Source organism: Astyanax mexicanus, chromosome 14 (genome assembly GCF_023375975.1).
Source record: "Astyanax mexicanus isolate ESR-SI-001 chromosome 14, AstMex3_surface, whole genome shotgun sequence".
Lineage (NCBI taxonomy): Eukaryota > Metazoa > Chordata > Actinopteri > Characiformes > Acestrorhamphidae > Astyanax > Astyanax mexicanus.
In genome coordinates, this window is record NC_064421.1 from 24,611,180 (window position 1) to 24,724,291 (window position 113,112).

The following is a 113,112-nucleotide window of genomic DNA, read 5'->3' on the forward strand; positions in this document are numbered from 1 at the left end:
TCATGAGACCAGACGACGCAGGAGGATATCAAAACTGTCCTCAAGTAAAGTTGGAGTCTCCGTTACTTGGTGGTTTGTCCAGTACTGGAGAAGGTTGCACTTCTACAAGAACCAAAGAAGCATCTCTGAGAACGCATCTAGATGTCTGCAGTGGCAAACAGGGTAACTCAGGGCCATATCAGTTGAGCGACTGTCACCCACATGTGACATCCTTCCAGCCACAGAAATCACATGACGAGCAAGAACCTGTGCTTGGTACTTTTTATGGTGGCACCATCAGCATGTCCGTGCCTCACTCGTTAAATAACAGCCTGGCCAACACCAGCTCTTCTCCTACAGTCACTTGCAGTAGCGAGAGTGCCAATGGGGGGATGATGTCTTTCTCTGTGACCGTCACTGCCATACCTGCTGGTCACCTCCTAGACCAGAGTAAGGGTGAAACCTCACCAGAGCAGGCCTTTATAGAAGCTTCGGGAATGGAAGACGTCCAGTCAAAGTGCTACTGTCGACTAAAGGCCATGATCATGTGCAAGGGATGTGGGGCCTTCTGTCACGATGACTGCATTGGGCCCTCCAAGCTGTGTGTCTCATGTCTGGTGGTACGATAGTGCTGAAGAGGATAAAATAGTGACTGGTGATCACGATTATAAATATCTGGAAGATTCACTCAAGTTGAGAGTATAGTATAGAGGGTTTGTGAATTTTCCGCTCAGCGTTGAAGTTCTCACTGTGGTTATGTGTTCATATATAATTATTTTCATACAGGAGTCAAGCTTTCATGCTGTTTTGATAGAGTTAAAAAAATAGAGGTTCATGTACATAATTTGTGCAATGCAGAGTAAAACTTCCTCTCAGTCAGTTTACTGTAAAGTCAGCACCTTGTTCTAGATGCAAGACTCGTTGAGTAGTGGCAATATGTAAACGCTGATCATATTCTGTAATATTTTTGTATCAAAGTTTTAGAAATGAAAGTAACCATATACTACTATTTTTGTAGATGTGAAGATCACAACCTTCCCTTCTTTTAACTGTAATTTCTTAAGAAACTAAGCAAAAACAAATACAGTGCGCCTTGTTGGATCCGTAACAATAATAATTAAGACGTACTTACCCAGCAGGTCATTTTAAGTCTTGAGGAAAAAAAAAAAAATCACACAGCTGAAATACCAAGATTTACTGTGAATATAAAATATATTTTATTGACCTGCCTTATGTCTAGGTTAACGTGGTACTAGTAGATGTGAATGAAATCAGTGATAGATTAAAAATGAAGTTATTTATGGAACAGAAGGGAGTAAATATTACAAGCTAGCACTTCTATTACAATCCCAAATTAGAAAAAAAAAATGGTGCAATATGGAAAATGCAAAGAAAATTTGAAATAAATATATTATGAAATAGCAGTTACAGTAAATGCAAGAAACAATGTTTTTTAAAATTGCATTTTCTATAATTTCCAAACTTTTTCTGATTTGGTGTTTCGGGTAAATGGTGGAATGTAACAACAGGTTTATATTGATTGAAGGTGGCAATAATTTGTATATTTATAATATTTATATGAAACGTCTCATCTAAATCTAAGAACGCATCAAACTCCCTTATATCTCATCTAAGAAAAAGTCATATATGTCTTTTTAGGGTTGCACTTTTTATAGAATTAAAACTGTTGAACTATAACTTGAATGAACTACTTGCTAATCAGCTGTAAATGCAAAGTTCTGTGTTTGAGGGGAGCTGGAGCACTTCTCAATCAAATAATCTAATAATGTTCCCTCTCAGGAGCAAACCCAGGTCTTTTGTTAATTTCACTATTATACATCTGATCACGCTTTTGTTGTTTACGCTGCTTCAGTGAGGAGTGTGAACTGATTATGCCTCTTTAAAAGAAATCCTGGGGCTGTAGATATTCTTGAAAGTTAAAGTTAATACCATTTATGTTTTAAACAAAATAATAATAACAACAATATAAACCTTAAAGCTAATTCTTATTAGCAAATGTTTAGAAGCAATGAAGTACAGTAGAACACTTAAAAAGGGAGAATATGAAGATTTTGTTTGTTTTTTTTTTTTCTTGTAAATACTGTATTTTGCTGAGAAAATGTTTTGTTTAATTTCCGCTCTCTTGCTTGAACATATCTACTTTGATTACTAAGGCTTTTTTTAAATCTGTGACAAATCACACTATAATTAATAATGTGTTTAAACTCTAAACATGGGACTGTCCTTAAACAATTCAGATAAACAGGTACATTTTGATACATATATGTGTAGTATATTACACATGCATTAATGACATGCATGTTATGCATCTAGTTATTAGTCTTTTTTTGTTAAATATTCTGCCTTCTACATGAGACAGTTTTAAAAGATTTTGCTTGGTAATATACCAAAGTCAATTTATGGGAATTAGATAATCAGAATTTTCTTTTTAATGTCTGTCTAGTTTTGAAAAGTAATATATTTTAATTAATATATTTTAATATAAAATACTATTTACAAATCATTTTACAAAACATTTAAAAGAAACAGGGTATTTACTATGTCTTTATATGAGCTGTCCCATTTTGTTATGCCTCTATCCAGGGTGTATATAACACTTTATACAAGATTTTTGTACCAGAATTCCCATGATTATATTCCCTCAAGAGACTTGTCTTTGTTTGTATGTGTTATGTGGATAGTCTTGCCTGGAATACGAATACCTGCGGCTCAATGTGGGTTTTTCACTGAAAGACGATATCTTTGTGTGGCATTAGCCCGTATCATTCAAATATGTTCCTTATCGGTTCACAGTGATGACTGAAAGATTTAGCCTTTTCTCTCTCTCTCTCTTTGCGTAAATATATAAATATATATACATATACATATATACATACATTGGTTCCATCGTGTTGTGTTTGCTTGTGGTGTATGGGAAAAAATCCAGACTAGCTTGGTAGTTGTTTGGAATGTCTTTGGGTGTGAGGGTACTTCTTCAAGTGACTTTTCAAGTGATCTTCTTCGTCATGTCAGTAAATGTTTATGATCTTTTTCATGTTGATACTGTATATGCAGTATGAATTACAGTATATAAAAATGTACACATACACAGACACATCCATAGTAGAGACATAACAGGACTGTGATAATCCTTTATTTCTGTTAGGGATGCACCCGAATAAACATTTTTGACTAAAACCAAAAACATAAAACATTTTTAATATTTGGCAAAAAAGCAAGTGCAAAGCTACAAAAAAAAAAAAAAAAATATATATATATATATATATATATATATATATATATATATATATATATATATATATATATATATATATATATTTCATAAATACTGAATATTTTTAATGTGATGTGGTCACACTATCAAAAACATCATTGTTTGGTAGATATTTTATTGATCTTCTGGCTTATTCCATTTTCGGACAAAATATTTTTTTGTCATTATATATTCAGTGCATCCCTATTTTCCATTGGTTTACCCTGATTTGTTTTTTTGGCAATATTTATTTATATTTAATCAAAAATTCACCCTATATATGTATTTTACTTATCACTACTGGTAAAAATGACTAAAATAATTTGGTCTTCATTTTGTATGAAGTGAATGAGCAATGTGGACATTGTCTCTGCCAATAATACTAATGGAAATATTATAATCATGTAATGATTAATAAAATGTTAAATGGTTTGCATCCATCTACTGTAGGTAAACAGCAATAATCTACATTTACGAAACATACAGTATATTGACTATCAGTAGTAACCTGTTGTAACCAGTAGTACCTGCTTTGAGGAATATATTTCTCACAGATTTTTGACAGAGAAACACTTTTTTATGGTTGCAGAGATATAAAAACCTGGTGGAGGGTGCATCCCAATAATGTGTCATTTTTAGTTGTAAGATTTCAAATGTTTTATGTAAGATAAAGGTGAATGTAATATAGTAATTGTAATCAGCAGTTGTAAGAAAAAGTGTATTTTATCAATAAACAAGAATAAAATACATTAAATAAACAAACATTTGCCTTTTTTGTTGAGAAATTATGAGACATGGTAACTGAGGGGTCAAGATAAAAAGAATCACTTGGCCCTACTTTACTGGGTTAACTATGTTAAATGTCCTGTCCCAAAGATTCGTCCACTGCTGTGCATGTTCATGTTCTTTCCAGTAAGTATTTAAAGGTGTCCTGTTTTTTAAACGAGCAAAATTACAGTGTACAAGACCACACTAAATGCTCGCAAAATGCACCCCTGACTGAATTCCACACAAGATAAGTATATGCTTGTATGTGACCTTTTAGCTTACAGTTTCAGAAATACTGAGAAAGAAAGATAACTTTCTGAGACTGTTGCCAAATGTGTCACGTTAATGTACACTTAAGCAAAACCATAATGTGGACTTAGGGACAAGCCCCTTGTAGTTCTCAAAGCATTTAGTAGTAGTGTGAGGTTTTGCTGATGTTTGTTTGTCAGGAGTGAGGAAACAAATGTACATAGCAATGCTAGTGCTGTGTTTAGTTTTTCAGTGGTTGAATCGACCTTTTCTTTTTTTTTTTTTTTTTACATAATTTTATTTCAAATTTTTCCCATTTTCTCCCCAATTTACACGGCCAATTAACCATGCCACTTATTAGGACTCCCCCTATCACCAGTAATGCCCCAACACATCAGGAGGGTGAAGACTAACACATGCTTCCTCCGATACATGTGAAGTCAGCCACGGTCTCTTTTCAAGCTGCTGCTGATGCAGCATTGCCGAGTAGCCAGCGCGCTTGGAGGAAAGTGCAGCGACTCGGTTTCTGAGAATCTTTTGGAGTGTAAACGTTTGTTATATTTTAAATGAAATCTGAAATAAAATAAAAATGTTAACTAATCAACATCATACAGCACAATAAAAACAACTAATTCTAAAAAAAAAAAAATCTGTGTAAATTGGTTTACAATGTGTGATATGTTAGTATTTTGGTAGCTAGCAGCGTCAAGCTCAGGCTGTGTTGCGGGTGCATGCGCGCGCCGGTGCTGCTGTGCCGCCCCCTGCTGGTGGTGAGCGGAGCTGACAGGAGGAACGCTGCTGCTGCAGTCAGTAGTAGTTGGCTCTCTCTCTCACACAGTGGGCGACTTCTGACTCTACTGCGGCTCCTGTACGAGCGAATCACACGGAGCGGGAGCCTCGAGCGGAGCGCGGTGATGGAGGAGGGCAGGGCCGTCGGGACGCTGGAGAAACGGCGGGTTAGGATCGAGCAGCTTTAATAGGGCGGAGAGGAGGCTGTGACATGACCGGAGCGCATCCTTCCTTCTCCTGGAGCCGAGACCGTTCATCCCCCTCTCTCACCCTCCTCCTCCGCTGCTGCTGCTGCTGATGGTGGTGGTGCTGGCGGTGGTAGCGCAGCCTGCGTGATTTCCTGCTGGTAAGAGAGCGCTTGTGGATGATGGTGTTTTATTATATTTGTGGTGGGGGATAGCCGCAGGACTGGGGGAATTGGAGTTAAAGAGGGGCTGGATGGAGGGTCCGGTGTGTCTATCTCTTTTTTATCTACATTAGGAGGATTTGGGGGTTTCTTAATTCTGTCATCAGTGTAGCTCGCTGTCCGTGCTCTGTTTGGAGTCGGTGGCTATAAGGAGAGGGGGGGGGGGGGGGGGGGGTTTAATGTGCAACATGGCCGCAAGTGACGTGTGTGTAGTGTAGGCTACTCGGTCGGTTTGCGGTGGGTCGTGCGGGGCTGCGTTATTATTTTTTTTCTCTTTGCGGGCTTGTTTGTATGGAGGGTCCTGTCCGTCTCTAATAGCACACAACTCGACAGAGCACCCTTACTAGGCTACACACCGGAGAGGTGCGGCTCTCTCTTTTTCTCTTAGGTCCGGTGTTCTGTCGATTTGTGCTACCTTGTCAAAACGTGCCCCCATAATGTGTGAGTGTGTGTGTGTGTATAGACAGCTCTGAAAAAAAAATAAGAGACCACTTCAGTTTCTGAATCAGTTTATCTGATTTTGCTATTTATAGGTATATGTTTGAGTAAAATGAACATTGTTGTTTTATTCTATAAACTACGGACAACATTTCTCCCAAATTCCAATCTAGAATATTGTCATTTAGAGCATTTATTTGAAGAAAATGAGAAACGGCTAAAGTAACAAAAAAGATGCAGAGCTTTCAGACCTTAAATAATGCAAAGAAAAACAAGTTAATATTCATGAAGTTTTAAGAGTTCAGAAATCAATTTTTGGTGGAAAAAAAACATTTTTTACTCACAGTTTTCATGCATGTTGGCATGTTCTCCTCCACCAGTCTTACACACTGATTTTGGATAACTTTATGCCACTCCTGGTGCAAAGATTTAAGCAGTTCAGCTTGGTTTAATGGCTTGGTGATCATCCATCCTCTTGATTACATCCCAGAGGTTTGGTAAAAGAAGAAATAAACTCAATTCATATTTTTTAAGTGGTCTCTTATTTTTATCCAGAGCTGCATATGTAATTTTAAGCTGCCCAAATAGAACACGTAGCCTGGATGCTATTTTTGTGTGAATGTGAGCCTAATTTGTGTGGTAGGACATTGATCTATTTACCCAGCTAACTAACCAACACTGCTAACAGAGAAGGTTAGCTGTGGTTCTTTTGGGGGAACCGTGACATAACGTTAGAGCAATGTTGAACGCATTTTTATTCTTTAATTGTTTATTATTGTTTTTTGTTTTTCAAACGTAACACTGAGTCAAATGACGGCAGTGAGAGCAGGCTATTTAATGCACCTGAGAAAAAACAGAGATTTTAACACCATAAAAAAACAGTGTCGGTACGAAGCCCGGGTCAATGGGTAGCATAACTCGACAAAACACCTGTTCGTTATGTGTGAAGTAGCTATACTACCTAAAATTAAAGTTGTCTTTATCTATCTTCATAGATAACGATAATGATTACGACCAAGAAACGTCATCTTTCGTCCCCTTAGCGTTTATAATCGTTAGTGATGGTTCACAAAATTAATAGAACTATTTGGGAACCAACAATTGTTCCGTAGCTGAGTAGCAGCACTAATAATAGCAGTGAGCTCAGATTGACGGAGTCATAATAGAGCTATAACGAAAAACACATAAGAACATTTAAAATGATGTGTCAGCGCATGCGCAGAGGAGCCGAGGAGCCTATATCGATGGTGTAGCACAACTCGACAGAACACCGGGTCTCTCCTGCAGGTCCGCTGGCTGACCGCAGGCTCCGGGTACAGGCAGTGATTAGGAGCCCCAGCAGCGGTCATGGTGTAATGATCTCGGGTTGTGATACACACACACACACACACACACACACGCAGCTCAGCGGACGAGCAGCACATGACATAATGCTGGCAGACAGTCCTCCTCCATTGGCTGGAAGAGCAGGAGCGGAGCGGCGCTGCGATCACGACCACAGCCGGAGTAAAACGCGCTGAATAGATAAATGTGGGCTAATGAGGATTAGCTACAGCAGAGACACTGATTTACTGACCGTACAAAACACCGCAGTAATATTAAAGGTGGTGATGAAAGCAGCAGTGCTGACTGATGACTGTATATACTACAGTGATAACCCACAGATGCAGACGATGATCATTATGCTAGTGGTAATAATGACGTAATCATTAATAAATTAATAAAGCATGCACCAGTATAGGATCTGAATGCAATACAAAACACACCTAATTGGATTAATCTATTATTCCATGTAGAAATGTAACACTGAACCCGTGGTGTTGTGTTTTAACGCTGGTAAATTGGCTGGGTACGGTTACAGACGCAGTCAAATCAGAACGTAGGGTTGTAATGCAGTAAACCAGCAGCATATAAGCATTCTGGTATTCTGGAATTCAATAAATCAAGCATAAAAAATTTAAGTTAAATCTCAAAGTCTGTCTAATGCTAAATACATTGATTATTAATATGTTTCACACGAATGTGAAATTCCAACCTTAAAATAAAAAAAATGTAATGGAAAACATAGCAATTTCTTAAAATTTTGCACAAAATTATGCTAATATATCACTTTCAAATACAAGTTACAACTGAAAGAAACAGGGTGTAGGCCAGAATGCAGTGTTTTGTGTTTTAGCACAAAAACATTAATTATCACCTTTACAGTTATACAATTATTTTTTCTCATTACAGCTAATTGTCAAAAGCTTTTATTATGATATATCCAATTATCCATTAACAGAGAGTTTGGCACCTGTATAAAGTAATTAAACAGTGTGTCCTGACAATTAGAGGCCTCTTTCTAGTAAAAATGCCATATTACATTAGGACAGTTCTATGTAAGCATACATAAAGTAAAAAGTAACAAAGTTAGTAACTTTATTGTTACCAGATTTCTTCTATATTACTCCAGCCAATGGTGGATCATCTCCAGCTTACCTGATTTAACATCATAGAGTACTGAGTAGAGTAAAATTTCTTATGTTTGTTCAGTGGTGTTGTGTATTGGCGAGAACTTGGAGATACAATATGTACGATAAGTAGCTCCTGTATCTTTATCAACCATCTTGGATACCATAGCAACCACATGGGATACAATAGCAACCACTTGGCAATATGTTAGCAACCATCTAGCAAAATCATAACAACCACTTAGGATCATCATAGTAACCATAGTAAACTTCACCTTATCAATCAGTTTGTAATACCATACCAACTGTCTAGGAACACCACCACCAGCTGGGATACCATAGCGTCTAGTTTAATCAGTTTAGCTGCACAAGCGTCCAGTGTTTTGTTTTGTTTTCCAGGAAATGCACTATTCTTGTTAAAATATGACACTGTGTTTTGACAATTAATGCAGTACACCCCTACTGTTCAGTTGGAATTGGCAAAAAATGGAATGGTCATTGCCTTTTTATAAAAAAAAACTAGCAAAAATTATTAGTGCTATTTTTTTTATGTTTCACACAAGGGCTGCAGGATATCGGGAAAAACAATATTGCAATATTGTATTGTTCTGCGATATAATACATACATACATATATATATAAATATATTAACAAATTTACACATGAAAATACAAGGAATTTCTCAAAAAAACAATCCTTCAACATGTCATAATATTAATAATGCCCTCTGTGTATCAATGGTTAGCGTAAAACAAATAGTATTGGGTGTATATACTTTTTTAAATCTAGTAGATATTGTTATGTAAAATGAGAACAGTGTAAATGTTTCTTTGTATGCAGCAAAAATATAAAAAAAAAAAACGTCATTTGACATTGCACAAAACATTGCACTTCCTGCGCTGTGACCATTGCGCCTGTGTACATTGCGATATTAACACTGAAACAATATATTGTGCAGTTTCACACCAGCTCTGTCTGATAATAGAAAGAAAAAACTGACATATATTCTGCGTTTGGTAGCAAAAAAGCTGCACCTTTTATTAAAATTGTGCATGCCTGCATTGCAATGATGATGTTAAAATGATATACTGTAGTGTGAAGCACTATTTTACACACTGCATTGCGGTAAATTCAGTTAACCAGGAGTGATTTTGCTCTTTTCAATGTAAAGAGAAATAATTGATTAGATCATACAATATCGATTGTGTCATTTATCACAATATAACGATAAATGTTGTTGTATTGCCCAGCCCTATAACCAGTCACTAGAGCAATTGTAAATGCATAAGCGATATGGGTTTTGGAATGATGGAGTTGGTTTTAAAAATGCCTTTCTAATGCTTGTCCATGACTCTGAGCTTTTCCCGCTCACTGAAGGTCTGCAGCATGCTTCCTGTCTATCATCATAAACAGCCCTTTTAGCAGCCTTTGTATCACCAGCTCACAGGATGCTGCCTGTGCTCCAACTAATGGCAGATGGAATCATCATTTACACACTTGACAAGAACTCGAGTGCTCTTTTGTTATGACCAGAGATTGGGGATAGCTGACCTTAATGAAACCCTCGACAGCACTGCATTACTGGCTAATATGAGATAGACGTATGCTGTTCTTCTACCATTTTGACTCTAAATATTTCTCTTTTCACAGGAACTTTCTGATTTTGCTTCTCTTTAGTTGAAATCCAGCCCAGTTGACAGGTGAGTAGCAGCTTATTTATGTAATAATTTTTTTAGAGTATTGAAGTTTGCTAAAGGCCTCATAGTGTTACTCTCCAAAGTATAAAAGAACAGTGTATCTCCACTAGGGCTGCACAATATTAGGGGGAAATCTGACATTGCGATATTTTGTTGTTCTTATAGACAAATATACAGTACCAGTCAAAGGTTAAACCTTAAGTTCAGTGTTTTTTTTTGTTGTTTAAATTGTTTTTGCATTACTTGTACTAAGGCCATCCAATGTAAAGTGTTAAACAAACCAGAATATGATTTATATTTTAGACTCTTTAAAAACAGCACTTTGCAAGACAGCTTTGGACATCTTGGCTGGATTTTTTCAGGCAGATATTTAAAGTAGTCATTTGGAATGGCATTCATTTAACAGCTGTGCCTCATCAAGATTTCAATGTGTTTGAGAGGATGAGTTGTGTTGTGAAGAGGTACAGTTAGTATTCTGTGAAAAGCCATATTTGAATAATGCTTTAATCCATATTATGGCAAGAACTACTCAACTAAGTAAAGAAAAAATTACTTTAAGAAATGAAGGTCAGGCAGTCCAAAATAATGTAAGGTTGCATGTAAAAGGATCCTTAATTGCAGTCGCAAAGACAAAAACCGAGACCAAGTCCAAGACCAAGACTAGATTAAGATTTAAAAATAAAATTCAAATTCAAATTCCATTCATTTTTATTCTAAAATGTACAAAAACTATCACAATTTGCCCTCAAAGAGCGCATGAATAAGGTTAGCGAGCTCATTGCTAAGGTTAGCTAGCTCATCACTAGCTTTAGTTCTCTCCCCAGTAGCATTAATATTTTAGATAGCTCTTTGCTAAGGTTATCTAGCTCTTCACTAATGGTAGTTCTTTCCTCAGTAGCATTAGTATTTTAGCTAGCTTGTCGCTAAGGTTAGCTAGCTCATCCCTAATGGTAGTTCTTAGCTAGCTTGTCGCTAAGGTTAGCTAGCTCGTCACTAATGGTAGTTCTTTCCTCAGTAGCATTAGTATTTTAGCTAGCTTGTCTATAAGGTTAGCTAGCTCATCCCTAATGGTAGTTCTTTCCTCAGTAGCATTAGTATTTTAGCTAGCTTGTCGCTAAGGTTAGCTAGCTCATCTCTAAGGTTAGCTAGCTTGTTGCTAGCCTTAGTTCTCTCCCCAATAACATTAGTATTTTAGTTAGCTTGTTGTTACCGTTAGCTAGCCCGCTGCAAACGTTAGTTGTCTCGCTAGTTTGCACTTCTCCATGTGCTTTCTTTCTTTAATTTAATTGTTTTTTTTTTTTTCTAAAAGTTGTGTGCAGATTTTAGACACACAGAAAAAGGACTTATTTGATCTGTTTGAATGAAATGTTGATGTTCAGTAACAATAGAAAAAAGGTTCAGTTTCTAATGAACCTCAGACAGAGGACCCGGACGTGGCCAGTCTCATCCACAGTCTCCGTGTACACCTCAGCCGAGACCGAGACAAGACAGATTACAAAAAAGGTCGAGTCCGAGACAAGAACGAGACCGGACTCAAGTACTACAACACTACCAAGGATAAAAAAATCATAGATTAACATAAAATAAACTATGTTTATAAATTATGAACTGTTTAAAAAGCAGGAATAAGAATAGAAAAAAATGTGTATGTGTAAATGGGTGTGTGAATATGCACTTATTTGATCCATGATGATTAGCAAGAGCAACAGTCTACTATTATCTGTATAATGGTATGCTAAGTAGTAAAAAAGTAGAAAAAGGTGTTAAAATTGCAAGCTTGAGGGTGTTTTGGAAAGTGTTCCAGTCATTTGCTGCTGCAAAGCGATAAGAGTTGCAGCCAAAATCAGAAACAACAGTTTATTATATTAGCCTTTAGATAGTGTTCTCTTCAAGAATGGTTTTGAAAATGTGTTATACTGTAACATCAGGTTACCCTGCAGTTACTGCAGAATGTTTAATATTGTAACTTCAGTGTGAACTGGAGTCGCTGGAGATAGAGGGGAGATGTTGGTGATCATTTGTGTGTTTGTGCTATTCAGGATGATTGAGGAGGGCAGCAAGAGCGGCAAGGCCACGGTGGAGAAGAGGCAGCTCTTCATGGAGATGAGTGAGTTAACATAAGCTGTACAGTGTTTTGTTTACACATAGCCATACACAGAGGCTATGCTAGCTCTACTCAGTTTACTGCCACAGGGCAAATGACTCCATAAATCTGTGTTGGAGGGTGAAAGAGGAATATATTGATCATATGTTAAAAGCAGGGGCGTAAAGTAACATTATTACTGTTGAATCAACTATTGTTGAATGTGGTGTACCACAAGGCTCTGTACAAAATAGATGTAGATTGATTTAAAGGCTGCAAAACTGCTTGTTTCTTTGCACCAAAAATTCTAGTGCTGTTCACTCTGGGTGGTAATGTCTTCTGTGCTGTGACTTATTTCAGGTCAAGTGTCTGCAAAATGCAAAAAACTAGCAATAGACAATCGTTGAATGTGGCAAACCACAAGGCTCTGTGCTCGGTCCACTCTTGTTTTGTTTGTGTATGCTGCCACTGGATTTTCTTATTACAGAGCATGGCATCAATTATCAAACTTTTGTAGATGACTCACAAGCAGATAATATCACTTATCTGGGTACAGTACTATTTTTAAAGCTTAATTATGACAAGACCAAAGAAATAGTAATGGGTTGTGCAACAAAAAGGAAACTGGTGTGTGGGAGACTTTAAAATCTGTCTCTACAAATGAAAAAGTGTAGTTAGGGGTCTAGGTATGATTCCAGACACAGACTTAACTTTTACATTCTATTAATAATATAACCAAAACTTCTTATGTATCACTTAAGGAATATTACCCTAGTTGAACCTTATCTCTGTCTGCAAGATGCCAAGAAATCGATCCATGCTTGATGACTGCAAAGCACTGTTGATAGAACAACAAACAAACAAACTACAAGCAGAATACAGCAGCAGGAATGCTAACTCGCAAACAAGATGATATTACACCATTAACACTTAGCACATCTTCACTGTCTGCCTGTTTCTTTTAGGATCAGCTACATGATTTTACTGCTAGTTTTTTAATCTAATGATTTAAAGAAACAAGATTATCTCCACATTCTCTGTATTCTAAATAGGAAACTTTTATACATTAAAACTTAAAAAGATCAGAGAGACAGATTTTTGTTTTTATGCACCAAAGATCTGGAACATTGTGCAAACATTTAAAAACATATCTCTTTACTTTAGAGTTGAACTGACATAGCAAGAGTCGTGGAGCAGGAACTAGTATTGTGTCCCATGAAAGCTAAAGAACACCCCACTGAACTCTGGGATTGACATATGGGACCTTATGCGTTGAATATGGATGTAATTTCTTCCAGAGGTGCTGTCTGTTTGTCTGTTTGCATGAACATTCTAGCCAGACACTGCTGGTCATAGTCATTACCATGTACTGCACTGTCCACTGTGTGTGGTATAGGCTTCTATTATGTTTTCCCGGTACACAAATGCAATCGAGGTATGTTTAATACCAACACAGCTTCAGAAATGTAATGTACCATCTATCTGCCATCAACTATCTGCTCTACCTCAAACCCTAGTAATTCAGTGATTCACAATATATTGCCATGATCATGCTGGCAAGTTTTAACCTCACAAGTTATAAAGGTGTGTGCCTTCAACACTTCGTGGTTGATTTAAATAGTCTGATCCCATGACTTTTGGCTTTTCAGTGTATATGGTTATTACCACGTGAATACTTTTAATTACTTTGTTGTATTTTTTTTCTATGCATTTGTTTTGCTTTTTTAATTTAAATTTAAACAATATAACTTTCCTGCTACTTGCTACTTTGCATTTTTATTATGTAATTATGTTCTTTTTATTGCTGTTTTTACTTTGTGTTGTAAAGCTATAAGCTGGTTTTTAGTGTCTGAAAATATTTTAATGTATAAATAACACTTTTTTTCTAATGATTTTCTAATGATTTAATGATTTAATGCATTTCTTTGTGGCTTGAGTTTGAAATGGTTCATTCTCATTTTGAACAGGACTGACAACAGACCTAAAAGACCTGTATAATTAACTGATGAATACTGCATTTTATTTTTACCAGGAGCACAAAACTTTGATGTTATCCGACTGTCAACATATAGAACAGCGTGCAAGCTGAGATTTGTTCAGAAAAGATGCAATCGTAAGTCTGTCTCCTATCTTTCTGAACTCTGTACTCTTGTAATTTCATAAGAATGAGTGTTTTCTTGTTTGTTGTTGTAGTAAGTGTGCCTGTATGAGTTTAAGCTAAAATATGTGATTTTGTCCTGACACGCACAACAAACACACATTCTTTTCTCAGTATTTTATCTCTATGCTCCCCTCTCATAGTTCACCTGGTGGACGTGTGGAACATGATCGAGGCGTTCCGCGATAATGGACTCAGCACGCTGGACCACAATGCCGAGATCAACGTGTCACGACTCGAAACCATCCTCTCCTCCATCTTCTACCAGCTGAACAAGCGGCTGCCCACCACCCACCAGATTAATGTGGAGCAGTCCATCGGCCTGCTGCTTAACTTTATGGTGGCCACCTACGACAGGTGAGCACTTACTTTTTTTACGACTTGGATCAATTTCTTACTTTTACAGAGTACTTTTTACAAAGTCAAAGCTCTGCAGTCAAAGCTCTACATTATGTTCTGCAATGTTCTTTACTTCCAACACTACAATACTACTAATAATAGTAATAATAGTAATAACAAAATGACTAAATTTACAAAAAAAATACTAAATAAAAAAAAATCATCCTAATTAAGCAATACTACACAAGAGGGAGGGCTATAGCGTGTAATATCTGCACTGCTGTGCTGCGGGTGTCCTACACATTATAGCACAAACCTCGAGTTCCATAATCACTGTATTTTGAAAGGTTTTTAGTTAAAGAGGACGAGAAAATACGATCTGTTTGGTTATAAAAACTCTGCAAGTTGGCTTGTAAGCGCTGCATCGTTGCTAGGTTACCTGTATGCGGCGGAGTAATACATGGAGAGCTTCAGTTACAGTGCATTACCCGCTGATAACGGCACTCATAGAACGCCTCTCAGCCAATCACATTGCAAGATCGGAACTAACTGTGGTATAATTGATTAAAGTATATGTACTGTATCAATACCTTATGTAATTATGAGAAGTATTAAGACAGAAAATATTGAAGTGAATTGAATAGTACCTTAAATAGTACAATTAAAAGTCAGGAAAAAGTCAGGAATTTTTTAAACATTTCTTTGTATATAAATAGCCCTAAAACAACCTGCCCACCTAATCAAGCCAACACAACAGGGGCAATAAAACCTTGCTGAATTTACCAAAAAGCAAATTTTATTGCCAAAATAGACTTGAATACAGTACAAACATCAGTCTTAGACACAGACTCAAAACATGATTTGTGCTGAAAGCAATGCCAATGCCAGTATAAGACTATGCCACTGTCTCTGAAACACCCTCAGAATAGTGGAGTTTAGAGCAAAACATTTTGTAATATAGTGTTTCAGAAAGTCTTTTTTAGAAAGAGGTCATAAAAAATTTCGTCCTGCAGATTAATTCATATATAATCCATTTTTAAGAGAACAACTCTAGATGTTTAAGGAAAAAAGGTATAAAAAATGATGAACTGATGATGATGAGAACATATATACAAGAGATATTTCATTTGAAAATTAAGAAATTTAAAGCAACTTGTCTGCTCCTGGTCCCCTACAGTTGTGAAATGTAATTCACAGTTTGGGCTGCAGATAAAGGATACGGATTTCTGGACAAGCTGAGAGATACAGAACTGCGTGTAACATTTTTCACATTAAAATAGCTGTTTCAAATGTAAAAATGGGTAATTCTGACCTGTAACATTGCTGTTGTTGCTACTTTGGGCTAAGCATGCTGATTAATGCATTATGTAACTTTAGTGCCATGTGTAGTGCTCCGTAACCAGATGTTTGCTGTTACCGCTACCAATATTACTCTAGTGGTAGTTATTTTTCTCTCAGCTTGTCTAGAAATGTACGTCCTAGTGGTAACTCTAAGTAAAAATTTCACCTCTCTACTGTAGGCAGAGCACAGGAGCAAGAAATGCCAATTCTGCATAGTGCTTTTCAGTTTTATTACAGCTTAAGCAAAAGACATGGGTTTCTTTTACATGACACTTATAGTAACAGTACAGTTGTTACCTGTAATAAAAGTAAAAATTGTAATAATAATAAAAGTAAGTTAAAGAAGTAAATAATGATGCATTTTCTTTACAGCTCTAGGTGGCTCAGGTATGCAGTAGGGTCCTGTACGTGTATCAGATTACACATGCTAATGCTGAAAATGAACTTAAAATTCACCTCATCAATTAATTATCAGGATTAGCGCGTGCTCTGCAGCAGAGGAGTGGTGACTCTTTAGGACCTACGCTGTGCACCTGTGGTTTAAGTACTAAGGATACTTGATTAAAAGAGCTGTGTTAGTAGTGTTGGAGGCTCCCCTTTTAAACGAATCTGTATTCAGTGCAGCACCCTCGCACTGCTTTCACACTGCACTCACACTGTCTCCACGCCAGCCAGTCTATTATTCTCCTAACAGTGGAGAACACACCAGATTAGCTCTCCTATTTTCACACCACAACTTAAAGCCTGCGGGCCAATTTGAAAGAACAGACTGCGCTCTGTATTAGTTGTGTTTTATTGCACTGTGTTAAATGGGCTTTCAGTGACTGTATGTTGAGTCTCTAACTGTGTGTGTTTGTGTTGCAGTGAGGGCCATGGAAAGCTCACAGTTTTTTCCATGAAATCAATGCTGGCAACCATGTGTGGTGGAAAGATAGTTGACAAATTACGATGTAAGTGATAAATGCATGTATTTATTAATATTGTTGTTGTCTTCCATGAACCTTGTACTTCCACAATAGCGATTTCACAGGAGAAGAAAAAAACGGATAGATTTGGAGCACTTCTATTGGCCTGTTACTCACACACTTTTGAGCTTATACAGTGTAAAGCTATTGTCAGATTCGCAATATACCAAAAAAATGTCTCAGAAACATTTTTACAAATCTCAGGTCATGTTGCTTTGCCATCAGCAGGCAGAACGCAAGAGAGCACAGTTGGCCTTGCTCTCCCTGGGGAGGTAAATGATGCTCTCTACCCTTATCCCTGCCAGTGTGATGTTGGCTGATGTTTTAGAGCTGGTTCCAGCTGGATCCAGCTATCCAGGCAGCACCATCAGGCAGATAACTAATTCAAGACAGGTTTCTGCTTTTTTTCTGTTAATAATATACAGCTCTCAAAAACAATTAAGAGACTACTTCAGTTTCTGAATCAGTTTCTACAGCTGATATCGCTATTTATAGATATATGTTTGAGTAAAAAGAACATTGTTGTTTTATTTTATAAACTATGGAATACATTTCTCTCAAATTCCAAATAAAAATATTGCAATTTAGAGCATTTATTATTTATTATTTGCAGAAAAGGAGAAATGGCTGAAATAACAAAAAAGATGCAGAGCTTTCTGACCTTAAATAACGCAAAGAAAACAGTTCAGAAAGAGTTCAGAAATCAATATTTGGTGGAATAAACCTTTTTTTAATCACAGTTTTTTATGCATCTTGGCATGTTCTCCTCCACCAGTCTTACACACTGCTTTTGGAAAACTTTATGCCATTCCTGCTGCAAAAATGAAAGCAGTTTAGCGTGGTTTGATGGCTTGTGATCATCCATCTTCCACTTGATTATATTCCAGAGGTTTTCAATTTGGTAAAATCAAAGAAATTTATAATTTTTAAGTGGTCTCTTATTTTTTTCCAGAGCTGTATATTTATATAAAAGTATACATACACTATGTCACTAAGTCACTTCCAATTCACAAATTCCAGTATATTTAACTCAAGTTTGATTAGAGACTGGGTTATTGGACTCAGAATAATCATAATATAAGAATTCTAAGAAATTCCAGTGGGGATCATTGGTCCAAGACTTGGCCTAATCCATGTCTAGGAAACCAGACCCAGATGTTTTAAGATTTTTTTGTGCACTGAACTGAGCATAAAAAGACATCTCACAGTTTCTGTTTGTGTGTATTTTAAAAGTTGAAATTAAATTAAAATATGGGGTAAAATTGAACAATTTCTTTGCTTGAAGAAAAATGAACACTATTTTGTCAGGATTGTAAGTTAATATGATTAAATGGAGTATTGGTTTAGTTCAGTTTTGTGGGGTGTATTTGTGGTTTCTGGGTTAAGCCTTGTATTTCTATAGACCAATAGAAATAGCTATAATATGATTTTGAATGAAATTCTTATACACTGACTTTTTATTTAAAGTCAAAGAGATTTTTTCTTCTCCTGCAGAGTTTCTATTTTGGAGCTGCTGGGTCAATGCATTATGTAATAAATTCCCCTCATTCAAAGTACCATCATTTAGGGTTGTTTTTAGAGCTGGATCTGTTCAATAGGAGTGCATGAAATCCATAATTATGGATTCTCTGTTGGGTGTAAAGCATGTTAGTTACACTTTGCTGCCCTCTTGTGTATTTTTTATTAATGTGACCATTCCTGGCATTCCACAATATTACTCTCTGTGAAATTAAATGTCATACCTTATTCAGGCCTTTGAAGCAAAAGATTAGTTCAATAAAGCAATCTGTTCAATCAATTAAGTGAATAAAAATATTTTATTCCTTCAGTGTTCCTTCATGCATTTCTCAGCACAGTATATTCACTGTGGTGTCTGCTGCAGTTACATTCAGTGACCACATGGTGGTGCTGTTTTCATTTAAAGGATATCCCCTTAAATCCACTTGTGTTCTTTAAATGTTTTAATTCTTTAACAGTGCTTATTTTTTTCCCCCTCTGCTCTCAGATATTTTTTCTCAGATATCAGACTCTGGTGGGACGATGGTGTTTGCTAAGTTTGACCAGTTCCTGAGGGAGGTCCTAAAACTTCCTACAGCCGTGTTTGAGGGCCCCTCGTTTGGCTACACTGAGCACTCAGTCAGGACGTGTTTCCCTCAGCAGGTGAGTGACCCCACCCTTTCCCTTCCTCACTTCCAGTCAGTACTGTAACCCACCTGCCCTGGCTGAGCGTCTCTCACCTGTTCTTTGCCAGAAGAAGATATTGCTGAACACCTTCCTGGACGTGATGATGGCGGACCCTCCCCCGCAGTGCCTCGTTTGGCTACCTCTCATGCACCGACTGGCCAATGTAGAGAACGGTACGTGCTGAGAGCGCAGCATCAGGCCGGCTTGTTTACTAGCCGCCTGCTGCTTCTGAACATACGGCCCTGGGTAGACTGGTATGAGGGCCTTAAACCCACTAAAACCACTAAAATCATGGAGATGGGTAGAATGCAGGGAAAGTGGACGCTTAAATTTAATCCTTTATGATTGTCCGTGTGTAGAAGAGAGCAAGGCGCAACAAAATGTTTTAAAATGTTAAAATTTTATATTTATTAGCTGTATAATATAGTATTTAGTACCAGACTAGAGTAAGCAAATACAAGCACAAAATTACCTTTTCAACCTAATTACATAAACAATATTAGCAAAATATTAACATTTATTCAACATTAATAGAAAAACGAAGGCAAATATTAATTAATAAACACAATACACTATATGTATGGAAATATTGGGACACATGCTCCGTCATTGTTTCTTATGAAATCCAGATAATTACAGTATTCTTCACACTATAAGGTGCACCGGATTATAAGGTGCACTATCAATAAAGTGTATTTTCTCATCTATTTTTATACATAAGGTGCATTGGATTGAAAGGTGCATTTTGCAACCCTAGTAAGGAACAGGAATGTGTTTATTTTGGTGAGTAAGCTTAGATGTCCAGATTTTCACTAAGGCTGGGTGCAGCAGCATTAGCATAAGCGGCTAACTGCTAGCCTGACAGCTCTACACTGACGAACCCTGAGTGTTCCAGTAAGCCAGGGCGATATCAACTAGCGATTCGACCCACGTAACTATCTTGTTTTAACACAATAAACGTGCAGGCTACAGTCCGATATACTCACCAGTGAACGGAGAAAGAGCTGCCACTTAGCGCACTGACAATTTTTGGGAAAATTAAAGGATTTTAAGTATGCATCATAATGCAAAAATAAGGTAAATAGAGTTTACCTACTTTTATTGGAGTTATTGTTTCTATAGTCCAAGGAAGACTTTATACCCCTCTAATGGTGAGTTAGGGTTATGCACACACATTATGCAAAAAAATGGTCGCAGGGGCCAAAAGGAAAATTGTGTTTTGTGTAATGTAATAAGAAATGTTGGGTAGACTTTAACTTATTTTTAAATGTGTCTCAGCTGTTCAATTTCAGTTGATATATCAAGAAAATATAAGTGAACTCTGTAAAATAACAACTGCACTAATCACCATTTAAAACGGTTTAAAATTAACTTTTTAACTCTATACTTTTAACTCTCCAGTTTTTGGTGTGTGGGAGAAAATCAATGTTGAGGGAAATATACTGAATATATAATAAAAATGTGCATTTTTTAAAAATGTTGAATTAGGGCTGTATTAGACATTAAACTGCTATAAACTATAGCTATAGCTGTGTAATTAACTGCCATATGCCATTAGAGTATTAGCTGCACAGCTCCAACCATTTTTAGTAGTATTTTTCTGTACCTGCTGACAGAAATAAGGACAAAATGAGTGCAGAATACAGATGGAAGGCTCTATTCATATATTAGTGCATCTCACAAAATTACAATATCATTGAAAAGTTACTTTATTTCAGAAATTCAGCTCACAATTTGAAACTTATATATTAAATAGATGTTCTACACACAGAGTGATTTATTTTAAGTGTTTATTTCTTTTTTTATTGTGGATGATTATGGCTTACAGCCAATTAAAACCCAAAAATCAGTGTCTCAGAAAATTATAATCTTATATAAGACCAATTGATACTTTTGGCAGTGTGGGCAATGTGCCAAGTCCTGCTGGAAAATGAAATCTGCATCTCCATAAAAGTTGTCAGCAGAGAGAAGCATTAAGTGCTGTAAGATTTTGTGGAAAAACAAAACACTGCACTGACTTTAGACTTAATAAAACACAGTGGATCAACACCAGCAGATGACATGTCTCTCCAAACCATCACTGTTCATCAGTAAATGTTGCATTTAATTTGTAAATCAAGGGCGTAGAGTCTGGAGGAAGAGTGTAGAGACACACAGTCTAAGCTGCTTGAGGTCTAATGTGAAGTTTCCACACTCAGTGATGGTTTGTAGAGACATGTCATCTGCTGTTGAAATAAAGAAACTTTTTTTAATGATATTCTTATTTTTGTCTGCATTTAACATTGAGCATAAATGAGCCTTAAGAAGGATTCTCCTGACTGTGAGTTTGAGCTTTTTTTATTTTTTGGGGGATAAAAGTAATCCTGTTAGATTATATGATGTAAGGGTCGAGGCAGAAGTGACAGAGAATGTAACATTATTTACACTGTCCTTTGTTTCTAGCTTCATGTTCACTAGACAGTGAGATAAACAATCTGAGGACAGATTCTGAAATAAAATGACAACAATCTGCTGAGGTTACGAACGTCTTTTTGTTCCTCTGCGGAGCTAATCAAGAAATGTCATGTAAACAAGAGTCTTGTAAACAAAAACAAGCTGTTGTAGATCTCTGTGGAGCTGCTGATCATGTAGACATTTCTCTGCTTCCACAGTGTTCCCGTAGTCTCTTTACACTGTAATCCACATTGCAGAATATTGTCATCACCATGTTCTCACAGCAGCAGTGAAGCAGACAAGCTCTTCTCAAAATCCACAGTTAGGGCTTTTATCTTGTCCCAAAAGGTTTAACATTCCCTGCAGTCCTCCTTCAACATGTCACATGTCAGCAGTATGTGGACATAGAGGGAAAAGGCCAAGAGGGCACTAGGTTTAAAAGTGTGGACTCATGTATCGCCCAGGCTCTCTCAAAAGACACAGTTGTAAACAAACTAGTCCCAGACAATATTGCCATAATTTATATCACAATATATTTCTTAATTTCAGTTGATACGATATAGTTGATCTGATATAAACTGCCAGGCCAAAAAAGTTGCCACCTGGATATAACTAAGCAAATGATGTGGGGTTGATGCTGCAGTTGGTCAGGTCTAGGTTCAGCAACAGTATGTGCCGAAAGAATGAGGTCAGCTGACTACCTGAATATACTGAATATAGACCAGGTTATTCCAGCAATAGATTTTTTCTTCCCTGATGACACGGGCATATTCCAAGATGACAAAGGCAGGATTCATGGGTCTGGAATTGTGAAAGAGTGCAGAGTTCAGGGAGCATGAGATCTTCATTTTCACACATGGATTGTTCACCACAGAGGTCTTTAGTCAGAAGGCAGTGGTCAGACATCAATGCAAGATCTTGGTGAAAAATGAATGCAACACTGAATTAAAATAAATAAATTGTGACATTGCAGAAGCTTATCGAAACAACAGTGAATGCGTACCGCAATAAATCTAAAGGCGGTCCTAGAGTGTCTTTTTTGGCCATGGGGTGTAGATATGAACAATGTAATAGCCACTGTCTGTGGGGTATATGTCATCACACACTGGCCCTGCCAGACTACGGTAGCTAATAGTGTTCTGCTGTTTCTGCTTATCCTGAATGCAGTGAACTGGCTGTAACTTTTATCCTGTAACATACATCAGTCAGTAACAGATGCTGAAAATACTGTAAATCTCTAAAAAAATATATACCAGTTTACATAAAAATGACAAAAATCTATAGAAGATGGACACTTGTGCCAGAGGATATTTTCAGGAGATTCTAGGCTACTCAAATATGTCTTAAAGTGTAACTATGCTTTAAGATATTAAACATTTGAAGATACTTTTACATTAATAGTTAAATATGTTGCTCTGTAATAATAAAATATTCCAGATCTGCTTAAAATGCTTAAAAATGAAAAGCAAATATTAACTGCATTTAGATATTTGACTATATATTGATAAAAAGTAAAATAAAAAAAACCTATTTGATCTTTACTGTTTTCTGACCTGATGACGTTTATTATAAAGCCTATAATAATGGTTATACTAAATGTCAATGCTTAATTTCTAGACTGCCTAGACTGTCACTGTGCTGGTTAAGTTAGTATGATATGGTTGATATGATATGCGTATTATGTCTAAAGTTCACTCTAGTCCTTAGTTATTTTCCTCAGAACACCGGGATCTCTCGGCTAAGTGGTAGCTAACAGACAGATTTAAACGGTTATGCTAACAAACACAACAGCCAGTCTCTTTAGCTGTGTTTCCGAGCTGAGCTGAATAGATAGATAGTTTGAACAGAATCCAGATTGATGATGGGTAGGTTCTATATGTAATATATAGGATAAAATTAACCTGATAATCTGTGGTTCAAATCAGTTAGTACTATGGTGTTATGGTTGTATGAATGCGTCAGTTGCATGTGAACGCATTTTAATGAATGTCTCTTTTCACTTTGCTCCAGTCTTCCATCCGGTGGAGTGCTCGTACTGTCGGAGTGAGAGCATGATGGGCTTTCGCTACCGGTGCCAGCAGTGCCACGGCTACCAGCTTTGCCAGAATTGCTTCTGGCGTGGTCATGCCAGTGGTCCCCATAGCAACCAGCATCAGATGAAGGAGCATTCCTCATGGGTACAGAATGCATTCACCTCTTACACGCACAAACACACACACACACACGCTGAACCCAATAAAGGACATTTGTAAATCAAAATGATTTATTGGTAAGATTGGTTTACGAATCCTCATTTAAATATCCTCATTTAGAATCAGATACACCCAGTTGGGGTAATTATAGGCATGCACAGTCATTACAGAGTGCTTCCTGTAATGGAACAGAACTAGAATATAGTTCTGGATCCTCTACCAGAGGATGTGCATGTGACGTAATTACGTAAAGAACTTAAAGAACGTAAAAAAAAGCACCTTTAAAGATTTGCCAGTCTGATGGTAAAACACATATCACGCCAATACACATCAGCTTTTAGAAAATAAGAAAGATTCCTTTTACTAGTGATGCAACACATATTTCACAACCACATTTATTTGGCTAAAAATGAAAAAAAATAATAAGATAATAATAGTGTGAATAAGTGACAGTGACTAATTTATTATAAATCATATTGCAGTGTTTCCTCTAACTTAATTATAGAATTGCACAAAATATAATTTGAGCATCGTCTTCGCAATGTATGTAAGCAGAATAGTCATTCTGAATAAGGCAGATTTAATTAATATATCAGGCTTTTTGCAGGGAGGCAGATTAAATTGAACCATGATCATTTTTTTATCTTTATGTTTAACCAAAAAAACTGGTCGCCTTTTTCTCTGTAAATTTGCCTCACAAGTGATTTTCATTTTGTTCTGTTTCGGTTTCTGGCAAAAATGTCCATTTTGGTGCATCTCTATCTTATAACTTTATAATAAGCATTACATATTCTCTTTAGTAAAGGGTAAAAAGGTCAAACAGCTGCAAGAAGGGTTTTGCTAAGTTTTTATTACAGCAATATGATATCTACCGTGTGCTTATGATGCTTTTTAAAGGGTGAAAGAAAGTTCCCTTTAATGTACCATTTAATATACTATTAATGAGACAAACTATAAAGAATGTATAGTATTGGCTTCTGCTCTGGGACGTTTGCCTGCCTGGCACTGAGTGATAATTGAGCTCCAGGGTTGTGTTTCCTTCCAGAATGACATTCTCCTCTGATGCAGGATTTCATGGATTTTTTTATGTTGCTTGGCAAGTGGGTTATATTGATTACATTTTCAAATCTCCCCCCATTGGCCGCAAGCTCAATCGCTGTGCTGGAAATTGAAGCCCAGGAAGGAATTTGCAGCGCTCCCTAAATCCAATTCTGAGAGATTTTCTCTCTCTGTGTGTGTCTCTCTCTTTCTCTTTTCACTCTCTCACCCTGTCTGCCAATACAAAGGAGATTGTTTTAAACCTCAGGGCACTGGAAGAGGTCATGCCAGATTGGGGATTTTTTTATCAACACTGAAAGAAATAGAAATATTCCAACAACTTTGTAACTACAGTATTTACCATGAATTGTAGCTTCACAGGCACAGATTAACCCATGTTTTAAGGATTTAAAATCTGTCAATGTAATGCAAGAAAAGTCTGAATACATGTCTAAACAACAGTGATTTATAATGAAATGTGCCTGAATGACTTCTTGAATCTTGAAGGTTTCTTTTTTTGTCTTTATTGAGTGCTGTAGCTCCTTACTGTGAGCTTAATGATGCTGATTGGTATTCAGTTCACAGTACGTCTAGCAGTTTGTTCTTGTCTCTGTGACTTTCACAGAAGTCCCCAGCCAAGAAACTGAGCCATGCCATCAGTAAGTCTCTGGGTTGCGTGCCCATAGGAGAACCACCCCACCCCGTGTTTCCAGAAGCAGCAGAGAGGCCGCAGGACCTCGCACACCCTACGTAAGTACAGTGGAACTCCTTCTGCCTGATGTTTACAGTTTGGTCTAGCCTAGACCACAGTATACTACAATATATCCCCCACTTGCACCAGACAAACCATTAAGGAATAATAATAGCTGATCTTCAGCTACATGCATTGTAATAAGAGACATTATAATGAGTGAAACGAGTGCTTGTTTGAGAGTAGTAGAACGGTAGAGGAGATCTTTTGTTTGCTCTGGTGTTCTCTAAAGGGGCGTTTTGCTAGTATGATTGGAGTTATCTTGTCCTTTGAGAAGAAAGGATCTCTGCAGGTCAAAGTACAAAGTTATTTGATGTGATTAGGAGTGGTAAACGGTACACCCCACGTACATTTTTGGTTCAAACTGTGACTGGTAATAAAATCAGGCCAAGAAACAACAACGAAGCAAATTTACACAGATATTATTCATTTTAAACAGGTGTACAGATCTAGTTTGTGTCCACCAAGCGTTGTATAAAACTCCTGAGGTAGTTGGTAAAGTCTGTATTGTGCTTATAGTAGGAAATGAATATTCTGCAATACATTGTCCAATCCATCATGATTTCATGAGTTGGAATAAACTGAAAAGGAAAAAAAGAGGAATATAATGAATTGCATACCGTATGTTTCGCACTATAATTCAATATTATTGTCAGTGTGCCTTATAATTCGGTGTATCTTATGTATGAATTTTACCAGTCAGGTTGTAGTAGTAGGAGTAGTAAAGCCACTCCACTGAAGTGCCGGGTTATACAGGAGTTTCAGTTTAGTTCTTCAGCACAGAGACTCAAGACTGGAGCAGCATTAGCATTACCTGCTAACCGCGCTTAGCACGAGTTAGCTCTTTACCATGTTAAAACAAGCTATGTGGGATAACCCGCTAGCAAATATCGCCATGGGTTACAGGAACATTCCTCAGTGTAGCACTATCTGGCTAGCCTAAATGGAAATCTGGAAATCTATGCTTACTATTGATAAACAGAAGCGTTTTACTTACCCAAATGAACAGTTTTCAGGAGAGAAATATGTGTGGATTAACATTCAGTGCTTGTTTGACTTAAAAAATAATGCACCTTATAATATGGTGCGCCTTATGCATAAAAATAGACAAGAAAATAAACATTTGCTGATAGTGTGTCTTATAAATGCCTTATAGTGAAAAATACAGTTCTTCTTTTTAGTTCACTTTTTTGCATTAACTTACAGACAGAACAGTGAAATATAAAGAATAAAGAGAAAAAAAAGCTATGCGTATATATACAGTATGTCACTTTCTTTATATACTGCTCTATACACTGCACCAAGAGGAAAAGGGCTAAAGATACGACTACCATTGTCCTAGTGGTCCAAAATTTACTCTGAAATATGTATTAAATTGAATCTTGAATGCCATGCAAATCCAGTGGTGTACAGTAGGGGTCGGCAATTCGTTTTGGCTGCGGGTCAGATATTTTCCAAGTCATTATATGGGGGGCCACAAAAAATTTGTATTTTTGGAAATAAAGCAGGTAAACCCCCCAAAAAAAGGATTAAATTGATACATAAACATACCGTTCCTTAAGCGGGGTCGAACCTGTGTCATCAAGATTACGGTGCATTACACTACCGCTGCCCCAGCTAGTGAATTGGGGTACTGTCGGAAAAAAAGCCTTATAAGGAGATCGGGAGCTCAAGAACGGGCGGAAAAATGAGAAAAATGAGAGACAGGGGAGGGGTGTAAACTAAAGTTCGCCAGAGAAGCATTTTATTTCTTTCATTACCATTCATTATAGTTCAAACAACCTCATGGGCCAAATGTTTCACGCTTGTTGGCCCCATCTGGCCCGACCCCTGGTCTACATTTTCCTGGTAGCACACACTTTTGTGGAAAGTTTGTATTTGCCCTTGTATTATATAGTATAGTATGTTTTCTCTTTGTGACTGCTTGCACCAAACTGTGATCGTTGTAATTTAAGGGTTCAGTACAAATACCTGGATAGTCTGTTCAGTATCATCAGATCATTTAAACAGGGATGTGAAAGATGATGTAATGCTAATGTAAATGCCACAGTCATCTGTAAAGTTTGAAACATTGTTGTTTTAAATTATGTTGTTAATTTAAAAGCAAAAATCTGTTATTGGTGTCAAAGAATGTGTTTTTATGTGGATGAACAAATAGTATGTGTTGATTTTGGTTGAGGAAAAATGCACCAATGTAGTTTTACAAGCTTATTACCAGCAGCTGTTATGATAGCTTCAGAATTGAACACATTTATGGTGGACTTTTGAAAACAAAATGCTTACCTCTATTTTTTTGTCTGGTATATATCACCATGATGTCACACAACACACGGTAGTATTGCATTACTTTATTTTAGTACTGAAACAAGAATAACAAATCTAAAGGTCTTCACTGCTTCAGATTTTGAGTCCTCATATGGGCACATTGCATTTCTGCTTCTCTACACCTCTGGCCTCATATGGACACGCTGCCTCTACCATCTAGTGGCCCACATGTGTTAATATATGCATACACTACATTTCACACATTTGAATAAAATCAAGGTGGCGGGAATCTCAGTCAAATGTTTCTTCAGCCAGGCGAGGCAGAAACATGGGCCATGTATATATTTTCGTCAGGTATATGTTTAAAACTAGTTTATTTGCTTACTATAGAAAGCTAAAATATTGTTTTTTACTAACTGGGTCCTTCGGATCCCAAATGTCAAGGATAATTTTTTTAATGTTAAAATAAATTACTGTACCCATATAAGGACATTGTTTTTAGTGGGTTGGGTGTATGTAATTTTTTGTGGTTACAAATAAAAGTAGCAGAGTCACCTTTGGGTTTTTTTGCTTTTGAGGTTCAGAATTTCAGTTTCTTGTACCAAACTATAATTGTTAGTTATTTTTTATATAATAAAATATCACCTATACAACACACAAGATTTTTTTTTTAGAATACCATTGGTTAAATACACATTTACATCTTGTCAGTCTGCTTTGAAGCTGTTTTGTAAGCTTGTGTTTTGTAAGACTGCATCTTACAGAGACACATGTTGTGTTTTTTTTTATTATTTGTCACTCGTCTGTGACTGTACCAGCAAACATAGAATGTTTTTTAAGGAAAAAAACAAGATAACACGTCCTTAATCCTCTGAAAGATGAAAGACGCCCTGGATGCGCTGAAATGTGCTGCAGCGTTTTGCTGTGGGGAATGAGTTATTATGCAGATGTGGTTCTTTTGTCTAATTTTTGATGAATTGGAAGCATATTGGTATTTTTGCTGGCTGTCTGCCAAGATGTTCCCTCATAGAATATATGAGCACATTTTCTTAGCTTTGAACTCCTGTCAGTTGAGCAAAAACAGAGAAAAACATGATTTAACAAAATTGCACTTGTGCTTCTAGAATGTACCAACATTTAACATGAGTTGTTTATGCAGATACACATATGGTGTGTGTGTAAATAATTTATTGTTGGGTAGAGTAAAATGTTATTAAAGAAAAGGTGTTTGTTTGGAGGATGATGTATTGTTCCACAAATGACTGAGCTAAATTATATTATTATCATTTTGAGGCCATTTCATGATACTCCTAAAATGTATTATAACAGCAAAATAAGGCAGTTACACCATTTTAAAGAGAAGTAAACCTTTACGTATTTAGATTATATTTAGATTATTCAGACATTGGAATTGAAATATATACTGTACCAGTCAAAATTTTGGAAACACCTAAAATTCAGTGTTTTTTTCATGAGTATTACATTTTCTGCATTGTATATTAATACTAAAGTAATCCAGACTATGTATAAAAACATATGGAATTATTTAATAAAAAAGTTAAACCAGAATATGTTTTATATTTTAGATACTTCAAAGTAGCACCTCTTGCTTAGATGACAACTTTGCACATCTTTGCTGGATTTTCTCAGTCAGCTTTATGAGGTAGAGTCACCTGGAATGATCAGCTTTCAGTTAACAACTGTGCTGAACTTATCAAGAGTTAATTACTTGAATTTCTTGCCTCTTAATGTGTTTAAGAGCATCAGTTAAAGATGTAGAGTTGGTATACAGTAAATAGCACTATTTGAGTAATGTTCTAATCCCTATTATGGAAAGAACTACTTAACTAAATAAAGAAAAACAACATACTTTGAGAAATGAAGGTCATTCAACCCGAAAAATTTTAGAAACTTTGAAGAAATCAAGTGCAATCACAAAGACTAGAAAAAACGTTATGATGAAACTGGCTCTCATCAGGAGCACCCCAGGAAAGAAAGAGCAAGAGTTACCTCTGTTGCACAGGATATGTTCATTAGAGTTACCAGCCTCAGAAACCACAAGTTAACAGCACCCCTTATAAGATCACCTAGTATTTTGGTTTGTTTAAGGCTTTTAAGTTACTACATTATTTCAATTATGTGTTCCTTCATCGTTTGAATAATTTCAGTAATTATTTACAATGTAGGAAAAAAATTTAATCAAAACATTAAATTAGGTATGTCCAAACTACTGTAAACAATAATGTAAATATTGTGGCAGGCCTAGAATTTCACATAAAACTACTATAAATCTTGCAAATCCCACATATCTCCACAATGGTAATGTTATATGAAGAGGAACAAATATTTCAGCTTGCTGCAGAGCCAATAGTATTTGATGCAGATATTATTTGATGCTGGCTATTTTAGGAATGGGCTTTTCATTGGGAAGGAGAGCAGATTATGATATCCATGTTACGATGGTAACCAGTTTGATTACATGAACAGAACTGAAATGTGTCAGCATTAGTCATCTGTGAAGTGTCACTGATGACCTCAATGACTAAAGCTGTCTGTTTTGCGGTTTAATGCGTAAACAACATTTCACTCCAGTAGCTCTCTCTGTTTTTCTGATCCCCAAATTAGAAAAAAGGAGAAGTCTGTTGGTCATAATTAAAACAGACTTCACAGTGGTTCGGTGAGTACGAAAACAACAAAACAACAACAACAACAAAAACAATACAATACAGTTCTTTAGGTCTTACTTCCAAGAAAACTCACAACAGCATTTTTGATTATGACCAATAAAACTTTAATTTAGTTCCTTAGAAAATTAAACTGCGGTCTGACCAACTGACTATTTGCAAATGCTCATCTTGTTGGTAATAATACTTCTGGGAATAACCACAGATAAGCAATAATGGGTTTGATTTATTTTATTTGATTAATTTGATTTTATCACATGGACCAGAGAATATAATAAGAGACCACTAAATTATGAGTTTCTTCGATTTTACTAAATTGAAAACCTCTGGAATATAATCAAGAGAAAAATGGATAATCACAAGCCATCAAACCAAACTGAACTGCTTGAATTTTTGCACCAGGAGTGACATAACTTTATCCAAGAGCAGTGTGTAAGACTGGTGAAGGAGAAAAGGCCAAGATTCATGAAAACTGTGGTTAAAACCAGGGTTATTCCACCAAATATTGAATATTTCTGAACTCTTAAAACTTTATGAATATAAACTTGTTTTCTTTGCATTATTTGAGGTCTGAAAGTTCTGCATCTTTTTTTATTCATTTTCTTCAAATAAATGCTCTAAAAGACAATATATTTTTTTATTTTGTTCAGAAACTGGCCTCTTATTTTTATATAATTATATATCTAAATATTATATATATATATATATATATATATATATATATATATATATATATATATATATATATATATATATATATTATATTTATATATATAAGATGGCAAGCTGCATGACCAGGATTCAAACCGGGCCATGCTGAGCTCCTTATCAAAGTGGCAGCGTCTTAGTCCGCTAGACCATTCGGAACCTAGAACATATTTTGTCAGGCCTGAGCACCCGGATTCTAACTGGTTATATTACATGCATACATATCAAAAGTGCCCATACAGTTATTCGTATTTCTTATCTAATATTAATCTCTTAATGCTCTGTACTCCTGAACCTACTGTTGCCCTTCGGCAACAAAGCAAATTTTGCTTATTACACCAAACCACAACGAACCTCATTTATTCATTTATTTATATTAATGTATTTTTTTATTCTTTATTTTTTATTTAATGTTACAAGGCACAAACACATCCAATACAATGAGACATACAACTGGGACATACATTAAATGTGTATATTTGCAATATATTCTTTCTTTCTTGTTGTAAACTTATTAAAACAATGTTTTTTTTTTCCTTTCATTTTTTGGCTTTGGGCAACATTTTGCAGATAGCCCTTTCATGATAAAGCAATGGTTCTCGTTTCTTCCTAAAACAAATTAATAACTCATGCCATAGAGGGTTAATTGTCTTTCAGAGCACAGACATAGAACTTCAGATCAGATATCAGAGTTTTATTATTCAGGAATGCACTGTAAGATCAAATATTCATTTGCTCTTTTTTTACAGCTGTAACTCCATTCATCCTCTCATCAATAACATTTCACGTTACTTCTCTATTTTTCTCATTTCCACGGGAGTGAGCATCGATTGGCAGACCTATCATGGGAGAGAAATGTAATTGGGATATGCCCAGAAGAAATATACTGTGCGTAAAATATATATACGACTGTGGTTTTCTGTTTTACTGCATTGTAAATAAGAGGGCTTGAATCAATCCTGAGTTGTAAAAGGGGGGCTGCTGCTCCCTGAAACTGACCATCTTAGTTTTATTTAGTTGGGGCCACATTTGTGAATTATGAATTTATGAAGACAATAAAGCAGCACAACATATTACACACATTACACTGCAAGAAAAGTTAGCTTTTTGATTTACTTGATTTTTTTTTTTCATTTAATTTCGTTTAATTCGTTTTATTATAGACTATATGAATGCATTTGATAATGGAGCGTTTGATTTTATCACATGGATGAGAAAACCAGACCCCAAACTTAAACCAGCTTTTCATGAAAAAGAAGAACTCTAGTAAGATTTATTTCACATTTCTCATATGATTCCTATTCCTGTTCCTGGAGGTGCTCCTGTCCTGCACACAGCACACAGCACAGGCTGAAATGACTCAGATCTGAGGTTTTGCCTTTATGTGATACAGATATTGTTGATTTGACGGACTGTGAGAACATGTCAAATCCAACCCTTTTCAATCCGATTTGAGTCATTTTAATAGGTGGTACTTCTAATATGTGGACATGCAGCAGGAATGTGAACATGCAGAAATTAGATTGTTTACAGGAAGGTTAGCCTGTAATGTTACAGAAATAATGTTCCATGAGCATTCTGAAAATGTGTAACATGATAATGGTTTGCATTATTGGTGTGCCATATTGTATCGTACACAATAATATCGCCAACATTTTTTAATATCGTGAATGATATTATACCCTGAAATATCAGCCACCCCTAATTATCACACGAGGGTACTATTTTTTACTTTGTTTTTTTTTTTATATTGTTACACTTTTATTTTATACAAAATCAGTAAATTCGTAATCTTGGTAAGTAGTTTTTATATTGTTACACTTTTATTTTATACAAAATCAGTAAATTCGTAATCTTGGAAAGTAGTTTTTTATATTGTTACACTTTTATTTTATACAAAATCAGTAAATTACTAATCTTGGTAAGCAGTCTTGGTAAGTAACTGTTTACAAAATAGACAATCGTTTATAGTTTTTTTTTTTTGGTTTCTATTGAATGTTTAGAATTTAAATAATTTAATTTGTTGTATTAGTATATTCTTGAAATAATTTATTTTTGTGAAAAAAAATATCGTAAAGAATATCGAGACTGCCAAATGACCAAATTGCCCACCTCTAATTGACAGTATATGTAAAAGGTTTCCTAAAATGTTTAAATTAAATTTCCAAAATGTAAAGTGAAGGTCTTTTTAGCTTCTATTATATTTCCAGCATATGAATCTTTTCTCTTCAATTAATCATTGATTTTTCATCTTTGAAAATAGTAACAAATTGGTTTAATTCTCTATTTGTTAAATTTTTTTACAGCAGCTGTATAAAACAAAAGTTCACAGTATGATAACAATGATTTATTTTCATACCCCAGTACACCTAACATATACAGACTTCCCAAGTCTCCCGGAAGTAGTGCGGGTACTGCTCCCAGCCTAGAATGCATGAACTCTTATACTTATATACCGCTTAAATGGGCCACGTCCTGCCGAGGGTAATGAGATGAGGGTTACAGTAAAGTGGATTAAATCGAACTGAATTAATATGCTTATGTTGGTCCTTTTGTGTGATTTCTGAAGAAATAGAGGCATATCAGTATTCTCACTGGATGCCTGCCAGTGTCACTCGCCTTTCGAAGATGAAAACTTTTGTCCCTTTGGCTTTGAACTCATCTTGTCAGTAAGTGAACATCGAGCGCACACTAGAGAAAAAAGAAACAGCTTTATTCCTTTCAGGATTCCCTCCTGAGAGCTGAGATATGAACTCAAACCAGCTGCAACCTGTCACCACTGATCACACTGGTCAGAGCAATGCGGTGCACTATTTGATGGTCTGGAACAGAACTAAACAAAACCAAAAAAAAAATAGGCCTCCACCTGCACAATAGGAGCACTCATGGGTCGGAGGCCTCCTGTGGGGAGTGGGTAATGGCTAGAGTGCATACTGGTGCTCAGATGGCATTTCAGAGTTTGCGGTGGTGAGGAGCACAAAAGCGCAGAGAGCTCTAAAGTTAATGGAGGCCGCTGATGGTGCCACATCCTCACCAGGGTGCTGCTCTGTGTCCCACAGAGCGTCACGGACGCTTAAACCTGGATCTCTCTTTCTCTCAGAAACAGACTTTTCTGCAGCTGCGGAATGCATAGTGAAGATAGCTGTTCACTGTAAACATTTCTTTCAATGATTTAGAATTATTCTTCCTGAGGTAACTCTCCCTGTCCGAATTCCAATTTCTTGCAGTAAAGCTTGCTGATGACTAATTTCCTACTATTTTCCACTTTTTTATTAGCAAAAAAGAAAGGCGAAAGAAAGTTTGCTTAGAATGTACTGTTTACAGGCTAAATTAAAGCACTGATATGAAACACAGAGCTAGTTATAACATGAGTTGCATGTTCATGTTCGAATTTGGATATAATTTTGTTATTATTTTTTTTTTTACTAAAATACATCCCTGGTTTGATTATATGAGATCCAGTTTCTATTAAGAGTGCAGAATTAGGCTGGACGATATGGTCAATATTTATATCACAATTTCAGACTAAGCTGTAGGTCAAATAGATATTAATGATTAATAGTTAGTAGTCCCTCCTGCCGGGGTACTACTAAGAAGGCCAACACGTTTTTCTATAAGCTATTTTTCAATTTTGACCATTTAGCTCCACATAAATGTGGCTATTTTTATGTATTGGCCAACTACCACCACCAGCTGCATTAAAACGTTTTGTTAAAACATCCCCAGTTTGACCAGATTTGGTTAAATTTTACTTCAGAGTGCAAACAGGCCTGAACGATATGGCCCAAATTAATGACAATATATTTCTTAATTTCGGTCAATATTATACAATTGTAGTATTGATATGAACAATACATAGCTGTTAACATGGGATGCTGAGAGGAGTAAGTTTTACTTTGGAAGTATCAGGGCCCTTTTGGCGATTACGAATATGAGTTAATGAACATGGTATTGGGCAAATACCAGATGAATACAGAATCCATATTCATGCATCTCTATGAGAAAAACACATAAAAAACTGCTAAAAACATCTACAACAGATGTCAGACTTCTGAAAAAATTAATTTGCCCTGTAATAAAGGTCAGTCACTGACAAATGCTGTAAAAAATGTATATTAAAATATCGGAAATATGTCAAAAATTAGAACACCGTTATTAAAGCATTTTCTGTTGCAATATATTTTGATGTTAAATTATGGTCCAGCCCAAGTGCAAGACATTTATTTTATTATATGTAAAGAAGAAAGAGTTTAGCCACTATGGATGTGAAACCAAAGTCTACTTTAATAAACCTTCCATTATGTAGGCCTGGAAAACAATGTATTTACTCTGAAACATTTATCTCTGCCTGAAAAACTGCAGAAGTGCAGCTCTATTTATTATTTTTAATATATAATACTTTTTTTGAATGATTATTAGCTTTGTTCATGTTATATAGAATTTGTGTTGTTTAAGAATTCTGAATTCACTGATTTACCCCAAAACCATCAGCCTTAACAGGTAACAGGAACTGCTGAGTCATTTGAAAGGCAGAGGTTTTGCTCATTTTGGGGATCTGTGTGAGCTGCTTCTGAACTAAATATAGCCCATGCGGGGAGATCAATGATAATTTACTAAATCTCATCAGGGATCAGTAAACTTCACAATCCTTTTAAAGCTCCAGAGTAGCTCCTAGTCTAATGATAATATCGACCAATTCATTCTGACCAAAGGGCACATTTGCATGTCCTACCATTTAAGCCTATTTTTGGGAACCCGCTTGCGAAACAAAAAAGCAGGTGCCGACATTCACTTAAAGCTTGAATGCAACCACACACAGAGTAATACTAATGGTGAATGCATTTATAGTTCTATTGGAGCAATGAGTTTTTTTTCTTTCTTTTGAGGTCATCAAATCAGACTACCCTACACTGCAGTGCTGTATTAAAATCATAATTTTTCATGCGCCGCCTGCAGAGCATCCAGAGTCTGCCCTTTACTAACCAAATCTCAAACTTCCCATGTTTGCCATTCATAGTAACACTGGGATACTGCAGTGACACAATTTTGATTCTGAAAAACTCTGCAACAAGCCGTGTCTGGCCTGTTCTTTGTAAATCAATGGTATTTTGCGATGATGTGATTATTGTTGTTTACATTAAACTTGATTACTTATTAATTGAATAAATATTGTATTTGATTATTTTATTTCATTACGGTTGCATCCTTTAAAACTCATTTATTAGTGTGATTGCAGTAATGCAATCACAGTATTGATCTTCTTAAGTCTTATTCTTCTTCTTCTTCTTCTTCTTCTTATTATTATTATTATTAGTGTGATTGCAGTAATGCAATCACAGTATTGATCTTCTTAAGTCTTATTCTTCTTCTTCTTCTTCTTATTATTATTAGTGTGATTGCAGATCACACTATTGATCTTCTTAAGTCTGTTTCTTATTATTATTAGTGTGATTGCAGTAATGCAATCACAGTATTGTTCTTCTTAAGTCTTATTCTTCTTCTTCTTCTTCTTCTTCTTATTATTAGTGTGATTGCAGTAATGCAATCACAGTATTGTTCTTCTTAAGTCTTATTCTTATTATTATTATTATTATTATTATTATTATTATTATTATTATTCCACCTGTTTTTTGTCCGGTTAACTAGTGCCGCAGTTTTCGAAATATCGACTTCGTTCAAAAGAGAAAACGTGCGTCCATATCGGGAATGGTGGGCTTGTATACAGCTTTCCGATCGGACTTACGTTTTTCGTAAAAACTTCGTAAGTACGCGTTTTTTTGCCCATTGAAAATGAATGGGCAGAACTTTGCACGCCCGTGGACGTCGCAATTTTTTAAATACGAAGATGAAACCAATTGAGGACCTGTAGAACTTATTGAGCTCTTTCCGAAAATATGCGTTACGAAAAGTTACGACGTACGGATTTCGTACGAATGTCGTACGAAGTGGCCCCATTGGAATGAATGGGGCCAATCGGAGGACGGCAGCTAGATCGAAGGACAGGTAGCTAGAACTCCAGTACTGTGAGTGTATGGAGCAGCTATGGGATAAATCAGCGTTAGGTCAAAAGTTTGGACACCCCGGCCCCCCCCAGTACTGTGTGTAATGGAGCCATGGGTCAAAAGTTTGGACACCCCGGCCCCCCAGTACTGTGTGCAATGGAGCCACGGGTCAAAAGTTTGGACACCCCCGAACGGCCAGAGCAACCTAGCGTGCATAGCTGATTGATGTATTTGCACGTTGCGTAGCAACGTGCAAACACCATTTAATCAAATTTATGCATATACATCACCTAGCAACCACCTAGAAACACCATAGCAACCACCCCGGATACCATAGCAACACCTTAGCAACCACCTAGCAACTGCTTAGGAGTGACCTACCAACCACTTAGCAACACCATAGCAACCACCCTGGATACCATAGCAACACCTTAGCAACCGCCTAGCAACACCTTAGCAACCACCTAGCAACCATCTAGCAACACCTTAGCAACCACCCCAGATACCATAGCAACACCTTAGCAACCGCCTAGCAACACCCTAGCAACCACCTAGCAACCACCTAGCAACACCTTAGCAACCACCCCGGATACCATAGCAACACCTTAGCAACCGCCTAGCAACACCCTAGCAACCACCTAGCAACACCTTAGCAACCACCCCGGATACCATAGCAACACCTTATCAACTGCCTAGCAACACCCTAGCAACCACCTAGCAACCACCTAGCAACACCTTAGCAACCACCCCGGATACCATAGCAACACCTTAGCAACCACCTAGCAACACCCTAGCAACCACCTAGCAACACCTTAGCAACCACCCCGGATACCATAGCAACACCTTAGCAACCGGCTAGCAACACCTTAGCAACCACCTAGCAACCACTTAGCAACACCTTAGCAACCACCCCGGATACCATAGCAACACCTTAGCAACCGCCTAGCAACACCCTAGAAACCACCTAGCAACCACCTAGCAACACCTTAGCAACCACCCCGGATACCATAGCAACACCTTAGCAACCGCCTAGCAACACCCTAGCAACCACCTAGCAACCACCTAGCAACACCTTAGCAACCACCCCGGATACCATAGCAACACCTTAGCAACCGCCTAGCAACACCCTAGCAACCACCTAGCAACCACCTAGCAACACCTTAGCAACCACCCCGGATACCATAGCAACACCTTAGCAACCGCCTAGCAACACCCTAGCAACCACCTAGCAACCACCTAGCAACACCTTAGCAACCACCCCGGATACCATAGCAACACCTTAGCAACCGCCTAGCAACACCTTAGCAACCACCTAGCAACCACCTAGCAACCACCTAGCAACCACCTAGCAACACCTTAGCAACCACCCCAAATACCATAGCAACACCTTAGCAACCGCCTAGCAACACCCTAGAAACCACCTAGCAACCACCTAGCAACACCTTAGCAACCACCCCGGATACCATAGCAACACCTTAGCAACCGCCTAGCAACACCCTAGCAACCACCTAGCAACCACCTAGCAACACCTTAGCAACCACCCCGGATACCATAGCAACACCTTAGCAACCGCCTAGCAACACCTTAGCAACCACCTAGCAACCACCTAGCAACACCTTAGCAACCACCCCGGATACCATAGCAACACCTTAGCAACCGCCTAGCAACACCCTAGCAACCACCTAGCAACACCTTAGCAACCACCCCGGATACCATAGCAACACCTTAGCAACCGCCTAGCAACACCCTAGCAACCACCTAGCAACACCTTAGCAACCACCCCGGATACCATAGCAACACCTTAGCAACCGCCTAGCAACACCTTAGCAACCACCTAGCAACCACCTAGCAACACCTTAGCAACCACCCCGGATACCATAGCAACACCTTAGCAACCGCCTAGCAACACCTTAGCAACCACCTAGCAACCACCTAGCAACACCTTAGCAACCACCCCGGATACCATAGCAACACCTTAGCAACCGCCTAGCAACACCTTAGCAACCACCTAGCAACACCTTAGCAACCACCCCAGATACCATAGCAACACCTTAGCAACCGCCTAGCAACACCTTAGCAACCACCCCGGATACCATAGCAACACCTTAGCAACAGCCTAGCAACACCTTAGCAACCACCTAGCAACCACCTAGCAACACCTTAGCAACCACCCCGGATACCATAGCAACACCTTAGCAACCGCCTAGCAACACCTTAGCAACCACCTAGCAACCACCTAGCAACACCTTAGCAACCACCCCGGATACCATAGCAACACCTTAGCAACCGCCTAGCAACACCTTAGCAACCACCTAGCAACCACCTAGCAACACCTTAGCAACCACCCCGGATACCATAGCAACACCTTAGCAACCGCCTAGCAACACCTTAGCAACCACCTAGCAACCACCTAGCAACACCTTAGCAACCATCCCGGATACCATAGCAACACCTTAGCAACCGCCTAGCAACACCCTAGCAACCACCTAGCAACACCTTAGCAACCACCCCGGATACCATAGCAACACCTTAGCAACCGCCTAGCAACACCTTAGCAACCACCTAGCAACCACCTAGCAACCACCTAGCAACACCTTAGCAACCACCCCAAATACCATAGCAACACCTTAGCAACCGCCTAGCAACACCTTAGCAACCACCTAGCAACACCTTCGCAACCACCTAGTAACCACCTAGCAACACCTTAGCAACCACCCCAGATACCATAGCAACACCTTAGCAACCGCCTAGCAACACCTTAGCAAGCACCTAGCAACATCTTAGCAACCACCCCGGATACCATAGCAACACCTTAGCAACACCTTAGCAGATACCAGCCAGCACTGCAATCACACTCGCAGTTTCTGCAGGAACTGCAATCTAGTTCCACCTGTTTTTTGTCCGGTTAACTAGTGCCGCAGTTTTCGAAATATCGACTTCGTTCAAAAGAGAAAACGTGCGTCCATATCGGGAATGGTGGGCTTGTATACAGCTTTCCGATCGGACTTACGTTTTTCGTAAAAACTTCGTAAGTACGCGTTTTTTTGACCATTGAAAATGAATGGGCAGAACTTTGCACGCCCGTGGACGTCGCAATTTTTGAAATACGAAGATGAAACCAATTGAGGACCTGTAGAACTTATTGAGCTCTTTCCGAAAATATGCGTTACGAAAAGTTACGTCGTACGGATTTCGTACGATTGTCGTACGAAGTGGCCCCATTGGAATGAATGGGGCCAATCGGAGGACGGCAGCTAGATCGAAGGACAGGTAGCTAGAACTCCAGTACTGTGAGTGTATGGAGCAGCTATGGGATAAAACAGCATTAGGTCAAAAGTTTGGACACCCCGGCCCCCCAGTACTGTGTGTAATGGAGCCACGGGTCAAAAGTTTGGACACCCCAGAGCCCCAGTACTGTGTGTAATGGAGCCACGGGTCAAAAGTTTGGACACCCCGGCCCCCCCAGTACTGTGTGTAATGGAGCCACGGGTCAAAAGTTTGGACACCCCCGAACGGCCAGAGCAACCTAGCGTGCATAGCTGATTGATGTATTTGCACGTTGCGTAGCAACGTGCAAACACCATTTAATCAAATTTATGCATATACATCACCTAGCAACCACTTAGAAACACCATAGCAACCACCCCGGATACCATAGCAACACCTTAGCAACCGCCTAGCAACACCATAGCAACCACCTAGCAACCATCTAGCAACACCTTAGCAACCACCCCAGATACCATAGCAACACCTTAGCAACCCCCTAGCAACACCCTAGCAACCACCTAGCAACCACCTAGCAACACCTTAGCAACCACCCTGGATACCATAGCAACACCTTAGCAACCGCCTAGCAACACCCTAGCAACCACCTAGCAACCACCTAGCAACACCTTAGCAAACACCCCGGATACCATAGCAACACCTTAGCAACCGCCTAGCAACACCCTAGCAACCACCTAGCAACCACCTAGCAACACCTTAGCAACCACCCCGGATACCATAGCAACACCTTAGCAACCGCCTAGCAACACCCTAGCAACCACCTAGCAACCACCTAGCAACACCTTAGCAACCACCCCGGATACCATAGCAACACCTTAGCAACCGCCTAGCAACACCCTAGCAACCACCTAGCAACCACCTAGCAACACCTTAGCAACCACCCCGGATACCATAGCAACACCTTAGCAACCGCCTAGCAACACCCTAGCAACCACCTAGCAACCACCTAGCAACACCTTAGCAACCACCCCGGATACCATAGCAACACCTTAGCAACCGCCTAGCAACACCCTAGCAACCACCTAGCAACACCTTAGCAACCACCCCGGATACCATAGCAACACCTTAGCAACCGCCTAGCAACACCCTAGCAACCACCTAGCAACACCTTAGCAACCACCCCGGATACCATAGCAACACCTTAGCAACCGCCTAGCAACACCTTAGCAACCACCTAGCAACACCTTAGCAACCACCCCGGATACCATAGCAACACCTTAGCAACCGCCTAGCAACACCTTAGCAACTACCTAGCAACACCTTAGCAACCACCCCGGATACCATAGCAACACCTTAGCAACCGCCTAGCAACACCCTAGCAACCACCTAGCAACCACCTAGCAACACCTTAGCAACCACCCCGGATACCATAGCAACACCCTAGCAACCACCTAGCAACACCTTAGCAACCACCCCGGATACCATAGCAACACCTTAGCAACCGCCTAGCAACACCTTAGCAACCACCTAGCAACCACCTAGCAACACCTTAGCAACCACCCCGGATACCATAGCAACACCTTAGCAACCGCCTAGCAACACCTTAGCAACCACCTAGCAACCACCTAGCAACACCTTAGCAACCACCCTGGATACCATAGCAACACCTTAGCAACCGCCTAGCAACACCTTAGCAACCACCTAGCAACACCTTAGCAACCACCCCAGATACCATAGCAACACCTTAGCAACCGCCTAGCAACACCTTAGCAACCACCTAGCAACCACTTAGCAACACCTTAGCAACCACCCCGGATACCATAGCCACACCTTAGCAACCACTTAGCAACACCTTAGCAACACCATAGCAGATACCAGCCAGCACTGCAATCACACTCGCAGTTTCTGTAGGAACTGCAATCTAGTTATTATTATTATTCCACCTGTTTTTTGTCCGGTTAACTAGTGCCGCAGTTTTCGAAATATCGACTTCGTTCAAAAGAGAAAACGTGCGTCCATATCGGGAATGGTGGGCTTGTATACAGCTTTCCGATCGGACTTACGTTTTTCGTAAAAACTTCGTAAGTACGCGTTTTTTTGCCCATTGAAAATGAATGGGCAGAACTTTGCACGCCCGTGGACGTCGCAATGTTTGAAATACGAAGATGAAACCAATTGAGGACCTGTAGAACTTATTGAGCTCTTTCCGAAAATATGCGTTACGAAAAGTTACGACGTACGGATTTCGTACGAATGTCGTACGAAGTGGCCCCATTGGAATGAATGGGGCCAATCGGAGGACGGCAGCTAGATCGAAGGACAGGTAGCTAGAACTCCAGTACTGTGAGTGTATGGAGCAGCTATGGGATAAAACAGCATTAGGTCAAAAGTTTGGACACCCCGGCCCCCCAGTACTGTATGTAATGGAGCCATGGGTCAAAAGTTTGGACACCCCGGCCCCCCAGTACTGTGTGTAATGGAGCCACGGGTCAAAAGTTTGGACACCCCCGAACGGCCAGAGCAACCTAGCGTGCATAGCTGATTGATGTATTTGCACGTTGCGTAGCAACGTGCAAACACCATTTAATCTAATTTATGCATATAAATCACCTAGCAACCACCTAGAAACACCATAGCAACCACCCCGGATACCCTAGCAACACCTTAGCAACCGCCTAGCAACACCCTAGCAACCACCTAGCAACCACCTAGCAACACCTTAGCAACCATCCCGGATACCATAGCAACACCTTAGCAACCGCCTAGCAACACCCTAGCAACCACCTAGCAACCACCTAGCAACACCTTAGCAACCACCCCGGATACCATAGCAACACCTTAGCAACCGCCTAGCAACACCTTAGCAACCACCTAGCAAACACCTAGCAACACCTTAGCAACCACCCCGGATACCATAGCAACACCTTAGCAACCGCCTAGCAACACCTTAGCAACCACCTAGCAACCACCTAGCAACACCTTAGCAACCACCCCGGATACCATAGCAACACCTTAGCAACCGCCTAGCAACACCTTAGCAACCACCTAGCAACCACCTAGCAACACCTTAGCAACCACCCTGGATACCATAGCAACACCTTAGCAACCGCCTAGCAACACCCTAGCAACCACCTAGCAACCACCTAGCAACACCTTAGCAACCACCCCGGATACCATAGCAACACCTTAGCAACCGCCTAGCAACACCCTAGCAACCACCTAGCAACCACCTAGCAACACCTTAGCAACCACCCCGGATACCATAGCAACACCTTAGCAACCGCCTAGCAACACCCTAGCAAACACCTAGCAACCACCTAGCAACACCTTAGCAACCACCCAAGATACCATAGCAACACCTTAGCAACCGCCTAGCAACACCCTAGCAACCACCTAGCAACCACCTAGCAACACCTTAGCAACCACCCCGGATACCATAGCAACACCTTAGCAACCGCCTAGCAACACCCTAGCAACCACCTAGCAACCACCTAGCAACACCTTAGCAACCACCCCGGATACCATAGCAACACCTTAGCAACCGCCTAGCAACACCCTAGCAACCACCTAGCAACCACCTAGCAACACCTTAGCAACCACCCAGGATACCATAGCAACACCTTAGCAACCGCCTAGCAACACCCTAGCAACCACCTAGCAACACCTTAGCAACCACCCCGGATACCATAGCAACACCTTAGCAACCGCCTAGCAACCACCTAGCAACCACCTAGCAACACCTTAGCAACCACCCCGGATACCATAGCAACACCTTAGCAACCACCTAGCAACACCCTAGCAACCACCTAGCAACCACCTAGCAACACCTTAGCAACCACCCCAGATACCATAGCAACACCTTAGCAACCGCCTAGCAACACCTTAGAAACCACCTAGCAACACCTTAGCAACCACCCCGGATACCATAGCAACACCTTAGCAACACCATAGCAGATACCAGCCAGCACTGCAATCACACTCGCAGTTTCTGCAGGAACTGCAATCTAGTTAGTGTGATTGCAGTAATGCAATCACAGTATTGATCTTCTTAAGTCTTATTAGTGTGATTGCAGTAATGCAATCACAGTATTGTTCTTCTTAAGTCTTATTCTTCTTCTTCTTCTTCTTCTTCTTATTATTATTATTCCACCTGTTTTTTGTCCGGTTAACTAGTGCCGCAGTTTTCGAAATATCGACTTCGTTCAAAAGAGAAAACGTGCGTCCATATCGGGAATGGTGGGCTTGTATACAGCTTTCCGATCGGACTTACGTTTTTCGTAAAAACTTCGTAAGTACGCGTTTTTTTGCCCATTGAAAATGAATGGGCAGAACTTTGCACGCCCGTGGACGTCGCAATTTTTGAAATACTAAGATGAAACCAATTGAGGACCTGTAGAACTTATTGAGCTCTTTCCGAAAATATGCGTTACGAAAAGTTACGACGTACGGATTTCGTACGAATGTCGTACGAAGTGGCCCCATTGGAATGAATGGGGCCAATCGGAGGACGGCAGCTAGATCGAAGGACAGGTAGCTAGAACTCCAGTACTGTGAGTGTATGGAGCAGCTATGGGATAAAACAGCGTTAGGTCAAAAGTTTGGACACCCCGGCCCCCCAGTACTGTGTGTAATGGAGCCACGGGTCAAAAGTTTGGACACCCCGGCCCCCCAGTACTGTGTGTAATGGAGCCACGGGTCAAAAGTTTGGACACCCCCGAACGGCCAGAGCAACCTAGCGTGCATAGCTGATTGATGTATTTGCACGTTGCGTAGCAACGTGCAAACACCATTTAATCAAATTTATGCATATACATCACCTAGCAACCACCTAGAAACACCATAGCAACCACCCTGGATACCATAGCAACACCTTAGCAACCGCCTAGCAACACCATAGCAACCACCTAGCAACCATCTAGCAACACCTTAGCAACCACCCCAGATACCATAGCAACACCTTAGCAACACCCTAGCAACCACCTAGCAACCACCTAGCAACACCTTAGCAACGACCCCGGATACCATAGCAACACCTTAGCAACCGCCTAGCAACACCCTAGCAACCACCTAGCAACCACCTAGCAACACCTTAGCAACCACCCCGGATACCATAGCAACACCTTAGCAACCGCCTAGCAACACCCTAGCAACCACCTAGCAACCACCTAGCAACACCTTAGCAACCACCCCGGATACCATAGCAACACCTTAGCAACCGCCTAGCAACACCCTAGCAACCACCTAGCAACCACCTAGCAACACCTTAGCAACCACCCCGGATACCATAGCAACACCTTAGCAACCGCCTAGCAACACCCTAGCAACCACCTAGCAACCACCTAGCAACACCTTAGCAACCACCCCGGATACCATAGCAACACCTTAGCAACCGCCTAGCAACACCCTAGCAACCACCTAGCAACACCTTAGCAACCACCCCGGATACCATAGCAACACCTTAGCAACCGCCTAGCAACACCCTAGCAACAACCTAGCAACCACCTAGCAACACCTTAGCAACCACCCAAGTTACCATAGCAACACCTTAGCAACCGCCTAGCAACACCCTAGCAACCACCTAGCAACACCTTAGCAACCACCCCGGATACCATAGCAACACCTTAGCAACCGCCTAGCAACACCTTAGCAACCACCTAGCAACCACCTAGCAACACCTTAGCAACCACCCCAAATACCATAGCAACACCTTAGCAACCGCCTAGCAACACCTTAGCAACCGCCTAGCAACGCCTTAGCAACCACCTAGCAACCACCTAGCAACACCTTAGCAACCACCCCGGATACCATAGCAACACCTTAGCAACCGCCTATCAACCACCTAGCAACCACCTAGCAACACCTTAGCAACCACCCCGGATACCATAGCAACACCTTAGCAACCACCTAGCAACACCTTAGCAACCACCTAGCAACACCATAGCAGATACCAGCCAGCACTGCAATCACACTCGCAGTTTCTGTAGGAACTGCAATCTATTATTATTATTATTCCACCTGTTTTTTGTCCGGTTAACTAGTGCCGCAGTTTTCGAAATATCGACTTCGTTCAAAAGAGAAAACGTGCGTCCATATCGGGAATGGTGGGCTTGTATACAGCTTTCCGATCGGACTTACGTTTTTCGTAAAAACTTCGTAAGTACGCGTTTTTTTGACCATTGAAAATGAATGGGCAGAACTTTGCACGCCCGTGGACGTCGCAATTTTTGAAATACGAAGATGAATCCAATTGAGGACCTGTAGAACTTATTGAGCTCTTTCCGAAAATATGCGTTACGAAAAGTTACGACGTACGGATTTCGTACGAATGTCGTACGAAGTGGCCCCATTGGAATGAATGGGGCCAATCGGAGGACAGCAGCTAGATCGAAGGACAGGTAGCTAGAACTCCAGTACTGTGAGTGTATGGAGCAGCTATGGGATAAAACAGCATTAGGTCAAAAGTTTGGACACCCCGGCCCCCCAGTACTGTGTGTAATGGAGCCACGGGTCAAAAGTTTGGACACCCCCGAACGGCCAAAGCAACCTAGCGTGCATAGCTGATTGATGTATTTGCACGTTGCGTAGCAACGTGCAAACACCATTTAATCTAATTTATGCATATACATCACCTAGCAACCACCTAGCAACACCTTAGCAACCACCTAGCAACACCTTAGCAACCACCCCGGATACCATAGCAACACCTTAGCAACCGCCTAGCAACACCTTAGCAACCACCTAGCAAACACCTTAGCAACCACCTAGCAACCACCTAGCAACACCTTAGCAACCACCCCGGATACCATAGCAACACCTTAGCAACCGCCTAGCAACACCCTAGCAACCACTTAGCAACCGCCTAGCAACACCCTAGCAACCACCTAGCAACCACCTAGCAACACCTTAGCAACCACCCCGGATACCATAGGAACACCTTAGCAACCGCCTAGCAACACCCTAGCAACCACTTAGCAACCGCCTAGCAACACCCTAGCAACCACCTAGCAACCACCTAGCAACCACCTAGCAACACCTTAGCAACCACCCCGGATACCATAGCAACACCTTAGCAACCGCCTAGCAACACCCTAGCAACCACCTAGCAACCACCTAGCAACACCTTAGCAACCACCCCGGATACCATAGCAACACCTTAGCAACCGCCTAGCAACACCCTAGCAACCACCTAGCAACCACGTAGCAACACCTTAGCAACCACCAAACATACCATAGCAACACCTTAGCAACCGCCTAGCAACACCCTAGCAACCACCTAGCAACACCTTAGCAACCACCCCGGATACCATAGCAACACCTTAGCAAACGCCTAGCAACACCTTAGCAACCACCTAGCAACCACCTAGCAACACCTTAGCAACCACCCCAAATACCATAGCAACACCTTAGCAACCGCCTAGCAACACCTTAGCAACCGCCTAGCAACACCTTAGCAACCACCTAGTAACCACCTAGCAACACCTTAGCAACCACCCCAGATACCATAGCAACACCTTAGCAACCGCCTAGCAACACCTTAGCAACCACCTAGCAACCACCTAGCAACACCTTAGCAACCACCCCGGATACCATAGCAACACCTTAGCAACCGCCTAGCAACACCCTAGCAACCACCTAGCAACCACCTAGCAACACCTTAGCAAACACCCCGGATACCATAGCAACACCTTAGCAACCGCCTAGCAACACCCTAGCAACCACCTAGCAACCACCTAGCAACACCTTAGCAACCACCCCGGATACCATAGCAACACCTTAGCAACCGCCTAGCAACACCCTAGCAACCACCTAGCAACCACCTAGCAACACCTTAGCAACCACCCCGGATACCATAGCAACACCTTAGCAACCGCCTAGCAACACCCTAGCAACCACCTAGCAACCACCTAGCAACACCTTAGCAACCACCCCGGATACCATAGCAACACCTTAGCAACCGCCTAGCAACACCCTAGCAACCACCTAGCAACCACCTAGCAACACCTTAGCAACCACCCCGGATACCATAGCAACACCTTAGCAACCGCCTAGCAACACCCTAGCAACCACCTAGCAACACCTTAGCAACCACCCCGGATACCATAGCAACACCTTAGCAACCGCCTAGCAACACCCTAGCAACCACCTAGCAACACCTTAGCAACCACCCCGGATACCATAGCAACACCTTAGCAACCGCCTAGCAACACCTTAGCAACCACCTAGCAACACCTTAGCAACCACCCCGGATACCATAGCAACACCTTAGCAACCGCCTAGCAACACCTTAGCAACCACCTAGCAACACCTTAGCAACCACCCCGGATACCATAGCAACACCTTAGCAACCGCCTAGCAACCACCTAGCAACCACCTAGCAACACCTTAGCAACCACCCCGGATACCATAGCAACACCCTAGCAACCACCTAGCAACACCTTAGCAACCACCCCGGATACCATAGCAACACCTTAGCAACCGCCTAGCAACACCTTAGCAACCACCTAGCAACCACCTAGCAACACCTTAGCAACCACCCCGGATACCATAGCAACACCTTAGCAACCGCCTAGCAACACCTTAGCAACCACCTAGCAACCACCTAGCAACACCTTAGCAACCACCCTGGATACCATAGCAACACCTTAGCAACCGCCTAGCAACACCTTAGCAACCACCTAGCAACACCTTAGCAACCACCCCAGATACCATAGCAACACCTTAGCAACCGCCTAGCAACACCTTAGCAACCACCTAGCAACCACTTAGCAACACCTTAGCAACCACCCCGGATACCATAGCCACACCTTAGCAACCACTTAGCAACACCTTAGCAACACCATAGCAGATACCAGCCAGCACTGCAATCACACTCGCAGTTTCTGTAGGAACTGCAATCTAGTTATTATTATTATTCCACCTGTTTTTTGTCCGGTTAACTAGTGCCGCAGTTTTCGAAATATCGACTTCGTTCAAAAGAGAAAATGTGCGTCCATATCGGGAATGGTGGGCTTGTATACAGCTTTCCGATCGGACTTACGTTTTTCGTAAAAACTTCGTAAGTACGCGTTTTTTTGCCCATTGAAAATGAATGGGCAGAACTTTGCACGCCCGTGGACGTCGCAATTTTTGAAATACGAAGATGAAACCAATTGAGGACCTGTAGAACTTATTGAGCTCTTTCCGAAAATATGCGTTACGAAAAGTTACGACGTACGGATTTCGTACGATTGTCGTACGAAGTGGCCCCATTGGAATGAATGGGGCCAATCGGAGGACGGCAGCTAGATCGAAGGACAGGTAGCTAGAACTCCAGTACTGTGAGTGTATGGAGCAGCTATGGGATAAATCAGCGTTAGGTCAAAAGTTTGGACACCCCGGCCCCCCAGTACTGTGTGTAATGGAGCCATGGGTCAAAAGTTTGGACACCCCGGCCCCCCAGTACTGTGTGTAATGGAGCCACGGGTCAAAAGTTTGGACACCCCCGAACGGCCAGAGCAACCTAGCGTGCATAGCTGATTGATGTATTTGCACGTTGCGTAGCAACGTGCAAACACCATTTAATCTAATTTATGCATATAAATCACCTAGCAACCACCTAGAAACACCATAGCAACCACCACAGATACCATAGCAACACCTTAGCAACCGCCTAACAACACCTTAGCAACCACCTAGCAACCACCTAGCAACACCTTAGCAACCTCCCCGGATACCATAGCAACACCTTAGCAACCGCCTAGCAACACCTTAGCAACCGCATAGCAACCACTTAGCAACACCTTAGCAACCACCCCGGATACCATAGCAACACCTTAGCAACCGCCTAGCAACCACCTAGCAACACCTTAGCAACCACCCCGGATACCATAGCAACACCTTAGCAACCGCCTAGCAACACCTTAGCAACCACCTAGCAACACCTTAGCAACCACCCCGGATACCATAGCAACACCTTAGCAACCGCCTAGCAACACCCTAGCAACCACCTAGCAACCACCTAGCAACACCTTAGCAACCACCCCGGATACCATAGCAACACCTTAGCAACCGCCTAGCAACACCTTAGCAACCACCTAGCAACCACCTAGCAACACCTTAGCAACCACCCTGGATACCATAGCAACACCTTAGCAACCGCCTAGCAACACCCTAGCAACCACCTAGCAACCACCTAGCAACACCTTAGCAACCACCCCGGATACCATAGCAACACCTTAGCAACCGCCTAGCAACACCCTAGCAACCACCTAGCAACCACCTAGCAACACCTTAGCAACCGCCTAGCAACACTCTAGCAACCACCTAGCAACCACCTAGCAACACCTTAGCAACCACCCCGGATACCATAGCAACACCTTAGCAACCGCCTAGCAACACCTTAGCAACCACGTAGCAACCACTTAGCAACACCTTAGCAACCACCCCGGATACCATAGCAACACCTTAGCAACCGCCTAGCAACACCCTAGCAACCACCTAGCAACACCTTAGCAACCACCCCGGATACCATAGCAACACCTTAGCAACCGCCTAGCAACACCCTAGCAACCACCTAGCAACACCTTAGCAACCACCCCGGATACCATAGCAACACCTTAGCAACCACCTAGCAACACCTTAGCAACCACCCCGGATACCATAGCAACACCTTAGCAACCGCCTAGCAACCATCTAGCAACACCTTAGCAACCACCCCGGATACCATTGCAACACCTTAGCAACCACCTAGCAACACCTTAGCAACCACCCCGGATACCATAGCAACACCTTAGCAACCACCCCGGATACCATAGCAACACCTTAGCAACCGCCTAGCAACACCCTAGCAACCACCTAGCAACACCTTAGCAACCACCCCGGATACCATAGCAACACCTTAGCAACCGCCTAGCAACACCCTAGCAACCACCTAGCAACACCTTAGCAACCACCCCGGATACCATAGCAACACCTTAGCAACCGCCTAGCAACACCCTAGCAACCACATAGCAACACCTTAGCAACCATCCTGGATACCATAGCAACACCTTAGCAACCGCCTAGCAATACCTTAGCAACCACCTAGCAACATCTTAGCAACCACCCCGGATACCACAGCAACACCTTAGCAACCACCTAGCAACACCTTAGCAACCACCTAGCAACACCTTAGCAGATACCAGCCAGCACTGCAATCACACTCGCAGTTTCTGCAGGAACTGCAATCTAGTTCTTATTATTATTATTATTATTATTCCACCTGTTTTTTGTCCGGTTAACTAGTGCCGCAGTTTTCGAAATATCGACTTCGTTCAAAAGAGAAAACGTGCGTCCATATCGGGAATGGTGGGCTTGTATACAGCTTTCCGATCGGACTTACGTTTTTCGTAAAAACTTCGTAAGTACGCGTTTTTTTGCCCATTGAAAATGAATGGGCAGAACTTTGCACGCCCGTGGACGTCGCAATTTTTGAAATACGAAGATGAAACCAATTGAGGACCTGTAGAACTTATTGAGCTCTTTCCGAAAATATGCGTTACGAAAAGTTACGTCGTACGGATTTCGTACGATTGTCGTACGAAGTGGCCCCATTGGAATGAATGGGGCAAATCGGAGGACGGCAGCTAGATCGAAGGACAGGTAGCTAGAACTCCAGTACTGTGTGTAATGGAGCAGCTATGGGATAAAACAGCATTAGGTCAAAAGTTTGGACACCCCGGCCCCCCAGCACTGTGTGTAATGGAGCCACGGGTCAAAAGTTTGGACACCCCAGAGCCCCAGCACTGTGTGTAATGGAGCCACGGGTCAAAAGTTTGGACACCCCAGAGCCCAGTACTGTGTGTAATGGAGCCACGGGTCAAAAGTTTGGACACCCCAGAGCCCCAGCACTGTGTGTAATGGAGCTGCGGGTCAAAAGTTTGGACACCCCAGAGCCCCAGCACTGTGTGTAATGGAGTCACGGGTCAAAAGTTTGGACACCCCAGAGCCCCAGCACTGTGTGTAATGGAGCCACGGGTCAAAAGTTTGGACACCCCAGAGCCCCAGTACTGTGTAATGGAGCCACGGGTCAAAAGTTTGGACACCCCGGCCCCCCAGTACTGTGTGTAATGGAGCCACGGGTCAAAAGTTTGGACACCCCAGAGCCCCAGTACTGTGTGTAATGGAGCCACGGGTCAAAAGTTTGGACACCCCCGAACGGCCAGAGCAACCTAGCGTGCATATCTGATTGATGTATTTGCACGTTGCGTAGCAACGTGCAAACACCATTTAATCTAATTTATGCATATAAATCACCTAGCAACCACCTAGAAACACCATAGCAACCACCACAGATACCATAGCAACACCTTAGCAACCGCCTAGCAACACCTTAGCAACCACCTAGCAACCACCTAGCAACACCTTAGCAACCTCCCCGGATACCATAGCAACACCTTAGCAACCGCCTAGCAACACCTTAGCAACCGCATAGCAACCACTTAGCAACACCTTAGCAACCACCCCGGATACCATAGCAACACCTTAGCAACCGCCTAGCAACCACCTAGCAACCACCTAGCAACCACCTAGCAACACCTTAGCAACCACCCCGGATACCATAGCAACACCTTAGCAACCGCCTAGCAACACCTTAGCAACCACCTAGCAACCACCTAGCAACACCTTAGCAACCACCCCGGATACCATAGCAACACCTTAGCAACCGCCTAGCAACACCCTAGCAACCACCTAGCAACCACCTAGCAACACCTTAGCAACCACCCCGGATACCATAGCAACACCTTAGCAACCGCCTAGCAACACCTTAGCAACCACCTAGCAACCACCTAGCAACACCCTAGCAACCACCCCGGATACCATAGCAACACCTTAGCAACCGCCTAGCAACACCTTAGCAACCACCTAGCAACCACCTAGCAACACCTTAGCAACCACCCCGGATACCATAGCAACACCTTAGCAACCGCCTAGCAACACCTTAGCAACCACCTAGCAACCAACTAGCAACACCTTAGCAACCACCCCGGATACCATAGCAACACCTTAGCAACCGCCTAGCAACACCCTAGCAACCACCTAGCAACCACCTAGCAACACCTTAGCAACCACCCCGGATACCATAGCAACACCTTAGCAACCGCCTAGCAACACCCTAGCAACCACCTAGCAACCACCTAGCAACACCTTAGCAACCACCCCGGATACCATAGCAACACCTTAGCAACCGCCTAGCAACACCTTAGCAACCACCTAGCAACCACCTAGCAACCACCTAGCAACCACCTAGCAACACCTTAGCAACCACCCCAAATACCATAGCAACACCTTAGCAACCGCCTAGCAACACCTTAGCAACCACCTAGCAACACCTTCGCAACCACCTAGTAACCACCTAGCAACACCTTAGCAACCACCCCAGATACCATAGCAACACCTTAGCAACCGCCTAGCAACAGCTTAGCAACCACCTAGCAACATCTTAGCAACCACCCCGGATACCATAGCAACACCTTAGCAACCACCCCGGATACCATAGCAACACCTTAGCAACCACCCCGGATACCATAGCAACACCTTAGCAACCGCCTAGCAACACCCTAGCAACCACCTAGCAACACCTTAGCAACCACCCCGGATACCATAGCAACACCTTAGCAACCGCCTAGCAACACCCTAGCAACCACCTAGCAACACCTTAGCAACCACCCCGGATACCATAGCAACACCTTAGCAACCGCCTAGCAACACCCTAGCAACCACCTAGCAACACATTAGCAACCATCCTGGATACCATAGCAACACCTTAGCAACCGCCTAGCAATACCTTAGCAACCACCTAGCAACATCTTAGCAACCACCCCGGATACCACAGCAACACCTTAGCAACCACCTAGCAACACCTTAGCAACCACCTAGCAACACCTTAGCAGATACCAGCCAGCACTGCAATCACACTCGCAGTTTCTGCAGGAACTGCAATCTAGTTATTATTATTATTCCACCTGTTTTTTGTCCGGTTAACTAGTGCCGCAGTTTTCGAAATATCGACTTCGTTCAAAAGAGAAAACGTGCGTCCATATCGGGAATGGTGGGCTTGTATACAGCTTTCCGATCGGACTTACGTTTTTCGTAAAAACTTCGTAAGTACGCGTTTTTTTGACCATTGAAAATGAATGGGCAGAACTTTGCACGCCCGTGGACGTCGCAATTTTTGAAATACGAAGATGAAACCAATTGAGGACCTGTAGAACTTATTGAGCTCTTTCCGAAAATATGCGTTACGAAAAGTTACGACGTACGGATTTCGTACGATTGTCGTACGAAGTGGCCCCATTGGAATGAATGGGGCCAATCGGAGGACGGCAGCTAGATCGAAGGACAGGTAGCTAGAACTCCAGTACTGTGTGTAATGGAGCAGCTATGGGATAAAACAGCATTAGGTCAAAAGTTTGGACACCCCGGCACCCCAGTACTGTGTGTAATGGAGCCACGGGTCAAAAGTTTGGACACCCCGGCCCCCCAGTACTGTGTGTAATGGAGCCACGGGTCAAAAGTTTGGACACCCCCGAACGGCCAGAGCAACCTAGCGTGCATAGCTGATTGATGTATTTGCACGTTGCGTAGCAACGTGCAAACACCATTTAATCAAATTTATGCATATACATCACCTAGCAACCACCTAGAAACACCATAGCAACCACCCTGGATACCATAGCAACACCTTAGCAACCGCCTAGCAACACCCTAGCAACCACCTAGCAACCACCTAGCAACACCTTAGCAACCACCCCGGATACCATAGCAACACCTAAGCAACCGCCTGGCAACACCTTAGCAACCACCTAGCAACACCTTAGCAACCACCCCGGATACCATAGCAACACCTTAGCAACCGCCTAGCAACACCTTAGCAACCACCTACCAACCACTTAGCAACACCTTAGCAACCTCCCCGGATACCATAGCAACCGCCTAGCAACACCCTAGCAACCACCTAGCAACACCTTAGCAACCACTCTGGATACCATAGCAACACCTTAGCAACCGCCTAGCAACACCCTAGCAACCACCTAGCAACCACCTAGCAACACCTTAGCAACCACCCCGGATACCATAGCAACACCTTAGCAACCGCCTAGCAACACCCTAGCAACCACCTAGCAACCACCTAGCAACACCTTAGCAACCACCCAGGATACCATAGCAACACCTTAGCAACCGCCTAGCAACACCCTAGCAACCACCTAGCAACACCTTAGCAACCACCCCGGATACCATAGCAACACCTTAGCAACCGCCTAGCAACACCCTAGCAACCACCTAGCAACACCTTAGCAACCACCCCGGATACCATAGCAACACCTTAGCAACCGCCTAGCAACACCCTAGCAACCACCTAGCAACCACCTAGCAACCACCTAGCAACACCTTAGCAACCACCCCGGATACCATAGCAACACCTTAGCAACCGCCTAGCAACACCCTAGCAACCACCTAGCAACCATCTAGCAACACCTTAGCAACCACCCCGGATACCATAGCAACACCTTAGCAACCGCCTAGCAACACCCTAGCAACCACCTAGCAACCACCTAGCAACACCTTAGCAACCACCACGGATACCATAGCAACACCTTAGCAACCGCCTAGCAACACCCTAGCAACCACCTAGCAACACCTTAGCAACCACCCCGGATACCATAGCAACACCTTAGCAACCGCCTAGCAACACCCTAGCAACCACCTAGCAACCACCTAGCAACACCTTAGCAACCACCCAAGATACCATAGCAACACCTTAGCAACCGCCTAGCAACACCCTAGCAACCACCTAGCAACACCTTAGCAACCACCCCGGATACCATAGCAACACCTTAGCAACCGCCTAGCAACACCTTAGCAACCACCTAGCAACCACCTAGCAACCACCTAGCAACACCTTAGCAACCACCCCAAATACCATAGCAACACCTTAGCAACCACGTAGCAACACCTTAGCAACCGCCTAGCAACACCTTAGCAACCACCTAGTAACCACCTAGCAACACCTTAGCAACCACCCCAGATACCATAGCAACACCTTAGCAACCGCCTAGCAACACCCTAGCAACCACCTAGCAACCACCTAGCAACACCTTAGCAACCACCCCGGATACCATAGCAACACCTTAGCAACCGCCTAGCAACACCCTAGCAACCACCTAGCAACCACCTAGCAACACCTTAGCAACCACCCCGGATACCATAGCAACACCTTAGCAACCGCCTAGCAACACCCTAGCAACCACCTAGCAACACCTTAGCAACCACCCCGGATACCATAGCAACACCTTAGCAACCGCCTAGCAACAACTTAGCAACCACCTAGCAACCACCTAGCAACACCTTAGCAACCACCCCGGATACCATAGCAACACCTTAGCAACCACCTAGCAACACCTTAGCAACCACCCCAGATACCATAGCAACACCTTAGCAACCGCCTAGCAACACCTTAGCAACCACCTAGCAACCACTTAGCAACACCTTAGCAACCACCCCGGATACCATAGCCACACCTTAGCAACCACTTAGCAACACCTTAGCAACACCACAGCAGATACCAGCCAGCACTGCAATCACACTCGCAGTTTCTGTAGGAACTGCAATCTAGTTATTATTATTATTATTATTATTCCACCTGTTTTTTGTCCGGTTAACTAGTGCCGCAGTTTTCGAAATATCGACTTCGTTCAAAAGAGAAAACGTGCGTCTATATCGGGAATGGTGGGCTTGTATACAGCTTTCCGATCGGACTTACGTTTTTCGTAAAAACTTCGTAAGTACGCGTTTTTTTGCCCATTGACAATGAATGGGCAGAACTTTGCACGCCCGTGGACGTCGCAATTTTTGAAATACGAAGATGAAACCAATTGAGGACCTGTAGAACTAATTGAGCTCTTTCCGAAAATATGCGTTACGAAAAGTTACGACGTACGGATTTCGTACGAATGTCGTACGAAGTGGCCCCATTGGAATGAATGGGGCCAATCGGAGGACGGCAGCTAGATCGAAGGACAGGTAGCTAGAACTCCAGTACTGTGAGTGTATGGAGCAGCTATGGGATAAAACAGCATTAGGTCAAAAGTTTGGACACCCCGGCCCCCCAGTACTGTGTGTAATGGAGCCATGGGTCAAAAGTTTGGACACCCCGGCCCCCCAGTACTGTGTGTAATGGAGCCACGGGTCAAAAGTTTGGACACCCCCGAACGGCCAGAGCAACCTAGCGTGCATAGCTAATTGATGTATTTGCACGTTGCGTAGCAACGTGCAAACACCATTTAATCTAATTTATGCATATAAATCACCTAGCAACCACCTAGAAACACCATAGCAACCACCACAGATACCATAGCAACACCTTAGCAACCGCCTAGCAACACCTTAGCAACCACCTAGCAACCACCTAGCAACACCTTAGCAACCTCCCCGGATACCATAGCAACACCTTAGCAACCGCCTAGCAACACCTTAGCAACCGCATAGCAACCACTTAGCAACACCTTAGCAACCACCCCGGATACCATAGCAACACCTTAGCAACCGCCTAGCAACCACCTAGCAACCACCTAGCAACCACCTAGCAACACCTTAGCAACCACCCCGGATACCATAGCAACACCTTAGCAACCGCCTAGCAACACCCTAGCAACCACCTAGCAACCACCTAGCAACACCTTAGCAACCACCCCGGATACCATAGCAACACCTTAGCAACCGCCTAGCAACACTCTAGCAACCACCTAGCAACCACCTAGCAACACCTTAGCAACCACCCCGGATACCATAGCAACACCTTAGCAACCGCCTAGCAACACCTTAGCAACCACCTAGCAACCACTTAGCAACACCTTAGCAACCACCACGGATACCATAGCAACACCTTAGCAACCGCCTAGCAACACCCTAGCAACCACCTAGCAACCACCTAGCAACACCTTAGCAACCACCCCGGATACCATAGCAACACCTTAGCAACCGCCTAGCAACACCCTAGCAACCACCTAGCAACCACCTAGCAACACCTTAGCAACCACCCCAGATACCATAGCAACACCTTAGCAACCGCCTAGCAACACCCTAGCAACCACCTAGCAACACCTTAGCAACCACCCCGGATACCATAGCAACACCTTAGCAACCGGCTAGCAACACCTTAGCAACCACCTAGCAACCACCTAGCAACACCTTAGCAACCACCCCGGATACCATAGCAACACCTTAGCAACCGCCTAGCAACACCCTAGCAACCACCTAGCAACCACCTAGCAACAGCTTAGCAACCACCCCGGATACCATAGCAACACCTTAGCAACTGCCTAGCAACACCCTAGCAACCACCTAGCAACCACCTAGCAACACCTTAGCAACCGCCTAGCAACACCCTAGCAACCACCTAGCAACCACCTAGCAACACCTTAGCAACCACCCCGGATACCATAGCAACACCTTAGCAACCGCCTAGCAACACCTTAGCAACCACCTAGCAACCACCTAGCAACACCTTAGCAACCACCCCGGATACCATAGCAACACCTTAGCAACCGCCTAGCAACACCCTAGCAACCACCTAGCAACACCTTAGCAACCACCCCGGATACCATAGCAACACCTTAGCAACACCATAGCAGATACCAGCCAGCACTGCAATCACACTCGCAGTTTCTGTAGGAACTGCAATCTAGTTATTATTAGTGTGATTGCAGTAATGCAATCACAGTATTGTTCTTCTTAAGTCTTATTCTTCTTCTTCTTCTTATTATTATTATTCCACCTGTTTTTTGTCCGGTTAACTAGTGCCGCAGTTTTCGAAATATCGACTTCGTTCAAAAGAGAAAACGTGCGTCCATATCGGGAATGGTGGGCTTGTATACAGCTTTCCGATCGGACTTACGTTTTTCGTAAAAACTTCGTAAGTACGCGTTTTTTTGCCCATTGAAAATGAATGGGCAGAACTTTGCACGCCCGTGGACGTCGCAATTTTTGAAATACGAAGATGAAACCAATTGAGGACCTGTAGAACTTATTGAGCTCTTTCCGAAAATATGCGTTACGAAAAGTTACGACGTACGGATTTCGTACGAATGTCGTACGAAGTGGCCCCATTGGAATGAATGGGGCCAATCGGAGGACGGCAGCTAGATCGAAGGACAGGTAGCTAGAACTCCAGTACTGTGTGTAATGGAGCAGCTATGGGATTAATCAGCGTTAGGTCAAAAGTTTGGACACCCTGGCCCCCCCCAGTACTGTGTGTAATGGAGCCATGGGTCAAAAGTTTGGACACCCCGGCCCCCCAGTACTGTGTGTAATGGAGCCACGGGTCAAAAGTTTGGACACCCCCGAACGGCCAGAGCAACCGAGCGTGCATAGCTGATTGATGTATTTGCACGTTGCGTAGCAACGTGCAAACACCATTTAATCTAATTTATTCATATAAATCACCTAGCAACCACCTAGAAACACCATAGCAACCACCACAGATACCATAGCAACACCTTAGCAACCGCCTAGCAACACCTTAGCAACCACCTAGCAACCACCTAGCAACACCTTAGCAACCTCCCCGGATACCATAGCAACACCTTAGCAACCGCCTAGCAACACCTTAGCAACCGCATAGCAACCACTTAGCAACACCTTAGCAACCACCCCGGATACCATAGCAACACCTTAGCAACCACCTAGCAACTGCTTAGGAGTGACCTACCAACCACTTAGCAACACCATAGCAACCACCCTGGATACCATAGCAACACCTTAGCAACCGCCTAGCAACACCCTAGCAACCACCTAGCAACCACCTAGCAACACCTTAGCAACCACCCCGGATACCATAGCAACACCTTAGCAACCGCCTAGCAACACCCTAGCAACCACCTAGCAACCACCTAGCAACACCTTAGCAACCACCCCGGATACCATAGCAACACCTTAGCAACCGCCTAGCAACACCCTAGCAACCACCTAGCAACACCTTAGCAACCACCCCGGATACCATAGCAACACCTTAGCAACCGCCTAGCAACACCTTAGCAACCACCTAGCAACCACCTAGCAACACCTTAGCAACCACCCCGGATACCATAGCAACACCTTAGCAACCGCCTAGCAACACCTTAGCAACCACCTAGCAACCACCTAGCAACACCTTAGCAACCACCCCGGATACCATAGCAACACCTTAGCAACCGCCTAGCAACACCTTAGCAACCACCTAGCAACACCTTAGCAACCACCCCAGATACCATAGCAACACCTTAGCAACCGCCTAGCAACACCTTAGCAACCACCTAGCAACCACTTAGCAACACCTTAGCAACCACCCCGGATACCATAGCAACACCTTAGCAACCACCTAGCAACCACCTAGCAACCACCTAGCAACACCTTAGCAACCACCCCGGATACCATAGCAACACCTTAGCAACCGCCTAGCAACCACCTAGCAACCACCTAGCAACCACCTAGCAACACCTTAGCAACCACCCCGGATACCATAGCAACACCTTAGCAACCGCCTAGCAATACCTTAGCAACCACCTAGCAACCACCTAGCAACATCTTAGCAACCACCCCGGATACCATAGCAACACCTTAGCAACCACCTAGCAACACCTTAGCAACCACCTAGCAACACCTTAGCAGATACCAGCCAGCACTGCAATCACACTCGCAGTTTCTGCAGGAACTGCAATCTAGTTAGTGTGATTGCAGTATGCAATCACAGTACTGTTCTTCTTAAGTCTTATTCTTATTATTATTATTATTATTATTATTATTATTATTATTATTATTATTATTCCACCTGTTTTTTGTCCGGTTAACTAGTGCCGCAGTTTTCGAAATATCGACTTCGTTCAAAAGAGAAAACGTGCGTCCATATCGGGAATGGTGGGCTTGTATACAGCTTTCCGATCGGACTTACGTTTTTCGTAAAAACTTCGTAAGTACGCGTTTTTTTGCCCATTGAAAATGAATGGGCAGAACTTTGCACGCCCGTGGACGTCGCAATTTTTGAAATACTAAGATGAAACCAATTGAGGACCTGTAGAACTTATTGAGCTCTTTCCGAAAATATGCGTTACGAAAAGTTACGACGTACGGATTTCGTACGAATGTCGTACGAAGTGGCCCCATTGGAATGAATGGGGCCAATCGGAGGACGGCAGCTAAATCGAAGGACAGGTAGCTAGAACTCCAGTACTGTGTGTAATGGAGCAGCTATGGGATAAATCAGCGTTAGGTCAAAAGTTTGGACACCCCGGCCCCCCAGTACTGTGTGTAATGGAGCCACGGGTCAAAAGTTTGGACACCCCGGCCCCCCAGTACTGTGTGTAATGGAGCCACGGGTCAAAAGTTTGGACACCCCCGAACGGCCAGAGCAACCTAGCGTGCATAGCTGATTGATGTATTTGCACGTTGCGTAGCAACGTGCAAACACCATTTAATCAAATTTATGCATATACATCACCTAGCAACCACCTAGAAACACCATAGCAACCACCCCGGATACCATAGCAACACCTTAGCAACCGCCTAGCAACACCATAGCAACCACCTAGCAACCATCTAGCAACACCTTAGCAACCACCCCAGATACCATAGCAACACCTTAGCAACCCCCTAGCAACACCCTAGCAACCACCTAGCAACCACCTAGCAACACCTTAGCAACCACCCCGGATACCATAGCAACACCTTAGCAACCGCCTAGCAACACCCTAGCAACCACCTAGCAACCACCTAGCAACACCTTAGCAAACACCCCGGATACCATAGCAACACCTTAGCAACCGCCTAGCAACACCCTAGCAACCACCTAGCAACACCTTAGCAACCACCCCGGATACCATAGCAACACCTTAGCAACCGCCTAGCAACACCCTAGCAACCACCTAGCAACCACCTAGCAACACCTTAGCAACCACCCCGGATACCATAGCAACACCTTAGCAACCGCCTAGCAACACCCTAGCAACCACCTAGCAACCACCTAGCAACACCTTAGCAACCACCCCGGATACCATAGCAACACCTTAGCAACCGCCTAGCAACACCCTAGCAACCACCTAGCAACACCTTAGCAACCACCCCGGATACCATAGCAACACCTTAGCAACCGCCTAGCAACACCCTAGCAACCACCTAGCAACACCTTAGCAACCACCCCGGATACCATAGCAACACCTTAGCAACCGCCTAGCAACACCCTAGCAACCACCTAGCAACACCTTAGCAACCACCCCGGATACCATAGCAACACCTTAGCAACCGCCTAGCAACACCTTAGCAACCACCTAGCAACACCTTAGCAACCACCCCGGATACCATAGCAACACCTTAGCAACCGCCTAGCAACACCTTAGCAACCACCTAGCAACACCTTAGCAACCACCCCGGATACCATAGCAACACCTTAGCAACCGCCTAGCAACACCCTAGCAACCACCTAGCAACCACCTAGCAACACCTTAGCAACCACCCCGGATACCATAGCAACACCCTAGCAACCACCTAGCAACACCTTAGCAACCACCCCGGATACCATAGCAACACCTTAGCAACCGCCTAGCAACACCTTAGCAACCACCTAGCAACCACCTAGCAACACCTTAGCAACCACCCCGGATACCATAGCAACACCTTAGCAACCGCCTAGCAACACCTTAGCAACCACCTAGCAACCACCTAGCAACACCTTAGCAACCACCCTGGATACCATAGCAACACCTTAGCAACCGCCTAGCAACACCTTAGCAACCACCTAGCAACACCTTAGCAACCACCCCAGATACCATAGCAACACCTTAGCAACCGCCTAGCAACACCTTAGCAACCACCTAGCAACCACTTAGCAACACCTTAGCAACCACCCCGGATACCATAGCCACACCTTAGCAACCACTTAGCAACACCTTAGCAACACCATAGCAGATACCAGCCAGCACTGCAATCACACTCGCAGTTTCTGTAGGAACTGCAATCTAGTTATTATTATTATTCCACCTGTTTTTTGTCCGGTTAACTAGTGCCGCAGTTTTCGAAATATCGACTTCGTTCAAAAGAGAAAACGTTCGTCCATATCGGGAATGGTGGGCTTGTATACAGCTTTCCGATCGGACTTACGTTTTTCGTAAAAACTTCGTAAGTACGCGTTTTTTTGCCCATTGACAATGAATGGGCAGAACTTTGCACGCCCGTGGACGTCGCAATTTTTGAAATACGAAGATGAAACCAATTGAGGACCTGTAGAACTTATTGAGCTCTTTCCGAAAATATGCGTTACGAAAAGTTACGACGTACGGATTTCGTACGAATGTCGTACGAAGTGGCCCCATTGGAATGAATGGGGCCAATCGGAGGACGGCAGCTAGATCGAAGGACAGGTAGCTAGAACTCCAGTACTGTGAGTGTATGGAGCAGCTATGGGATAAAACAGCATTAGGTCAAAAGTTTGGACACCCCGGCCCCCCAGTACTGTGTGTAATGGAGCCATGGGTCAAAAGTTTGGACACCCCGGCCCCCCAGTACTGTGTGTAATGGAGCCACGGGTCAAAAGTTTGGACACCCCCGAACGGCCAGAGCAACCTAGCGTGCATAGCTAATTGATGTATTTGCACGTTGCGTAGCAACGTGCAAACACCATTTAATCTAATTTATGCATATAAATCACCTAGCAACCACCTAGAAACACCATAGCAACCACCACAGATACCATAGCAACACCTTAGCAACCGCCTAGCAACACCTTAGCAACCACCTAGCAACCACCTAGCAACACCTTAGCAACCTCCCCGGATACCATAGCAACACCTTAGCAACCGCCTAGCAACACCTTAGCAACCGCATAGCAACCACTTAGCAACACCTTAGCAACCACCCCGGATACCATAGCAACACCTTAGCAACCGCCTAGCAACCACCTAGCAACCACCTAGCAACACCTTAGCAACCACCCCGGATACCATAGCAACACCTTAGCAACCGCCTAGCAACACCTTAGCAACCACCTAGCAACCACCTAGCAACACCTTAGCAACCACCCCGGATACCATAGCAACACCTTAGCAACCGCATAGCAACCACTTAGCAACACCTTAGCAACCACCCCGGATACCATAGCAACACCTTAGCAACCGCCTAGCAACCACCTAGCAACCACCTAGCAACCACCTAGCAACACCTTAGCAACCACCCCGGATAACATAGCAACACCTTAGCAACCGCCTAGCAACACCTTAGCAACCACCTAGCAACCACCTAGCAACACCTTAGCAACCACCCTGGATACCATAGCAACACCTTAGCAACCGCCTAGCAACACTCTAGCAACCACCTAGCAACCACCTAGCAACACCTTAGCAACCACCCCGGATACCATAGCAACACCTTAGCAACCGCCTAGCAACACCTTAGCAACCACCTAGCAACCACTTAGCAACACCTTAGCAACCACCACGGATACCATAGCAACACCTTAGCAACCGCCTAGCAACACCCTAGCAACCACCTAGCAACCACCTAGCAACACCTTAGCAACCACCCCGGATACCATAGCAACACCTTAGCAACCGCCTAGCAACACCCTAGCAACCACCTAGCAACCACCTAGCAACACCTTAGCAACCACCCCAGATACCATAGCAACACCTTAGCAACCGCCTAGCAACACCCTAGCAACCACCTAGCAACACCTTAGCAACCACCCCGGATACCATAGCAACACCTTAGCAACCGGCTAGCAACACCTTAGCAACCACCTAGCAACCACCTAGCAACACCTTAGCAACCACCCCGGATACCATAGCAACACCTTAGCAACCGCCTAGCAACACCCTAGCAACCACCTAGCAACCACCTAGCAACAGCTTAGCAACTACCCCGGATACCATAGCAACACCTTAGCAACCGCCTAGCAACACCCTAGCAACCACCTAGCAACCACCTAGCAACACCTTAGCAACCGCCTAGCAACACCCTAGCAACCACCTAGCAACCACCTAGCAACACCTTAGCAACCACCCCGGATACCATAGCAACACCTTAGCAACCACCTAGCAACACCTTAGCAGATACCAGCCAGCACTGCAATCACACTCGCAGTTTCTGCAGGAACTGCAATCTAGTTTATGTTGTTCTTCTTTGTCAGATTATTGTAGTGTGTCTTGTCCTGCAGTTTTCCCAATATGCATGTACCACCCCTGGAATGTTCAGTCTGGTTCATGCTTAAAATTTGGCTTGTATGCGTTTTTAATTTTTACCCCATATGAATATATAATATATAATAGGGGTGCAAATATTTGTGCACTCTTGTTATGTTATGATGATTTGAAGAAACCAGTAATATCCGACCAGCTACATGGGGTACCACAGTAGCAACCACTTGGCAACACCCTAGCAACCACCTAAGATACCATAGCAACTACCTAGCAACCTCCTTGGACCAAGATTAGTACTTGTACCATCTAGCAACTAATTTAATACACCAATACACCATAACAGTGTGCTGCTCTGTGGCACACCCTGTGGCAACCAGCTGGAATACCACAGCAACCACATGTTGCAATGCAATAGCAACAAACTGGGAGTGGGAAGCCTTTAACTCTTGTGAATTCTTGACATACAGTATGCTCTGCTTGTTCTGACCTGAAGATCTAAAGTCTATGTATGTATGCTGGGGTTAGTTCACTTTCCCTGATGTTGCTCTTAGTCTAGAAAAAGTAGTTAAAATTCATTTTTTACAACACAAGTTAGAGGCTATGCTGCACACTCATTTTGTCATGTCTTTGTTTGTTTCAAATTAAGTCTGAATTAAGGTTGAATCAAACCTAGTCAAACCATATCCAAACTCACAGCAAAAAAAAATACATAACAGATTCAAATGCAGTACGTTTCTCTTCTGGAGATCCTTCCCTACTTCACAAACTGATCAGCCATCATGAACTGTAAGTACCACATTCTTATTTTTACTGCGCGACTAACACTTACCGTATTATTTGCACTATAAGGCGCACTTAAAATCCTTTAATTTTCCTAAAAATCGCCAGTGCACCTTTTAATCCGGGAGCCTTATTGAATGAAATTTATCAGTCAGGTTGTAAGGAGCAGTAAAGCCACTTCGCTGAAGTACAGTGTTATACAGGAGTTTCAGTTTAGTTCTCCAACAGTATAAGCAGTAGCCGCTAACCGCACAAAGCTCTTTTGCTGTTCAGAGGTGAGTGTTATCAGTCTGTAGCTTGCTGCTAACCCCAGCTAGCCTTGCTGGGGCAGCATTAGCATTAGCCTAACTGTGCTAGCTCTTTGGCCCTTCAGAGGTGAGTGTTATCGGCTTGTACCCTGCTGCTAATCCCGTCAGCCAGTAGCGAGACCTGTAGAATTTAGAAGGAAAATATGGTGACACTCCTGTTCCTACCACTAGTTACTAGTGTCCCATAAAATGTGCCTTATAATCCGTTACGCCTTAGGTATGAAAATAGACCAGAAAATAGATGTTTATTGATAGTGCACCTTATAATCCAGTGCGCCACCATGCTAGTGTCACAGCTTTTCTGAAAAAGATCTACCACACAAATAAAAGCTGCTCTGTGGTGGTCCTGCCTGTGGGGTTCTGACCATTTAAGAACAGGGTGAAAGCATGATAATAAAGGATGCAGAAAAACATACAAAGAAAGAACTACAGTCTGTAAAAAATGAACTACAAAATGCTACTATATACAAAGTATAGAATGAAAGAGGTGGTCCTAATGTAATGGCTGATCTGTGTGTATCCATGTTTGTACTGTTTGATCCATTCTGTCAAAAATCAGCCTTTTCCTTCGATATGTGCCCAAATCCCCCACTGTATTTATGGTCGAGCACCTAAGGCAGGGTTGAGATGATGCGAATCCCGCCCCCCTGCTCTCTCCATAATGACCATCTGTAGCTCCTGAGGGAGCTGATGCGTCACTGTAAACACGCCTGACTTCCTGTTGCTGCTTCGCATAGTGTTCCTGTTGCCATTGACCTCAGGACAGCATCCGTCAGCATGATCCACCCGATCGCACCGCCACGAGCCGCGAGCAACTCCCGGCCGAGGCATGAAGGCAGAACCGGGGTAGCAAATCACGTCACATCAAACTCATGAATCAAACAGACGGATTGTTTTCTGAACAGCCCAGCGTTGGTGCTGCTTGTTTGGAGTGGCACAAGTGTCTCTGATGGGCTTCAGGTTTGTTTAGCCGTGGTTTGACAGCTGATTGCGTGCGGAGGCAACAATTTGTCTTTTAGATTCCCTCAAGTTTGACAGATGGATCTTGTTTGGGACTTACTGAACCGTAGTCAAGGACAGCCTGTCCGTCACTATTTACAGCTCCAGATTGAACGGTATCAAAATGTGGCGGAACATGCACAGCTTGTTTGACGTGATCCTATTATTGCTGGACATGTTGAAAGCATTGAATTTTACATTCATTACCAAATTTGTTGGTGCTTGGATGGTTTGGCTCATCAGTGCTGGGAACAATAACAGAGATATATGGCTATCAATCCCAAATGTACAAAGTGTTTAGATCTGTACTGAATGAACTGATTGAATTTAGCTGCTATATAATGTTAAGGAATCCTCACAGTGTCACACACATATTCTCATGCCTAAAACAATTTGTCCAACAATAACAATAATAATTTGTTGTTTTGTTTTTGACCACCTAATACACATTTTTCGAATGCAATGATAGGGTAGGAAACCTGCTAATATATGTGAAAACGGACATTTCCAATTTTGGGGTCCCCCACCGGTCGAAAGGTATGTACTCTATATATTAGTTCAATGAGACATGAGACCTAAAAGACACGCTTTACACATGCATTCTTGGACAAAAAGCACTACAGATAAATACAGAAATACAAAAAAAATAAAAGACCACTTATAAATGATGAGTTCCTTGATTTTACCAAATTGAATATCTCTGGAATATAATCAAGAGCCACCAAACCAAGCTGAACTGCTTGAATGTTTGCACCAGGAGTGGCATAAAGTTATCCAAAAGCAGTGTGTAAGACTGATGGAGAAAAACATGCCAAGATGCATGAAAACTATAATTAAAAACCAGGGTTATTTCACCAAATATTGGTTTCTGAACTCTTAAAACTTTATACAATTATTATTATTATTATTATTTTTTTTTTTGCATTATTTAAGGTCTGAAAGCTCTGCATATTTTTTGTTATTTCAGCCATTTCTCATTTTCTGCAAATAAATGCTCTAAATGAGAATAGTTTTATTTGGAATTTGAGGAAAATGTCTGTAGTTTAAAGAATAAAATCACAATGTTCATTTTACTCAAACATATACCTATAGTATAATATATATAAATATTGGCTGTTTTAGAAACGTTATCTTTACATTGAATCCGTTTGGAGTTGGGAGTGAATGGCACATTTTAAAGTATAAAACCTGTCATTTAATACAAGCTCTTTTATTTTAAAATAGACAAAATAGGCCCTTTCACCATGTCACAGTGTGTGCCCGTGTGTCCTGAAGAGACGAAATGCTAACGCTTGAAAACTAATAAGAATTGTTCGCAATGTACTAAGTTTAATTGTTGTGTTATTGCTTTGCTCAATACACCTGAGCCCAGTATATCTGAACTGCAGTGGGAAGCAGTGATGAAGTCCTGAGGTTATGTGGCACTCGTGTATTATGGCTCAGAGACGGACGCATAAGCAGGCTGGCGGCAGGGTCGCTCGTGGATCATTTTTATTTGCGCGGGGACGTTAGCGCTCCATATTTCCCCAGCTCTATCACCAGTGCTCACTCAATCGTAATTATCTGGGAAAGAATGGGAGCGGCACTTCATGTAGTCGATGTGACCTCATAAAAAAATGCAAGCATAATTTCCCTTTGCCCTCTGCTAAGGGCAGGCCTCTGAAATGAGCGAATTTTCATTCACGGCACGTCAGGCGAGGTCAGAACTCGTCAGTGTCTGGGTTTTGAAGATTTGGCGATTAAACTATACAGTATAAATAATCCATGAATGTTTGTGTGAGGGATTCATTGCAATTTGACCTGCTTGACATATTTTAATGGCTTAAAATAACATTGTAAGATCTTCAGTGCTGGACTGATAGCCTTTTTGTCCAGCTGTGGAGATATAGTGTGATGGCGTGACATCTGTATGCAGTGGGATTATTCTTTTGCTCTGTGAAGCACCGACATTGAGCACATCAGTCCAGCCTATGGCCCCGTTGGCTGCTGGTGGTAAACACAGTCTGTAATGAGGCATAGCGCTCAGGGAGACCCATCCGTGCGGCACATTGCGCTGCACTTTAATTTGCGAGTAAAGCTTCAAAATGTAGCTAAGCTGTTCTCATCATTCAGAGTAGAGGCTTTTTATGGTACTTCGCTCCCTGCAGTGACTGTGTCTGCTTCTGTAAACACCTCAACACAGATTGCTAGCGCCTTTTTGAAGAAATAGGGATCTCTCAGACATGCCTGTATGAGTAGGACTGCATAATAAGCGGGATACTTTTGTGATTTTGTTCGCCTGTCTAAGTTATGTGATCTTTTTTTGGGTGTATAAGTTAGCATCTTCTATTGTATCTCAGTGTGAGACTAGTGTTTACAGCTTGTCTGCCAGAACCAGTGTCTTAACTGGACCCACCAATATACAGCAATATACAGCTCTGGAAAAATTAAAGAGATCGCTTCAATTTCTGAATCAGTTTCTCTGATTTTGCTATTTATAGGCATATGCTTGAGTAAAATGAACATTGTTGTTTTATTCTAGAAACTATAGACAACATTTGTCCCAAATTACAAATAAGAATATTGTCAATAAGAGCATTTATTTAAATAAAATAAGAAAAAACAAGTTCATATTCATAAAGTTTTAAGAGTTTAGAAATCAATATTTTGTGGAATAACCCTGGTTTTTGATCACAGTTTTCATGCATCTTGGAATGTTCTCCTCCACCAGTCTTACACACTGCTTTTGGAAAACTTTATGCCACTCCTGGTGCAAAATTTCAAGCAGTTCAGCTTGGTTTGATAGCTTGTGATCATCCATTTCTCTTAATTAAACTCATAATTTTACCCATTTCTCATTTTCTGCAAATAAATGCTCTAAATGAAAATATTTTTATTTGGAATTTGGGGAAAAAAATGTCTCTAGTTTATAAAATAAAACCACAATGTTACATTTTACCTATAAATAGTGAACTCAAAAAAACTGATTCAGATAATGAAGTGTCCTCTTAGTGTTTTCCAGAGCTTATTTAAAATAACTGAATAAACTTACAACATGCATGGATTAGCATCGTTCTGAATTACCGGTATTTTGACCAAAATTATTTGGTCAATCGTTGGATTTCACAAATTTAATGGTTTGTTAGAACATCCACAGAAACAGAAACACTCATTGGTCAAGGCCCTCAATGTAATTCGTTACATTTCTTTATTTATATTAGAGCTCATTTGCATATTGCAGCCCTCTGCAGCGTTCAGAATTGTGCTTTAAAACGTTAATATGCCACTATGTTGTGCGGCACTGTGCGGTAAGAGTGTGTGTGGACATGTTTGTGTATTTGCATGTATTATACAGAAATAGGAGCTGAGGAAAAAGGAAAGGCGGCGAGATGGGCAAGAGGGAGAGAGAGAGAGACACTGCCAGAGAGAGAGAGAGAGAGAGAGAGAAGGGGCTAAGAGAGAGGCTGAGGAAGAGCAAGAGAGAGAGAGAGAGAGAAAGAGAGAGAGAGTAGCGCGCATCTGGATCGTCACGGGGTCATGTGACAGCCAGGTTTCCTTGGAGACAGCAGCAATGTTGTGCATTCAGATGCTAGTTCAGTTGAGCGGAGGGCAGGACGGCGCAGGCAGCAGCTGGCCTCTGGATGAGCGTCTGCGCGCTGAACAGACAGGTGCTCCTTACGCTGGGCGAGGTGAGTGACTCATTCTATGCAAATTTCAAGTCCAATTCTAGTCAGTCTGAGGTCCAGCAGCGAGAGTGACGAAAGACGACTGTAGTGATATTTAACGTACAAGCTTTAATCGGAGGGTTTCTGGAGGTACCTGCTCTGTCCTGTATCTTGTATTCTCACCCAAACTGCCAAAATGTTGGCAACCATCACTTTTCAATCCAGGCGTGGCGATCTGCGTTTCCTATTTTCCGTCCTCTTAGTCTTTCGAAAAATATGCCTCAGTTTAGTCCTCCAGAACAGCAGTAAAGACAGCGTTTCTTCCACAAGCCCCCTCGCATGCCAGTGCCGCTGCCAGCCGTCAGGGAAATTAAAGTAGGCATGTCTCAGTATTGCAAATTGCGCTGACCCCTCCGACTGACTGCGAGCTGTGCGAGTGTCAGAAACGAGCAACTAATGGCATCCTCTCGAGGAAATGGAACTGAAATATGATAATCAGATGTGGTTTCAAGTTTTTTATTGTCCTCTTCCAGCGCCACCCACTGCACACTCACTCGGCTCGGAAAAAAAACAGCAGCATAATCTGGGTATCGCCAACGCATTATACGGCGGTTTGGGTGTGGTAAATTCAATTGTTTTAAGATTTGTGAGAGATCCCTTTATGCTGCTGCATGCAACATTAATAGCAAGAGAGACAAAACACGAGGAGATAAACAAAAACAAGCCAAAGGGGAGAGAACAGCTGGAACGATGGCTGAGTATAAGTTTTAGAGTTTTAGATGCCATTAGTCAAAGCAACTTTTCTGCAAGCAGGATTATATTATCTGCCGATCCAATGATCAATAAGATAATAAGATTTAAAGTAAAGAACGTAGAAATTGATTTGATTTACCTTTATTCCGACTTTGTACAGAAGTTGTACAGTCTCATAGATAATAAGAAATATACCCAGCTGATCATCAGTGTGGATAGACGTTGTCAACTGGATTAATATAGGTTTGTTGGGGGACCACACAGTACATTGGCTTAAGTGCTAAATCAACAATTTTAGGGGTAAATTTATGCTAATATAATTACTTTCTTATTACTTTATTATTTATTGTTTTTTGACAGATGTGATCTTAAATTTCCACAAAATTCAATGTCTGTACAACATTGGAGCTTGTTGTTAACTAGATGTTTGTTTTTGACTGACGTGACTCCACATATTATGTCCACGTAATTCAACGTCTATTAAGACTTCAACGTTTTTTGATTGATAAGTGATGTTGATTTCAGTTTCAGATTTCAGTTTTGGTTTAAACATTAACATTAAACACATCTGCTAAATGTTGGAGCTTGACTTTGATTTCCAACTGAAATTCAACAACTGTCAAACATTTAAGCCAATGTTAGTTTAATGGATGTGACTTCATTTTTCAACCAAAATTCAAAAACAATGTTAAAAAACATCTGAAGAATGTTGGAGCTTGTGGAATGTGACTTTGATTTCTCAATGAAATCCAACATCTGTCGAAAATACAAGCTTGATATCAGCCCAGTGTTGGTTTTTAATGGATTTGACTTTGATAAAAAAAAAAAAACATCTGTCAAAAAACGTCAATAGTGTGACGCAAGTGTTTGGACAACATTAAAAGAAGTGTTAAAACTTTGTAGCTTGATGTTAACTTGTTGTTTTTTGACGGATATTTTACTTAAATTTCCAAACAAAATTCAATGTCTATATGATATTGGATTTGACTTTGGAGTTTCATGTCAAACTCCAATGTCATTGGATTTTGACAAATATGAGGCTTTCATTTCAACATCTCTTGAACATTAAGAGAAACCACAAATTCATTGTGGTTTGTGACAAATATCTGATCTTGATTTTCAAACAGAATTATATGTCTGTATGACATTGAAGCTTAAATGTTGGTTTTTGACAGCTCCATGGCTTTCATTTCCTATCAAAAATCAACATCTGTTAAACATTAGAGCATGATGTCAACTTCATATTTGCTTTTGACGGAAATGTGACTTTGATTTCCAAACACAATTCAACGTCTGTTGAACATGATGTTAACTCAGTGTTGGTTTTTGATGGATATGTGTCTTTCATTTCCTATCAAAATTTAACATCTGTTGAACGTCATAACATGATGTCAACTCAATGTTGGTTTTTGATGGATATGTGGCTTTCATTTCCTATCAAAATTTAACGTCTGTTAAACGTCAGAACATGATGTCAACTCAATGTTGGTTTTTGATAGACATGTGATTTCGATTTCCAACTGAAACTCTCATCTGTACAAGATTGTGTTTTGAAGTCAACATGATTTTTATTTGTAACAAAAATTAAACGTCTACATAATGTTAGAGTTAAAAGTCCTTTCTGACATCTGGTACCTGCTGGGTATGCATTGACTGGATTTAAGATGGTTAAATGGCTAAATGATCACTTTTCTGCCAATTTAGAGCTCACCTGATGCAAGTGAGTGAGAGAGAGAAAGAGAGAGAGAGAGGGAGAGAGAGAAAGGGAGAGAGTGAGGGGCATGGTCAGAGGGGCTGAACTGCTTGCTGGAGTGTGCTTGAGTACCAGCGGGCATCAGGTCCAGATGGAGTCCGTGGCACTGTTTACCCACACAAATTACCTTCTGCAATGTCACCCTCCTCCCCCCTTCTCTCTCTCTCTCTCTCCCTTCTTTCTCTCAGTCTCTCGCTCTTTCCTTCCAGACTTCCAGCTTTAATTAGAATTCCTCTGAACCCCTTTGTCTTCTTATTAACTTAATTAGTTTTGGGCAAATAGCATTAAATTAAAATGTCACTGTCTGGAAGCCAATTTACAGCGTGCAGGGTTTAGGTACACTAAAAATCACAGTGGCTCTTTCCCACCACTTTACAGGCTGGTTTGAAGTGTCAGAGGTTGAAAGCTCACTGAGTGTGTTCATATGCACTCAAAACTCTGTTCCAAATCGGATTACTGCAGTTATTTAATCATGTAGTCAAGTTGTCAAGAAGTAAACGGCATACTCTGATTTGTTAGATCAGAGTAAGGTGGTCTAAAAATCAGTTAAAGTACTAGATTTTAGCACAGTAATGGCATTTCTTAGTCCATGTATACTCTTAATCAGAGTATTCTCGTATTTCTAATTCTGTGCATAAGTGAAAACAGACCCTAGTACTGGAAATAAGTGAGCAGTGTTTAATACAACACCTGCAATATGACAATCTTGTACCTGATGTTCTGTATGCTCATATTACAGCTCTAATTGTGGCTTAACATGATGCTTACGCCACATCTTATTCTGTGAATTTATTGGCTGGTTGCAATGTAAAATTTCCATTTTTGACACACAGCTCTGGAAAAAAATAAGAGACCACTTAAAAATGATGAGTTTCTTTGATTTTACCAAATTGAAAACCTCTGGAGTTTAATCAAGAGAAAGATGTATGATCACAGCAAATAAACCAAGCTAAACTGCTTGAATTTTTGCACCAGGTATGGCATGAAGTTATCCAAAAGCAGTGTGTAAGACTGGTGGAGGAGAACATGCCAAGATGCATGAAAACTGTGATTAAAAACCAGGGTTATGGCTCCACCAAATATTGATTTCTAAATTCTTAAAACTGAGGTCTGAAAGCTCTGCATCTTTTTTGTTATTTTAGCCATTTCTTATTTTCTGCAAATAAATGCCCTATATGACAAAGTTTTTATTTGGAATTTATGAGAAATGCAGTCTGTGGTTTATAAAATAAAATAACAATGTTCATTTTATTCAAACATATACCTATAAATAGCAAAATCAAAAAGTGGACTTTTTTTCCAGAGCTGGATTGATGTAAATCAACACTTGTTGGTTAGAGTAACTGATCAACTCTGATATTCTGCAGTAATCAGATTATGAAGCATGTAAACACACTCGCTGTTGAAGTTTTCTGCTAGGGTGCCACGTACACACACACACACACACACACACTCAAACACACACACAGTTATAGACTCAGGCAGAAAGCCGACAGGTTGGCAGTTCCACCTCTATGGCCATGCTTGACCTGTAACTTTGTAATTTTGCAGTCAGCTGAAGCCAGTGTCCAACAACATGAACGATACCATTCTCATGTCCTCCGGGGCACCCACATCCACCAAAAGGTAAGCTCTCTCGCTCCACGTAGGCTGTCTCTCTGTTTGCATGCACTTGTTTTTAAGCCCTGTCTATCTAAGCCTGTTATGTAAAAGGAAAAGAAGGAGAAAAGGCTGGGTTTGAATACTGTGCATGAGTGATGATGAGTGGGGGATTCTTTTTTTTTTTTTTTTTTTTTGAGGCAGTGGTAAATGCACCGCTGCAGGAATAGGGCTATATGTTCGCCTTTCAAAGGCAGATGAGCTGGAGCACTGAAGAGAGAAATTGGCCTGCCTGTGGAAAGTCTGAGTGTGTTTTGCAGACTGGGCTTGCTCAAGGTGATAGTGGAGATAAAGGCACTTCGGATTGGAGCCTTATCTTGTAAATAGGGTTAGTAGTCAGGTTTGTCTGCTTATGTGCTGTCATTTAGTCTTCCTGGTCCCATGCTATACGCTTTAAGGACGATTTACACTTCTTCATAAAGTCTGTGCAGAGTCTGGCGCGTAGTGAGCATGAATGACCTACGCTGTTGTGAGTGTTTATACTTGTGCGTTGCTTACAGGGCATCTCAGGATACAATATTATCACAATACATTGTCCACAATAGCTATGGTATTGCGATACTGCGATGCTTAAAGGTCTAATTCCATAGTTTTTTCATTCATTTTAAAATGTCTAGTTTTGGTCTCTAGAATGAATTAATGAATGCCCTGTGAGCTGGTTTTTGTGAAAAAAAGTTCTCCGGTGATCCAGTATAACACTGCTTTAGTCCGGTGGAGGAGTGGGTGAAGAGAAACAATAGGAATTCGGCTCTTGCTCATGAATATTGATACATGCAAACATATCACCTCTGATTGGCCAACAACACTGCGACATCAGGAGGCAACAAGACGTGCAACAGTTAGCTAAGTGCAGTTCAGCCACTGAGCTAGTCTTAGAGTCTCTGTAAACCTATAGTTACACACAGAGGTGTGTAGTCCAGGTCCAGAAAGTAAAAATTCTTGAATTGAATTTTTACTTTTAACTAGTGTGAACAGAACTTTTTTAAACATATACACCTACCTATCTCTATTGTACATGGCTGGTGATGTTTCAAAGACAAATTCTAACCATTTGTTCCTTAGCTCTGAATTACTGGACAAAACAAATAACACTGATGTGTTATTTGCACAAATAACACAGGAACGAACTGCCATGCTGTTCCTAGCGCTGTTAGCTCATGTCTAACGAGACGCGTTGGTTTCAGCTCTGCCTGTGAGCGGTCGTAAGCCAAGGTGGGCGAGGCCATGAATACTAATTCACGGGTTGACATAGACACGGTGATTTTCCTGATCGACTCAATTTTCTGAATATTTTTTTTACTAGCTACTGCAGACAATGAAGTTTGAGGAACAGTTTCATTTGCAGCATGCATATACAACTCAGATAGGCCTATTATATTTCACAAAGAACAAGAAAAATTGGATTTTAGCAGAAGGACACCTTTAATATATCACAAGACAACTCTCTATGATACTTTCAACATTTGTGTTACTGAAAAGGACAAAATACTCCTAAAATAGAAGCAAATACCAGGAATTATGGATTTATTGTCAGTTCTGGTGTCAGTTTCACAGAATTTCAAAACCAGTATTCTTCATCCCAAGTTTACTCTATTCATTTAATTAGCACCACCATATGGATTAATGAAGTCTTAGGGAGTTTAGAGTGCCAGCGTTTCAATATTAACATTTGATGCCAAATGAAAACAATACAATAAATCGTAATATTGTTATTTTGTCCCACCCCTGTGAAAAACAGTGGTTCGAAAAATGCGAAAAGTGGAAATACAAAGATGGGATTTGCAATGACCAAACACAAGTCTGCAGTCTGTCTTGGCAGTTTTTAAGTAAATAACACTATTTAAAAAACAGCTCTAATGTAAATTAAGCACTCTTCTCCAAGTTCTCCACGAACTAAATCTCATGTGGAAATAAAAACATAAAGATCATAGTGTCAGCATGGAATTTCTCACAGTTTAATATGTTGAACAGGGTTTTAAAGCCCCAGATTACATAATTTGCATAAAATTTTAATTAACATGCAGCATTATGTATGCATGGTTACAAAAAGTACTTACGTATATAGTTAAGATACTCAAGATGCACCCTGTCTATCACAAAACCTGCAACTGCGGAAACTTAAGGCCAATTTATACTGATGTGTCGAACCTTCTGCATATCGTAGGCACTCACCTCAGAGAAATGTAACTACGCCATTGCAGTTAAAACTGCAAAGCATTGCAGACACACAAAAGCAAATATATTCGCACAGCAGCATAGAGCACTATAATCCAGTACAAATAAGTGTAAACAAGTATGAACCAGCTTTTACTAACACAAACTTGTCAGATGGCTGTGTCACCTGGTTAGAAGCCAACTTTAGAAGCCAGCACTGCAAAAAAAAAACAGGAAAATAAAAAGTAATAGAAAAGCATTGACTTATTTTTTTCACCACATCTGGTAAGATGCATGTCAGGCTATAGGACATATATCAAAGTGCAGCAAATAGCATAGGCTACAAAGTAAATTCGACATAATAGTGTACTGTGAAGTGGCCTTTAATTGTTGTGCTGTTACTGCTGGAAAAGGTATTATGTTGTTTTTAGATTGAGGTTCTGTCATATCAAAAAAGCTTGTCAGCATGTAATTCATGATAAATACGTTATTATAACATCATACAAAAGCATACATTACATAATTAATGATAACAATATAGTTATTACATATTATTAGAAAATAATGTATGTTCTGGTTCGAATCCCACTTATGCACCTTGCCATCAGCTGCCAGAGCCCTGAGAAAGCACAATTGGCCTTGCTTTCTCTGGGTGGGTAGATGGCACTCTTTCACCTCATCACACCTATGGTGATGTCAATCAGCACAAGGCGTCTGTATCGGAGGAGGCATGTGCTAGTCTTTACTCTATACAGTGTGAATACAGTAAAAAAAATGATACTTAGCATAGCATCATTTTTCTGGTATTATTCTGGTATTATTCTGGTAATAAGTCAGTTGTAAAAATGTAACAGTTGTAAAAAAGAGACTTCACAGTGTTAGTTTTTTCTTCTTCAGTGTTTCACACACTGCTTTATACTATTATCCAGTTAAGTAGAGCCTATAATGCTTAAATTAAATTGCTGCATCACCAGGATTTAAACACACAAAGACAGAAAGCTAAATCACACAGCTGCTGCTAACGCTGTGTCATCAAATCCGAAAATCTTCTTCTCATAATTTCATTCATGTGAACCACATTATACAGTATTAGTAATAATAAATGAATGAAATGTCATCATAATAGTATGATCATTGCATATGTGTATCACCATGCTTTTTATAGTGGCAGTATTTTATAGTTATTTTTAAATAAATTAAAAATTCATATAAACACAATCATATCACAAAGCTTATCGTCATGTCAATAATGGTAAATGTGCTTGATAATAATTATTTTATGATAAATACAATCATATTACGAAAAACATATTGTCATTTTACTCATGATTATGCTAAAATAAAAAAAAAACTTTTGTAAATTGATATCTCATACTTCTAAATTGTCCTGGGAGATAAAATATTTAATATTTGTGGTTCCTCTAACTGGAACAGGAATATTTTATTGCATTACACACTCTGAAGTGCTTCAGGGTAAAATCTCTTATCAGATGAAAATGGACAAGAGACTGCACTGAGTTTGTGGAACTTCCATTTACTTCTTTTCTCTAATTCGCTCCAGCAGAGTTCCCAAATATATTTGATCCTGAGTGCTTTAAATCATTAACAGGGTTTATTATACACTATAATACACTATCTTCTTCTATCTGAAATACTAATAGAAAATTAGATGGAGAAAGAAAACGCCATAGAGTGAACAGTATAGTACACAGCCAACACAGAGTTAGCAGCTCTGAAAATGAAGCTTGCTCTTAGAGCCTATAACATAAAGGCCAGGTGTTAATACAGTGTATGATCTACAAGTTTACCCTAAGGTAGCCTGGAGGAAATCACTACACACTGATGGTTAGAATCAGGAACTTAGGGACACATTCAGTATGTAGATTGTGTTTTTCGCACTATAAGGCGAACTTAAAATCCTTTTATTAATGAATTTTACCTGTCAGGATGTAAGGAGCAGTAAAGCCATTCTGTTAAAGTGCAGCAGAGTTTCATTTTAGTTCTCCAGCATCAAGCCCTTCTGCTAACCCCAGCTAGCACTACTGGAGCAGCATTAGCATTACCCGCTAATCATGCTAGCTCTTTCATCATTCAAATGTCAGGATATCAGACTGTAGCCTATGCATTTACTGTGCTAAAACAAGCTAGCAGTTAGTGGCTATTGCTAATGCTCCAGCCTTAGTGCTGTTCAGGAATCTATGCTTACTGTAGAGAAAAAGGAAGCACTTTACTCACCCAAATAAACAGTTTTCAGGAGAGAAATCTGTGTAGATTAATATCCAGCGCTCGTTTGACTTTGAAATACAGTCTTTTTTATTAGTTTTGTTGATTAGCTTAGCTTTACATTACTTAGTTAGCTACACCCACCACCACACAGCGGCAATACTTGCTAAATTAGAAGTTCTTTATAGTGCCTCTTAAAACTCGAAAATAAACCAGAAAAAACACCAGATAATAGACATTCATTGATTGTGCGTTTTATAATATGGTGCAAGAAATACGGTAATAAAAATTAAGCCAATAAAGTCAGTAGCAACAGACTAAACTCAGTTATTTTAAGTTGTTTCAACTCTCTAAAAAGATGTCAATTTGAATGTAAAAGCACATCTTTAAACAAGTTTTAAAGAGTTCTAACAAATTGTAGGTTTGCAGTGCAGTTTAATATGGGTAGCTCCAGTTAGACGGGAAAATACGAATGAGAATCAGCTTTCCTCTTTAGAGGAATGGAGTGTCGTGACCACACATCACTTGAATGGACCAGATGTGACGCTCAGTGTCTGCATGAGGAGAAGCGGGCTGCTCATATGCATGTGCTGCTAAAAATAGCTTTGGCACGGTGGGCCTGAGGCGGTGGGTGAGGGCTCAGGAGGGAGGGCGGCGCGCATGGGTAAACACTTCATCCGACATGAGATCCTTCACTGTAAAGATCAGAGTCAGGCTAAAAAGAGCTGACTTGACTCGTTAACCTCGGTCAGGGAGAGATGCTGCGCATTTAGATGAGGCGGCGAGCGCGGGGAGGGGTTATTAGTGCACGTACCACACAGCCCTCTCCCGTGCGGCTCTCTGTGGCACTCTTGACAGCCCTAAAGCCGACACCGCGGCCTCTTGTGTCACGCTCCGTTTGGGTGAGCATGAGGGCCCGGGGAGGCTTTGGCAGGAGAGAGTGAACGGTGGAGGAAAGAACGACTATGTTCCACCAGATTCTGCTTTCACTGTTTGTTCAATAGAGCCTGCCAAAAATAATAGCTTCTTATTCAGCCCGGGCGAAGCTGGAAGGGACAGGATGCGAACTCCTCGCCCTCCTGATCTGATTACTTGTAGGAAAGACCTGCTTTTATCGATTAAGTCTGCATTATGGTGAGGCTGGAGCCAACTTAAAACCTTCTGCGCAGACAGTAATCCCTTACAGTGATTAGGACCATGCTGTAGATGTAATTTACTTGCCTTTGGGAAAATTACATTATCCTTAGTATTAATGGATGGGACACATACTACAATAAAGGACAGTAAACTTAATTTTTATAATAAACAGCGAATATCACAGGCTGTTTTAATGCTGTTTTAGATCATACTCTAATATTCACTAATGATTAGTATCGTACAAACAGTACTCCTAAACCAGAATTGTAAACCAACACTCTTTTATAAGCAGTTATTTCATTATTTGCTATGTGAAAGTCCTAGAGACACTCTATTATACATTGCCTGGCCAAAAAAAAAAAAATAGGTAAGAATCTCCCATTGGATAATTACTGCATGAGTAGCTTCTCATGTGTTAAACAACCATGTGGAAAGACACACTGTCACGCCTGACCCTGTTTCCTGTCTGTCCTCGTGCCTGTGTTGTCCCACGTGACCCGTGCCCCTGTGTTCTGCCTGTGATTTTCCATTACCTCATGTCTCATTTGTAGCTCCACCCCTTCCCCAGGTGTTTCCACTCCCAGTGTGTTTCCTGTTTTAGTTAAATAGACTTCCTCTGTCACTTGTCCTCTGTCGGTCTTTGCACTGTCTCCTGTTGTTCGTCTCATTCTCTGTGTTTCGTAGTTTCTCAGTGTTTCCTTGTTCCTCGTAGCCTTTAACTCTCTGCCCTTGTTATTTTGTTCCTAGTTTAGTAGTTATTCCCTGTTTAAGTTCTTTAGTTTCTTGTCTACTCCCTTGCCCTGTCTAGCTTTAGTTATTAGTTTATTTCTGTGTTGCCTAGTCCCCTAGTGTTTAGTCTTTTAGTAGTTTATTCCCTATATTTATACATCTCTGCCTTGTTTAGTTTTGTATTTATTCAGTTCCTCATTTATTTCTTTGTTTATCTACTCCCGCTGTGTTTGTTAGTTATTATCTATCTAGTTTAGTTCCTTATTGTTTTCCTCGTTTGTTTTTGTCAGCCTCCCTATTTGTTTGTAGTTTATATTTATATTCCTGTTTATTCTGTTATTTTCTAGTTCCCTGTGTTTTCCCTAGTTTATTCCCTTGCCCTGTTTTAGTTTATCCTGCCTAGTTTTATAGTCTCCCCGTTTGTTTATCTTTAGAACCTCTTGTTTGTTTGTTAGTTTTAGCTCGCCTCTGTTTCTTGTTTTTCTTTGTTTCTTGTTTACTTGTTTATTTATTTATATTTATGTAATAAATTCGCCCTACCTGTGAATACGTCCGCCTCCACGTCTCTCTGCCTGGGTCAAACCCTGACACACACTATCCTGTGGTCGCAGGAAATATATTAACCTGTTTCAGAAGAGTCAAATTATTGGCGTGCATAAAGCCAAAAATGTCTTAAGAAATTGATAAAACTACTAAAACCAGGTTAAAAACTGTTCAACGCATTATAAAAAAAAAAATCGAAGGACACTGTTTAAACATCATCTTCAAGGAAGGAATGTGGTCAGAAAAATAAAATGATCTCGAAGTTTTGGTGAATTCAAATTGTAGAAAAAACAACATTAGAAATTAGGGATATATTATTTTTAATATTGAAAGGAAGAGCATTTCCACATGCACAGTGCAAAGGCAACTCAAGAGATTGGGACTAAACAGCTGTGTACCACAAGGAAACAGTGGAATAAGAATAATATTGTAGTACTTGCTAGACATCTACACATCAAACTCTTAATCTGCTGAGTACAAAATTTTAGACATGACGAAACTCAGACACAGGAGCTCAACACAGGAACTAAGGGCTACCACCACTCAGCTCATGTGGGTCAAACAGCAAAACTTGTACTGTGAAACATGACTTTAAACATATAAACTGAGGGTTTTTGTCAGATAGGAGGGAAAACATGGCAAAGATGCTTCACAGAGACAGCGACAGTGTTGAGAGAGAGACAGAGAGAGAGAGAGAAGAATATATTTATTGCCTTTTAATGTTTTTTTTTTTTTTTTACAGAAAATGCTGCAACAGAATGGCATCATTGTCTTGAATCCCTGTAAAGCAGGGGTGTCAAACTCATTTTGGCCGAGGGCCACATTGGCATATTGGCTGTCCTCCGAGGGCCAGATGTAACTTATAAATGTAATAAAATGTAACCAAATGTAATATATGTAAATGAATGTAATTACTCCTTAATGTTAAATAACTCTCAATATATTATTTATTCAATCAAATATTACAGTTGCATGGAAAAAATGTTTGCTTGTTGCTCTATTAACATAAATCCTTTTAATTTGTCATGTCATGAAATCCAAAAACTCCATCAATCAAGAACCAAACTATTCAAGTGAATAGAAATGACATCAAGTTATATTAACTTTGAAATTATTAACTGAAATAAGGCTTAATAAATATAAAATCAAAAATTGTGAGCTGTTAAGAACATAGCATTTCCTCAGATTTAGCAGTTCCTCATCCAACCACTAGTGGGAGCTGCAGCAGCAGCACCACAAGTCCGCAGTCTTTACTGAGTCAGAGCTACAGCCCAGCCACGGGCTACAGGGCTCAGCTCAGCCAGTCTGGAGCGTTTTTACAATTTTTAAGTTCTTCTGTGTATGAAATAAAGATTTTTGTAACCGAATAATACAGCTCTCTACAGTTCATCTTTCAGCCCAATCAGCTAACAGCAGCCGTTTAGAGCATGAGTCACTGCTGGGACTACATTATAAACAGGTCAGTTATCGCGCTGCTAACCTCAGGATGTTTATAACTACGGAGTTTAGTGGACACACCACGGCTGCAAGGTTAGACTGTTGAAGGCTACTGAAGACTATTAAAGGCTATTGGAGGTTATTGAAAGGGTTATTGGGGGCAGAAATCAGTAAAGGCTGGTTAGATAAGTGATTCACGTCCTCGTACTTTGCTGCGGTGAAACTGCGACTAGCGCTGTCACAGTGATGTTTATTAACGTCATTAAAACAGATTTTGTCAGCTATTGTCTTATAAATGTTTACACAGAACTTATATCTCTCCTAAAAAGCGTTTATTTTGGTCAGAAACACTCTTCGTAACACAAAAGGCATACCGGTCTTTCGCCTTGAAGCACAGCCGTCCGTCTGCATCAACTTCTCTTTTTCTGGACATTATGGGATAAACATTTATATGTCTCAATTCCACCCGCGAAGTTACACCTTCCCTCCGGCAGGGTTTCCACATCAATGACTACACTGCCGTGTAGTGGCAGTAAGCCGTAACTTTGCGGGTAATACAATCGACAAGCATTGTGGGAAATGTATTTTTTGGTCAAAGAACGCTTCTGACTTATTTATTATAGACACTAAGATCTTACAAGCTCTCGCGGGCCACATAAAAAGACGTGGCGGGCCACATTTGGCCCGCGGGCCTTGTGTTTGACACATGTGCTGTAAAGTAACCAGACCTGTAGTATAACTGATGTTGCAGAGCTTGCCCTGGAATTTGCTCCAGATTGAATGAGCTGTATGTCTTGCATTGTGACGTGTTTTAATTACTTTTGTACTATAATGTGGCATCTATAACTTTAATCACACATTACGTATATTTTTCTATTGTAAATTATGTTCAAATGATCTAAACTGCAAAAGACTTTAACCGATGACTTCGCCCAGCATTGCTAACGTCAGTATATCTACTGTACCTGCTGCCAGCATCACTACTGTGGTATTAGTATTGCTATTATGATATTAGCCTTGTCTTGGTTGGTTCATTAATATCTGTAGTTTTTACAACTACAGCATTAGTTTTCTGAAAATCTCTTTTTGAATCCAAACAAAACCTATTATATTAGCAAATCAAATCAGTGACTTTGTGAATCAATTAAACCGATTCAAAATCAGTGCTTATTAGACATGCAGATCAAAATAAAAGAGCGCTTTAGATATCAAATATGTCCTGATGCGTAAACTACTCCAGTGCAAATTTGATTTTCACTTCAACCATCCCCATCACTTTTTAACCTTCTCAGGAGGTTTAAGGTGAAAGAATGGAACTCTCTCTCTCACTCCTCTCTCTGTCTCAAATCTCAATGTCGGTAATAATGGTGTGGCCTTGGAGGGGGATGTGAAAGCCACAAGCAGTGATGGGAAAGTGAGCCTGTCTGCTGACGATGCACCACCCCATTCCTGTCCTCCTCCCCTATACCCTCCCCCCCTCCAAAAACACTTACATACAGCTCTAGCTCTCAAGGGCAAGCGACACCACAGGGAATTTATCGTCGGCTGGGTCATGCCCGATCTCGCTTCCAGAGAATAAATAACTTTCTCCGCTTGTGCCAGGATGAGTTTTTAATTTGATGTTAACTGAGTATTGACCAAATGTCATCCAATATGAAATCATAGGCTGTGCTGTTCTCACGGTGCAGAGTAGGGTCCGTATTCAGTCTTGGCGTTTTTGATTTCATTTCTGGTCAATATTGAATATAAACCAAATGGTCATTTGTATAATTTGTTATGAAATTACTTATAGATATTCATGTAATACATTCTCACATAAAAAAGTAAAAGTATTAACTGTGTACCTTTTGCATTTACAGAACAGGCTAACAAAGTAGTTTTTGTAATTTCATTGCATTCCACTGTAAGAAGTCACGTTTGTTGTAACTGTACATAAAAATAGACGGGCAGCTTGTCCTTGGAGAGTGTGACATAAGCTCTAATAAGGGCAAAACAGTTCCCAGTAGGGGAGCTGTAACAATTGGAGACTTCTAGCGAATCCTTCTGCGAATGGCTCTGATGGTTATAAATGATCTGGGCTGCTGGGAGCCAGGCACCGGGGAGAGACATCTTACCCCTCAGAAGTTACGTAGAGGTTATTGGCAGTATTAAACAAAAATACTGTGTGATTTAATTATTTTATTGATTAAAGGTGAACTAAACACATTAAAGGTGAACTAAACTAAAATTGGTGTAGTAACACATGATGAAGAGTATTAACCTTTGTTGAATAGACCACCTCCATTCCTCTGCAACTTTCTGAGATCCAGTCATTTTGTGCAGTTTCTCCAAACATGCTTTAGAACGGATGATACAGAGCATATTTTGCCCCTGCAGATAAATCGTGGAGATTAGGTTATGCTACAGCATGGAAACAGTGTTTTTAATAAAGTTATTTTGGACTTTTAAAGTTCTTAATGCCTTGTTTTAAATGTCAGAGCTCTCTAAATTCTACCAATTAGTTGTGGAGCTACTTTGAGCCTGGATAATGGTGTAAAAAACGATTTATCTGCAGGGAAAACAACATGCCCCATATCATCCATTCTACATGTAAAGCATGTTTGGAGAACTGACAAAATTACTGGATCTCGGAAAGCTGCAGGAGAATGAAGGCGTAGCCAGAATATTCAACATAGCCCAGGTTATTACTCTTTATCATGTTTTACTACACCCACAGTCAATTTCACACCGGAGTTCTCCTTTAAGTTAGAATGGCAAATTTCTACCACAATTGGAAAGACATATAGGGGTTAGAATAGAGAGCACGTACCTGGATGACCATACACAGTCACATCTGTCCACTAAGGTTTTTGATTCCTGATGGTAGATTCCTTTGGTGACATGGTGGCTTAGTAGTTTCACATTCACCTCCCAGCACCTAGAGTCTTGGGTTTAAGTCCCTACCTGTGTGGAGTTTTCATATTCTCCTTGTGTTTGCATCGGTTTCCTCCCACAGTCCAAAAACATGGAGAAACATGGAGATCAGTTAAACTGGACACTCTAAATTGCAGAGACAAATTTAATACTGTAAAATTATCCTGGTGTGTGTGTAAGTATGTATGTTTGAATTTGTGTGTATGACTTTATGCCCAGATATGGATTGGCACTCTGTCAACTCCTCAGTGCCCAATGCAGTCCTACAAGTGGACAGTTGTTTCCGGTTGAGAGTACACTGTGTGCGATTGGTTTTTCACCAGTCTGTGTGTGTGTGTGTGTGTGTGTGTGTGTGTATGGATGAGTGCTGAGTAAAAATAGATGTGTATAAAACGTAATTGTAAAGCATCCATGGGTTTCCAGAAAGGTTCTATATGAGTTTGTTTTATGTAACATTTTTTTCCTGGTGTCACTTTACTTAGATGATCCATTATGTATGCCCCATAGATGCTCACCTAATATTCAAGTAACATGTTACTGAAGTTTGAGCTAAATGTAAATGACTCACAATAAAGAATGTATGTATAGATAGTTAGTGGTTTACTTGCATCAGTTAAAGCAACTGTTTAAACTATTCAAAGCTATCTTGGTGTCAGAAGTTTGCTAGTTTAGCTTTGCACTGAACATACAAGGCTAAAGTACCTAACAAGTTTCACAAGTGGTTATGAACTTTTTACACTTCATAAATTAGAACTGTTCTGTCATCCTCCCAGCTCAATGTCCTGTTCGCAAGCTGAACGCCTGTAGCCAGTTATTATTTAGCTTTTATGATTGTGTGTAAAACATGATTGTAAAGCATCCGTGGGTTTCTAGAAAGGTGCTATAAAAGTGTAACTTCATCCATTCATCTTATGTAACATTATTTTTCGGTATCACTTAGGGCTGCAACGATTAGTCGATATAATCGACAATGTAGGTTATTTAAGTTTTAATGACTACAAATTTCAGTGTCGACTAGTAACAGTACTGCAATTACACAAAGTGCTGGGGACAGAAGCACAATGGTAGATGGGTAAATGGATCACTCACACAGTTTATGCTCAACTTAGTCTGTGTCTCCAAAAGTACCCAAACACACACAACAACATCTAACAACATTTAAATGGTTTTTAAATCTTATTTTCACCTATTTCTTTAGTTTTTAGAGATTGAGAACAAGGCAGAATTAGTTGCTGACTAATCAACTAATTGAAAAAATAATAATTAGATTAGTTGACTACCATAATAATCATTAGTTGCAGCCCTAGTATCACTTTACTTGGGTGGTCCACTATGGACGCCCCATAGAAGCTCACCTAACATTTAAAATAACATCTTACCCTATCGCTAATCTTAACCTAAACCCTTACTTAACCCTAAAACCTCACTCTAGCCTTTACATTAACCCAAAACTTAGACCTAACCTTTAACCTAACTCGTAAACGTTAGGTTTAGGGATATATTTAATTGGCAGTGTGTGCTGATTAGGAAGCAGCAGTTCCCTTATCAAAAGGAGGATTCCAACACATCTCTCTCTGATTGGCTCTGATAATGATGATGTGAGCCTTCAAGGGTGTCTTGGCAAAGGGAAGAGTGAGAGTGTGGAGGACTGGGGCAGATCACACTGTTAGGGATGTTGTGATTGACACTCTGGTTGAACTGTCTGTAAGTCACTGTCTGTCTGCACTCACTTCATCAGAAGTAGCTTTTTCAGTCTGTGAAGAGGGTGGGGGTGGGGGGCTGCCAGATAAGGCAATAGTCAGTCCAAGGTGGTCTGCATTGTGTCAGCCATGAAAAGACACACATGCTAACACTCATACATACTGTACACACAGACACACACACACGGTCCTTATTGTAGGCTGAGTAATGAGGATGGGTAGCATATGCTTTGTCATCTGCTCCACCGTATGCCAAGTCCTATAGCATGAGACCGCACACTCCTCTACACCACAAACACACACACACACACTTGTGCACTCCATTTAAACAGTGGCAAAGGAGGCTGAAATGATCTGCAGAGAGATAAAAATAATGGTGATCTAATCGCTGCTTGGCTGCTATGGGATTCCTTCACAGTGTGCAGATTTGGACTGTGACCAGAACTGTGGTCCAGGTCCTGTTTGAGAACATCTCTATCTTAATGGAAGGGTTGCCGGTAAAAGAATGGGCAATCACACCTCAAAGCTTCTGCCTTCTGTTGTGTTATGCCAGTTGGTCTTAAGTGTGTTGCTATTTTAGATGGTGTATTGGACCCTGTGTTTAGCTGTCCTTCGTCCATGTGCCCACGCTTAGCTTGCTTCTGTGTTTTTCAGTTCTGCTATACTACAAAGTAGTGATCAAATGTTTGGATAGTTGGTTAGTGGTTTACCTGCATCAGTTAAAGCAATAGCTAAAATAATTCAAATATACCTTACACCCTATCTGGACGGGATTCATTTCTCAGGGGGGCGTCTGCGAAAAATATTTCACACTTCTACGCAGTGATAAAACACTTGCATCTGGACTACAATAGAAAAAACAAGAGGACAAGTATGTTTTTTGGCTTTCTCTGTCTTGACATAAGGTTAGTACCCCCCCCCCATTTCTACTCGCTGTTGTGTTTATGTGGATCTCCGTGAAAATGCGTGCCCAAAGTGTAAATACATATGTAGCAGTGTACAAATAGCTATTCTATTAAACGCGAGGTGACAAAAATTAGAGATGTGAGAAAAACACATACATGGTCGTTCTGGACAGGAATAAAATGTCCACATTCTCTGGAGAAAGAGCTGCTTTTTGAGCAGTCACAATGTCCGCGGTGTCGGCTACAGTGTGCTGCACCATTTGCGTAGCGTGCGCGTGCTTGCGTAGCTTAGAGGGAGGGATCGTCGATGCTCTTTTTGACTTCAAGGCTCGAGACCATGACATAATTTCGATCGATTTCGATGAAATATCGAAATCGTGACACCCCTAATTTATACATATAGCTTCAATAATACGTTTTCTACACTAGCCAGACACCAAGTCTGGGCTTGTTTTGGCTGATTGACTACATTGGGGATGCAGTTTATCATTGTGTACAATAAAATAATCATTATGTCTATGTGAATTTGTATCACTATAAAGCTCTCTCTCTCTCTCTTTCTCTCTTTCTCTCTCTCTCTTTCTCTCTCTCTCTGGACAGCAGTACTCTGGAGAGTCCCAGCAGGCTGGATGAAGAGCATCGTCTCATTGCTCGTTATGCCGCCCGCTTGGCAGCTGAAGCTAGCAATTCTACAGTGAGTATGCATTAATGCACACACACAAGCACTTGCGCATACACACACACTCACTCACACACACACTTTCGCTCGCTTTCCCCCTCTCACATCTTCTTGCTTTGTCTCACATACACACAAACACACACACACATACTGTAGGCCTAAGTCACACTGTATTCCCTTCCATACGCCACACCTGCTCTGGCAACACATCACTTTTCCTGCACCCCCAACTGTGCTGGAACTCAGAAGTAATCACATGTTGGACGGTTGAAAGGACACAGTTATTCCACATGTGTTTGAACTCCCGCGTCTGCTGCGCCTTTTCCCTTTTCTTTGCCGACGTGACGGCCCTCCGCCTCGTCATTATCTGCGGCAGTGAGGCGGCCTGTCACTCAGTGTGTTGATTTAATAGCTAGGCTTTGTGTGCCACTTTCTTTTTAACTGCCTTCATCGTTGTGTCCCGCAGCAGTGCCCTCCCACTGACCTGAGCTTCAACTTTGATGCCAATAAGCAGCAGAGGCAGCTCATCGCTGAGCTGGAGAACAAAAATAGGTGCGTTTCCGTTTTCTTTTTTTTTTTGGAGTCTGTGTGTTCATCACCGTGCTCTTCTGCAGTCTGACCTATCTCATTATGTTTCTGTAATTATATCATCAATACTGCTTAATGACTCAGCTAATAAGTCTTTAAAATGAGGCACAGAACTATCTGTCACATTAGTAACTATGTAGTCTAGGACCAGTCCAAGGGTAATGCTATAAATCCAGAAGACTGAAAAAGAGATTGAGAAAAACGGAAAAAAAATATTTTAGGTTCTTGCGGTTTAGATGTTGTTTTCAGTCCTCTTGGGTTCACAGATTTGCTGACTGTCTCAGTGATTCTATTGGATTATTTGTGATAGAACAAGATATGGAACAAGAACTACGGTTCAAACATGTATGACAAATTACATCTGGATATTGTATTTCTCTGTGATGTACAGTACCAGTCAAAAGTCTAGACACATTGTCATACATGTTTGTTCTTTATTTGTAATTTATTATTAACCGCACTGTAGATTAATATTGAATAACATGAAACATGTAAGCAATTAGGTAGTAGACCAAAAAAAGTGTTTGTCCTAGATAAAAATATATAAAAACCCAGCCCAGGTGGTTTAGGAAAGTTTGGAGTGCAGAGTAAAATAAAAGCAGATAACAAGAGCTCAGCATCTCTAGAAACTCCTTTGAGACAGCTGGAGAACCATTGCAGGTCCTAACCCATGAAGCCGCCAAGAGTGGACAAAGTTGGCATCAAAGCAAAGGGTGCTACTTTAAAAAATATATATATATTTTGGCTTGTTTAAAGCTTTTTTTTGTGTATTTCATTATTGTATATGCATTCCTTCATTTTTAATGTATTTAATATTATTATACAATGTAGAAAATTATAAATATAAAGAAAAAACATTAAATGAGAAGGGGTGTGTCCAAACATTTGACTTGTACTTTACATTGTGGTATTTAAAAATACAAGAATGTTCACTTGATTTCATTAGAAGTCACCGATCTATGATATTATGATATTAATAAAGCATTCACAACAATGAGAATAGAGTGTTGATCGGTCAGCCTTACTAGTGCATCTCAAAAAATTAGAATAATATTGTAAATTTAGTTTATTTTAGTGCTTAGTACTAAACTCAAATATTATATAAATGTATTACACAGAGTTTTAAGCGTTTAACCCGAAAATCAGTGTCTCAGAAAATTGTAATATTTTATAAGACCAATTGGTCCCCTGTGGCAGTGTGGGCAGTGTGCCAAGTCCTGCTGGAAAATGAAATCCGCATCTCCATAAAACTTGTCACTGACCATCAGTAAATTTTGCATTTAATTTGTAAATCAAGGAACCAGAGTCTGGAGGAAGAGTGGAGAAACACAGTCAAAGCTGCTTGAGGTCTAGTTTGAGGTTTCCACCAATCAGTGATGATTTAGAAAGTCATGTCATCTGCTGGTGTTGGTCCACTGTGTTTTATCAAGTCTAAAGTCAGTGCAGTGTTTTCCCACAAAATCTTAAAGCACTTCCTGCTTCCCTCTGCTGACAACTTTTATAGAGATGGAAATTTCATTTTCCAGCAGAACTTGGCACACTGCTCACACTACCAAAAGTACCACTTGGCCTTATATAATATATAAAACACCATCCAATCCACAGCCAGAAGCAGAAGACTAATTTCTTAGCTGTGTTGTAAAATAGAAACACTGAGGAACATCTTACTTTACGTGCAGTGGGGGGGCTGAGGTTGTTTGTTTGTTTGTAAATGTTTGATTCTAATGTGTGATTGGCCAACAGGGAGATCCTTCAAGAGATCCAGCGGCTGCGTCTGGAGCACGAGCAAGCCTCACAGCCCACCCCAGAGAAAGCCCAACAGAACCCCACTCTCCTCGCAGAACTACGCCTGCTCCGGTACACACACGCTCACAAACACACCTTCTAACCCCCACACACTCAGCTCATACAGTGGAATGCAAATGTTTGGACAGCCCTTGTCCAAATTATTATTAAGTGAGTGTAACTGAATATTAATTGGCAAAACATTTCTTTAATATTTTAAGTGCTGTCAGTGTTGTTACGCATTAATGCACATAATTAATCTTGACACTTTAACACGTTATTTTGTAGTGATTCATCATTTCCCCCCTTTTGGCCTCAATGTCCTGACGTGTTTTTTTTTTTACTGGTGAGCCTGGTGACGTATCACCTATATTTTTTCACAGTTTTTTTGTGGTATTTAGCGATGTGAACACAGTGTAACTATTACTAATGCAATAGCTATTGCAAATGTTCTGTGAGGTTTGCCATTTTTGCCTGTGTAATCTACCCATTTATCTCTTTACAGAGATAATGTTTCCTCATGTGTTTTACATTTTGCTTTGATGTTTTTAATATTTTAAAATTCAGACTCATTTCTTTTATGAAACATAAATATACATTGAAACAAACTTTTTAAAAGATTTACATTAAATAAGCAATTGTTAATAGTTTCAGAATTGATGCGATTGATGACTAATAATCACAGCAACTTGTGCAGTTTGTGCAGTTCGACACAAACTTTATAGTCAGAGAGCAGCAACCCAGACTTTCTTACACAGTACTTATTACACCCTGGTTTCACACATATCCCTGCTCATGTAAATAGAAATGTAATGTATACTTCAGTTTGTTTACAGTTTATATATTCATTCCTTGTACATTTAAACAGTGCAAAAATGTATGTATAGCCTATGTTATTTATTTACATCTGTTATTATTGAGATTTGAGAAAACTATAAAATGAATTTTATTACATCAACACAAATAAACACAGTAAACCGACAAGTTTTAATATTATATAGTTATTGCAATAATAATGTGAGACATATTTAGTGCATTACATCAGTAGTTTAGAGACAGATCATAGTGACAGCAGACACCTGTGCTGCAGAGGTAATAAATGAGGGACTGACCAATCTGTGGCCATTTTTAAGCAGGGTGTAGGTACCACTTTTGGCCACTAGAGGGCGTTAAGGAGTCAGATGAGTTCAGTCTGCTCTTGTGTTTAAGTGTTGAGTGTTGAGTGGATGAGGGTTTTTAACTCACATAAGTGACAAAAAGACTTTTTATTTTGTTTCTACTGAATGTTTGGAACATTTGTATTTATGTAAAATGAAAATATTAACATTTATTTTGTTGCAGTTTTTTATTTTTATTAATTAAATATTTTTCATATTGCCAAAACTATTGTTATCGCAAAAAATACTCTGAAACATTGCAATACAATTTTAGGGCCATATTGCCCACCCCTAGTGATTACTGACCCTTTGCTACAGTTCTCATCTATAGACTTCTCAGTAAAAAGTCAAAGATATCAGCTATACTGATACAGTGATATGAAAAAGTTTGACCACCCCTAATCCTTTTCATGATTTTCATTTATAAATCATTAATTGTTTGGATCAGCAATTTCAGTTAAATATATCATATAGCAGACTAACACAGTGATGTTTGAGAAGTGAAATGAAGTTTATAGGATTTACAGAAAGTTTGCAATAATTCTTTAAACAAAATTAGACAGGTGCATATATTTGCACTAATTTAACACTATTTATTGGAACACAAAATGTGTTTGGTAAGCTCATTGACCCTTGACCTACATACACAGGTGAATCCAATTATGAGAAAGGGTTAAGGTAGCCAGTTGCTACCTTAACAAAAGTTGAAGTTGCAAAGATGAAGTTGCGCCAGGGCTGGATACTTCAACAAGACAATGACCTTAAACATTGCTTAAAAACTACAAAAGCATTCATGCAGAGGAACAAGTACAGCGTTCTGGAATGATCATCTCAGTTCTTAGACCTGAATATTATTAATAATCTGTGATGTGTTTTAAAGTGGGCAGTTCATGCTCTGAAACTTTCAGAACTAGCTAAACTGGAAATGTTTTGTAAAGAAAAATGGTCCAAAATACCAAAATACCATTGGAAGATATAGGAAGCGTTTAGAAGCTGTTATTTCTGCAACAGGAGGATCTATTTAATATTGATGTAATTTTTCTGTTGAGGTGCTCAAAAGATATTCAAAACAATAAAACAACAAGGGAGCCAAAATGTATGCACCTGTCTTTTTTTGTTTAAAGAATTATTCCACGCTTTCTGTAAATCCTACAAACTTCATTTCACTTCTCAAATATCACTGTGTTTGTCCTCTATATAATATATTTAACTGAAATTGCTGATCTAAATAACCAACATTTTTTCTAAATAAAAAATCATGAACATTTTTAGGGGCACCCAAACTTTTTCATTCCACTGAATGTTAAACATAACGTTAGATATGTGACTTTAACAAACGTTTCTTTGTATGTGTTTGTTCAGGCACAGAAAGGACGAGCTGGAGAAGCGCATGTCTGCGCTGCAGGAGAGCAGACGGGAGCTGATGGTGCAGTTGGAGGGTCTCATGAGGCTGCTGAAGGTATACCCAGCTTTACATAGAACGGTCAGCACAGTGCTACTGGCCTCAACATGACTTTCTGTAGTGTGCTTACTGTGCTCTGCTGCCTCACAGTCAAATCACTGTTCAGCCACAGACTTACTTCTTCTTCCTTCTTCTTTTATCATTTACTGTACCTTCTCTTCCCTCATTCATCCAACTCTCTCTTTCTCTGTTTCTTTTCTCTTTCTCTTTTTCGTATTTTCTGTCCTGAATCGGTTTCCTCTCACTGCTCTCTCCTCTCTGCTGGCTGACAGGATGAAGAGCAGAAGGCCGTAAGTGTTCCTCTGTCCTGGCTTCAGTCTTTAACATGAGGACCATTACAGAGCGCTTAAAGGAACAGTTACACCTAGCATGCTTCACCCTGATCTATACCTGCTGCATCTGTAGCATCAGTGTGGGAATGATCACTTACCATCAGAATATATATTTTTAAACAAGTTTCCTTGTTTTTAGATGACAGTAAAGAGACTATTAACTAGAGATACACTGAAATAAAAATTAATGGCTAAAATTGAAACACAATTTCATTCATTTTGCCATGTTTGTTTAAGTTTGCTATTATTTTTTTCTTTAAAAGTTTTGTCTTTCTAAGCTTTGTAAGTCTAATATTATTTTTCTTATTATAGGTATTCTTATATTAACCAGTGTTACATAGAATTCTCAACCTGTTTTAAGTAATTTGAACTCCAAATAAGCACAAAGAGTCACCAGTCAAGTTATTATGAAAATTAATTATGAATTATTTTTTCCAAATTGAACCAAAAAAATCTAAGAACATAAATCAAAAAGCAAAATTTTTGCCCGATTTAAGTCTTACCTCTTTCATTTTGAGACTTTTGCTTAGCCCATTGGTATATTTCATTGCTTATTGCTTAATATAAGCATATGCATCTCAGTTTACTTAAATTCTGCCTATTTTCTTCCAGTGAAATGTTTGCAGTGCGATCATTTTGTGGCCAAATATTTTAGGTTGCTGAATATTCAATGCATCCTTACTATTAACCTAAAATGCACTAATAGAAACCAATTGCAATTTATTGGAGCTGTGTTGTATTAGATATATATGTACAGTATATATGCTACAAATGCAGCCAATAGGCAAAGACACCAGAGAACTGTAGCATGCATGAAATATAAGGAGCAGTAATTTTACAGATTTATTTACAGACGTCCCAGATAAAAGTGTATAAAAAAACAGCTACTCATGCAGCTAGAAATCACTGTCCGGATTAACAAAAGTGTCTTACGAACAAACAAAAATACTGAGGTAAATGTGAAATATGAAACTATTTTATTACCACTCATTCATTGAGCCTCATTCAGTCTTATTTAAAGTTCTCAAGAAAGGTCTTAACAAAAACTCATAGTTTGTTTTCAGTCTGCAGAATCTGCTCATGTAATGATAAATCCCACTGTCTTTATAAATCAGAAATAAGAAAACGTAAGTGAATGTCAGAATATTTGTGAAAACTGTTTAAGTGTGTTTGAAAAAGGAATTTCTTATTTAGAATGGCTTGTGAGATGAGGCCCAATCTCCACTTTACACCTTGATCTTCTTCATTGGAAAGCCTTTGTGAATCTGGACCCTGATTGGCGTTTCTGAATGTTTTGCATGTCTTTAAACTAGTGGTGTCAGAATTTTGTGATTAATCAGAATCAATGGCAATCAATGTAAGATTGGCAAAATAAAGTTATATTTATGTTAGTGGTGTCAATCATACAAATTATATATCAGTTAATCACAAATTAAATTAAAAATTAAATTAATACAATTAAAAATTGTAAATGCTGGAAATGAACAATAGTGTAGCTCCTTATTCCACCTTCAACAACTTGGAAAAAGGAAACATGTCATCAGCTGTGTGTGTGCGTTTGAGAGAAAGAAAAGAGCGAGAGAGAGAGAGAGAGAGATGGAGAGTGAGAGCGAGGGCGAAAGGAAAAGAGAGAGAGAATAAGAGAGGGTAAAAGTGATCTTCTGAACAGCAGTAGAAAAGCTGTGTGTATGTGTTTAAATAAACTCGCTAATACTGTATAACTCCAGGATCTGTAAGGAGTGAAGTGTGGGAAGACGTTGTGGCCAAACGTGGTGACATAATTAATTTAATTTACAGGTTAAAGTTGCCAGATTAATTGCATGTGTTAACATGTTAATGTTGACAGACATATTAAACTAAATTACAAGTCCTCTTAATTACACAAGCTTTCAAATATACAAAGTGGGTCTGACTGTCTGCTGGTCAGTGTTCCCCTGGTCAGATTTTCTCAGTTTACATTTTCATGTAGGAGGGCTGCATTACTTGGACAACACCTATGAAGTGCTGTAATTAAAAACTAGCCTTTTTTTTTTAGCTTTTTTAGCTTGTAACTAAGAAAGTCTGAAGGTCTGGACCAAACAAGACGGGTGTGAAAACACCCTTAACCCTCCTGTTCTGTTAATGGTCAAACTGACCCATTTTGAAGTTTGAAGATATATACTTTAAATATATACTTTAAAAACATTTAAAGTATATATTTTTTTAGTATGAAACTTCTTCTGCTTGCCTTCATTAGTTTAATCAACATATAATATAAAAAAATGGTTCATCTCACATATTTGCAGCCACCCCCTGCAAAAACAAAAACTAAAACAAAAATGCAATGTTATGGTTTAATGTTATGTAAAACTATTGTTTTATACCAACAGTCTTTCAAAGTTAAAAAGTAGAGAAACAATAAAAACAAGTTTGAAATATGATTTTTTTAATGAAAAACGAGTGAATTATGCTAATTGAAGCATTACCTTTTAGAGATAAGGAACAACATTGCACTAAATATTGATAGAATAATTAGTAATGGAGTTAGTAATTAAACTTTTTTTATCTTTTGGATAATTAAACATGCAAATTGACCATGGAACACCATTGCTGTTCCTGACAAATGAACATAATAGAATGAAGTGAACTAAAATGTACTTAATTGATCTAAAACAACTAGTCAATAAGGTTGAGTATTGGAATATGCACACCGTCAAGTCTCAGTATGTTTTTTTTTTCTTTAAATGGATCCCCTTTTTACTGCAACCTAGGGGTGCAGGAAAATATATATTTGAGCTCGAATCGCGTTTCTAACATTGAACGATTCAGAATCGATTCTCATTTTCCAAAAATCTATTTTTTTTTTGCGGGTGCAGCTACTGTCGCTCTGAGCTTTTTAACTGTACCGCTGAGCTCAGCTACTGTCTCGCAGATTTTTTTACTTGTACCGCGGAGCTCATACTGGACAGTAGGTGAGCTCCGCGAGACAGTTTAAAAGCTCCGCGAGACAGTTTAAAAGCTCCGCGGGACAGTTAAAATGCTCCGCGAGACAGTTAAAAAGCTCCGCGAGACAGTTAAAATGCTCCGCGAAACAATTAAAAAGCTCCGCGAGACAGTTAAAATGCTCCGCAAGACAGTTAAAAAGCTCCGCGAGACACTTAAAATGCTCCGCGAGACAGTTTAAATGCTCCGCGAAACAATTAAAAAGCTCCGCGAGACAGTTAAAATGCTCCGCAAGACAGTTAAAAAGCTCCGTGAGACACTTAAAATGCTCCGCGAGACAGTTAAAATGCTCCGCGAGACAGTTAAAAAGCTCCACGAGACAGTTAAAATGCTCCGCGAGACAGTTAACATGCTCCGCGAGACAGTTAAAATGCTCCGCGAAACAATTAAAAAGCTCCGCGAGACAGTTAAAATGCTCCGCAAGACAGTTAAAAAGCTCCGCGAGAAACTTAAAATGCTCCGCGAGACAGTTTAAATGCTCCGCGAAACAATTAAAAAGCTCCGCGAGACAGTTAAAATGCTCCGCAAGACAGTTAAAAAGCTCCGTGAGACACTTAAAATGCTCCGCGAGACAGTTAAAATGCTCCGCGAGACAGTTAAAAAGCTCCACGAGACAGTTAAAATGCTCTGCGAGACAGTTAACATGCTCCGCGAGACAGTTAAAAAGCTCAGCGAGACAGTTAAAATGCTCCGCGAGACAGTTAAAAAGCTCCGCGAGACACTTTAAATGCTCCGCGAGACAGTTAAAATGCTCCGCGAAACAATTAAAAAGCTCCGCGAGACAGTTAAAATGCTCCGCAAGACAGTTAAAAAGCTCCGTGAGACACTTAAAATGCTCCGCGAGACAGTTAAAATGCTCCGCGAGACAGTTAAAAAGCTCCACGAGACAGTTAACATGCTCCGCGAGACAGTTAAAAAGCTCAGCGAGACAGTTAAAATGCTCCGCGAGACAGTTAAAAAGCTCCGCGAGACAGTTAAAATGCTCCGCGCAACAGTAGGTGAGTGTCGCAAGTCAGCAGCAACAGGACAGGGAAAGTTTTTACTCTTACTGCCTCTCTATTAGGCTACAGAGAGGCGTGTAGTGTCTTGTTACGGTGTTTGTTCTTGCGCCACTAAAGTATGGAGGATGAAGAAAAAGAAATCCAACCGATTTAAAAGAATCTGAAAAAAATCTAATCGTGACCCCAAGAATCGATTCTGAATCGAATTGTGGGATTCCCAAAGATTCACAGCCCTACTGCAGGCACTTATAGGAAGAAAGAGAGTGCTGCATTTTTACCACAGCTACTCGTTACTGTTAACGTTGAAGGAGACAGACTGTTTAAGGCCGTTTACGAAAACAGCGGAGCACTCCCTCTCTTACACGCCCCTGAAACTAGGTCCACCACTCCCGCTACTCCAGCTAGCGCCCCCAGCTTTGTTCCTGTGCGGGGCAGAGGGGCACGTCTCCCTGCCAAATATCAGGGACCTGCTCGCCTTTCATGTGAGCTAACCACCTCGCTTCTAATGTGACTGCAGTCTGGCCGGCCATCTGCTGCCTGGCACCGTGCCACAGCCCCTGGGCCTTGCACCAATCCGCAGGACACAGTGCCCCTTTTCTTCATCCCCCTTTTCTCCTGCCCCCCTCGCTCGCTCCTCTAATGGTACACACATGGCTCTCTGTGAGCGCCGGGGCCAAATAAGGTGCGGCGAGTACGTATACCTCCGGGACAGGCCCGAGATTTAATGTAGATCGTATGTCTGTAGGTGCGCTAGCACTGATAGCATTGTCTGTTTGGTGGCTGGACTTGAAGGGAAAGGGAGATTCGGGTTGCAGCTCAGCCTCACTCAAGCCGATTCCTGTCCCCCTTCAGCCCCCCTGCCATTCCTCAACAGCTTAAAGTGATTGGACAGAAAGGAAATGCACACAATTTTCTCTTTAACCAGATGCGATTGATCACAACAGACATGTTTGATGTCTGCTTAATGTTTGCTTCTTTACTTTTACACTGGAGCTGTGAGGCTAATGCAGCTTATAGCCACATGTTAGCTCTGTGAGCGCTTAGCATTTTTTTGTATTTAAAAAAATGAGCATGACAAAGTGCATTACCAAGCTAAAAACTATAGTAGCAGAATTGTGTTTTTCCTTTTGTTCATTTAAGTTAATAGCAGTTTGCAGTAATTGGCCAAGGTTTGAGAAAGGCTGTGTAAGACTACATAATTTAAAACAACATTTATTAGCATTTTTCATCTTAAAATATCTTAAAAATCATGAGTAACACTTTAATTAAGTGTACATTAATCTACAACCGAAGGTCTCAGCTAATTAATTATTAATTGAGACTAGTTAAGACCTTATTAATAATTTAATATTTTCAAGTAGTCTCATTATTATTTACAACAGGGATGCATTTTGTACCAAAAACGTTGTACTCGCTGATACCGATACCAATACCTTCTTATAATTAGGCAATCAGGAGCATTATGTAATAGCATAGTTGTTAAACAGTGTAAAACAGTGCAATGCAACACTTTGCATATTTGTTATTTTGAATTTTACACATTATATATTTATATGTATTGATTTTTTTTACTTTTCCAAACAAGCATATTAAAAAAAATAGAAAAAAAGATGCTCACATCAGTCAATAAAATTAGACTTTCAGCAAGTGCACCATTTAACTGCTGCAAGTCTTAGAAGCATGGGGGAAGTAATTCATGAATTACTGTTTGTTGGAGATCAGATAGTTAAAGCATTAAAATGTACAAGTTCACAATGAATGAAATGGAACAAACGGTACAATAAAGACAACAAAGTGCAACAAATTGTTCATCATAGATCTAGAACACCACAATAAATACAATGAGAGACAGTTAAACAGTCAGGACAATGCAGTTCCGCCCCAGTTATATCTAAAAGTTTGTGGTGAGGATATGGTGCAGTGATATTTGCAGAAATATAACATTAAATTTGCAACATCACATAAAACAATGCATGTACCTATATCCACCAAATCTGTCAACTGCAGTTTAGCTTCTGTTAATAAGTGTTTAAATCTGGACTGTTTTTGGATTACATAACAGCAAATTACTGTAACAAAACCTTATGTGGATGCCTGGCATGACTTTATGATGCATTAAACTCTTATGCTCCGTGACTTTTATTACACCCTAAATTTTACTAATTGGTTGGTGATAAATTATGTTTTTAAATTTGATATGTTTAATTTTTTTTAAGATTTTCTTTGAATTAACAATGCCTATTATACCTTAGGTATTATACCTTACTTACTTAGATACATTCATTTTTATTCCATTTAGTTTTTATGGCTTCTAAATACTGCATAGTGAAGAACCGCACTGCACAGAACTCAACTGTTCTTCTGAATTTTAAAGAATCATTGCTTTATCCCCTTAAACCTCTAAAGACTAACTATTCAGGAGCTTCTATGTGTTATTCAGAGACTTCTGTAAAACTAGTGAAAGTAAGAGTTTAAAGCTTTAACTTTTTTTTCTCTCCTCATCCGCAGGCTCAGACAGGGGGCTCACCCCACTCCTCGCCCAGCCACAGCGCCAGCTGCACCATGCCTATGCCCATCCGCTCCACCTCAGCCGGCTCCACGCCCACACACACCCCACAGGACTGCCTGGCCGGTGTCGGGGATGACGTGCTGGATGCCTTCTCTCAGGGTGAGACAGCTTTGACACATGCAAACACACACATACACACACACAGACACTCCTCAAAACAGTGTCCAACAGTGACCAGTGATGCTTTGGCGATTATTGTCATCTGTCATTATTGTCACAAATGGTGAGGGATGAGAGGGCAGACGTAAACGCATAAAATATGATTTATCTAAACAAGAATAAACCAAAAACAAAACAGAAAGAAAACACAGCTAGGTAAACGTAAAAACAGAATAAACAAGACTATTGAAAATCAGACAGGACAATAAAACTAAGAAAATTAAACTTAAAATACAGAACTGAGAAGACTAAACAAATGTAACATTACCATGAAGGAAAGAACAAGAACAGGAAAGGAGCACGAAAAACCGACAGACCTGACAAGAGCACACAAAGCATACAAAAGTCCCAACCAGGAACACTAAAACAAAGGGATTCTATATACACCGTGAGACTGGGAACATCTGGGGAAGGTAATGAGGGGGCGGGGGCAACAAACAATACAGTTGGGAACACTAATGACAGGGCGGGGCCAGTGCGGGGACAAGACAATAACAAAACAGGGCTAGGAACAAAAGACAGGAGAACACAAGACAGGAACAGTAGAACCAAGAAAAGAACAAACACCACAAATAAGTGCTAAGGTGTAACGATTATAGTCTCACCGCATCAGCTGCATTTTAAGCTAGAAGGATTTTGTCAGTTACATTCTTATTGGCTGTTCACACATCTGTGCAACTTAACTTTCAGTTAAATTCAATGACATTTCTGAGCACTTCTATTTTTTCCATTTATTATGACATGGCACAATTATCTGTCAAAACGTGGACAGTGGAGATATTAGAGATATTAGCATGATATTTACAATAAGAAGTTCAGTTTTTTATTATTTTGATGAGAAAAACATTTTATGTCTTAACATTACATGTTTCCAAATGAATTCTGATGAACAGTATAAAACATTGCTTCTACCTACTATAGCAGCTTCATTTTTTACATGCTAGTCATGAGCCTGAACATGTAAAATACAGTAGTAAACTGTCAAAAAATCCTGAATCACTCGCCACATGCAGACGTCTGGCATTCCAGACATGTAAAGTCTCATCCCAGACATATCCCAGCTCATAGAGACAGAACCAGAGCTGAGTTTCTGAGAAGAGAGGGTTAAGTCTTCAAGGGTCCACCAGTGGCAGTTTGGTAGAACTGGTGAATCAAACAAACCCACAGCCCTGTAATAAATAATCGAGTGCTCTAGCCAGTGAGCCACTACTGAGCCACAAAACAGAGGGTAAAGTACAGCGTGGGCTGTGGCTGTGAATCGTCAGAAACCACTAGACCACTAGACAACCAGTGACACAAGTATTTATTATTTAAAGCAGCATTATGTGAGAATTGGTATTTCTTGCTTTCTTTTAAGAAAGTGTGCTTCATGCTTTGAACCAGGTCTAATGACCTTACACATGCATTTCTGGAAAAGCTGAAATATACAGAACTGTCCCAGAAAACATATGGAATAATGAGGGAGAGTATTATAACAGGATATTACACAAAAATGATTTAAATTACCTAGTTTTCTAAAGCGTTATAGTTGTAAATACCACTATCATTGCTACTTTGGACTTGTCATGGCAGAAACATCACTATGTAACTTTAGTGAAATGGGCGGGGCTGCATTTTCTGTTATGTTATGTTTGTGTAAAATTCTGTAATAAAACTCACCTCCTTTCACATGATTCTTTCACTTCCAGTGAAAGTTACATATTTCTCAGCATGTAACTTACAGAGAAATGAGACATTTAGTTGTGACTCAAAGCCGAATTATACTTTCCAACTCTAGGGGAACCCCACAAAAAATGCAATAAATTACCAACAAATTACTATTCATACATACTACCCACCCCCAGCATGGACTGTTCACTCTTCTGCCATCAGGCCGGAGGTATAGAAGTGTGAAATGCAAAACCACAAGGCTAAAGAAGTCATTCTTTCCCATTGCTACAAGACTCTTGAACCTCCCTCAGAAATAACCTTCACATTACTCTCTACACATTTACATGTCAATGACATTTCTCAGAGGCACATGCTCACTTTACTGCAAAAATGTTCTAATTGCATTACTGAACTTTTTTTGCACTTTTTTTCATTTTCCACTGCTGTAGATAACATGTACTTACTTGTAAATAATATCCATAACACATTACTGTTATATATATTGTTGTATATATTGGATGTACATTTAACACCAATTTAATATGTATATTTAGTTAGTTTATTTCTTTCTTTATTGTATATTTTCTACTTTTATCTTTATGCGTCATACTTGGCGAGGAGCAAAGAAAGAATTTCATCATACGAGAAAACTTGTTTCTTACTGTGCACATGACAATAAACTCTTTGAATCTTGAATCTTGAATCTAATATCACATTTAGGTGAAAGTGTTACATAACACTGCTTTAAAAGTTGTCATTTGTAATGTTTCATTATTTAAAAAATGCCTTTTTTCTCTTCCACAGGTGTACCTAGAAATCTCCGTAATGATCTTTTGGTGGCTGCAGACTCAATCACGAATACCATGTCATCGCTGGTAAAAGAGCTCCACTCAGGTACTGAAAAAGCTTGTGAGGACAACAACTGTAGCACTTTTTAAGTAATTTGTACTATTGTCTGACACAGTGGCGTGCACAGACATTTTGGGGGGCAAGTGCTCAGGGGGGAAAAAGGGCACTTTTTAGCGCACGTGGAACACTTCATTCTAAAAAAAATTACACGCACATGTTGAATGAAATTTGACTTGTATTTGTAACATTCTCTAAACGTGAGTTTTCAATGGAAAAATGTCACACCACCAACTGATAAAATACATATACAATATTAACTATATACAGTCCTTGTTAAGTCCTTCAATTAACTTCTGTTTACCTAATATACACTCACAGGCATGTATTCACTAGGGTAGCACGGTTTGACAGGTAGGCACACCTCGGCAGAACACCAGCCGGTCTCCTGCAGCCCAGAACAGAGGAACCGCACACAGGAGCAAAGAGCTAAAAACACGACGACCCGACCGTGCGGGGTCACGTGACAGAGGAAGAGAGAGGTCGGGTGTGTGCGAGCTGATTTCAGGGCATTCTGTTTTCACTCGTTTTTAATCGCCCAGGTTTTCAAAAGATCATTTCAAACCGGCCTCAGTTAAATCTTAATAATAATAATAATCTTTAAAAAAGTTTCAAAAGGGCACTTTGGTTGATAAAGGGCAGAGTTGATGTCTATGTCTGCACGCCTCTGGTCTGACACAGTTGTTTTAACTTGAATCTATTTAAATAACCCATAGCTTGTTCTTGTTTGCTTTCGGTAAGGAGCGTTGCAATTGTATAGAAATATAAGTAAATGTAAAATGCAATACGTTTCTGGCACTCCTGCTGCCTGAAAATATATGTTTTATTCTTTTCATTATATCCCTGCATTATTTTCTTGTGGTTATAAACTGTATTTGACACTCATATTTCAAAAAACAACAGTAATGTGTTTATTACCTCTATTATCTCATGATATATTTGAATAAACAGTCTGTTCATTATATTATGCTTTTCCAGAGAGAAAATATTAGCTGCACTGTAATGACATTATAATAAATGTAGTGCAATTAGATTGACTTAAATATTGAGATATTGAGGAAAAACTGTGTTAAAAAGAACTTTATTTTATGTAGAAACATTTAAACCAGTCTATCACTTATTGCTGAGTACTCTGTATATAATCTAGAGTTGATTTATTCGTTTTTCAGTTGATGACGGCCTGGAGGATGAGGAGGTGAACATGCGGAACGGAAGGGACAAAGGTGAGTCATCCTCCTCCTCTATGGCACAGTTTGTTCCTGTGTTTCAGACGAACACCAACTTCCTCTGTGACTCATTTATTTCCACTCAGATTCAGCTCTAAGTGAGAAACTAGAGAAGAGAATAAAGAGGTTTTCTATGGGAGAAAAAATTATATTTGAACCTTCAATACATTTTGAGGAACACCTGTTGCTGACACAGGTGTTTAGTTCTCCACACATCTTGTATCTCCATAGTATTTCCATAGAAAAGCATTGTCAGTAGAAGGAGATGCTCTAAAGCAGATGCACATACACCTTAGATCTGTATGCACAGGGGCTGTGCAGCTTACAGCTTACAGACGCCACGATATCATTTATTCTAAAATGAACTTCATGAGTATAACAGACACACACACACACACCGAAGGGACAATTTCAGCACTTTCTCCAATTCACCTGATGACATGTGTATGGACTGTGGTAAAAAAAATAGGACAGCACTATCCAGCAGTTTTAATAAATTCATAAGTAAATTTTAAGCACTGAATCTAATTAATTCAATTCATATTAGGACTGTGGGTGGGTGCGGCAGAAATGTGTATGTGGCGGGCAGACTCTAGAGTGCTGGATAAGTTGGATTACCATTTGTGATCCAGAACTGGTCATCTAACATCATTCTCTCACTGTACTATGATTGTAATAAATTTCACAGTATTCTATGATTTAAAATCTGAAAATATTACATCATGTTCACTTAAACATACTTACACCCAGAAGGAAGTGTCACTGAACATGATGCAGTGCCATTTTATTTTTTTGATGAATGATACACTCTGGTGAACTATTCCAACAGGACATCCTCATAGTACTGCTGTCTTAAGCGCTTGCATTGAAGACACAGATGCAATGTCAGTGCCACATCGCAAGACCTATTAGAACTGTGTGCCAAGACATAATAGCATTGAAATCCAACACGTCCTTCTGGGTGCAACTATTGTTAACTATTGTTAATTGAAAAGTTCAGGCAGCTAAGAAAATGGCAAGAGAATACAGACACTCAAATTGCCAGTTTTTAAAGACTTTTTTTTTTTTTAAACTTCTCACAGCATCTAGCGTTTCAACATCTAAGGTAAAGCCTCTGCCGAAGAGAAGAAGCTGTTACTGCTGCAAATAGAGACAATCTTTCTTATTAATACCCTTAATTACATAAGAAACTAGGATAACGTGGTCCAGACACTTTGGACATAAAGTGCATTTACACAGTTTGATGAAAGGAGCTGTAATGAAGTTCAGCATACAGGAAGGTTTAAGTTAGCACATGAGTGTTGAGTGTTTTAGCTCTCCTCTCTTTTTTGGTTATAACTTATAACTATTACAACTTATATATACAACTTATACAATGTTTTATATATTCCTGACACATCCCATATCCCAAGTTTGACTCAGCCAGCAGTGCCTGGGTGTGGAATGTTTCTCCAGAGAGTGCTAGCAGTCATGACCTCTAACCCTAGCCTGTGTTTTGTCCAGTGTCAGCGCCGAGGCATTATGGGAATCGGCACTCCACCCCCTCATTCTAGACGTCCGGCGGAATGTGACTGGCGCTGAGAACCAGCAGCGAGAGAACCCTTCAGTCCTGGCATTAGCACGTAGAGTAATGCATGCTCTTCCCAACCGGGTTTCACTATGTGAAACGAACACTTCATCACATTTTACAGAGAGCAAGCTGTATCTACTAAGGAGAATATAAATATATATAAATATATATAGCGCTTTGTGTCTTATCTGTATAAACCTGTTGTAATTATGTAACGATCTCATTCATGACTGCGACGACTGGAATGGCTTTGCTTGTTTGTGCTTCGTCACGCCAAACGAGTCGCCGAGTTTGCAGAGTTTCCCGAGTTTGCCGAGAGTGCCGATCTCGGGAAAACGAACCACACTGTGCGTAGTCAGTGTTAGCACTGGGGAAAAAATATGTCCCGACCGATCTCAGCTGCAGCTGTTTCCCCATAGATGTTCTCCCAAGCCTCCTCCTCGTCCTCCTCTTCCTCTGCCTCCTCTGCCTCCTCCTCCAGATTTTGAAGATTTTGTATAATTAGTGATAATTCTTGTGTTGTTTGAGTTTTCTGCATGAATTTTCGATCGGAGGAGCCTCATCTTCAACCTTGCATGTGGTGTTTGTTTGTTTTGGCCGAGGCGAGGGAGCTCCGCCTGCCGCTCGCCCGGTCGTGTTCTTCAGAACTGCTGCTAAGTACTCTCCACCCGTGGAGGCTCCTCCCACAGAGCCTGTAGGTGTTTGTCAGGGATCTCTACGATGATGCTGATGCTAAGTTTTGCTAAGTTTGTTATCGTCGCTATCGTTTGTGAACGTGTTTTCAGAATCCACTGTTTTTGCTTTGGTACACCACGCCCTCTTCGACAGCCTTCCACGGTTTGGTCATGTCGCATTCCAGCTACATGGAGCTCTGAAAGCAGAGAGTAACCAGGCTTTAGAAGAGCAAATAAAGATTGTCTAATAAAAGAATTCTGATCATGTTTTTTGTCTGAGAGATAAAGATCTTAGCTTTGAGCTGTCTTTCTGTAGAGGCTCTTTTTACAGGAGCTTCTTTAAAATGACGCTAGTGCTGGAAATAAGTGAAACCGGTGCTCAGGGACTATATGGAGGGAGGTGGAATGCTGTAGCAAAGCTTGTGAACAAATGGGAGGAATTGACTTCAGCCCAAACAGGTCAAAGGTCAAGGATTAGCACAGGCCATAAAAAAACTTTATGGAGGAGCGTGATTGGCTTGGGTTAGTCCACTGAGCTGGTGCAGGATGCTACTGTTGTTGCTCTGCGCCGAGAAAAAGTACAGAACTTTTACTGTGGTGAGAAAATAAGTGCATAAATATTCGGTTGATTTCGTCGGACGTTGATAACGTTTTTCACTTTAAAGCTTTACAGTCGCAAACAAGCAAACGATACTGTACTTGAATCAGACGGAATTCAGGTCCATCGATGTATATAATTATGTGTTTTTCTGTTTTTCATGGGTTTGGTTGCAATAGAAGTGTAATTATGAATATTGTTTTAACGATATAAATATATATATTCTAAGGACTGCTTATGAATGTTAAGATTAGATGAATCCCTTGAAGGACCTGTCTTGAAGTTTGGTGAATTTTACGTGTAGAATATTGCTATTATTTGAGAGACCACTATTGTGTGAGATTATAGGTGGGCAATAGGCAATGATCCATTCATAACTGTATGGCTTTTATGGTTCTGCAATGAACGACAGACTATCACGAGCGATAAGTTCTCATTTAATGTGAAACACTGTGTAAAATCAAACGTCTCCTTGGAAACTGTGGGTGGGCGTGTATATATTATGGTTTCTTTTATCATATCGCTTCATGTAGGCCTGTCACGATAATTACGTTAATGACTTGTCATACCTAATACTGTATGGACATGACCTCAATAATTTGACCAACCTTGATACTGCCCATTGCGGCTTTGGCCTAATTAAATTGTATACGTTTCTACTATAAGGTGTATGTACTATTCTTAGTAGTGCTTAATAGTTGTAGTCGAAGTAGGATGGGTCATCGGTAGGACTGTCTCATGAAAACTCCTTTCCAGTAGCCTATTGGACCAACCTTCTATGAAGTAGCAGCTGAAAAATGCAGCCCACCGTGGTTGAGGCCTAGACTTTGGAACGGAATACTAGTCAGTCTTAGTAAATATTTTGCAAATGGGACACACCCCCTGTTTGCTTGCAAGTATTTTGTCAAAGCCTTTAATTTTAGCTATTTCTGCTGTTCTGTTCTTATGTTTACTCTCTTTCTGAGGTGAGGACAAGTCTGTGATTAGATAGCAACATCTATCCTGTAGGAAAAAAGGCAGTACACACAACAGCCAATGCACCAATAACTGTGCCTCCATGTACACTGAGTAGGCTGTGACATGTACGGGTCACAATGCACATAAGCTGAAGAATAACTCTTAGAGTTTAATTATAATAATATGGAGCACAGTTTTACTGCTGCTGTAGTCTTTCACGCCATTTACTCAAGTGACACATTGGACATCTGTGTGCAAGAAAAACAGAACTTGTTTTTAGCTCAGGACACACGTCTGTGTGTTGCCTATATTGCAAAACTAGATTGTGGGCTGCCGCTCATTCCACACCAAACCTTGCTTGTGCTTGCAGAGCTACCATATTGGATTTTGCTACACATTCCTATAGAAAACATGTCGTCAGTTTTTACCATTGCCATTATTGACTCAAACAGCCAGAGCTACTGTAAGATGTTTAAAACTGACTCTGTCTCATAGCGAAGTGGAGTAAAGACTTTTAACACCTCTAGCCTGAGGTCATCACACAACCCACAGGATCAGATTTTTTAAAATTCCGATTCCAATTTTTTAAAATATTCTTAATTTAAAGCAAAAATGACTGTGCTATTATCATTCTATAATAATATGACAGTAATATTCTATTTTATCGCTATTATTTCTGGGACAATATATAATCAAAAACACAGTTATCGTGACAGGCCTAGCTTCATGTATGATTTACAGTCAAAGTAAGATTTCGACTTCAGTGTTGGGATTCAAAATCGGAAGAACAAGGAATCGACTTGACTGAATCACGCTGGAGAGGTGGCTGGGAATGACCATGTTCTAACATTTGCTACAAATATGAATGCAATCTTACGATGTAGGTGTGCCTAGATGTACTGTATAAAGTGCTCTCTAAATAAAAGAATAAAAAATACTCTGCACATGTGCAAGTCAGCGCTTAGATAGGAGTTTTAGTATGTGACTTTGTAGGAATGCGATTATTTAATCTGTGTTCATCGGGAATCTTCTTGTTCTGCCTTTTCAATTTTGTGCCAAACTGTTCACCAACCTTCAGTGTGTCCTTACGTCTCCTTACGTTCCTTACGTATGTTTGTGTTAACCCACAGCCTATTGATTACGAATTTCCTCAAGTAGTCCATTGAGAGGGTTACCAATAACAGACTGCTTTAAAAGGTCGCTACACACACCACACACACTAATACACACTACACACAAGCGAGTTGATAAGAAATGAAGCCTGAGCTCAGTGATTTACTGTCACAGCCTCAGAAAAAGTGGACCCGAGCTGGACGAACCGATACTTTAAACCATGCTGTTGTGTTTTTGTTGTATTTTTTTTAAATGTCTAACTGTAATTATGTAATTATACAATTTGTTTGCAAGATTTGTCACTTGAATTTACAGGCACTCGTTCCTTCATTTGACGTTTTAGGGCTTTGCTGCTGTATTAATTGTTGATTGCAATGTTTGACTTTCATATTTCCAGAACCATGATTTGTGTCCTTCCAATGTATGTCTTTTTTGTAAATTATTAAAGGTGAAATATATTAAAGATATATGAACGTGTCTGCTCATTCTTATCATGCTACACATGTTTGAAGTCTGATGATCTTGTTTGTTTTTACTAGAATTTCATCAGGAGAGCAGTTACTGTAGTCACGCAGCTTAGATGTGAGAGACAGTCAGAAAAGAGAGAGAGAGAGAGAGAGAGAGACAGAGAAAGAGAAAGGTGAGTGAAGTGTTCACGCGCCTCAGCTCGTCTCAGACAGTCAGCTGTGTCACACAGCGCTGGCAGCTGTGGAGACTCTTCCACTCCACTGAACCACATTAACTCACCAAACTTCACCTGCTCAACAGTTCTGTCAGTCTATTTCTCTGTCTAGTTTTTTCTCTCTCTTTCTTTCCCTCTATGTCTCTCTTTGTTTGTCTCTAAACAGCTTTCCTAGGGTTTCCTGCCTAATTTTAAAACTCTTAACAAAATCCTGAAAAGGCAAAATTTAAAAAGTAATAGTAATAATGTGTATATATAGCTCTGGAGAAAAAAGAGAGCACTTACAAAATGATGAGTTTCTTTGATTTTACCAAACCTCTGGAATATGACCAAGAGGAAGAGGAAGCTCAACACCAGGAGTGGCATAAAATTATCCAAAAGCAGTGTGAAAGACTGGTGGAGGAGAACATGCCAAAATGCATGAAAACTGTAATTAAAAACTAGGGTTATTTCACCAAATATTGATTTCTGAACAATTAAAACTTTATGAATATGAATTAGTTTTCTTTGCATTATTTGAGGTCTGAAAGCTCTGCATCTTTTTTGTGATTTCAGCCATTTCACGTTTCCTGCAAATAAATGCTCTAAATGACAATATTTTTATTTGTAATTTTGGAGAAATGTTGTCCGTAGTTTAAAGAATACAACAACAATGTTCATTTTGATCAAACATATACATATACAAACACATAGCAAAATCAGAGAAACTGATTCAGAAACTGAAGTGGTCTGTTAAAAAAAACTAAAAAAAAAAAAGTTGAGAGTTGCATACATAGCCTGGCTACTGACCCCACTGACCTGGACATTAACTCATGCAGAATCTAAGACAGCAGTTGATTGTGTTTCACTCTGAAGTTTCAGTTCATCGTACACTCTTACAGTTAGTGAACACTGTTCAGACTGGACTCTTGATTCTGTAGCACCTTAAAAATGCATTTTATTAAAAAGGAATATGCTTAGGATGCACAGCTTTATCCAGAGCATCTGAGCTCACTTATAGGCCTCAATCCTATGCAGCAAATTTGGATTAAAATCACACTATCTGTTCACTTACACCAGACTGAGATGGAAATGTCGATACGGTAAAATCTGCTCCTGGCGGTGTACAGAGCTCTATGAGCTTTTCCTTTGATGTGTTCACTGCCGTGCTGAAACAGTAAGATGATGCAGTGAGATGGTGAGGATGAGGTAAGTGTACTGCTGGAAAAGAGCACCATGGAAAAGTTTGGCCATTCCGAGAGATTTGGTTCCCTTAGATATCTTATAACAAGATTTCACGCCTTAATTAGCTTGTTAAAGGAACATTTAGTAGGAAATGAGAGGGAGCATGTGAAATAGCTACAGCAGTCCAATTTCAAAACACCACAGAGAATTGTCTGCCCCACCCATCCCTCCCTAGATGCCAAACTCACTCGGGCTGCCAAGTTGAGGAGGCTGAATCTACACAATCCATTGCAAGATGATTGTGCAAGTAACTTCTATCATGACAAGCAACGACGAGACTTTTTTTTTAAGTTAATCAGATAATGAATACGTTTGGAGTGTTTTTATTGTTTGTGAAGTAAGATTATTACTCCAGTAGAGTACAGATACAACATTTTAGTACTTAAGTACAGTAGTGAAGTAAAAATAATTATCCAGTAGATACAGATACAGCATTTTAGTACTTAAGTACAGTAGTGAAGTAAAAATAATTATCCAGTAGATACAGATACAGCATTTTAGTACTTAAGCACAGTAGTGAAGTAAGATTATTACTTCAGTAGGGTACAGATACAATATTTAGTAC

General features: G+C 40.7%; 2 protein-coding genes across 14 annotated transcripts in view; both read left to right on the forward strand.

Moving 5' to 3' along the window:
- asxl2 (ASXL transcriptional regulator 2) overlaps nucleotides 1-1,154 on the forward strand; it is an 18,277-nt gene extending 17,123 nt beyond the window's left edge. For both annotated transcript variants that reach the window (XM_007252185.4, XM_007252186.4), the window contains one exon: nucleotides 1-1,154. This exon is cut by the window's left edge and continues 1,288 nt beyond it. In XM_007252185.4, the coding sequence (XP_007252247.3) occupies nucleotides 1-608 (608 nt within the window). In that variant the 3' untranslated portion in view covers nucleotides 609-1,154.
- Nucleotides 1,155-5,075: 3,921 nt separating this feature from the next.
- On the forward strand, nucleotides 5,076-111,108 carry dtnbb (dystrobrevin, beta b). Of its 12 annotated transcripts, none has more exons than XM_007252181.4 (20): nucleotides 5,076-5,405; nucleotides 10,004-10,053; nucleotides 12,090-12,157; nucleotides 14,166-14,246; nucleotides 14,435-14,648; nucleotides 16,836-16,921; nucleotides 18,942-19,096; nucleotides 19,188-19,293; nucleotides 23,564-23,730; nucleotides 25,409-25,533; nucleotides 75,385-75,459; nucleotides 89,834-89,927; nucleotides 90,379-90,464; nucleotides 92,244-92,357; nucleotides 94,805-94,901; nucleotides 95,177-95,194; nucleotides 101,728-101,887; nucleotides 104,402-104,491; nucleotides 105,673-105,726; nucleotides 107,233-111,108. In XM_007252181.4, the coding sequence occupies exons 3-20, from the start codon at nucleotides 12,091-12,093 to the stop codon at nucleotides 107,280-107,282; spliced, it is 1,839 nt and encodes a 612-aa protein (XP_007252243.2). In that variant the 5' UTR covers nucleotides 5,076-5,405; nucleotides 10,004-10,053; nucleotide 12,090; the 3' UTR covers nucleotides 107,283-111,108. The 12 variants fall into 12 exon arrangements, with proteins under 12 accessions (XP_007252243.2, XP_022528623.1, XP_022528622.1 ...); XM_022672902.2 differs by having other exon boundaries at nucleotides 90,382-90,464; XM_022672901.2 differs by having other exon boundaries at nucleotides 89,837-89,927.
- Nucleotides 111,109-113,112: the final 2,004 nt, after the last annotated feature.

What these genes read in the sequence shown, in the direction of transcription:
- dtnbb (XM_007252181.4), top strand. Translation starts at nt 12,091, where the DNA reads ATGATTGAGGAGGGCAGCAAGAGCGGCAAGGCCACGGTGGAGAAGAGG. An exon ending in GATAGTTGACAAATTACGAT is followed by an intron (nt 16,922 to 18,941) that starts GTAAGTGATAAA and finishes CTCTGCTCTCAG; the next exon opens with ATATTTTTTCTCAGATATCA. An exon ending in GCTGGATGCCTTCTCTCAGG is followed by an intron (nt 101,888 to 104,401) that starts GTGAGACAGCTT and finishes TCTCTTCCACAG; the next exon opens with GTGTACCTAGAAATCTCCGT.